This window comes from Anabrus simplex, chromosome 2, assembly GCF_040414725.1.
Source record: "Anabrus simplex isolate iqAnaSimp1 chromosome 2, ASM4041472v1, whole genome shotgun sequence".
NCBI classification, from domain to species: Eukaryota; Metazoa; Arthropoda; class Insecta; order Orthoptera; family Tettigoniidae; genus Anabrus; species Anabrus simplex.
The window spans coordinates 525,494,265-525,638,443 of record NC_090266.1 but is presented as its reverse complement, the minus strand read 5'-3'; positions in this window follow the sequence as shown (position 1 = coordinate 525,638,443).

Here is a 144,179-nt window from a genome sequence, read left to right as displayed (position 1 = left end):
AATAAATACATGTTTCTTTATTTTTAAAGGAGATTCCAAATACCTATTCTCACATCTGTAACATCTTCAGTTTTTTTGATATACATTAGTATCCCCATAAAAGGAATTCAACCTCTTGATCAGTCCTTCCCCCACCCTCACCCCCATCTAAGTGTATTTTTCGAAAACAAAAATACACGTCTCTTCCTTTTTAAAGGAGATTCCAAATACCAATTTTCACGTTTGTAACATCTTCAGTTTTTAAGATATAAGTACCCTCATAAAAATAATTCAACATTTTTCACTTCTTTTCACCCCCTGTTAAGTGCCTTCTCCGAAAACGAAAAGGTACAAGTTCTTGTATTTTAAAGGACTTTGCAAATGCCAGGTTTATTGTCTCTAACGTGTTAAGTTTTTGACATATAATGTAGATATACTGGTACTCATTTTAAAAATTAATCCGCTTTTCCAATTCTTTTCAGCCCAATACTGGATTTTTCGAAACAAAAAATACGTGTTTCATTATTTTTAAAGGAGATTGCAAATACCAGTTTTCATGGCTGTACGTCTGTAACACCTTCAGTTTTGAGATAAGTGTATACTCATAAGAATAATTCCACTTCTTTTTCTTCACTTCCTTCCACCCCTCTCCTGCCTTAGGCGGACTTTCCGAAAAAAATATACGCGTTTCTTTATTTTCAAAGGAAATTCAAAATACCAACTTTCACGTCTAAAACAGCTTCTGTGTTTAAGGTAAGATATACTCATAAACATAGTTCAACGCTTTATTTACTTTTTTTCAACCCCACACACCTTACGTCAATTTTCCGAAAAAACAAATGCGTGTTTCTTCATTAAGGAGATTCCAAAAACTCCTTTTTCACCCCCTTCCTACCCGTTAAGTTGATTCCCCCTCCCCAAAAGTGCATGTTTCTTTGTTTCTAAAGGAGATTCCAAATACCAATTTTCACGTCTTTAACATTTTTAGTTTTTGAGATATTTGTATCCTCACACAAAGAATTCAATTAATTTTTCAATTCATTCACCCCCTTAAGTGGATTTTTCGAAGACTAAGGAACGCGTGTTTCTTTACTTTGATAGAAGTTTCCAAATACAAATGTTCATGCCTCCAACATCTCCAGTTTTTGAGATAAGTATCCTCACATAAAGAATTTAACTCATTTTTCACCCGAGCCCGTTAAGTTAATAACCACTCCCCCCTCCCAAAATATGCGAGTTTATATTTTAAGGTGATTCCAAATACAAATTTTCAGGCGTGTAACCTTAAGGTTTAGAGATATCAGTTTCTCCATAAAAATATTAATTTTTTCACTTCCTTTCATCCTCCCCCTTTAGTGAATTTTCCGATAACCAAAATAACTTGTTTCTTTACTTATAAAGGAGCTTCCAAATGCCAATTATCACGACTGTAACATCTTCAGTTTTGAGATATATGTATCCTCATAAAAAGTATTCAAATAATTTTTCAATTAATTCACGCCCCCCCCCCCACTTAAGTGGATTTTCAAATTGTATGTCTTAGATTTTAAATAAGAAGTGGTATTAAAACCGTACAACTCTAAGGGTTCTGACTGGGGGTGACGTGGGGGGTGAGTCCTAATGACGAAAATATCAATTTCCCTGAAACTGTTTGACCTACGAAGATATAATTTCAAATGATATTCTATGTGTTAAATAACAGAAGGTTAAAAAATGACCCTCAGGGAGTTAAATTGTAGTTAAGATCCGATAACTAAAATAATAATTCCTACAAAGCCGCTTAACATACGAAGACAAAATTCAAAATATCGGTATGCACTTTAAACCCTACGTGTGAAATAGGGAATATTTTAAAACATTCCACCCGTAAGGGGTTAAATTGGGGTTAGATCAGGAAACGAAATTATTCATCCCTCCAAAACCGTTTGACCTACGTAGTTTACAGGAAGGTTTCCCTTGTATGTCCTAAGTGTGAAATATTGTATACCTCTTCAAAACATTTTTCCTCTACAGGGCTTAGATGGGGGTTGACTCTGACAATCATAATATTCATTCTTCCGAAACCATTTCACATACAAACTTACAATTTTACATGACGATTGGTTTCCTATGTCTTAGGAGTTAAATAACAAATATTTTGAAAACATTCTACCCCTAAAACTAAAAATTCATTCCTCCCTTACTGTTCGACGTACGAGGTAAAATTTCACAAGCTGGTCGATTCTGCGTCGCAGATGTTAAATAGCATAGTGTATTAAAACATTTCAATTCTGTGGGGTTGAAATGATCATAAGATCCGGAAATAAATAATCATTCCTCCAAAACCGTTTGATTTACAAACTGAGGGTGAATTTTTCTCTTGAAATTTACAATTAAATTGAAGATTTAAAAGAGAGATAACTATTTTGTCTAGAAATTTCGTGTGGCATATAAATACACTACTTGACAAAATATAAAGAATGAAGCACCCAGACGGGAAGAAAGAAACGAAATGAAACTTCTCGTGTAGAGAGGGTACGTGATATTATTTCATTGATTACAAATTCGAGTCAAATTTACAAAGAACGTGGTAGTAAGAGCCCACTTATCAGAATGATGTTGCACACCGTCTGGCCTAGATGCATGCAAGCACTGATTTGGTTGGGAAGGGTGTCATAAATCCTTTCCTGAGGCAAACTGGCCCACAACTGTTATAAATGGTCCTTAATATCCCGGATAATGGCACTGGGACGGAGATGACATCCGAGCTGGTCCCGCAGATGTTCTGTCGGGGACAGATCTGGGGATCTTGCTGGCCACGGGTATACCTCAACATCACGTAGACAGTTCATAGAGACACGTGCCGTGTGTGGACGAGCATTGTCCTGTTGAAAAATGGCACCACGGTACTGTCGCATGAGAGGTAACACACGAGGGAGCAGGATGTCCATGACGTAACGTTGTGCTGTCCGAGTTCTCTCACACACTACCAGCCGTGACCTGAAGTCATACCCGATGGATACCTACACCATGACGCCAGGAGTAACACCGCTGTGCCTCTCCAAAATATTTTAAGTATGAAACCTCTACTCACGTCGCCGAGCAATACTCGCAGACGATGGTCACCCGCGGTAGTGCAGAACCGCGAATAATCGCTTAACAGGATGCGACGTCATTCATCAGCAGTCCATGCTTCTCTATCACGACACCACTCCAAACGCAGCCGTTTGTATTGTGGTGTGAACGGCAGCCTACGCATGGGAGGTAATTTCCTAGTCCGGCTACTGCTAGTCTCCAACAAATGGTGCGGGGTGACACATAATATTGCAGGGAGTCCATTACTTGTTCTCGGATGGCAGGTGCAGATTGGAAGGGGTTGCGATGTGCTTGGTGCAAAATACGGCGATCTCCTCCCTTGCGGTGGTCAGACGTGGTCAACCGAAACCTCGACGACGAGTATGCCTGCCCTCACGTCCCCATGCAGTCCAATATCGGGGCATTATCACATCCGAATGCCCCACAGATCTAGATATTGCACGATTCGACCAGCGAGCTAGAGATCCATTATGAGACCACTTTCAAACTCTGTCAGGTGCTGATAACGCTTTCCCACATGAGTACGTGGCATCTCCGTGTCCTTCACAGTGTCCTCTTAACATTTGTCTTTTTTCGGGGTGACCTCCGAAGCCCACTGGCCACCGCGTGGCAATCGTCACTATTCGACATTGCCTCCGACATGCTTTTAGTTCTAAGAAGAAAGAGATAGCAAGGAGGTGTGGGAGATGATACTACGGGAGTATTGGCTTGTTTCCATGTCAGACATGCTACCAGGCAGATATTTGTGTTGGTAAGGTGGTGTTAAGGCGAGGTGGTAAGGGTCAGGGTAAAACCACAAAGGTGGAAAAAGAGAGAGGCTGCATGTTAAATCCTGACATTTTGTAGATAGTACATGCAAGGGTGTGGGCTGGAAGAACCCAGAGGTTGTGTCAGTTAGGAATATGTGTCATGCAATCATAACCTTTTCCTTGCCATTGCCAATTATTATGGGGATCAGTCCTTCTTGTCACCGCGGCTCGGGTCCACTAGCGTCCGGGCTTTGGGTCACAGGTTCGTCCAATTGTCCAGCAGCAAGTGATCCCTGGTGCCAAGTCTCCGTTTGGAAAAGGAGATTAAGAGCCAAGCCTTACGCGGTGTAAGGGGCTATCTTCCTCCGCCTGTCGATGTCCCTCTCGTGCGGTGTTGCTGGAACACACTTGTCACTGCAGATCTGTAACTATGCTAAGGTTATTAAGTACAAGATATTTACGTATATACAGACTTTCGTTAGAGTGCAGGCTTGCTTGTCTGCTCTCGTGTCTAAGATTATACCTAAGTAAAGAATACAAATAACACAAAACAGCCATCTAAATTGGTACTGCTGTCTTCGTTATAGGGCACGGGCTGGTTTCTGTCGGGGGGCAGAGGTGGATTGTTTCGTCATACGCCGTCTGGCTGCGCTGCTGTCGTCTTGTTGTGTTGTGTTGTGTTTCTATCAATCCTTCCTCGCCTAGGTCCCTCGGGATGAAGACAGCTATAATCATAGGAACATATTTACATAGATACATGGTGTCTGCAATGTAGTGCGTGCTGATGTAATGTATTGGTGTCAGCATAGGGAGGGGGCCGGCTATCGGCCTCCCGCCTCCTAACCCTGTGGCTGAACAGAATGTGTTTCGGTGTGGGGTACTTGGTGTAAAGATCGACGTCATAGCGTCCTATCCCACTTATTGGTGGGTTGATCTTGTTACCCCATGACTTGGTGTACATTCGACATGTTTGTTTGCGAATATGTTATCTTATCATACAAGCGTTCGCTATTTTGTAGAGGTGCCGTAGTGGTGTGTCTCTAAGTAGTTTAGCCGCTGCTCGAATGCATTTGTGTTGTATGTTTTCAAACTTATCCAAGTTCTTAATCGCAGTGAACTCCCACTCAGGGGCTGCATACATGATTATTGGACTAAGTAAGGCGTTGTACATCTTTACAGCTATCGTCGGGTTTATGCCGGACTTTTTGTTCAGTATTTGATACAGCTGACAGAGTTTTATGCGTACTTTTCTCTGGATGTGATGTAGCATGGTAAGCTTTCTATCTAGGACTACTCCTAAGTATTTGGCTTTGTCATGCCATGCTCTATCCTGATGAAACAGCTTTAGTGGTTTAATATTGGCTGGCCGGTGTGTGCGCCTGTCCTTTCTTGTGATCAGCACAGCTTGCTGTCAACAATTACCTTAATGCGCCATTTGTTAGAAAGGGCTCGAGAGTTCGTAGTGGTACGTGTAACCTCTTCCGAGTGCACGCTAGCTGAGGTTGTTGAACAGCAATGTCGTGAGCGTAGAGGTGTGTGGTAGTCAGTTCCACTGTTGGCATGTCGTTTGTATATAGGACGTAGAGGATTGGGCCAATAAGGGACACTTGGGCTACGCCCGCTCTAATACTTCGCGTGCTTGACAACGTGTTGTGTACATCAACTTGGAACTCTCGGGCCTCCAGATAAGATTTTATTAGTCTTGTATAGCCTGGGTGAAATTTGAGGTCTATTAGTTTTGCTAGTAGGCCCTCGTGCCCGAATTTGTCGAATGCTTTCTGGATATCAATGAAAACCGAACCCGTGTCCTTCGCTTATTGAAACCGGTGGTGGATTGTTCTATGAATCGCATGATTGTGGGGCAGAATGCCTATTCCTGAAGCCAAATTGCTCGTCGCGAATTATTCCTTTTTTCCTTGATATGCTTTATTAACCTTTTCAGTAGTATTTTCTCGAGTACTTTACTGAGGGCGTCCAGAAGGCTGATGGGTCTGTAATTGTTTGGGTCTGAGAGTCTTTGCCTGGTTTTCCAAATACGAGTATCGTGGCCCTCTTCCGCTGTTCAGGGTAGTACTGAAGCCTGAACATTACAATGAAGATGCTGGTGAGTAGAGTAAGGGCTTTATGGGTAAATTTCTTAATTATAATATTTTGAATCTCGTCCGGGCCAGGTGCCCTCTTGGGGTTAAGATGAACTATTATCCACTTGATTTCGTGTATATTAGTCCTCTTAACCTCTGGCCTAGGTGAGTTTTCGAAGAACTCTGCTACCTTTGCCTCAGTTTGTCTGGTGAAGGCGTGATACGGTGTTTCACTGGGGGTGAATGTCGCCTCAAGCGAGTCCGCTATGACAATATCTGACACTGTTCACGCACGTTATATACGGCCTGGTAACCAAACTAAACACGAACAACACTACTTAAGTTGTGTATGAATTTGTATATGATGATGTTGAATTTAGAAAGTTGAATTAGTAGTATTTCTTGTAACATTTTATTTCCATGTAATTGATTGTTGTTCTCTTGTTGTAGTTGTTGTTGTTCAGTAATTATGATTTAACCTTACTTCATTATAATTTGTAATGTTAAGCTAGTAGTAAGCTCAATCTATGTCCGGCGAAGTGGTGCAGGGGGCAACGCGTCCGCCTGTCATCAGGCGGCCCCGGGTTCGATTCCCCGGCCGGTTCAGGGTTTTTTAATTGTAGTGATTAATATCCCTGGTCTGGAGAGTGGGTGTTTGTGACGTCCTTAATCTTCCTTTCTCCACACACAACATTCCACACTACCGCCATTCCAATTACACGCAGATTCATAAAATATGTTGCCAGTAGGGGTAAAAGATCCACATGGGTCGACGCCCTAAACAAATAGCTTTTTTAAAAAAAGCTCAACCTATAGTTTTATAAGCCATAGTGTTAAGTACTGGGCATAATTAAGTTGTGTATGAAATTTTATATGATGATGCTGGATTTAGAATCTTAAACTAGTAGTTTTTCTTGTGATATTTTTTCCATGGAGTTGCTTTTTGTACTCGTGTTGTTGTTGTTCGGTAGTTATGTTTTTAACTTTACTTTATTGTCATTTATAGTGTTCAGCTAGTAGTAAATTCAACCTATAGTATTGTAAGCCGTAGTGATAAGTACTGGAAATAATTAAGTTGTGTCTGCATTCATATATACTGACGCTGGATTTAGAAACTTAAACTTGCAGTATTTCTTGTCATAATTCCTTTCCAAGGATTTACTTGTTGTACTCTTGTTGTTGTTGTTGCTGCTGCTGTAGTTATATTTGTAGGGTAATTATGGTTTAACTTCACTTTATTATCACTTATAATGTTAAGCTAGTAGTAAGCTCAACCTATAGTATTGTAAGCCGTAGTGTTAAGCACTGGAAATACTTAAGTTGTGTGTGAATTTGTATATGATGATGCTGAATTTAGAATGTTAAACTAGTAGTATTTCTTGTAACATTTTCTTTTCATAGAATTGTTTGTTGCCCTCTTGTTGTTTGTTTATTGTTTTTGTTGTTGGGTAATTATGTTAACCTTACTTTATTACTACACTACTGTGACCATTGCCACCGGGATATTTCCCTTTTGCAATGTATTTATTAATATATATAATGAGCCTCCGTGGCTCAGGCGGCAGCGCGCCAGCCTCTCATCACTGGATTCCGTGATTCAAATCCCGGTCACTCCATGTGAGATTTGTGCTGGAGAAAGCGGAGGCGGGACAGGTTTTTCTCCGGGTACTCCGGTTTTCCCTGTTATAATCCATTCCAGCAACACTCTCCAGTATCATTTAATTTCATCTGTCATTCATCATTGCCCCAGAGAAGTGCGATAGGCTTCGGCAGCCAGCACAATTCCTATCCTCGCCGCTAGATGGGGCTTCATTCATTCCATTCCTGATCCGGTCGAATAACTGGAAACAGGCTGTGGATTTTCATATACCAGGTGGCTCACGGACGCCGTACTTTCTACTTATAAATGTCCCGCATGCATAAGTGATGTGTGGGGTGTCTACCAACTGATTTTAACAGGGGAACTACTACCAGCGGGCAGGTTACGTCAGAATATGAAGAGATAAGAAACAGAGTCACACTCGCAGCATGTTACACAGCGCTGCCGGTCGAATGCATCTCTTGCATTTGTAAGCATCGTTTTCGACCGCATAGTTCTAGGCTGGTGTATGGTACAGCCGCACTATATTTGCTGTCTGCATATCGGCAATGGCTAGCGTGATCAGCAGCGGTGAATACATAGACATTATTTTAAGCTGGACAACCTGGTCGGAATGCAACAGAAGCTCCAAACAGACGTACGCCTTCTACACACATATATCGCCGAACAGTATTCGTTTTTGTTCCATGCAATCATCTCTTTTATCGAGCTGAATGTCTACACGTGTCTAAATTAATAAGTTATTAGATTTCATTTACTGCATCTTTGGCGTGTCTACAAACAGTAGCGGCGGTTAGAGGGTGGGGTGAGGAGGGACAGTCGCTCCCACCCACACTTTGTAGAGTAAATATGACATTTATTCCATTTTAGCCAGCTGGAACTAGGAATTATTTTAAAAGAGCTATTTGTACAAGCCTTGTTGTCTTATATGCTAAATGTTTCCTTTATTGTATAGCGCTACGGCAAGTAGTGGAGACGTTGCATGTGCTGTGAGGAAGGGTAGTAGGGGTAAATTTTTTTACCGAGGTCGTGGCCACGGAGTTATAATTCACCCGCTTGCCGCGCGCATTCGCCAGTCTGGCAGTCTCTTTATTGTCTGTTAGTTTCTTAGTGTGTATTCAAATACTAAATGATTATTAATTGCATAACCATGCCGTACATCTTAATCATGCCGTACATCTATATCTATGTAATTGTACAGGGCAATCTGTCCGTGGGGTTACAGGCGCGCAGTTGTGAGCTTGCACTCGGGAGATAGTGGTTTCGTATCTAGAAGGCATACGTCTGTTAGGAGCTTCTGTTGCATTCCGACCAGATTGTGCAGATTAAAATAATGTCTGTGTATTCACCGTTGCTGATCACACTAGCTACTGCCGATATGCAGACAGCAAATATAGTGCGGCTGTAGCATACACCATCCTAGAACTATGCGGTCGAAAACGATGTTTACTAATGCAAGGGATGCATTCGACCGGCAGCGCTGAGTACCATGCTGCGAGTGTGACTCTGTTTCTTATCTCTTCATATTCTGACGTAACCTGCCCGCTGGCAGTAGTTCCCCTGTTAAAATCAGTTGGTAGACACCCCACACATCACTTATGCATGCGGGACATTTATAAGTAGAAAGTACGCCGTCCGTGAGCCACCTGGTATATGATAATATAATACTCTCTGGTGGCTGTTGTACCTGTCACAGAGAATTGCAACTCTAATTATTTACATATCCGTCTATTTGTGTGTACGTCTACGAAGTTACCTTGACATCTGACCATTTCTTCTGGGTGCTTCATTTTTTGTCAGGCTCATCTCACATTCCGATACAAAAATATCTCAGTCTATAAATTTAGATATTATAGTGCATCCAGAATTCTACATTATAGAAGAATCGCTGCACGGCTATATAGGGCCAGCTGCGAGAGGAAAAAGCGCGCATCCATTTTTGTAAATAGCCAGTCGGCAAGCAAATTTAGATTCCTGTTTCTTGCTTATTACTCACGGCAGGAGGTGACCAAAAAATCGAGCAAGAACAGAATATTTCGGAAGACTTCGGAAATTGATAATACATTTTTGGCTAATAACCCCTATTGAGATATATTTTGGCAAAGTCGTAAGAGAGGAATTAATTAATAAGAATTTTTGGAAGCATTTGATAAAGCTCACTTCACAGGGAGAAATATAAATAATTACGCCCGGAGAGAAGTTCTCCTGTCTATCGCCAGAGAGGAAACGACACGAGGCAGGGTCATCCATTCAAAAGACGCGGAAAAGTCACCCATGGACTTAATTACACCCTTGAAAGAAGCTGGAGAAATCAACGAACAACCCCATTGTGATCGAGAAAATAGATGGAATCCCTGTTGTGAGTTTCAGAAAAATCGATCTAGCGGTATAGAAGATGGGATAAGATTGCACAACGCGTTGTCCAGTATCACTAGATTTCTTGTAAAAATTCCCCCTTCCACGAGAGAACACACTCCTTATCCATCAGTTCATCAGTTCAAGAGGTTGAACCTGCGACACTCTACACAAAGAAGTGCACCTAGTAATTTAAAGTGGTTTGAAGATAGACTCGGAAATCTCAAAAGCCAGTTGTCGTGAGAGATGGACATTTTATAATGAGCTAATAAGGATGAACAGAGACAGCTTTGAGATTTAAACATTTTATTTATGACATTCAACCTGGTAGGTGGGAATATCATAGTAGTTATTTGTAGGATTCATGAACTTAAGCGAGGGAGAAGGCGAAGTCCAAGATAGCTCTTAAAAATTATTATTAACACAGTTCCTTTGACAATCCGTAAGGGAGAACAGTTGGTTTTTTGTAAGAGATAGCATCATCATTTTAAGGTTACATTGGAAAACCCCTGGCAAGGGAAGTTTTCTACGATTTCCATCGGTTCGAGAACCGAGCTGCGTAGTCCATTTCATATTATGTGTATAATTAAACCTGATATTATGTTAATTCAGGTTCAAGAAAATTAATTTGTTTTTCATCAAGACAAGTGCAGAGTCAGTGTAATTGGATGCCGTTATGCATCAGTAAACTAAGCGCCATTTGACGAAAATTGAGATTTTAGCGCCATCTTGTAGAGGAAGGCTTGAACTATTTATAAAAAATTCCCCACTGCATTACAAGAGGCCGTTAGTTGTTAATAAACAGAAAACCTAAGCGACAAAGCGGGAATCAGTAAAATGTAAATTGCATCAGTAGACTATGCGACTTTCCAGTTTGCATCATTAGGCCAAGCGCCACATTCCTCACATTGCGCGCGGATGACAGCGAGGGAGCCCGCGTTTTCGATAGTGCTGACATTTTTACGTGGTGATACACTGAGTAGTTTATCAAGTGACGAAGTTAAGCGATGTATCAAGTACTCCCAACAGTAAAGAGAAGGACAATGCTACTTATGCAGCTTGCTAAGAAGGTTGAGTCTGAGAATCACTCTCTAGAATTTGATGGTGAATCTCAGGAAGTAAATCTAAATAAGTCAAGACAGAGACGACCACGGGAAAGTAGAGTTCCCTTTCACCAGGGATTAATACCATTTTTGCCAAAAGGAAAACCTATCTCTGAAGCCAAACTAAGAGACTTTGTTTCGCTGTTGCTCCTAATACCTGCAGATGCCAAACAATTTTACCAGAATCTTCAAGCAGATTCAGACATCGTGGATGACGTAGATAGGTTTAATGGATATCCTGATTTCGAGATTGAATGAACTGAGAGCAACAATATTATTACCTATCCAGTGATTTGTGTGTATTTATGGGAGAAAACATCTTTAATCACATTTTCTGTCTCAAGCAGAACAAAACAAGGCTTAAAAATATCACGTCAATACTGTACTCTCAGAACATAATAGGCCCATCGTGAAGGAAAATCCATTCAAAAATTGTACAGACTACAATGGCTCATGTCTTACAAATGTATTTGACTCAGATAAGTTGAAATTCCTCAAACCAGTAAGTCGTTATAGCAACGACTTTACAGAATAGCTTTCCTTCTAGAATTTCTCCATCTAAAACTTGAATAATGTACCGGAGTTGTGGCGCGGCTCGTGGTGGATCAAGCACTTAGCGGGCCTTTTCAGACAGTAGAGATTCAGTTTTTAATTGTGGCTGCCGCCACGTTGTATTTTTTGAAGTTTTACTCAGTAGATACTCAACAGTTGAGGGTTTTTGGTGTAGCATCGTGATACATTATTCGCACTTGACAAAAACCTTAAATTGCATCAGTAGACTAAGCGCCATTTCTTCAAGAAAATCTATGTAGTGCGAGTATAAAAATGTTGAAATTTGGTGAGAAGGTACAATCTATTATCCTACAACACCAGTAATACCATATTTAGTAAAATTATGTTCGCTCGAATTTACACATAGAACCAAATTTAAACGCGATTATCTCGCAACCAACTTTTGGCGCTTGGTCTAGTGATGCATAACGGCATCCAATTGATAATTTAGTATTTAAATGAAGAATGCCTCCTATCCATACGAGACACTAAGTATCGGAGATTGCTGGCTTGCCAAATGCAACCAAAATGACGCCACATCAACAGCTAAAGTTACAGGTCTGTCCAATTTAATATTATGTATTTGTAGTTAGAAAATGCTGCTCGTCTTAGATTAGTTAGTAAATCATTACACTGCGTTGTGTATGTAGCGTGTGTAGATATAAGTTTGTTGCGAGGATGATTTTGTGTCATGTCCATAGGAATTATTTCAGGGATCACTGTAGGTGCGATTTTCGGTTAATTCGTAGCCGTGAGCCGAGTAAAACTGTGTTAACGTTCTTAAGATGTGAAATTAAATATTACAATAAAAACCAGCTAAATATGTTCACGCCGGTAAACGTTGTAGTAAAGATAACAATAATAAGTTTGATAAAGTAAAATAATAATAATAGTAATAATAATTATTCCGTAATATCGTGGCTCGCAGGGGGATAAGGAGTGTGCGGATTGAATGGGTGGACAATGAATTAACTTGAGCAGAACTTAACACTACAAATTTTGAAATTGTATTTCTTTCCATTTTTCTACTTTGAAATTTGAAGAAAAGAAAATACGAATGAATAACAACGATATTAATGATCTCGTCAGCTCCAAAAATATAGGGGACTTCGAAGTCGGAACATCGGGTACAGAACTTGAGATATGTTATTAACAATTTGTTGATTTACATAGGGAAGAGCCTTGACAGGAACAATATTTTACAAGAGCATGTTTTGCTCAGACAATTTACACAACATAGGAGTCGGCGCTCCAAATATACCATAGACCCGCCTCGCAGAGTCATTAGTTTCTCATGGCGCACTCCAATTTCACCTTATAACCTATCGGTTGGCTTCAATTAAAGTATTTGTGCACAGTTTCCCCGATGCGGGCTTATATATTGCTCAATAGATATATAAAATTCACTGTTCCCAAAGGGAACTAACACCAGAAGCAATTACCTAGTAAACAGGCCATGATTGTCCATAATAAATGGCCTTAATGACAAGGAAAAAAAAGTTGGTTGTAACCGGCCATAAACAAAATGCAATGAGGCGAAACACCTGCACTCCTTCTAGAAATAGTTAAAGTCCTAAGTGGGCTTATGGCCTAAAGGTACGGAGGGTAGTCCTCTACTACACCGGGGTGACTAAATGAGAAACGTTAATGCCAAACAAGTTTTCTGAAATTTAGAGGTTTGAAAACTTTAGTCACCCCATGTCAAGTTGAATGGGAAGTAACAGAGGGTAATCACTCTTCGTTCCCTTACATTACATGTTTCCCGGTAGGGAATAGAACAGAGTCCTCAGATTTGCCGAAAATTCTACATTTAAACCACCAAATTTAGAAATTGACATTAAATAAGAGGGGTTGAAACCTTCCCCTCACACTATCCGCAGGAGCTATCACATATCTATGAAAATTCGACCATTACCTTGAGTCGCTGGGCCTTCCTCACGCAGGCCCCGCCCCTGCCTCCCATAGGATATGCCGCACTCAAATCACTGGAGCAATGAAGACAATACGGCTCTAAAGCGCCCTGCTTTTATAGTACTTTTAGGAGAAGCTTCCAGAACTCTTTACTGATAGGCTGGATTCCCACACACACACACACACACACACACACACACACACACACACACACACACACACACACACACACACACACACACACACCTGGTTTTCATTGGCTAAAGAAGATATGTCCAAAAATCTGATAGGTTGATTATAATCGAGGAGGAACCATCTGAAGTGTTAACAACTTCGGTACATAAAAAACCTAAGAACCAGGTTAACAAACACCAAAAACAAGCATTTCGTTATGAAATAATTAGAGTTTATGCTGCTAAAGGGATCAATTAAACCTATGATAGTGAAATCTAACAGTTGAAGACCAAAGTATCATGGACTACACCAGTTCAAGTTTTTGTACATAGATGGCCTTATAGAAGGCGCGCAGTTTAACTGGCCGTGGAAGGTGTACCCCCGGTACAATAATAATAATAATAATAATAATAATAATAATAATAATAATAATAATAACAACAATCACGCCAGGAGTAAACTTGGATAATAATATTAATAATGCATTCATGTTGTGTGAGCTATGTTTGCGTTTTTGTAACGAAATTCAGTGAAGTGAGGTAGTTTTGGCATTCGGAATTTTTTGACATCCTGTATTTGAGTCGTAGATTCACAGCATGCTATTTTGCTCCTAAGTTTTTGGAAAATTTAGATAAGTCATTTTGAGATTTCCATGGAGATATGCGGTCATGGGATTACTTGTACTTACAATTTGATAAAGCTCAAGAAGAAATCGTTCGAAATAAGGAAGGAAATATTTATGAGAATAATTAGGAAGAAAATTCGGGGCAGAGTAAGCCCTGTATTTTATGAGTGGGAAGTTCTGATCAGGATGCCGAATAGAAAAGGCCTTGTAGCTTGTTGAAGAAGATTTTTTGTGAGAGGGTGTATATAGTTGATGTGTAATATTTCCGAGACAGTCTGTATAAGAGGGGCGGCATCTTGTAGAGATCTTGAGTTATGTTAAACAGAGCGATTAAAAAAATATAATTGTTGTCAAAAGTAAGTGAGTGCGTTGTAAAACATATTTTATATTCAACCGATATTCTCCCATGATTCTTACTTCACGTAGTACTGAACTTAAGTCAGTTAAGTCAAGTTGACGATTCCATTTAATACCAGCGAAGTGCATTTTGTTATAATTGTTTTCATTCGAATTACGTAATAACATGCGAGATTTGAGTTTAGTTTTATTTAGCAAACTTTACTGTATGGGCTTGAATTTCAGTGAGTGATAGATTGAACTATTCGAACCCGTTATTTAATTTCGATTTCACACTTTATCGTAGGAAATGAACATATTTAATATTTCCAGATTCGAGATTATGTTGTTTTTGTAGGGGATTTCACTTCATGTGTTTGAATTTCAGTGAGATTTAGATTAAAATATCCGGACATTGTTTATAATTTCGATTTCGCGCAACAGTATCAATGATGTGCAGACGCCTTAGCGTTGGCTCAACGATAAGAGCGGGGTACCGTTTATATATATATTCAAGTTAGAGGTTAGGCGTTTTCATGAATCGACTTGAACGATGATAGTGTCTGTAGTTCACTGTATGGCACATACCGATTGGACTGCCTTAATTACACCAAGAGTCCAGATCTCGTGTTACGGGGGCTGGATCATCACGAATCATTATGGTGGTACATGCAGTCCCAAATGGAAACAGATCTTAGGAAACTCCAGACTTTCTTTATTTCATTCTTAAATTAAGACGGTGTTTTCTAGTAAGGATGCCCCTCAGGCAATTGAATTAAGGTCTCCAAAGCCAGCGTCTCTCATCATCGTTATTGTTATTATATTATTATATTTTTAAACGGACGAGGCTGAGTTCGTTTGCTTTGAGGTGGTGTAATATAACAAGTTTCTTCGACGTTATCGCATATGGTCAATAAACATCCATTTCTTTTGATTCGACTCCTCTCATTTTATACATTAGTTTAAATTAATGAAACCTGCCTCTTACCTAAGCAAGTGACGAACAAACCGTCAGCGACCCAAGGGAAAAATCTCATGCCGAATTGCTGATAGGTAAGTAAGGTAGGTATCCTACGTAAGACCCTAAAGGGTTCAATATATAGGGAAATAAAATGTCCTATGGCTTTTAGTGCCGGGATATCCCATTCTATTTGACTCCCGTAGGCGACCTGCGCGTCGCGATGAGGATGAAATGATGATGAAAACAACACATACACCCAGCCCCCGTGCCATTGGAATTCACCAATTAAGGTTAAAATCCCCGACCAGACCAGGAATCGAACTCGGGACCCTCTGAACCGAAGGCCAGTACGCTGACCGTGCATCCAACGAGTCGGACAATATATAGAGATATAGCTGTAGATGAACATTTTTCTTTATGCACGTTATGAATGCCAGTCGTTCTTTATCTGAAAATGTTACCATTGAATTCCATATGTTCGTCATAAGGGCGTTATAGTTGTGTGATAAGTAATTGTTTCTGATAGTAGACTTTAAACAGTAAATATTGTTGACAGGAAGCATTATATAGAGAAAGGAAATGGATAAAATAATATGGAAACTTAATATATTCAAATAATTTCCAAATTACAGAAAAATCCCTTTTGGGACAGCGTAAAGAATTTTAGACGTAAGAAGAATTAAACAGTTGTGTTACGATAGAATGTGAGCACGTGATGAACAGTTGGAAGGAACATTTTGAGAAATCGCCTTATTGTGAACGGAAACTTTTCTGGATAGCTGTCTGATTACGGAATTCAGAGGGAAGCAAGTGAAGATGGATGTAAGATTTTTACAATCGTTATGAAACACCCAGTAAAGTACGTTGCATCTGTCCTCTTGACCGAACAAAATCATTAAACGTTTATTTTGTATAGCAAAATTCGGAAAATTTTAAGAATCATACATAAATACATTTACAATATCTAGTCTATTTATTTAGAAACTTTCACGTTGTGATAATGTTACTGGTTTTGCGTCCCATTAACTAATTTTCGCTGTTTTCTGAGACGCCATATTTCACGTACCAGGTAGCTTGAGATACACATTACTAGCATAGGGACACATAGCACAAACTTCTTACATATGTGAGCATTAAAAGAGATGATTCCGGATACCAGCATTAACAAATTAATGGTTATTGGACTCTGTGTGTGTGTGTGTGTGTGTGTGTGTGTGTGTGTGTGTGTGTGTGTGTGTGTGTGTCACATAGCAAAAAAATATCGTCGGTGAAGAAACAATACCTCGTATGTCACAATGCTCCTCCTACCCATTATTACTGGGCGAGTTAGCCGTGCGTTAGGGGAGCGCAGCTGTGAGCTTGCATCCGGGAGATACTGGGTTCGATCCCCACTGTCGGCAGCCCTGAAGATGGTTTTCCATGGTTTCCCATTTTCATACCTGGCAAATGCCGATGCTGTAGCTTAATTAAGGCCACGGCCGTTCCTTCCCATTCCTAAGCCTTTCATATCCCATCTTCGCCATAAGACCTCTCAGTGTCGGTGCGACGTAAAGAAAGTAGCAAAGAAACTATCGATTATTCTCCTTAAGACTGGTCACGCCTCCCAGCCACATATGGATATGCAGAGCATCAGAACAATGTCCGTTGGGTTATTTTCCTTTGCGAATGTGTAAAGGAAAATGAACCTTAAGTACAGTATACTGTAGAAGTGCGTAAATACGTCACGCAAACATACATTCCTACTGTACGGTACGGTAAGGTTAATTTCTTCAATGACTATATATTTTTCTTCTTTTGTGTTTTAACTACGTGCTAATACTAATTGTAAGCCTTTATATGACCAATTGCGAGTGTTCCCAAAGTAAATTTTCTAATTCCTCTCCTACCCTATCTCGCCTGGTCATCTCCCCTGAATTGATCGTGGAAGAACTAATGTTGATAGTAGCAGCATTAGACCATTTAATAATCTTTACTAGCAGATTTAAGACATTTCTGGATAGTGTTAGCAGTTGGAGACTTAAAAAAATGTAATCGAATAATACTTTCCGTTAGGAATTTTACATTCCAGAATATTAACGAAACGCACAAAGCAAGCAAAGCATAGTCATCTCCGTACAGGCCATGAAAGCCCTTGAAAGGGTGGAAGGTAAAGGCTTCGACTATCCGTAACCTCGGCACTTCGTGGGGTAGAGTGGTTAGCTCTACGCTCGGCCGCCTTTGCCCTCAGAAATTATCGTGGTACTCATTTTTGGTGTAGGCTGAGTGAACCCCAGGGCCATGTGCAGCTCCGAAAGTGGAAATCTCGTTTCTTACATTTTTCGACTTCCTGAGAGGGAATCAAAACCACGTTCTTCCGGGTGATCCGAGCACGCCTTTACCGCCTCGGCCAGGCAGCTCTTAAACACACAATACATTTTTATATAAATAAAATTACAGTTTTGTTACTCACTTCAAAATTTTACCTCATACTTCGTTTTAATGTCGAATTAGGTATACAAAAGTCGAAAGATGGTTCAGTTCAATTTTTTCTATCCATTTGTTAGTTTGTTTGTTACCTCACAGGAGAACGACTAAACTGAATTTCTTGAATCTCGCTATTAAGTCCAGGATTGCCACGTTGTTCTATCGGCTATATTATTTGATTAGTATAAACAGGCGTAGCAATATTAATAAGTGGGTGGAGGAGACAAAACAGGAAATGTTTAGATTTTCCATTAATGTTAGACGCATCGAAAAATCTTTCCATAATACAAGTAGTGCAAAATATAATTTCCGACCTTTTACATTTCATACGGTTTTAGCGTAGGAGGAATAATAACAGAGATATGGGTGATTATCACATAATTCATACATTTCCCAATATCTCCGGAAATATTAGTTCTAAGTAAAAAAGTGTACACAAGAAAAAATAATGAAAGAACAATTCACACACTTTTGTCTCTGATACATATCTTTCACTGCACAAAAAGGGATTTCGTGTCAGCAGAATAGTGTCTAATTTTTAACTTCTCCCTCTGACCCTATTGTTGCAACTTGTTCAAAAATCCGCCAGTAGAGAATACAACTTAACATTTTAAGGTCTTAAGTTTATTGAAGCATTACTTAAGTGTACAACAGACTCACATATTCTCAGGACAATGATGTAGAAAACAGTGTGTCGCATGAAACAGAGGAAGCTATATTTTTCGTGTTATAAGAGGAAGTCTCGAACAAGTAGAAGTAAAGACAGTCTTTCCTCTGTGGCTTTCACAGCATAAAAGCCTGCAGACGTTGAGCGAAGTTGTAATCAAGAAAGAGAAAATCTCATTTGACATTGAAATAGACAGTTGGAAACGATCGTGTAATTCATTGAATGTGTGGTAAAAATTTGAACGTTACGCTTTAGAAGACAATTATAGTTTAATTGCGGTTTGCGGGCACTTCGTTGTTCAGGTCCGCTGAGCCACGTGTTGCAGTACACTGAGAGGAGACGTGCAGAAATGTTCCTGGCTTCTGGCAGGCAGTGGACAGGAAACTTCAGAGAGCTCCAATTCTATGGTGGAAACCTAAAAAGAAGACAACAACAGGAATCCAAGTGTTGAGAGCAACACCCTGTCTCGCATGAATGCATGCAACGACTTAACAGCCAGAAGCCGGGCTACTGGACTCCATGGTGAATTGTCTAGCACACGCACAGCTATAGGCCCTATCACAGTTACTTGTCCTCAGCAGAAAACTTACGTGTCGAAATCGCAGAACCCGTTATGGTAGCTAAGATTGCTCACGATGCATATTTTCTCTCTTGTCACTCCGGTTTATCTTAGATCTCCGAGTATTAAATTTAGCATGACATATATCCAAAGTAAATTCAGTTTTGAAGATTAACTATAAAGACGAAGGAAACATACTGAGTAATACCACACAGATGAAAAGAAAGAAACTGTATAAATGTATCAATTTGAGTGATGAACATATACTTGTGGAGCAGTAGTTTTATTAGGAATAAATGCGTTTCAATTGGGAGTTATCCCTGAGACATTGCCTGCTTAAAGTAGAATGCAGCAAAATTAAATGAAGAAACAAGTTGCATAAAAACAACAACAAATACAATAAACGGTCATACGAAAATAAAATTATTACAATAAATTATGTCAGAATAAAAAATAACATTATACCGAAAGAATAAGAAAGAAACGCATTAAAACTAGAAATTAAAAAAGTATATAATTAAACACCATTGAGTATTTTCACAAAATAATCGAAATCAATCACGTAGACATTCGTAAGAACTTTACAGATATATTCAAACATTTCTTTACATTTAGCATAACATAATTACAAAGCAGTCACTGAAAATGACTCAACAGTACAAAATATGTAGTATGAAATATTCGATTACGAGTAGTGTATCATAGAAATCACAACGCATCACGCACACATTTCTAGATATCTTAAATATTTTCAATACATTAGCACTGCTACTTACAGTAGATCGAGCGGTACAATGACTTACTTCTAAGCTTAACATTGCAAACAGCACCATCACATCAAAACTTTCACAAAATTTGCAGGATGCTGGGGTCTCTGCTTGAGGCAACTTATATTTTCGGGAAAAGACTCTAAAACTACTGCAGGTGATGCATTCCAGTTATGAGTTCCCTGATTTACAAAGGAATATTTACCATATTTGGTTTTCTGCGGCTTACCTTTCACGTTACGTGAAAAATCGGTCCACATTATTTAATAGAGGTTTTTCTACTCGACATTTCAACTCTCCTAAAGCTGACTTATTCGTGTAGGCATTGTACATGGCACATAACCGTATATTCCCCCTTCTAGCTCAGAATCTCCCACTCATTATTTTCTTTATAATTTATGTAACATTAGCAACGAGACTTTGTCGTAGAGGGTGACGGAAGCAAAGCGGAACGTAGAAGGTAATGGCTCGCCTCGAATTTAATGATTTTAGGGCAGGAGGTAGGCAAAGAATCATAGTGGCATCTAGTTCTTTACAGATACTTTTAAATTAAACGCTGAGCTGACCTCAGTGGTGAAGCCAGTTAGCCGTTATCCTTCAGCTCCCCTTTGGCCGTAGTAGCCGAGGCTACATTTCCAGGCTTTTCTCCAAGGCGGCCATGATCCGAATCCTGGCCAAAGTATGCGGTTTCTTTTGTAAGGAAAAGTTAGGTCTCTCTAGTTCAGATTCCACGTAAAACTGGAGGTTCCGTCGTTATGGAAACGATATCAACAGTCACAGAAAACTGCAAGCTTACTTGCTTTGTTTTATTGGTTATTGTTAATATTACTATCAAAAATAACAAGTTTGTAATGAAATATTAGTCGGTTTTTAAGATATCTGGTTCTCCAAGAAATGAATTTAGTCCAGTATTCAATAGCAACTCTTATATTAATATATTAGTTGTTAATTGAATATAATATTTTAAGGGATAAGCTTTAGAATATATATTATAATTATTATCGGGATTCTTAAAAATTGTAGGCTTTGAATTAGCCTACAATTTGTAATAATCCTTTTCTTTCTATTTTCAAAATAGTGGGCGCCATCCGGCTGAGGTTGGTAGGATTTGGGGTGCAACAACACCGTATCATTAGTTTCTAGCACGTTAAACGGCGGGAGAACATTCCGATTCTTAAATGTCTATTAAATTCTACAAAAACCGGGCGAGTTGGCCGTGCGCGTAGAGGCGCGCGGCTGTGAGCTTGCATCCGGGAGATAGTAGGTTCGAATCCCACTATCGGCAGCCCTGAAGATGGTTTTCCGTGGTTTCCCATTTTCACACCAGGCAAATGCTGGGGCTGTACCTTAATTAAGGCCACGGCCGCTTCCTTCCAACTCCTAGGCCTTTCCTATCCCATCGTCGCCATAAGACCTATCTGTGTCGGTGCGACGTAAAGCCCCTAGCAAAAAAAAAAATTCTACAAAAAATTAAGGGAACGTTAACCAAGTAACATTATATTTGAACTAAACTCTTGAAGACATAACAGTGTGAATGAAAACCTACAACCTGATTTCCAGTCGGTGATCGGGTCAGGAATGGAACGAATGAAGCCTCAATCTTGCGGCGAGGATAGAAATTGTGCCGGCTGCCGAAGCCTGTCGCACTCCTCTGGAGCAATGATTAATTACTGACTGATGAAATGAAATGATAGTGGAGCGCGTGGCTGGAATGAAAGATTAGAGGGAAAACCGCAGTACCTGGAGGAAAACCTGACGCGCCTCCACTTTCTCTAGCACAAATCTCACAGGGAGTGACCGGGATTTGAACCATGGAACCCAGCAGTGAGAGACCGACGCGCTGCCGCCTGAGCCACGGAGGCTTCACATAACAGTGTATTGACTAATAAGATGTATGTATACCGAGCTCGATAGCTGCAGTCGCTTAAGTGCGGCCAGTATCCAGTATTCGGGAGATAGTAGGTTCGAACCCCACTGTCGGCAGCCCTGAAAATGGTTTTCCGTGGTTTCCCATTTTCACACCAGGCAAATGCTGGGGCTGTACCTTAATTAAGGCCACAGCCGCTTCCTTCCCACTCCTAGCCCTTTCCTGTCCCATCGTCGCCATAAGACCTATCTGTGTCAATGCGACGTAAAGCAACTAGCAAAAAAAAGATGTATGTATACATGATAATAATCTGGGTTTTTGAAATTGAAAGGCGTAATCTGTGGGAATAGACCTTTTGCGAAGAGCCGTAGTTGCGGTCGGGTGTGATTATGTTTTAAGGAAGAGGAGCAAAGTCTTCGTGAAATGTAAAGGTATTCCCATAGTTTACTTCCTTCACACGATAAGGACAAAAATGTTTATCATGCCAGTTAATAGAAGCCAAGAAATCATCAAACTAAATATATGCAATTATGTATGCATGAAATCCACAGCCTGTTTGCAGTCATTTAACCGGGTCAGGAATGGAATGAATAAAACCCCCATTTAGCGGCGAGGATAAGAATTGCGCTGACCGCCGGAGCCTGTCGCACTTCCATGGGTCAATGATCATTGACTGACAGATGAAATGAAATGGTATTGGAGAGTTTTTCTGGAGTGAAAGATGACAGGAAAACCGGAGTGTCCGGAAAGAAACCTGTCCTGCCTCCGCTTTGTCCAGCAAACATTTCACATGAAGTGACCGGGATTTGTACCACGGAATCTGGAGGTGAGACACCGGTGCGCTGCCGCCTGAGCCACGGAGGCTCATGTACAGTATGTATGTGTGTATTAATAATAATAATAATAATAATAATAATAATAATAATAATAATAATAATAATAATAATAATAATAATAATAATAATAATTGTTCCGGGGATTTCGTGGAATGCAGAGGTGTAAGAAGGTGCGGGCATGAATGGATGGATAGAGAAGATATCAAATTTCAATTTCTGGCTCAGGGAATGGGTGTTTGTGTGTTTTCATACACTCTGCTCTTCATATTCACGTAACACAACACCCTACCAACCACCAGAGAAACACGCAATAATGGTTACATCCCTCCACAAGTCACAAGTCACTTATCTGTGTCGGTGCAATATAAAAGGAGATTTTAAAAAGCTTTCATAAGTATTCAGGTTTTACTCTTTTAATCTTGGATGTTTTTACGGGTATCATAACAGTATATCTTTGATGTGCGTCTCTACCGGTATGCACGTCCTATTACGACACAATACCGGTATTAACGATGTAAAGTTTCCTATAGCGGTACTGACAAATACCGAAATAGTACCGACCATTTACCGATATTTTCTGTAACAATACGGTCTCTATGTATACAGTATGTTATTGTATTAATGTACTTACTCCTTGGCTTTCCAGTCCTCTGAGAGCCTCGCCCTCCTTTAAGAGAGTGGAACATTTTTCTCTTTCTGCCATTTTCCTCCAAACCCCGTACATTCATTTCAAATCCGTCTCAATATTTTCCTTTCCCAGATATTCAGCATAATCGTATCCATTTTTGGTACAGGCAACATTTCACTTCCACACAATGATTGACTTATACTTTCACACTTCCACGTCACCATAACCAAATAATTATATTTTCTCTTTCAAAGTCGTTTATCCATTAGATCTCTTCTGTTACTGTTACCATACCTTAGCCTAGTTCACATTTTAAGACGCCAGAAACTCACGCCCATGCAGGGATAGGATTTCCTGGAAGAACTAACAGGAAGATGGCCAGCTACGGTAGGTATTACTTCAGCTTTGCCAGAGGCACGAACTTAGCCTCCGTGAAAACCTGCAGACCAAAATACCAGTCATTCACCCTCGTCATTTATCCGGACTTCGGACTGGCGTGCAGCTGGGTTCGATGACAAATAGGCGGCTCGGTTAATATGTTATTGTAATTTATTTGTTTTACGGCAATGTATCCGGGGTGACGTTTGGAAAGTTGACTGATACTTCAAATCAGAGGTTATCCGGGAATGATTGGCGTATGGAATCGAATCGCAGAAATTAGAATCTCATACATTTACAGTCTGAGCTTCACTGGTGGATCTGTACTAGAGATCTGCATGAGCAAATACTCTTACGGAAACTAATACTCGTTTAAATGGGATCGCTTGTTAGAAAGTTTTCGTGCCTTCGCTTAACGGGTAAGGCGGGCCACTCAAAGGGTAACTGGCCTGGAGATGAAGTTACGATGGTTCAATGAATGTAGGAGATGGGTAAAGGGTATATGGGTTTAAGGTGATAGGGAAGGTTATCGAGCTCTTAGCTAAGGTGGAGAGCAAATTTATAAGATATCGTGGCAGATTAATATGTGGCTATTTTACCTGTCAGCGTAAGCCTGATATCATGATTCATAAATTCGCATATTTCATCAGGGAATACGGCCGTAAAAGTATATAGATGTCTTTATCGTCAGGAAACAGCGATTTCAACATTCGCAGGCAGCAGCTTGGTTTGTTTGTTGCTTCAAAGAGATAAGCAGAGTGGATGTGTTTCCCCGATTCCTACGTCTTCAGCCAGCTGTAACCAGATGTTCGCGAGGCAATTCTTAAGACCGAGAAAGTTGGACAGAAAGACGATTAAGGAAGAGAAGGGCAGAGACAAACAGACCTCCCTTGAAATAATGGTATCGTCAAAAGGGGACCAATGAAGATTTGGCGCTATTCACTTTTATCGGCGGTAACCCGGAAAATTTAAAGTTATTCTTCATAATCGGCAATAGTTATTGAATATTAGTAGTCCATGCTAAATATTCTAAATAGGCTGTTTCTCGACTACAGTGCTGGGTTACTTATAAGTCCAATAAATAAGTACGCATAATGCTGGATCACCATTACGAAGTAGTCCAGGATCTTCTAGCAGAGTAGTAATACGGCTGACATGAAATGCCAAAACGAAGGGCCAAAACCTATCGACGCTAAGCTCAAAATTAAGGGAAGGAAAGTTCAGTTATGAACCAACGTTCTTCACAGTTACTGCAAGACTTGTATTTTTTTTCTGTTAGGGGCTTTACGTCGCACCGACAGACTTGTATTAAATATTTGGCGTATACATATTAATTTACTTACTTACTTACTTACTCCATGGCTCTACGTTCCTTTAAGGACCTTGGCCTCCTTGACCACAGCTCTCCAGTCATCCCGGTCTTCAGCACGCCTACGCCACCTCCTGACTCCAACGGTCCTCAGATCAGTCTCCACATCCTCCAGCCATCTCATCCGGGGCCGACCTCTCCTTCTCCTGCCCCCAGGGTGTCCTGTCAGTGCTTTCCTTGGAAGTCTTCCCTCCTCCATCCGTTGTACATGCCCCAGCCATCCAATTCGTCTCATTTTGATTGATGTCACCAAGTCCGGCTCCTTATACAATAATCTTATTTCTTCATTTGTTCTGATTCTCCATAAATCTCCCTCCTTCACCGGTCCGAATATCTTCCTCAGTACTTTCCTTTCCCACACATTTAATCTCCTCTCTGTGGCCTCAGTCAATACCCATGCCTCACTCCCATACATAAGCACTGGTTTAATTATTGTTTTGTAGAGAGTCAGTTTTAATTTCCTGCTTAAGTTTTACTTCTCAGAAGGGGATTCAGTGCCCTGTAGGATCTGTTGGCAGCCTTAATTCGATTTACAATATCTGTCTCAACTTTATTTTCTGATGTTATTACTGAGCCAAGATATGTGAAGCTATCTACTGCTTCAAAGGTGTAACCATCCACTTGGAGTTTTTCAGTGTTCCTTCCATTTCTCTCTGTTACCATATTAATGATCCAGGTAAATTATCCATTTAGTAGTCACGCAAGGATATAACTTATTGGCGGTGAGTCCCCAAGCTTTATATTACAAGACCAGAGGGTAGCAGCGTGGGAGAAAATTGATAAAGGACAGTTAAACCACTCAACAGCATCTTATTCGCCGGATGTCAGTGACCAGTACATGTTGTGTTCATCGGTTGACCCGTGACAAGCATACGTGCCTCATTGAGTGTTCTTTTCGTTGGATGCCCGGTCGGTCGGTCGGTCGGTCGGTTTGCATCGAGGCCTAATTTACTGTAATGAAATGGAAAAGTGAACGTAAGTGTGTGAATCATCTGAAATTATTTAGGAGTGAAAACTAGAGTGAATACAGCAAATTAAGTTAGTCAGGGGATGATGAAATTTTGCGCAATTTATTGACAGAAACATCTGAGTGTAAAGTTTAAAGTAGATTTTTCCAGTGGCAAGTAGACATTATTCGGAGTTGGCGCAGCTACATTTTGAACCAATATACCCCAGCAACTGTGATGATAATAGACCGTTTGAAGATGAGTAAGCCGCAGTATGATAAACGTTATTGATATTACGTTGAGGAGTGGTTTATAATCTTTGTCATGAACGCATCGGTTCAGTGATAGACAGATATTAGCCAGGTGACGCAGAGAACAACAACAAAAACATAGATATAGACTGCCATTATCTCAGGTAGCCAACCTGCGAACACAGTGACGTGACAGATTTATGATAGCTTGGAGTAGCTGTGCCTTCTCTCTTAATTTCACTGCCATGCTTGAGGTCATAATAAACAGTTGCTGGTAATTTCATGGTCGAACAAATGCTGATTTGTGTAAAAATATAGGTATTGAAAATAGACGTATGTCAGTATGAAAATAAGTGCTCCTTTGTGAGTGTTGAGTATCCAAATTTAATTAAAGTGTAAACATTTGTAAGACAAGATCTGACTTGGATAACTCTTTTGGATTAATTTCTTCATCTTCTTCTTCATCTGTTTACTCTCCAGGGACGGATTTTCCCTCGGACTCAGCGAGGGATGCCACCTCTACCGATTCAAGGGTAGTGTCCTGGCGTTTCAGACTCTGGGTCGGGGATACAGCTGGGGAGGATGACCAGTACCTCGTCCAGGCGGCCTCACCTGCTATGCTGAACAGGGGCCTCGCGGGGGGAAGGGAAGATTGTAAGGGATACACATGGAACAGGGAAGGAAACGGCCGTGGCCTTAAGTTTTGTACCATCCCGGCATTTGCCTGGAGAAGTGGGAAACCACGGAAAACCACTTCCAGGATGGCTGAGGTGGGAATCGAACCCACCTCTACTCAGTTGACCTCCCGAGGCTAAGTGGACGCCATTCCAGCCCTCGTACCACTTTTCAAATTTCTTGGTAGAGCCGGGAATGGAACCCGGGGCTTTTGATGAGGCAGCTAATCACACTAACCACTATACCACAGAGGCGGACGGATTTAAAAAATGCTATTTGTTCGGGGCGTCGACCTATAGAGATCTTTTGCCCCTACTTGCACAAACACCCAGTCCCCAGGCCAGGGATATTTATCATTTACAATTAAAAAACCCTGACCCAGCCGGGAATCAAACCTGGGGCCGCCGGATTACAGGAGGACGCCTTGCCCACTACACCGTGGGGCAGGACTCTTCTAGCAACTTCCTTCTTTTTCTGGTAGTTATCCATCTTCTTCCGACCATCTGCCGTCTTCTCCTGGTGGTCTTCCGACTTCTGGCCGTTTTTATCCCCTTTATCCACCACTCTCGGCTTTCTACTATTCTCTTCTGGCTTTCTTCCATCTTCCTATAGCCTACATACAACTTCTCCATTGTCATTTTCTGGACTTATTCTGTCTTCTTTTGCCCGTCTTTCATCTCATTTTGATAGTCTTCCATCTTTTCCTCCAACTCCTTTTGATTTTCTTCCATTTTCTTTTGATTTTCTTCCATCTTCTTCACCAAATCGAAGAGCGCCTTTAACTGTGCCTCCATTTTGTGTGGCCTCTTGTCCCAACTGGCATACAGTAATTAACAAAAGATGAAAAAAAATATTTAGGCCTATATGAGTATGCATTCACTATACACGGACGTTCTGGAATGTTCCTGATGGCGATCGAAACCTGCAGTACCTGGTCAGCTGATTCACGCTGATTACAATGATGTATCACACATGGGATCTTTTCTAACTTCTGACACCATTTGTTGCGAATAGATCTCCATCTGTTTCATTACTCAAATTTATTTCAGGATGGCCTAATAAGTGCACACACACACATATTAAACACAAGCATTTCTAACCAGTTACGAATGGCCACACTACTAATTACCATCTCGGCAGAAGAATACAGCCGTGATGGCCTACATATAGAGCTGGCAATCCGCATACAGTACATGTGGGCTGTTACATGCAGGAGTGGTGAGGAATAACATTGACAACTTAAGGGGTCTGTGAGGTATCGGTTTCCGAGCCTCGTGCGACATGTCTGGTCGTGACAACCCAGGGAAAGGTGGTTGCAGTTCCTCACCAGGGGGATGTCGCGGCCAGACAGATTTAGGATAGAATTAGTATAGATTCAATGTAGTTAAGTAGTTAGTGATAGGGTTAATTTAGATGTAGGGGGTGTCCTAACATATGGACTGGTCATCCGCCCATGTTGGAGGCAGCTTAGTAGATTTAGTTAGGTGTGGTGTCTTGCATGGTGTCTGGTATCCCGTCCGTGTAGGGGGGGGGGCACCAAGTTAGTTGTAAGATTAGAGGGTTGTAGGATTGGCCCTTACATGAGGACTGGTCATCACATTATCATAATATAACAATATTACTTTCAAATCCACCTTCAAATGCACTACTCCTTTCAATGGTGTGTGTTTTAGTTCTGTCTATAATTGTTCAGTTTCATTGGGTATAATGGTTCTTTGTTTTATGTAATGGCATTGTGAACATGTATCTGAGCTAAATGCCTGTAATGTTCAATAAATTACTTACTTACTTAACTTACTTACTTACTTACTTACTTACTTACTTACTGATTACCAGTCTATTTACAAATCTCTCTACCTTATGACGCAGCAGGGGTCCAGGCCGTTCCTTTACATGAGACACTAATCCTTACTTTCACTTTCCCCCAAGTCCAGTCACCTCCTAGAGCCACTATGCGTAGACAGCTGGATTTGAACACAGTGCCCGACTGTTCGTCGGTTCGACTCCAATGATAGTCCAGTACTTAGCACAGTCCCATGCAGTGAACAACTGAACAGCTCAGCAGTATTCAACAGCAGGACGATACTCACAACGGCGAAAATTAACACAGGTCCATTTATCCTCGCACTCACGATAACGCTCTTCCTCGCTGGTTCACGGCGATTCACAGTCCACAGAATACACTAACACACAGTACAGCTTACCGTTCTGTCACCTCCAGTTACACACTCACTGGTCTCTCTGACACTACAACAACAGCTCCTGGTTCAGACCTCGGTGGGACACTGGCGACAGCCAACACCTCTGTCACCCTCAGCCCAGCCACCGACCTCCACCTCACTGAGTCTCACTCTGAGTCCCCCATGGAATCTAACTCTGAGTGACTGTCCGCGGCTGGCATCCCTTTATATAGCTCGCATGATTTGGCCCAGAAATTTCGCGATGTCACTAGGGGCAGAACACTCCCGTTGAATCTCCACGAGACTCACAGGCAAGCCGGCCGTCGAGAACAATACACGCAAAGGCCGGCTCCACACCACAGTCCAGCTGCGAGATTCCAGGTTATCTGAGTCACCAGCCCTTCCTGGAAGTACCCAAATGGGCCGGCACGAAACACTGTTATTGGTCTTAAGGAACGCTGGAGTATCTGAATTTTGGTTTGACATGGAGGTCTTCAACGTGACAGAGTCCTCTCGCATTTAAGCTGAAATGCCAATCTGTGGCGGGATTCTCTTTTTTTTTGCTATTTGTTTTACGTCGCACCGACACAGGTCTTATGGCGTCGATGGGACAGGACAGGCCTAGGAATGGGAAGGAAGCGGCCGTGGCCTTAATTAAGTTACAGCCCCAGCATTTGCCTGGTGTGAAAATGGGAAACTACTGAAAACCATCTTCAGGGCTGCCGACAGTGGGGTTCAAACCCACTATCTCCCGGATGCGAGCTCACAGCTGCGCGCTACTAACCGCACGAATAACTCCCCTCGTGTGGCAGGATTCTATCCAGTAATATTGAGCATTGGATATGAGTTCCTACATATTTTTCACAGCTCTGGCTTATGAAAATGAAAATCTACAGCCTGTTTCCAGTCATTTGACCGGGTCAGGGATGGAATGAATGAAGCCCCCATCTGGCGGTGAGGATAGGAATTGTGTCGGCTGCCGAAGTCTGACGCACTCTTCTGGGGCAATGATTAATGAATGACAGATGAAATTAAATTATGTTTGAGAGCGTTACTGGAATGAAAGATGACAGGTAAAACCGGAGTACCCGGTGAAAAACTTGCCCTACATCCGCTTTGTCCAGCACATATCTCACATGGAGTGACCGGGATTTGAACCACGGAACTCAGCGGTGAGAGGACGGCGCGCTGCCGCCTGAGCCACGGAGGCTACTCTGGCTAATACTACTAATAATAATCATAATAATACTGATATTTAAAGTTCCTATGAAGTGCTTGCATGACGGTTTCAGAGATTTGGGAAGCTCCGACATATTCGCGGATGATGTTCTCGGTCCCCCAGAATCCGATGACCGAGAAAACCAAGTATATCAACTAGGGCCTTGGGTAGAAGCCTTGTTAGCTGTTTGTTCCATCATGCTAATCACTTGAAGGTTATGGGGAGATCAACCGTAGTCGATCTCAGAATTACAACCTTAAAACCATTCTTCAAATTCGAAAAACCAGACAAACAGTAGTTGCATTTATTGATTTCAAAAAGGCATACGATTCCGTAGACCGGCAGACAGTGTTTAAGGTGGTAGGGGAATTCCAAGTTGACAATAAAACAAGAGAATTGATCAAGCAAACATTGAACGACACAATATTGAAAGTAAAATTTTTAGGAGACATTTCTGAACCACTTGAAATCAAGACAGGAGTCAGACAAGGGGATGGATTTAGTTCTGGAAAAAGTGATTAGGACATGGCAAAATGAAACTAAAATTGTAAATATTGGTAGATGTATCCAAAATAAAATTCACCTTAATTGCCCAGCATTTGCCATCCTATCTAAAAACAGACAGGACGCAATCCGGTCCGTAGAAAATATCCATGTAATAGCAGCCAAAACAGGACTCCAAATTTCTTATGAAAAGACGAGGTATATGGAAGGGACTAAATCAGGTTTCAAGAATCAACCATAAACACCAAATATGGAAATATCGCTCAAGTGGATACATTTAAGTATCTAGGTGAAAGTATTGAACCGTCAGGGTTAAATCAGCCAGCTAACAAAGAAAGAATTGTAAAACATCAAAGAACATTCAAAATTACTTGGAACAGATACAATCAAAGAAGTATATCAACAAAGGCAAAATTACGACAATATAACACTAGTTAAAACAGAAGCACTTTATACATCTGAAACTATTATAATTGGTGGCAGATCTCGAATGAAGATGATCGAAAAACAAGGAAGAAAAATCCTCAGGAATATCTTAGGATCAAAGTGTGAAAATGGAATTTGGATGAAAAAGAAATCACATGAAATCTAACAAGTTACAGAAAAAACACTGATACAATCAGGAAACGACGATCACAGATTTATGGTCACTTATGTAGAATGGATAATAACAGGCTAATCAAGAACATTTTAAATTTAGCCTTATCAATGAAAATTCACAATAACTGAGTAAAAGAAATCAGTGAAGACCTACATGAAATTGGCCTTAATGAAGAAACCATTCAAGGTAGAATAAAATTCAGAACCTTAATTCACAAACGCTAATTTTCTGTAAAGCCCAACCGACTAAATACAGGATGGAATGAAACACAGCGAACGGATGAAGAGATGCTGGGTAGAGAAGAAGAAAAACCAAAAAGTGCTAATAAGTTCAAACGCGCTCCTTAGTTCGACATAACGAATGGAGAATGATAATAAAACTAATATAAATCAATCAATCAATCAATCAATCATTACTGATCTGCATTCACCGGGCGAGTTAGCCGTGTGGTTAGGGGCGCGGGGCTGTGAGCTTGCATCCTGGAGATAGTGGGTTCCAATCTCACTGTCGGCAGCCCTGAAGATGGTTTTCCATGGTTTCCCATTTTCACATCAGGTAAATGCTGAGGCTGTACCTTAAATAAGGCCACGGCCGCTTCCTCCCAATTCCTAGGCCGTTCCTATCCCATCATCGCCATAAGACCTATCTGTGTCGGTGCGAATTAAAGACACTAGCAAAAAAAAAAAAGAACGATCTGCATATAGGGTAGTCGCCCAGGTGGCAGATTCCCGATATGTTGTTTTGGAAATTTATTAAACATCTCCTTTGGTAAGTTATTCCATTCCTTAACTCCTATTCCTGTAAACGAATATTTGCCGTAATACTAATAATAATAATAATAATAATAATAATAATAATAATAATAATAATAATAATAATAATAATAATACGTCCTTGTGTCTGGATTCTGTCCCACAGGAGCTATTACCCCAACGACACGGAGTTGTCACATTTAAACACTCTTAAATGCCGGGATCGAACCTGCTATCTTGGGAATAGAAGGAAAACTACAACGACTGACAGTCACCATGTTTAAAATTTTTGTTTCTCGGGGACTTATAATCCACTTTCATGTCTTCAGAATGGCGAACAAGTGACACAGCAACGTACAGCTGCCCTGTTCAGAGACAGACTCCATCAAAGTACACCAGCTTTTCCCAGAAGTTGCCGCTGGCCTTTGTTAATCATCATATAAAGTCAATTAAAATTGGAAATCTGAATCAATGCGTGGTTAAAGTCCTTTGACCACCTATAAACGTTTATTGTGACGAATGTTAACCACATTCGGTAGCACTAACCACAGTGCCATTCGTAAATTCTGATTAAACCAAACCAAACCAAACCCCGTGGCGTTGCGGGTCTGATAGGACGAATGCTACCAGATGAAGAGGTGACGCGTAGTCGGTGTGACGATTCCTCTCGGCCGCTATTCTTGGCTTTCTAGACCGGGCCGATATCTCCCCGTCAGATAGCTTCTCAATAGCTCTCATGTACTCGGAGTGGATCTCGAACTATCCCTCAGATCCAGATAAAAATCCCTGACCTGGCCAGTGAATTGAACCCAATCCATGTCGTAATGTAACTTCAACATTTCTGAGTAGGATCACTATCGCTCTCATTTTTTCCTTTTAATTGCAGAATATGGAGAGGCAGCCCACTCAATCATGATTGACAAGGACTCGGTACGTGGATGACATGGCCCCAATTAAGGTACACTCTCGAAATTTGCCTAGTCTGAAAATGAGAAAGCACGGAAAAACATCTTTATGGCTGCCAACGGTGGGATTCTCGACTTTTACCGCGTAACCAACTCTCTGAATTTCATGTTAATCATGATAAACCATAGCGATGTTTAAGCTACTGCTTGGTACCAAGCTCGGTCTATGCGAGTATGTGAAGAATGCGGACTCGCAAGCCGTCTCTAACAGGTTATCATATACATTGTGCACACAGGTTAATAATGACGGACTGTTATTTAATCGAATTTCCGGGTTGAACCGTGTTGTAGTTGTCTGCATATCACGTACTACAACACGGTTCAACCCGGAAATTAAATTAAATAATTCATCACACCGTGGAAGCTTCACTTCTAAAAATGACGGACTGTTAGTCATTTTTGCTTCATCTGTTGGCTATTCCATGTCATTAACTGGCCGGCTCCTTCACCGATTGGTTAGCTAGTCGCCTTCGGTTCAGAGGGTCCCGGTTTTGATTTCCAGCCGGGTCGGGATTTTAATTAAATGGCTAATTCCATTGGATCGGCGGCTGGGTGTTTGTGTTCGTCTTAATACACATCTCATACCACCACAGAAACACGTAATAGTGAATACACCCAGGGAGCCGGTCCGTTGATTGCACAAATTACATTTTTGTCAGTTGTTTCTGACAGTGCTGTTATCCTTATCTTGTTGGAAACTAAACTACTGACTCACTTAATGTTTGTAATTTTACAAAATCACTCTTCCAAGGAATTTTAATTTCACTGTTATGAATCTCCAACCAAACTTGTCCAAGTTGCATGCCAACGTTATGTGGTAAGTTCTTAACATGGAGTGGCACTTATTTCTCATTAATTACTTAATTGTCCGTCTTCGTAGCACTATTAAGTGACGTCCTCGGAGGCTCGGGACCGATTCCCGATACTGCCAGAAATTTAAGGAATGGCAGGAAGGCTGGTAGGTGGTTAAATCAGTACATGCAACTCACCTCCATCAGGGCGAATACACGCGTTTACTTTACTTACATAACCTACACGCTAATCAACCACAACCGTTAATGAAAGTATTTCGCCAGTTACACTTTGAAATGACATATTTACAGGTTTTATTCTGATATTTATGAAACTATGGAAATATCTCACCAGTTACAATTTCAAAAGATATAATTACGGGTATTTTTCTGATATAAATGAAATTTTCCTCTAAATAGAGATATGTGAAATGAAATGGCGTATGACTTTTAGTGCCGGGAGATCCCAGGACGGGTTCGGGTCGCCAGGTGCAGGTATTTTGATTTGACTCCCGTAGGCAACCTGCGCGTCGTGATGATTATGAACTGATGATGAAGACAACACATACATCCAGTCCCCGTGCCAGGGAAATTAACCAATGATGGTTGAAATTCCCGACCCTGCCGGGAATCGAACCCGCGACCCCTGTGAGAAAAGGCCAGCACGCTAACCATTTAGCCATGGAGCCGGACTATGTGAAATGATTGACGCAAGTGTGATAAACGGATATAACTTGAAAAAATATTCTCTCACCCATGGGTAAATAATGCACGTATCGATCTCGAATTATTATTATTATTATTATTATTATTATTATTATTATTATTATTATTATTATTATTTTACCACTATGATTATTATTACTTGTAATGTATGGCTGTGAAGTGTTTACACCCAGAGAGCCGGTCCGTTGACTGCAGAAATTACATTTTTGTCAGTTGTTTCTGGCAGTGCTGTGATCCTTATGTTGTTGGATCGCAGTGTTTGTGAGGTTATATCATGAAACATGTTCTGTATATAGGCACTTATATAAGTTTAATTAAGGTAAGAACTTGCGTGTAATTTATTATTACCGGGCGAGTTGGCCGTGCGCGCAGAGGCGCGCGGCTGTGAGCTTGCATCCGGGAGATAGTAGGTTCGAATCCCACTATCGGCAGCCCTGAAGATGGTTTTCCGTGGTTTCCCATTTTCACACCAGGCAAATGCTGGGGCTGTACCTTAATTAAGGCCACGGCCTCTTCCTTCCAGCTCCTAGGCCTTTCCCATCCCATCGTCGCCATAAGACCTATCTGTGTCGGTGCGACGTAAAGCCCCTAGCAAAAAAAAATATTATTACCTGTATATGATGTGTAATCCGCAACAGAATTGTGAAACACACTCTAACATCCAGAATGGCTCTAGATCAGGCAAGATAATGGTAGAATATTCTGTACATGATAACCATGTTGTTAAGCACTCTAGAATTTACGAGAAGGTATTTTTGTACCGTATCTTTCTAGAAGCCTGGCCAGACACCTACAGCATATAAAGAGGTGGTCTTGATGGTAGAGACGAGTTATTGTTTGGTAGGAGTTTCACTGGAGAACACGTGTTGTGGTTAAGCTGACATGCTGATGTAGGCAGTCGGTAGTCAACTGTTTCAACTGTGCTTTTCGGTTACAACTTCCAGGTGCTGTGACAGGCAATTGTTAAAATGGCGGCTTGTTGATGTTCTCGGAGTGAAGGGTTTTGTTTGTGATACAGTGATTAAGGTTATGCGCATTTAATTTGTAAATAACTGTAAATAAATCCGTGTACACAAGTTGACAGCATTTTGTGTGCATCATTGTGGATACATCATGATCATTCAAGAAATCTGTTTCAAATCAATTTTATCCATTTTACTTCTCTTCAGTTTCGAGTTTCTATTTCGTTTCCGTTCTTCCTGCTTATATTTAGTTTTAAGTCTTGTTTTAGTTTTAGGTTTCTGAAAACGGACGCAAATAACTTACGCAATCGCATTAACTCCTGGTTCCCTTCTTGCTTATGAAGGAGAATTGCTAATGTTACATCTTTTATACTGTAGTTTAAGTTATGTGTCCTGATGTGTTCTCTAGAATTCCAATCGCTTTCTTCATCAATTGCACATTTCAAGTAATTGCTTCGGTTGCTTATCTTCTGCCTTTAATTTCGTAATTGTTTTAACAGATTTGTCACAAATTTCCTGTATAAAATAAATATTTACTTTCCAAAGAAACTGTCCTATTGCCGCCAGCCTGTATTTCATTCTTCCAAGTTATCATTTGCGTATTAAGGGATTGATTTAATTCGGAAGATGTTCTTTATATTTTATTTCCCCCCTGAGTTCCATTTTAATTGTGTTGTTGCTTACTAGTAAATAATTAAAATTACTTTATATGGGCCTATATCACTTTAATTTTAATTTATCTTTAACGGTTTCCCAAGTCTGAAATTCTCCTGCTTTAGTGCGAAAACTTAGTATAGATTTTTGTATCTCCAGTAATCAGAGATAGCGCGAAGTTTAAGAAAGTTTAGTCACTTAGATTCGAAATACTGTAGGCGTTCTCAACATTATCAATATATTCTTGTAATATATTTGGATTGGCGCTGAAGGTGTTCTTTAAAAACTAGTTTGTATTGACAGACGCTATTCTACATTGAACTGCATGTTCATCCAGTCTGGGAGATAAACTTCTTTACTATATTATTAGGCGTATTAATACATTGGTGAAAAATAAAATCCCAACACCAATGAATGCCACTTAGGCTAAGCAATTGTCTACGCTGGCCCCGCGGTGTAGGGGTAGCATGCCTTCCTCTTACTCGGAGGCCTCGGAGTAGTATAATTGGACAGTTCGGCCGCCTCCTCCCGCGGGAAATTTGAATTCTGGCGGGAAATTTGAATTTTTGGCGGGAAATTTGCATTTTGGCGGGAGATTTGAATTTGTAAACAATGCCACGTGCTTTTTGACAGCTATCATCGACAACAACGCATCGCTAACCTAAGTACTGCCATCTTGACGGGCCTAAACCTTAGTGGTACCAACTTAACCTAACTAGCGTGTGGTAAACAAAGCCACGTGCTTTTTGACAGCCACGTGCTTTTTTGACAGCTGTCATCTGCCATCTTTAAACCACAGAGCACTGTGCTGCCCTCTTTATCGTAGTAGATGTAAAATTCGTCACCTGTCATCGGCAGTGCTGCCATCTTGGCGGGCCTAAACCTTAGTGCTACCAACTTAACCTCACTAGCGTGAGATAAACAAAGTCACGTGCAGCTGACATCCGCCATCTTTAATCCGGAGAGCACAGTGCTGCCCTCTTTAGCTACTTACCTTTGAAATGTGGTACGTCACAGCTGTCATCCGCCATCTTGCATCCGAAACCTCAGTGCTGCACTCTTTAGTTTGAAATGTAGTGGCGGCAAATTCCACGTGCTCTTGTTTGGAAACAAAGCCACGTGCAGCTGTCATCCGCCATCTTTAATCCAGAGAGCACCGTGCTGCCCTCTTTAGCTACTTACCTTTGAAATGTGGTACATCACAGCTGTCATCCGCCATCTTGCATCCCAAACCTCAGTGCTGCACTCTTTAGTTTGAAATGTAGTGGCGGCAAATTCTTTATGCTCCTGTTTGGAAACAAAGCCACGTGCAGCTATCATCCGCCATCTTTAATCTAGAGAGCACCGTGCTGCCCTCAATGTGGTGGTGGTAAATTCTACACGCTTTACAAACCCATGTGCTTTTCTGACAGCTGTCAACCACCAGAGAGCACCGTGCTGCCCTCTTTGTGCTGGTGACAAATTCCACGTGCTTTTTGACAGCTGTCATCCGCCATCTTGCATCACAAACCTCAGTGCTGTACGCTTTAGCTAGATACCTTTGAAATGTGGTGGCGGCAAATTCCACGTGCTCTTGTTTAGTAAACAACGCCACGTGCAGCTGTCGTCCGCCATTTTTAATCAATAGAGCACTGTGCTGCGGGTAATTTCGTCAGCTGTCATCCGCCATCTTTAATCCACAGAGCACCGTGCTGCTCTCTGTAGTAGCGGGTAATTTGTAAAGTTCTGTTAGCTGTCATCTGCCATCTTTAATCAAGAGAGCACCGTGCTGCCATCTTTAGTTGAACTGTGGTGGCGGCAAATTCCACGTGCTCTTGTTTAGTAAACAAACTCACGCGCTTTTTGTCAGCTGTCATCCGCCATCTTACACCGCAAACCTCAGTGCTACACTCTTTAGTTGAAAAATGGTGGCGGATAATTTAAAAAGAAAAATTCTACAGCAGCCATCTCTCGACGCTAATTGCACAAGATGGTGGCTATACATGACTCCTTAAAGGTGCTTATGCGAGATGATCGCTATACATAGTTTCTTATGAGACTCCCTTGGGATGCTTGCGCAAGATGGTGGTTGCTCTTATGAGGCGGCTTAAGGATCCTTGCACAAGATGGCTAGAGACGCCCTAAGGATGCTTGCGCAAGATGGCGGACGCAAGATGGCGGTTATACATAGCTCCTCATGAGACAGCCAGTACTCGATACAACGTGTGATCAGAACATTGATTGATGTGTTCAGAACACAAAATAAGTGATCAAGACTAGAATCGAACACTGTACTCGATGTCGTTAACTTCAACATGTGATTAAAACGTTGTTTGGTGTGTTCAGAACACTACATAAGTAGAATCGAACGCTGTACAACATGTTAGGGGATACCTTTGTTCTAAGAAGATCAGATTGGAACATAACAAGACTAGAATTGAACACTGCACTCGATACAACATGTGAACAGAACATTGATTGATGTGTTCAGATCACTAAACAAGTAGAACCGAACACTGTACAACATGTTAGGGGATACCTTTGTTCTAAGAAAATTAGATTGAAACATAACAAGACTAGAATCGAACACTGCACTCGATGTCGTTAACCTTAACATGTGATCAGAACATTGATTGATGTGTTCAGATCACTAAACAAGTAGAACCGAACACTGTACAACATGTTAGGGGATACCTTTGTTCTAAGAAGATCAGATTGAAACATAACAAGACTAGAATTGAACACAGCACTCGATGTCGTTAACCTTAAAATGTGATCAGAACATTGATTGATGTGTTCAGATCACTAAACAAGTAGAACCGAACACTGTACAACATGTTAGGGGATACCTTTGTTCTAAGAAGATCAGATTGAAACATAACAAGACTAGAATTGAACACTGCACTCGATGCAACATGTGATGATTGATGTGTTCAGATCACTAAACAAGTAGAACCGAACACTGTACAACATGTTAGGGGATACCTTTGTTCTAAGAAAATTAGATTGAAACATAACAAGACTAGAATCGAACACTGCACTCGATGTCGTTAACCTTAACATGTGATCCGATACAACATGTTAGGGATACCTTTGTTCTAAGAAAATTAGATTGAAGCATAGCAAGACTAGAATCGAATACTGTAAGAACATTGTTTGATGTGTTCAGAGCAAAAGTACAACTTCAATGATTTACCTAGTGTAAAACACACACACTGTGCACATATCGCATAGCTATCTCGCCTATCACTTGCCTAGTATGAAAATCAAAAACACACTGTGCACATATCGCATAGCTAACTCGGCAACACTTCAAATGATTTGCTTAGTACGAAAATAAAAAAATCTATACCGCGTAGCTAACTCGTTCATCGCACTGCTAAGACGCTTAGTAATTGCAAATACACTGATATATGTCATACGAAAATCAAGAAAGCACACTGCGTAGCCAACTCGCTCGGGTCACTCGCTTAGTAATTGCAACACGACTAGAACACTGATACACACACGGATAAGAATGTTGCGAGATACTACATACTTACATGTTAAAAAATATTGGGGGTGAAAGATCATAAATTTATATGTACACATGTTGTCTCCTCCAAGTTGTAAGACGAAATAGACGCAGTACTCTACGAGTTTCCGCTATAGCTGGCGAACGGAAGTAGCATGATATCTCAGCAAAAAAAAAAAAAAAAAATTACGCGTGAGCTTGCAAGTCAGACACAATGATGGATACCGCGATTCAAATCCTGGCAACTTATGCCGTCAGGAAGGGCATCCGGCGAGCATCTAGCTGTAAATCCCCGATTCTCGTGTTAGAAGTTGTAAAACAGATTCTTAATCTGAGTTCTTTGACGTCAGGAAGGGCAACCGGTCGAAAACAATAGTGTATGATGTAAGAGGCTAGATACTGCTAGTTTTGCGTCAGGAAGGGCAACTAGTCTTAAAACAAATTCTTCTGATTTAAAATCTTAGTTTTGCGTCAGGAAGGGCATCCGGCTGTAAAACAATAGTTCACGATACAGCGATTTAAAATCTAAGAAGTGCATCTGGGTGTAAAACCCCGATTCTCGTGTTAGAAGTTGTAAAACAGATTCTTAATCCGAGTTCTTTGACGTCAGGAAGGGCAACCGGTCGAAAACAATAGTGTATGATGTAAGAGGTTAGATACTGCTAGTTTTGCATCAGGAAGGGCAACTAGTCTTAAAACAAATTCTTGCGATTTAAAATCTTAGTTTTGCGTCAGGAAGGGCATCCGGCTGTAAAACAATAGTTCACGATACAGCGATTTAAAATCTAAGAAGAGCATCTAGCTATAAATCCCCGATTCTCGTGTTAGAAGTTGTAAAACAGATTCTTAATCCGAGTTCTTTGACGTCAGGAAGGGCAACCGGTCGAAAACAATAGTGTATGATGTAAGAGGCTAGATACTGCGAGTTTTGTGTCAGGAAGGGCAACTAGTCTTAAAACAAATTCTTGCGATTTAAAATCTTAGTTTTGCGTCACGCTAGTTAGGTTAAGTTGGTACCACTAAGGTTTAGGCCCGTCAAGATGGCAGTACTGAGGTTAGCGATGCGTTGTTGTCTGTCAAAAAGCACGTGACTGTCAAAAAACACGTGGCTTTGTTTACCTCACGCTAGTTAGGTTAAGTTGGCACTACTGAGGTTTAGGCCCGTCAAGATGGCAGCAGTGAGGTTAGCGATGCGTTGTTGTCGATGACAGCTGTCAAAAAGCACGTGGCTTTGTTTACAAATTCAAATCTCCCGCCAAAATTAAAATTTCCCGCCAAAAATTCAAATTTCCCGCCAGAATTCCAATTTCCCGCGGGAGGAGGCGGCCGAACTGTCCAATTATACTACTCCTCGGGTTCTATTCCCGGCCAGGTCAGGGATTTTTACTAGGATCTGAGGGCTGGTTCGAGGTCCACTCCGCCTACGTGATTACAATTGAGGAGCTATCTGACTGTGAGGTGGCAGCCCCGATCTAGAAAACCAAGATTAACGGCCGAGAGGATTCGTAGTGCTAACCACACGACACCTCATAATCTGCAGGCCTTCGGGCTGAGCAACGGTCACTTGGTAGGCCAAGGCCATTTGGGGCTGTTGCCCCATTGGGTTTTTGAATTGTCTAGTAAATATATTTATTTGATTAAAGTTTCTTGGTCACAGGTTCAAGTACGCGCGAGGAGACATGTGACATGCTGGTACATTAATAACCGCTGTAATCACCAAGATTTTGAATGCAAGCATCCAAACATGCAGTGTGTTACACAGGTGCCGTATGTGATTCTGTGAGATGGAGTTCCACGTCTCTTGCTCTGATCAGTCAAATTAGCAACGGTTAATGCTGGTATTGGATGATGCTGGATTTATCGTCCCATAATGTCCCATACGTGCTCAATGGGCGTAAGGTCTGGTGATCTCGCAGGCCTAGGGAACTGGACAACACTCAGTAGAGTACGGTGGGTGGCAGCAGCGGTACGATGACGCGTTATCCTTTCGGAAAGTACCCTGTTGAATGTTGTGAATGAATGGCAGCACAACCGGTCTGACATATAATCCACTGTCAAGGTTCTTGGGATAAGGACGAGAGTGCTCCTGCTGTCAAAGGAAATCGCTCCCCAGACCGTAACTCATGGTATTGGTGTAGTGTTTCGACGCCGAAGATAGCTTGGCTCCAAGCGCTCACCTGGACACCTTTCTAAATTACAGCCATCACTAGCACCAAGACGGAAGCGGCTCTCATCCGAGAACTCAACAAATCTCCATTCCGCCCTCTAATGAGCTCTACCTGGACATCACCCAAGTCGCAGTTGGTAGTGATTCGGAGTTGCGGCATGAATGCTACAGAACGTCTGGCTCGGGGCTGTTCCTCAAGTAATCGATTTGTTACAGATCGCTGTGCAGCTCTGGTGCCAACTGAAGCTATAACGGCTGCTGTAGATGCAGTGCGATCCAACACGGCCATGCGGCGAATACGGTGGTCTTCCCTATCCGTAGCCTGTGTGTGGCCGGATCCCGATCTTCTTGAAATAGTGCCTTCCGATGACCATTGTTGCCAACACCGATGCATTGTGCATTCATCGCTGGAAGAACATCCACCTCCTCGAAGCCCTATTACCCGGCTTTGTTTAAATTCAGAAAGCTGCTTGTACTGCCTTCTTCGTCTCCTAAAGGCATGTTTGACTCACACCTTCCTCACAACGTCACACCCGACGATGACTAACCCTTACTAAGTACACAGAGCGTATGTATAGCATACTTTCTTCGCAAGGTTGTAGTGACGCTACTAGCACCATTCTTCGTCCACTGGCGCGCAAATCTCAATAGGCGTCATCTTTCAGATGTGCAAACACGGATTCCGAATTTCGTTTATCTAGAACAACTTCTCCATTGGTTTGGGATATCATTTTCCGCCAGTGTAGTTACTACTAAACTTTGCTGTATTTTAATAAATTACGTGATCTAATACAATGCTGACATAATAATGTTTCCGTCGTTCATTTCTTCTGAACTCGTTTTCTCAGTCAAAACCACTGTATACACCCAATATCTATATTTGATCTGTTCAGTAGAAGTTTTACAAACCATATATATGTATATGTATATATATATATGTATATATGTATATATATATATATATATAATACGTAGCCTTTTTCCTTATACATGGAGACAAACATGAAAACAAAAGTGGTTTTTTTGCTATTTGCTTAACGTCGCACCGACACAGGTATGTCTTACAGCGACGATGGGATAGGAAAGGTCCAGGAAGTGGAAGGAAGCGGCCGTGGCCTTAATTAAGGTACAGCCCCGGCATTTGCCTGGTGTGAAAATGGGAAACCACGGAAAACCTTCTTCAAAACAAAAGTGTTAAATGTGTTTTTTGTGGATGAGCTGAATGAGAAATATGGGCATATGACTCAATATAAACTAGATATCAGTATTCCACGTAACAAGTTAAATTTTGTTTGCGCAGAAATCACTCCGATAGATGTCAATATATTCCTAATATGGATTGTACGCCAACTTAAATGCACAATAATACGTTTCGTACACCCAGTACATTCATTTTATTTCTGAACTTGAAGATAATATACGTTCTTACCACTTCACAAGAGTAATTCATGATGATATGTGGCAGCTCAGATAGAACAGTTTGCAACTGTATGTCAAAGCATAGAAAAATATTTCATTCGCTTGCAAGGTAGAATTCTACTCACCACAAAGAAACATTGCAGATGGTTGGGTATTAAAACTAAATCATTTACACTTACACAGCATGAAAGTAATTATATTTTCCCATTTGTAGACGTTGAGATCGACTGTTGTTTAACCTTTCCACATCAAAAATTGTAAAAGTTGCACCACTGAACTTTCCTTTATCGGATATTATGTGGTCAATGGAAGAGTTAAACATATATATAGGTAAATAAAGCAAATACATATTCAGAAGAAGAAAAGTTAGAGGAGAACAAAGAGGACATCCATGGAAAATAATTGGTACTAAATGGTGTACTTAGGTACTATCATTACCTTTATTTATCTATACTTGGGTTTGCGAATGTGATTGTTCAGATACACTATTGAAACGTCCTTTATTCAATGTTGTGCTGTCAATAGCGGGCTTTAAAATATACAAGGGCGGATGAAGTTGATACATATTGTACCAGTAAAAGAGCCCGACTCTCAGATTAAATTAGATAGGGGCATGAAATAGAAATCTCAGGGCAAAACTGGATTAATTGTAGCTAGGGCTCGGTACAGGAGGTAGGGTCCTATCTACAGAAAAACTTTGACTCTGATTGTATAAGAGTTTATTCAAATATGTCATGAATTTGCACATCACCTCTAAGTAGAATCGGACTGTCTTCCTCGTATTCCAATAGTATGGCTTGGGTTCTCCAGCTCACCAAGCCAATCTGGTTGAAGCACGTTCCAGAAGACTCCAGGGATTCCAGGGACTCCAGATACTCCAGACAGAGACAGCTGGACTGTCTGGATTGACGGCAGTAGAGATGTCTCGAACTCTGAGGCCCGGGTTGAACCCCGATGATCCAGGCGATGTTGTAGATAGTCACGTACTACCTCAGCCCAATGAGACTGAGAGGATTGATGTTCCCAAGGTCATTAGTAGCACTGAGTCCATGAACACCTTGGATGATCAACTTATAAGCAGAGATCTTGATAATTGTACATCAAGACTTCCAACGCTCCTAAAATGATATGAGTGGTATTAATAATTTTAGAGTTCATCACTAGGAAAATCTTCGTCTCGGAATAACGTTTGGCAACGAAAAAGTACAAGTCCCTTCTTGTGAAATTGTAGTTAAACTCAAAGTTCATTACTGGCGAAGGTGCAAGTCTTTGCCTAAACTCGAACAAAAAAAAAAAAAAAAAAACACAAGTCCATTCACTTGGAAGTCTGAATATATTTAAAGTTATTCACTGGTGAAATTCATAAAGTCTTTGAGTGACCACTGACGAAAACACAAGTCCATTCACATAAATAAATTCACTGACGAAATTTATAAGTCTCTTAAACCAACACTGGCAAATGTACAAGTCTTTGAGTAAATGCAAGGGAAATCCTAACTTTGTTCAAAGCCGTTGGAAAGTTAAAGTTCATCACTGGCAATGTTAATCAATTACTGTCTATTAGAAGAATGAGTTCCTCAACAGTTGTAAATATTCCACGTAAAAAACACAAGTCCATTTTACGAACACTTAGAAAATTTCCAATCTCGTTTACGTGTAAATAATATAAGCCCGTTCAGTGAACACTTAGAAAAATTCCAACTTCGAAGATATGTAAATAACACAAGTCCATTCAGTGAACACTTAGAAAATTCCAGCTTCGAAGACACATGAAAATAATGCAAGTCCATTCAGTGAACACTTAGAAAATTCCAGCTTCGAAGACACATGAAAATAATGCAAGTCCATTCAGTGAACACTTAGAAAATTCCAGCTTCGAAGACACATGAAAATAATGCAAGTCCATTCAGTGAACACTTAGAAAATTCCAGCTTCGAAGACGCGTAAATAACACAAGTCCCTTCAGTTAACACTTAGAAAAATTCCAACTTCGAAGACACGTAAATAATGTTCAGTGAACACTTAGAAGAATTCGGGTCTCGAACCCATGGAAATAATACAAGTCCATTTAGTTAACACTTAGAAAAATTCCAACTTCGATTACACGTAACTAAATACAAGTCCATTCAATGAACACTTGTAAATATTCCAAGTTCAATTATGAAGACTTAGAAAAATTTCTACCACACTCGAAGTCTGATGAGTCCACTTTATAAAACTTGGAAGAATCGTCTTCCCACACTTGTATAATGACAGAGTTCCACGATGATAGTAGCAGCAAGAGTGTCCTCGCTGACTACTCAGCTGAGACTGTGTGAATAGGCTACAATAGGTCCCCTTTTTATTCAATCCGGGATGTCTACGTCATAATACGGTTTGATTGAATATCTCCCGAATCCCTCGATGGATTTGCTTGAAACTCGAGCATTGGGACGTTTAGGTGATCCCAAACAAGACGACATATCGCTCGACTCGCTAGCACAATTATTATAGAAATTTCCAAATTTTCTCCATCGAACTCACTAGAACAAGTGACGTGGAATCCAGAAAATACCAGTCAAGGCTGGCAACACGTGTTGAGACGAGCGGGCGGCCTAGCTAGCCCCTGTGGCTACGTCACAGCTCACAGTCGTCATACACTTCGCTAGCTGGTCCTCGCTGTTGGTAAACAAACCATCCGCGCTCGGAACATTACGCGTGGTAAATAAACGTAACTTATGCTCAAAAAATACTTATGTACAGGTCGTAACCGGTACAATATATATGGAGGAACAAAACTTAGAGAAAATCAAAGTGCATATTTATGGAAAATAATTGATACTCAAGGTATACTTACGTACTATTATTAGTTTTATTTCTCTATACTTGGTTTTGTGAACGTTGCGGTTGTTCCTGTTGTAACAAATTAAGCTTCTGGTTAATTAATTTACGTTCCTCCAAAATGGTGGAAAGAATCAAAACATTAATTGTGTTTTAGAAGTAAGTTTACTAATAGTCCGATAAATCAAATTAACCTTGTCGAAAATATTCCATAAATAAAATTTGAAAGGCAAAGTCTGATGGATATTCCAAAATTAAATCGTTTAATTATAAATCAGCCACAAAGATTCGTTAGTGCAGTCGTCTCCTTTGGCATCAGAATTGCTTGATTTAGACGAACATGAGGTGGAACAGGAACATGATCAACCATTAAGAAGATGGAATAGAATGAATAAAAGAAAATTATGATCTGCTTTCAAAAAATAAGCATTTTACGAGCCTATTTTTTGTGAATGGGGCGAGTATCGCATAACAATACATTCTGGTGTTTCCAGGATTAATTTCACTTATCTACTGAAGTATTGAAGTTTTGTTTTAGTCAGACTCGACTTTTCTATCTAAAGTTAATGCGTGGTCCAGGCGTCTTGCTAGAGACTGTCTAAGCAATTTTTTGGTTACAAGGCCTTTTGTTATCTGTACGGTAAGTAATTAGGTCATTTTGTTGGACCTGGGGGCAACCAGGCTACTTTTTCCCTCAACTGTATATTTCATATCATTGTCATTGTGCCATAACATCTGTTACTACAAACTTGTAGCTTGTAATTTGGTAGATTTACTCATTACATAATAAAGCACTGTATCACAAGATCTGTTACTGCACCCTATAAAGCTATAACTTTTACATTCATTCATTCGACTTATTATTTAACGTCCTCTTTGACTCATGTTATGATCGAGTCCTCACCCAAGAGTGATTTCGGAATTTTAACAAAACTAAAAGGTGTCTCGGTTGACTACGTGAGAAAGAGTTAGTGATAAAATTAAAACAAAAGTTTATACAAAAATTATTACATGTAGTACTCTCTGAGTGGGAAGAGTGTTTAATTCTTGAAGATGATAGCCAAGAAGTGCAAGAGAACTGTGACTTGAATTACAAGATGGTTGTCATTTTTCCTCAACTTGACGATATCGTTGTCTTAAAGATGATGAGTGATGTGTTCTGCACACGTAATTATTGAACTTGCACTTTTTGTAAATGGGTGAATTTAAGATCATTAATGCCAGTACAAGAGAAGTTTTAATAAACCCACTTTCATTTTACAGGCTCAAATGTACTTCATATAACCATAGAACTGTTCCTACTCACTACAGAGAATCTGCGGACCCAATTAATTTAGGTATTCCAGATTAAGAAGTAAAGTAATAGGCCTATACGTTACAATACTGGTGTTGCGTCAAGTAACAAATATGAAATTATTCAGGTTACCCTTTATGTACGGTGTATCCGTGGTAATGTTTCAAACTCTCGCGGATTATGGAGGATAGCAAATGGATCAATTTGAGATAAGGAACCATATTCCGGAAACTATCGAGTCAAAAGTTAAGCAAAATGTTACTCATTTAAGTCCGTTTACTTGCACAAATTTCATAGGCTGCTCAATTTACATCATTGCAGTTCACCAGAAGCCAAGTCATGGCGAAATGTTAGGAAACATCATAGCTGTTTACACCAGCTTATCACTGATATGTAAATATTCAGAGATCAGGAGTTGGGAGCTTCAAAGACGCATGTAGGCAATGGAAATATCCATGTTCTCAATACCTCTAAAACATGCTCCTGGTGATGGCCTTTCCTGGTGAGGGAAATGACCAACCAATCGGGAAAGGCCAACACAGAATTACGAGCAGGGCGAAGTCGATCATCAAATAGTTGATTCTGGAAAATAAGAAGTTATTCAAGGAGGTGTAGAGGGCGAACTGGAGCAGTTGATCAAAATAATTTAGGGGGGACGGTCCGGAGAGAGGACAAAGGAGTTTGTCAGAAGTAGCCACGGGAGTTGGTTTTGGGAAACCACGGTGAAGGCCTGTCTAACTAATTGGCAACGGAAGTCTACGATGGAAGTCTAGCTTCACTGGGACTCTGGCTAGTGAAAACGGGAGCGATGTGTGGCTCTGACAAGTTAATTCCGAGAGTCTATTGAGAAGTGTAACTGTGTCAGTTCGATGGGGAGAGCTTAGGAGGACTACTAAGCCACAGTGTTCAACGAAGTTATTCAGAAGCTAGCCCAAGGGTTTCAATACGTGAAGGTAAGGACAGCCTACTAAAGGGAAGAGCAACGCCATATGGGAAGGTGGTTCGAGAGGCAGGTTGAGAGCTTTTAAGTAGAACTCCATTTCCTTGATGGGTTGGTGAGACATGAAGTGCTGAAGACGCTCGAGTGCCAACTTTACAGGAAACAAGTAGGGAGAGCGAAGAGAGAAGACAACGCTTCCTGAAGCTAAGTTGGCCTATTTGCCGTAAAAATGAAATGGCGTATGGCATTTAGTGCCGGGAGGGTCCGAGTACATGTTCGGCTTGCCAGGTCCAGGTCTTTTGATTTGACTCCCGTAGGCGACCTGCCCGTCATGATGAGGATGAAATGATGATGAAGACGACACATACACCCAGCCCCCGTGCCATCGAAATTAACCAATGATGGTTAAAATTCCCGACCCTACCGGGAATCGAACCCGGAACCCCTGTGACCAAAGACCAGCACGCTAACCATTTAGCCATGGAGCCGGACAGTATTTACCGTAATAGACAATCTTAAAGGAAGGAAACCAAAGACTCTTTAGTTTACTCATTGATGTGCGATAGAGGTAGGAAGTTCCCTCCATTGAGAAGAGTGTATATTTGTGTAAAATTGTACATATTGTATGAACCTGTGCACTTCAGTTTAGATGTTTCAATATAAGGTAGCTCCGCAATAGGCCAACTGACTGGTGTTTTTATTGATTGTTATAGCTCTTGCTTTCGAGCCCAAGGTCCCTAGCCTGTCCCATCCATAGGATACGACATATTGGCTAAAATGTCTCTAACTTGAAATGCCATGCATCTCATTGTGTAGTACAATTTTACGTCGAGCATACACAAGGTTCTTTGTAATATGTACGGAATGTGATTAATTTCAAATTTTCTTAGTTCAATGAGAGCTAAATCCAGTGAGACATCTTTCTTTACGTTGTGCTGCTGGTCTCAGATATTCAGAAACAACGTAAAGCAATCTCTTTCAGCAGAAAATGATAAATGGGTGGTGACCACTATAATGCACCTGTACCGAAGGAACGATTTAGAATTACATTAACTTCTACGTAGTAATAAGTCTGAGACCGAATGAGTTAGCCATGCAGTTAGATTTGCGTAGCTGTGATTTTGCATTCGGGAGGTGGTGGGTTCGAATCCCACCGTCGGCAGCCCCGGAGGTGGTTACCGATTTTCACACCAGGGAAATGGAGGATCCGTACCTTAATGAAGGCCAGGGAAGCTACCTTCCCAATCATAGCTCTTTTAACCCTTTCGTCTCCGAGAGCCTCCGATGTGTTAGTGCGACATCAAACCAACAGCAAAAAAGGAAAATTCTGGGGCCCGTGCAATATACTTATTTACTATTTTTCCTCTTATTTTTCATTCTTGACTTCTCGCGTGTTTTACACGAGTATTCGTAGAAAGTGCCTGCTTATATTGAAGGACTACTAAAATTAGCCTAAAATAATGTTTTTTTTCAGTAAAATATTCCTAAAACCATTATATTCCTGGATGTAACGTTAATAAATGTTGGAAAATGTAAGAACATGCTACTTTTCTTAAGTGCCAAAAGTCTCAATTTGTAATCATTTGTAATAGGATATCAATGGCACAGAGAGATGAAATACATTTGATTTGTAAATGGGAAGAATGGAGACCTAATGTGCCCTGACTGGTCATTGGGCTGAAGAGCGTCTGGCCAGCCTCTATATATGGATGGATGAGCTAATGACGTCACGACCAGAACACCACTGACACTGATGAGCCTTTCCTTCAAGTCGCTCCCCCGACCATATCTCATGTCACGGAAACGCACACCCGGAGTTGCCGGAACGGCTGTCAGCCTCTTCTGGCCGCGGGCGAACTTGCTACTCCTCCCTTCCCGAATCCCGTATCTCCTCCCTCGTGCTTCCCTCTTTCCAGCATCTTCCATCGTCTTCACCTACCCCCACCGGACCTCAGACATGCATGTTGTCATTTTTTAAAGAAAAGAGAGGAAAAAAGAGTAGAAATGTTCCATCTTTGTCCTCCCCTGTCGCTTCGTCCATCACTTCCCGATGTTACTGGCTGGCTCACAGTACATTAGTGCAGGTTTTAAGCATCTCCATGTGGACAACTGGGGGGAGGAAGTAGAGCGACTCTTAGGCACATGCATGTGGAATGTAGTGCTATTTGTCATCATGTACTTCTTTTTACGAACATCGGAAATGCAACTCACTCAACCCACCCCTCTCGTCATAACTCTGAGACGACGCTTTGCTCCTCACTCAGAAATCTTCACTTAGAAAGGTTCGTTTTCTCATGATGACTCCTTTCCTTGAGTACTACGTCAGTGGAGAGAGCAATTCTTGTCTCAGTTAATAATGGATCTGGATTTCAAACAAGGAATAGGAATTACCACAAGTAGGAATAAAATAACGTTAATACTAAGGTTCTGAATTTTATGACTTTTTTTTTTTGCTAGGGGCTTTACGTCGCACCGACACAGATAGGTCTTATGGCGACGATGGGATGGGAAAGGCCTAGGAGTTGGAAGGAAGCGGCCTTAATTAAGGTACAGCCCCAGCATTTGCCTGGTGTGAAAATGGGAAACCACGGAAAACCATTTTCAGGGCTGCCGATAGTGGGATTCGAACCTACTATCTCACAGCGGGCCTCTACGCGCACGGCCAACTCGCCCGGTATTTTATGGCTTAAAGAAGTACAAAGTATGCAAGCAAACATTCCCTAGAAATTTGTTAACTATGAAATAAAAAAGTAAAATTGGTAGCATGTATTAGGCCGGCCCCGCGGTGTAGGGGCAGCCTGCCTGCCTCTTACCCGGAGGCCTCGGGTTCGACTCCCGGCCAGGTCAGGGATTTTTACCTGCATCTGAGGGCTGGTTCGAGGTCCACTTAGCCTACGTGATTACAATTGAGGAGCTATCTGACGGTGATATGGCGGACCCAGTCTAGAAAGCCAAGAATAACGGCCGGGAAGACACATCGTAATCTGCAGGCCTTCGGGCTGAGCAGCGGTCGCTTGGTAGGCCAAAGCCATTCGGGGCTGTTGCGCCATGGGGTTTGATTTGGTTAGCATGTATTAGATTATTTCTAAAATTAAACGTGCGAAAAAGTGATTAGCGATAAGTCAGTAGATACATGTAATCATGCGAACTGACCGAGTTACGCTAGATACGTTAAAACTTTATACATTCATTATCATAGCCTTGAGGCTGACTTCTCACTGTGTTTTCCTAACAAGAGAACAAAAACGAAGTATTTGCATGCATTTTGGTACATGTCGGCGTACGTTCGTACAGCATCACTTTCTCGGAATCAGTCTTTTAAACCTGCCGCCTATCCGTTTCGGGAAAAAGAAAAATACATCTAGTACAGTATTTGGAAATGCTGTGCTTGAAATTCGACGCAGATAACATGCGTGTTTGTTATTAAAAACGATGCCTCAATTTAAACAAGCTCATAATATAACCAAATATGACCTTATGCCGTTAAAATGAGCGAAATAGGACCAAAACAATAAAATGACCGAAATATGCATTTCTATGCAATATGAAATTGCTTTAAATAAGGCCAGGGACGCATCATTCATAGTTACTTTTCAGATTTTGCGCAAAATGTGCTCAGGAATCAAATATGACATTTCTTCAATAACGGAACCTTACTTATTATTAGGGAAATGAATTTAAGGTGAAAAGTGTGGTATGAAAATGGGGGAAAATGTTCTGAAAATATGTACAAAAAGGTGCAAAAAAAGTATTGCTGAAATCATTTTATTAAGGTTAAAACCAGTTACATGATCTCTTTATCCAATTTTACTGGGTTCTAATAATTAATCAACTTGTTATATTTGATTACACATAATATTTCAACGTTTTTGACAGTAAGTCTCTGGTGCTTTGACATCAGTCCATCCTTACATAGAGAGAAACTGCAGTTGACATCTACAGAAACCAATGAAGCATATCTTGTCGGCGCTCGTCTTTGTTGTTGAGTAATTGTTGGGTCTGCTTGATGGGTGCTGCGTCCGTTGAGTCTATGGCACATATAATACACTAGCAAGATACCAGTGCTACGCTATGGTTTTAAACTGAAAGTTATTATTCAAAGTTTTACATTTTGGAGAGTCCACTGTCAGCCGACCCGGTAAAATACGCCCTCAGTTCGTACGTCTGACGGTTTTGGGGGAGTAATTATTTGTTTTCTGATCTAACACTCATTTGAACCCCGCACGGTAGAATTTGAATGTTTGAAATCCTATATTATTTAACATCTAGGATGTAAAAGCGACCAACCTGTGAAAGTTTGATTTTGTATGTCGAACAGTAATGGAGGAAAAACACTTTTTTAAGGGGTGAATGTTTTAAAATATTCATTAACATCTAGGATATAGAATATCACCCTTCAAAAAAAAAATTAAGTTCGTGCCCCAAACGGTTTCTAAAGAATGGATATTGTGTTTCTGAGAGTCAACCACAATCTAAACCCCTTAGGGGAGAAATATTTTGAAGTATACGGTATTTTACACCTTACAACTGTGTACGTCTAACGGTTTTGGAGGGATAAATAATTTGGCTTACAGAGCTAACCTCATTTAACACTTTAGGTGTTGAGTGTTAAAACATATTTCCTATTTCAAATCTAGGAATTAAAATATTACTGCTATTTAGAATGTTGTCTTCGTACATTATACCGTTTCGGAGGAAGGAATGGATATACTTGTTTTCGGATCTTAACCCCCATATAATTCTCTGAGCGGTTAAATTTGTTTCAAATCTTCTGTTATTTAACACCTAGGACATAATTTGAAATTTTAACTTCATAATTCAAATGTTTTCGTACAAATGCATATTTTTGTCATCATTCCTCACTCCCCCCAGTCAAAACCCCGTTAGGAGTGTATTGTTTTAAGTCCACGTTTTAATTTATTCTCATAAAAATAATTCAACTCCTTTACACCCCGTTAAGTTGATTCCACCCCCTCCCCAGCCGCAAAATATTCGTGTCTTCATTTTTAGGGGAAATTTCAAATACCAGTTTTCTCGTTCGTATAATCCTTCGTTTCGAGATATAAGTATCCTCAAACAAAGAATTCAACTCATGTTTATATTAATTTATCCCCCCTCCTAACATGATTTTCCGTAAAGAAAGGAATGCGTGTTTCTTTATTTTTAAAGGAGCTTCCAAATACAAATTTTCATGTCTGTAACATCTTCAGTTTTGAGATATAAGTATCCTCAAGAAAATAATTCAACGCCTTTTAAACTCATTTTTACAATCCCACAGCTGCAGCCCCTAACCGCATGGCCAACTCGCCCGGTAAAAAGAAAGTTCTCTCCTATATGTTAAAAATGTAGAAAACGTGGGGGGCGGGGGGGGGGGGGGTGATGAAGCATGAAATAGAAGGGAATAGGTGGCAACGTGTAGTAATCTTACAAAAAGGTGCCTTTAGGTGCAACAAATTTTGTTTATTTTGCTTCATGTCATGTTCTCAAATACATGTATTGGCCTATCTGTATGATAATAGCTATGTTTTTGAAAGGTGGTGCACCTTAAAATCCTTTCGCTTGTTATTATAATGAAATCATGATTAGAGAGAAGTGTGCGAAATAGAAATTTAGCAGATAAAATAAAAAATTTAAAAATTGTAAAGAAACTGATCTACGACGCGTTGGTTTAACATTTTTCAATATTCAGTAGCTATACCTTGCTATGTGCACACATTCTGTCTTTTTCCCCAATATTATTGAATATTTGTGGATTGTTATTGAATCATATTTATTATTTTAGTAGTATAGATCCCTTTTGCGGCGCTCACAAGTTACCGATCGTGACAAATGGGCATTCAAAAGAAAGAGAATAGACACTAGGAGTGACGAATTGTACTCTCATTTCGTAACTATCGATAATTTCTTTACACAATGAGTTTAAAAAATTGTACGAAGTGTGTGATTTGCAAATACTGTTGTTGTGGGAAAATACGCGCCATCATTGCTGCCCACTTCACATTTTGATCGCTGGGACGCCTGTTTTATGTCATTATAACGTACTGTAATTATCAGTTAAGGAAAGAATGATAGTAAAACCAAAAAATACATCCGGAACATTCGTCAGTGTAATAATGCACTTGCATTTGCTTTCCTTCAAGTGGATACCATAAATGTTCAAAAATCAAAGATTACATTAAGTGGTAAGTAAGACTGTCTTCTATTGTACTACCGAGCTCGATAGCTGCAGTCGCTTAAGTGCGGCCAGTATCCAGTATTCGGGAGATAGTGGATTCGAGCCCCACTGTCGGCAGCCCTGAAGATGGTTTTCCGTGGTTTCCCATTTTCACACCAGGAAAATGCCGGGGCTTACCTTAGAAAAGGCCACGGCCTCTTCCTTGCAATTCCTAGGCCATAAGACATATCTGTTTCAGTGCGACGTAAAGCAAATAGCAAAAAAATAAAAAATTCTACTACAATTGTTATAGATCTGAATAGGCACCAGAATGCCGAAATTACGCTCTAAACAGGGGTTCTCTAACGTTCTAATAAATCTACTGACACAAGTAGTTAAGCGCTCCTAAGTGCCGACTGACTGCAACAGGAAGCAAACACCGTATCAACTACGCTACGCAGCCGGTCAACTATTGGGAACCACTCCCATAGCTGCTCCTAACGAGTCCGATAGGTTGTAGTTGTTGGAGCAAATATTAAACAAAAAGGTTATAATCTCTAAGGTATTTAAATGAAATGAAATGTCGTATGGCTGTTAGTGCCGGGATATCCCAGGACGGGTTCGGCTCGCCAGGTGCAGGTCTTTCTATTTGACTCCTGTAGGCGACCTGCGCGTCGTGATGAGGATGAAATGATGATGAAGACAACACATACACCCAGTCTCCATGCCGTAGGAATTAACCAATTAAGGTTAAAATCCCCGACCCGGCCGGGAATCGAACCCGGGACCCTCTGAACCGAAGGCCAGTACGCTGACCGTTCAGCCAACGAGTCGGACAGGTATTTAAATGAAAACAATATACAACATATCAACATAACATGTTAAAACTATTGGACGCGTGGAAGGACATCAGTAGACGAATAAGTTTGAGTGGTGTCTTTAAAAGTACGAAAGATCACAATTTGAAGATAAAGCTGAAATTGAAGAGGACAAACTGGGGCAATTATTCGTTTATAGAAAGGGGAGTTAGGGACTGGAATAACTTACCCACGGAGATGTGCAATACATTTCCAATTTCTTTGCAATCATTTAAGAAAAGGATAGGAAAACAACAGATAGGGAATCTGCCACCTGGCCGAATGCTCTGAATGCAGACTAGTAGTGACTGACTAACTGTTTATAGATATACGGATGTTAATAACTTATTTAAACATAGTTGCAAAGTACTATAATTGTTCAACTGTTTCATATAGTTAAACTATGGAGTGTATATTTCAGACAAATTATATTGAAATACGTTAATATTATATTTGCACTTGTATTTTAATGTTGTTTGATCGTTTATGAAATTAAATTCAACATATTAACATACATAATAAGTTTGATCATGATATCAAGAGTCACGTAAAATTCCAAGCTTGCATTTCCTTTGCTAAACAGCCTTGAAATCTGTTTTCTTGTCTGTTAAGTAACCGTGGGGATGTTGATTGGCTCCTGAAATAGTACCAATACTGTTCAGAAACCAATCCCATGACAGTGCTATAATGAGTAGATGAATAGTGAGACAGTTTAACATTGATTTCTTTTCTGAGCAAGAAAATGCTAATCCAGCATGACTGACCCCATGAATAACGTTTCTTCATGGCATCAAGGTGCACTACCGGGTAGTTGTGTCCCAAACACTTTAAATCAGTACCACCCATACTTCTGCAACTACCATTATGCCATAGTCATAAATGAGACTAAGGCTTCAGTGGAAGCTATAATTTGTTCAGTGCCAAGACCCAGATGGAAGAATACTCTGTCCATCAAAAAATAGCAAAAAATCAAGAAAGCATAGAGCTAATTAACAACACTTTACAAGCAGTGTGGGTGTAAACTTGCTTCAGGAAAATGGTGGGCTCTAGTCCCATCGTCGGCACCTTAAATTGACTTTCGGTGGCTTCCCCATTTTCACACTAGACAAACATCGGGGTTTCATTCAAATGGAAGACGCAGGTCATTCCTTCCCAGTTCTAGCCCATTCCTATCCCTTTGTCAAAGAAAACCTAAATGTGAAAACGGGAATTTAAAAAAGTAGGAGAAAATAAATAAATAAATAAATAAATAAATAAATAAATAAATAAATAAATAAATAAATAAATAAATAAATAAATAAATAAATAATGCGCTAAAACATTAGAAATATTACGATCATACATTATTAAAAATGGGTCGTTGAGTGTGTCACTGTAGTCACAGCCTAGTTCGTGAAACATGGGAAACAGCTGAGTGGCCTAGTAAGTGGGCCTGAGAGTCGGGGTACCAGTTGCTAAGGAACAGAAATGGGCATTTCGGACATATTCTGAGTCATGGCCCTCCTTGTGGAATATACAATCCACAAGTGGTCCCTAATCCATTAGAGTAGAGGTCCTCGCAGAATTTACCGAGCTTAGAACATTTTAAACAAGCCTCGGATCTCTATGGGAGTAACGGAGTTCCACTTCAATTTGGCAGGCGAGGGACTGATTGGAAACAAATTGCAAACGAAATGCAATTCAATGGAGAGCTATGAATATGAATGTGGCTTATGGAAGAAAGAAAGTAGAACCGGTTGAGATATCAAGGAGGATGCGTTTGGATGTGTTAGGAGTTAACGAAATTCAGATACGGGGAGATAACGAGCAAGACATATGAGATACTAGTAAGATACCCGTGCTTCGCTACAGTATTATACTGAAATTTATAATTGAATGCTTATTGTTTTAGATATATAATCCGCCGAAATTCGCGATCTGACTCGTTTTCTAATAGATTACGGCAAGTTTCCTCCCATTTTTCAATCTTTCTATCCAGCAATCGATTTCGTACTTCCCGGGCTAGGTCCAGGTATTCCACCTGGTCAGTTGGGTCCCTAAATCTTTGCCTTTTCCTATAAGCATTTTTAATATGAATCAAATCCTTCAGGAGATCAGGCGTGGTATCGTCTTGGGTGCCTTGGCGGTACTGAACTCGCGGCCGGACTGCATTCTTAGTCATTACCCGTCCAGGACCCGTTTCCAGCGCGGTCCGCACATTTGACGACGGTCCAGAACATTATTATTATTATTATTATTATTATTATTATTATTATTATTATTATTATTATTATTATTATTATTATTATTATTATTAGATGTTCTGGACCCCACAGCAAGATGCAAGACCGCAACTTGGCGGTAAATTACATCTGCAGCCATTGTCATTGTTGACAATGTTACCAGCACCATTGTCGCGCGAAGGCAAGTGTACGGGATTTCTGGCGATACGAATGTCATACTTCCACGCATTATTGACCTTTTTATAGAAGTGAACAATTTGACGGTCAATCTCATTCCTGTCGTTTATTTCAAATGTGTTTAAATTTTTATTTATATGCCAGGAAAATCTACTCTAATCTAAGAACTTTCCCCGAAGGAAAAGATGGCTGTTTAAAACGAACCCAGGAAAGATTAAAAATGATCGGTTTATGATCAGAATAAGTACATCAAAAATCTATAGCCTGTTTCCAGTCATTCGACAGGGTCAGGAATGGAATGAAAAAAGTTCCATCTAGCGGCGACAATAGGAATTATGCCGGCTGCCGAAGCAATCATCTGGGGCAATGATCGATGAATGACAAATGAAATGAAATATTAGACAGTGTTGCTGGAATGAATGATGACAGGGAAAACCGGAGTATCCGGAGAAAAACCTGTCCCACCTTTGTTTTGTCCAGCACGAATATCACATGGAGTGACCGGATTTGAACCACGGAACCCAGCTGTGAGAGACCGGCACGCTGCCGCTTGAGCAACGGAGGCTCCTTATAATTACATTATGAACAGAAAAGTCAATTGGTCTCACCTCCTTTTACACACCACCGCCGTTAAGATTATTTACCCTCCCCCCCAAGAAAAGATTAAAAGAAGGCGTGTTTCTTTATGTTTAAAGAAGATTCCAAACAGCAATGTTCACATCCATTACTTTCAGTTTTGAGATATAAGTATCCCCATAAAAATTGTTCCGAGGTATCTGTGGAACAGCAAAGGTGAAAGAAGGTGCGGGCTGGAATAGGTCTCAACTACCAAATTAATGTTAATTTAAAACTTTAACAAAGGTTATGTCCGCCTCTTTGGTGTAGTGGTTAGCGTGATTAGCTGCCACCCCCGGAGGTTCGGGTTCGATTCCCGGGTCTGCCACGAAAATTTGAAAAGTGGTACGAGGGCTGGAACGGGGTCCACTCAGCCTCGGGAGGTCAACTGAGTAGAGGTGGGTTCGATTCCCACCTCAGCCATCCTCGAAGTGGTTTTCTGTGGTTTCCCACTTCTCCTCCAGGCGAATGCCGGGATGGTACCTAACTTAAGGCCACGGCCGCTTCCTTCCCTCTTCCTTGTCTATCCCTTCCAATCTTCCCATCCCTCCACTAGGCCCCTGTTCAGCATAGCAGGTGAGGCCGCCTGGGCGAGGTACTGGTCATTCTCCCCAGTTGTATCCCCCGACCAAGAGTCTGAAGCTCCAGGACACTGCCCTTGAGGCGGTAGAGGTGGGATCCTTCGCTGAGTCCGAGGGAAAAGCCGAACCTGGAGGGTAAACAGATGATGATGATGATGATGATGAACAAAGGTTATATTTTCTTTTCAAAATCAACAAATAACAACAACAGAGTAACAGGTACCAAGTAGCAGGGAAACAAGTTAATAAATTACATTTGCTGGGGTTCAAGCCCCGAGTGAATAATTAATGAGCTCCAAGCTCCACTTTACCAATATTCAACCAGACCACCTGGGGCAGAATTCCCCTGAAATCAAAGAGCACTTTTACAATCACTTGCCTGCAGGCACAATTTACAAATTTACACAGGGGTATCATGTACCCAACCTACTGGGCCTACTCAGAAAAGGAACAGGTTAATTACATGGCGCAAAATACCAAATTGACTGGAGGCGTAGCTTGCACTCCTAATACACTATTAAAACCTACTTGGCACTAGGCCGCTTACACAAGGGCTAATCCCATACTAAGGAGGCGACTCGTATAAGAAAACGTTATTACATTGAGAAAAGAAGAAAATCGGTTATGAAAACGTAGTCACCTCAAAACAATATGAGTGGGAGCTCGAGAGGGTTGGGCACTCTCTATCCCAATTTGTAGTTAAAGAGACGGAATTTTTACCAGATGTCTTTTACATTTTAAAGGTAGGTTACATGAGAAAAGTTTCGAACCTGTCCCGTGGTTAAACTGCTGAGCTAGCAAGAAATAAAGTTATTAAACGGCCATTACCTTGTTGATGAAGTGCTGCCCGAAGAAAGAGGCGCTTCCCGCCCCCGCTACATATTCACACACTAAGCAAGATGTCGATGGAGTGGCCACGAGCCATGAACCTCCGCAGTTTTATACCCACAAGGAAGCTTCGAGACCTTTCATGAAATAAAAGCGCCACACCCCTTCCCTTTATTGGCTAACATCAAAAGTTACACACAACATGAACAAGAAACCTAGGATTGGAGGGAAATTAATTTAGAAAATTCGGGATTGGCTGAATTCAAAACTGGCGGAAACAGAGATCAATATTGCCAACCCAAAAACTGAAAGAAAGAAATTTAACAAAGAACAAGGTTTCTTCAAAAAGCAGTTCCATCACTTCGCACCAGAGTGCACAATCGTAGTCTTTTCTCTGTAGAGACATCTAGAAGAGAATGTCCACACTTCTTGATACGGGGCAAAACAAACACAATTCGAAATAGACACAGTTCAGAACACATCAAAATGACCAAATTTACAGGGGTGACATCTTCCGAGAAACCGTCGAGTTAATACAGTTTGTTAAAGTTCAGGCTTTCTCCTTTAGAGGAGTTTCAACTGGCGCAATATTTGAATTAGCGGCGTGGAGGTGTACCGCCCGGTACAAAAATAATTAACTTTTTTCACTTCCTTTCACTCTCACTTTCCCCACCCCACCTTAAGTGAAATAGTAAAGGATCTTCTAAATACCAGTTATTACGACTCTAACTTCTTCAGTTTTTGATTTATGTGTCCTCATGAAAGGAATTCAACTCATTTTCACTCCTGCCCCCCAAGACTGTTTCTCCCAAAACGCGTTTTTCTTTGTTTTTAAAGGAGATCCATATACCAATTTTCACGTCAGTAACAACTTTAGTTTTTATTAGATGTATGTATTCTCATACAATTAAGTCAATTCATTTTTCAATTCTTTCACTCCCCCCCCCCCTTCATTGGATTTTCCTAGAATACATGTTTCTTTACTTTTAAAGCAGATCCAAAATATCAAATTTCACGTCTGTAACATCTTCATTTTTGAGATATCAGTAGCCTAATTAAAAGAATTCAACACCATTTTCAGTCACTTTTAGCCTTCCCCCCCTCCTCCCAAATTGTATTTCCGAAAACTAAAAACACACGTTTCTTTATTTTTAATAGAGAAGAAAATACCATTTTAACTTCTGTAACATTTTAAGTTTTTGAGATATACTGTAGACATTCCCATTTTAAAATTTCACCCCTTTTTAGTTCCCCTTAAATGGAGTTTCCAAAAACAATCACATATACTTCTTTACATCTACAGAAGATTCCAAATACCCACTTCTTACGTCTGTAACATTTTACGTTACTCAGATATTCTGTAGATATAGTCTTTGAAAAATTCACCCCAATTTGTTACTCATGTTTAACCGCCATTCATTGGATTTTCCAAAAACAAAAAATACGCGTTTTTTATTTTTAAAGGAGATCCCATATACAAATTTTCAATTCTGTAACATCTTCAGTTTCTGAGATATGTGTATCCTCATTAAAGGCATTCAACACATAATTCACCCTTTTCCACCCTTCCTATTGGGATTTTCCGAAAACAAAAATACGTGTTTCTTTATTTTTAAGGAAGATTCAAATTACCAATTTTCACATCTATAAACTTTAAAAGTTTTGATATATAGATACACTCATTTTAAAAATCCAACCCCCTTTTCACCCCCATTAATTGGATTTTCCGAAAACAAAAAATACATTTTTCTTTATTTTTAAAGCAGATCCCAAACACCAATTTTCAGGACTGTAATATCATCACTTTCTGAGATATAGGTATCCTCATTAAAGTCATTCAACCCATTCTTCACCCCTTTTCACCCCTCCTATTGGGATTTTCCGAAAACAAAAATATACGTATTTGTTTATTTTTAATGCAGATTCTAAATACCAATTTTTACATCTGTAAATTTTAAAAGTTTTGAGATATAGATGCACTCATTTAAAAAATTCACACCCTTTTCACCCTCCCGTTAATTGGATTTTCCAAAAACAAAAAATACATGTTTCTTTATTTCTGAAAGAGATCAAAATTACCAATTTTCAGGTCTGTAATATCTTTAGATTCTGAGATATAATTACCGGTATCCGATTAAAGGCACCCAGCAGATTTTTCACCCTTTTTCACCCTTCCTATTGGGATTTTATGAAAACAAAAAAATACGTGTTTCCTAATTTTTAAAAAAGATTCTAAATACCAATTTTTACATCTGTAAACCTTTAAAGTTTTGAGATATATATATACACTCATTTAAAAATTTCACCCCCCTTTTCACCCCCTTAGCGACGGAATATCCGAAAATCCTCTCTTAGCGAGCACCTACATCTTAATATGAATATATCCCCAAAATTTCATTTCCTTATGTCCAGTAGTTTTCGCTCGGCGATGATGAATCAGTCAGTCAGTCAGTCAGTCAGTCAGTCAGTCAGTCAGTCAGTCAGTCAGTCAGTCAGTCAGTCAGTCAGAACAAGTTATTTTATATATATAGACTAGCAAGATACCCGTGCTTCGCTACGGTATTATACTGAAATTTATAATTGATTGATATCGATTTATATATAATCCGTCAAAATTCGAGATCTGACTCGTTTTCTGAGAGATTAGGGCAAGTTCCCTCCCATTTTTCAATCTTTCTTTCCAGCAATCGATTTCGTACTTCCCGAGCTAGGACCACGTATTCCACCCGGTCAGTTCGGTCCCTAAATGTTTGCCATCTTTTCCCATAAGCATTTTTAATATGGATCAAATTCTTGAGGAGATTCGGCGTGGTGTCTTCTTGGGTGCCTTGGCAGTACTGAACCCGCGGCCGGACTGCATTTGTAGTCATTACCCATCCAGACCCGTTTCCAGCGCGGTCCGCACATTTGACGACGGTTCAGATTATTATTATTATTATTATTATTATTATTATTATTATTATTATTATTATTATTATTATTATTATTATTATTATAGATGTTCTGGACACCACAGCAAGATGCAAGACCGCTAATTGGCGGTACATTCCATCTGCTGCTATTGTCATTTTTGACATTGTGACCAGCACCATTGTCGCGCGTGGGCAAGTACGCGGAATTTCTGGCGATACGAATGACATACTTCCGTGCATTATTGACCTTATTATAGAGGTGAACGATTGGACAGTCAATCTCATTCCTATCGTTTATTTCAACTGTTTTAAATTTTTATTTATATGCCAGGAGAATCTACTGTAATCTAAGAACGTTCTCCCAAGGAAGAGATGGCTCTTGAAAACGAACCCAGGAAAGATTAAAAATGAACGGTTTATGATCAGAATAAGTACATCGAAAATCCACAGCCTGTTTCCAGTCATTCGACAGGGTCAGGAATGGAATGAATAAACAGTAAAATCAATTGGTCTAACCTCCTTGTACACCCCACCGTCGTTAGTTTCATCCCCCGCCTGGAAAAAAGAAAAGAAGGCGTTTTTCTGTATGTTTAAAAGAGATTCCAAACTCCAATGTTCACATCTATAACCTTCGGTTTTGAGATATAAGTATCCCCATAAAAAATAGCTCACTTTTTTCATATGTTTCACAATCCCCCCCCCCCCGGAAGTGAATTTTCCTGCAACAAACTCGTCTCTTAGTAAAGGATCTTGTAAATACCAATTATCACGACTCTAACGTCTTCAGTTTTTGATTTATGTGTCCTTATGAAAGGAATTCAACTCCTTTTCACTCCCGCCCCGCAAGATTATTCCCCCCAAAACGCGTTTTTCTTTGATTTTAAAGGAGATTCAAATACCAGTTTTCACGGCTGTAACAAATATAGTTTTTATTAGATGTAAGTGTTCTCATACAATTAAGTCAATTAATTTTTCAATAATTTCACCCCCCCCCCCTCATTGGATTTTCCGAGAATACGTGTTTCTTTACGTTTTAAAGCAGATTCCAAATATCAAATTTCACGTCTGTAACATCTTCTTTTTTGAGATATCAGTAGCCTAATTAAAAGAAATCAACACTATCTTCGATCAATTTTACCCCCCCCCCCTCCACCCAAGTGGTATTTCCGAAAACTAAAAATACACGTTCCTTTATTTTTAATAACATAAAAAATACAATTTTTCACCTCTGTAACATGTTAACTTTCTTGAGATATACTGTAGATATTCTCATTTTTAAATGTCACCACTTTTAGTTCCCCTTAACTGGAGTTTCCAAAAACAAATAACCTATGTTTCTTTACATTTACAAGAGATTCCAAATACACTCTTTTTACGTCTGCAATATTTTACGTTTCTCAGATATTCTGTAGATATAGTCTTTCAAAAAATTCACCCCAATTTGTCACTCCTGTTTAACCGCCATTAATTGGATTTTCCAAAAGCAAAAAAAAAAAAAAAAAAAAACTCGTTTCTTTGTTTTTAAAGGAGATCCCTTATACAAATTTTCGAGTTCTGTAATATCTTCCGTTTCTGAGATATATGTATCCTCATTAAAGGCATTCAACCAAATATTCACCCTTTTAAACCCCTCCTTGGGATTTACAGAAAACAAAAAAATACGTTTTCCTTCATTTTTAAGGGAGTTTCGAAATGCCAATTTTACATCTGTAAAGTTTTAAGATGTAGACACACTTAGATTAAAAATTAACCCCCACCCTTTTCACTCCCCATTATTTGGATTTTCTAAAAACGAAAAAATACCTGCTTCTTTAGTTTTAAATTAGATCCCAAATACCAATTTTCAGGTCTGTAATATCTCCAGGTTCTGAAATATAAGTAGCCTCATTAAAGGCATTCAACCTTTTTTTTTACCCTTTTCCACCCTTCCTATTGGGATTTTCCGAAAACAAAAAATACACGTTTCTTTATTTTAAAGGAGATACCAAAAATACCAATTTTTACATCTATAAACTTTAAACGTTGTGAGATATAGATACACTCATTTTAAAAATTCGCCCCCTTTTCACCCCCCATTAATTGGATTTTCTGAAACCAAAAAAAGACGTGTTTATTTTTAAAGGAGATCCCAAACACCAGTTTTCAGGTCTGTAATATCCTCAGGTTCTGAAATATAAGTAGCTACATTAAAGGCATTCAACCCGGTTTTCACCCTTTTCCACCCTTCCTATTGGGATTTTCCGAAAACGAAAAAATATGTGTTCCTTTATTTTTAAAGGAGATTCTAAATACCAATTTTTACATCTATAAGCTTTAAAAGTTTTGAGATATAGATACACTCAATTTAAAATTTAACCCCCTTTTCAGCCCCACCATGAATTGTATTTTCCAAAAACAAAAAATACGCGTTTCTTTGTTTTTTTAAGGAGATCCCAAACACCAATTTTCAGGTCTGTAATATCTCCAGTTTCTGAGATATAAGTATTCTCTTTAAAGGCATTCAACCCCTTTTTCACCTCTTTTCACCCCTCCTATTGGGATTTTCCGAAAACAAAGAAATACGTGCTTCTTTATTTTTAATGAAGATTCTAAATACCAATTTTTACATCTGTATACTTTAAAAGTTTTGAGATATAGATGCACTCATTTCAAAAATTCACCCCTCTTTTTACCCTCCCATTAATTGGATTTTCCAAAGAAAATACGTGCTTCTTTATTTTTAAAAGCGAACAAAAGTACCAATTTTCAGGTCTGTAATGTCTGCGGTTTGTGAGATATAAGTACCGGTATCCTGATTAAAAGGCATTTAACCCCTTTTTCACCCTCTTTCACCCATCCTATTGGGATTTTCTGAAAATAAAAAAATACGGGTTTCCATATTTTTAAAGAAGATTCTAAATACCAATTTTCACATCTGTAAACTTTTAAAGTTTTGAGATATAGATACACTCATTTAAAATATCACACCCCCTTTTCACCCCCTTAGCGACGGAATATCCAAAAATCCTCTCTTAGCGAACACCTACATCTTAATACGAATATATCCTCAAAATCTTCATTCCTTTATGTCCAGTAGTTTTGGCTCGGCGATGATGATTCAGTCAGTCAGTCAGTTAGGACAAGTTGCTTTATATATATGTAGATTAGGAAGGGGAGTTATGGTTTGGAATAACTTACCAAGGGAGATGTTCAGTAAATTTCCAGATTTTTGCAATCAATTAAGAGAACGTTGGGAAAACAACAGAAAGCGAATCTACCACCTGGGCGACTGTCGTAAATGCATATCATATTGATTGATTGTTTGATTGTTTGATTGATTGATTGATTGATTGATTGATTGATTGATTGATTGATTGATTGATTGATTGATTGATTGATTGATTGATTGATTGAGATGGACTGGGTTTCCACTGACCTAAATTCATGACAGAGCATCCCTGATTCTCTGCTCCTTTTAAAGGAAAACGTTGCCAGCATTCTAGCACCTTTGGGATTAAACCATGCATACCGTTAGCCCTAGCGGAACGTTTATGTCAATCGCAGGTTCTCACAACTTGAAATGATGTTCCTCGGAGTCCTAAATATCATGTCATTTCACACACACTGATTAGAAACTTGTCTGTGCAATATTAATATGCATATTGCCCAAAGCGTCATACGCACTTTCTGTTCAGAGCGAAGCGGCATACGAAAAAATATGTGTTTCCCACCTGGCCAATTTCCACGCTGGTAATATCTTTAGTTTTCTTAGAAATAAGTATTCTCATACAAATAATTCAACTAATTTTTTCAATTCTTTCACACACCCCACCCACGTTAAGTGGATTTTCTGAAAACAAAAAGCCCGTGTTTCTTTATTTTTAAAAGAGATTCCAAATACCAATTTTCATGTCTGTAACATCTTCAGTTTTTGAGATGTAAGTATCCTCATAAAAGGTATTCAATCCCCTTTTTCCCCTTTTTCTCCCCCTTAATAGGATTTTCCATAAACAAAAAATACGTGTTCCTTTATTTTTAAAAAAGATTCCAAATACCAGTTTTTACGTCTGAAAACGTTTAAGTTTGATACATATATAACATCATTTCAAAAATTCACCCCCCTTTTCACCGCCTTAGCGACGGAATATCATAAAATCCTCCCTTAGTGAGCACCTACAACCTAATATAAATGTATGCCCAAAATATGTCCAGTAGTTTTGCCTCGGCGATGATGAATCAGTCAGTCAGTCAGTCAGTCAGTCAGTCAGTCAGTCAGTCAGTCAGGACATGTTATACTACATATGTAGATTAAGTCACCCTACTTCTCTTCCTCCCCTTTCCAACCGCGTGCTGAGTGACTCAGACGGTTGAGGCGCTGGCCTTCTGACCCTAACTTGGCAGGTTCGATCCTGGCTCAGTCCGGTGGTAATTGAAGGTGTTCTTATATGTCAGCCTCGAGTCGGTAGATTTATTGGCACGTAAAAGGACTCTTGCGGGATTATATTCCGGGACGTCTTCATATCATAAAACTATTTAGTGGGACTTAAGAACTTTATTATTATTATTATTATTATTATTATTATTATTATGATTATTATTATTATTATTAATATTATTATTATTATTATTATTATCATTATTATTGTAGCTATTATTATCTCTTCCTCCCACAACGTAGTTAATATAGGTTCTGTGGGCCTTAGCGATCGAATGCATTCCATTTCCATGCCAGAAATATCCACACTGAGTAAACTGTTCACTTCCACTCTGTCAAGTTGCCTAATGTCTGCCTGTGACCGTGTTTACGGCAGCGGTATTGACGCCCACGGAGTGTCCGACTCATTGGCTGAATGAACGGTTCAGAGGGTCCTGTGTTCGATTCTCGGCCGTGGCGAGGAATTTAATCGCGTCTGGTTTATTCTTCTGGCTCGGGGACTTTTCTCTTCATAATCAGACAAACAACACACTACACTACTAACCACAACAAAAACACATCCCTTACTTCCCTCCATAGGGTTAGCGTCAGGAAGGGCATCCGGCCGTAAAAGGCCAAATCCGCATGTGCTATACAGTTCGCACCCGCGACCCCACAGTTGTGGGAAAAGAACAAGAAGAAGATTGATGCCTACGGAGTCATTCACCTGGACAGACAATTTGGGAATATAACATGATATTTATTTGCTACCGATACAAATGGTGTAGGCCACCATTGTATTGTACTCCACTGTTATCCTTAATTTATGAACATAAATTAATCGTGAGGAGCCTTTAGTTGTCCAACTGTAGGTTAAGCAACGTATGAGCCTGCCATTGCTACCACTTCTTCATCTTTCATATCCGAACTTAACTTGGTTGACTCCACTTCACTTCCAGTTTTAATCGTATTGTGTTCGCAAAGTCTGAAAATTCTTTGTTGTTCCACCTTTCGTATACTTCGCTTCCTTTACCAAACCGCTTAATACTTCGAGGGATTGAAACCCTCCTTTCTTCGTCCTCCTTTATTTGCTAGTGGTTTAACGTCACACTAACACACCAACGATTTTCGGCGATGCAAGAATGGAAAAGGGCTATGAGTGGGAAGGAAGCCGTCGTAGCCTTGATTAAGGTAGAGCCTCAGCTTTTGCCTTGTGTGGAAATAGGAAACCACGGAAAACCATCTTCAGGGCTGTCGACGATAGGATTCGAACCCACTATCTCCCAAATGCAAGATCACAAATGAGCGACTCTAACCGCACGACCAACTCTCTCGGTTCTATTCTTCTTCTTCTTCTTCTTCTTCTTCTTCTTCTTCTTCGCTGAAAGGTTGATATTCCTGTGGGTTAACATTTGTGGGACATATTTGACGACTACGGGTCACCAGGTAAGTCTGTCATTAGTTTTCCTTATTTAATTCCTTCCCTTTTCCCTGTCTGACCCCCTTGGCCAACTCTTGTAGTCTTTCAACCCGAGTTATATTAGGTTTGCTTGACGCGGGGACTGTTTCAATGTTCTATCATTCATGATTATTTTCTGCACTCAGCCTGGTATCGGAATTCTTTTTTTTTTCTTGAGTCCTAAAGAGCTAACAGTGGATGTATTATTCACGAACGTAACCGTCAATCATCATTAATCAATCGGTCCAGTATTTCAGTGGAAGTGTGAAAGCATGTAAGTACTGTAATTTCTGAAATGTAAGTAGGCCCTACTGAAAGAACTTTCATTAAATTACTTTGGTAATGGTCAGTCATGAAATGTCAATGAAATCTTGGCATGCACAAGGTTATAACAACACAAATTACACTGTGTGTATTTGGAAAATAACTCCGGTGTATAGGGGACCATATGGCAGGTACCGCCTCGGTAATCGCCTGGAGTGAGATACCAGGGACATCCACCCATTTCCGCATGACACTCAAGTACACTTAGCTTCCCAACCAGACGGCCTGCACATTTTAAAGTGCCACGTGGTTTAGGTGTCGAGATCCTCAGCCGTATTGCTTGGTTTTTAACACCGAGTCCGCTGGCTCTCGTATCAGACAGCTGCTCAGTTGGTCTCTCGAGGTTGAGTGAGCCTAGTTCCAGCAGTCTATCCAAAATTAAAAGCTGTGAACTGGCCGGAAATCGAACATGGGGCCTTTGGTTAAAAAGCAGACCCGCTACTGCTTCACCATGGGAGAGGCTTTATGAGAGCCAACACGAGGATTTTAACTCACTTCTCTCTTCAACCTGAGACTGAGTGAGCTCTGTTCCAGTCCCTGAAACCAGGTAATCTCGTGGCAGATTCGGGAATCAAAACCAGGGTAACTGGGGAAATCGAAGCCATGGAAGCGGACTGTTACTCAGGGGTTGGTATAAAGTCTAGAGCCATGAAGTGTTTAACCGTTTGGTCTAGAGGTAGCAGGAAAACACTGTGATGGATAGATGTCTGAGCAGCGTCCAGCGAATTGAATGTTATTTGACTCCAAGGAATGTCCATCGAATAAAAAGGTTCTAATAATTAGTCTATGATCCTTTGCCAGCAGGGAAGAGTATCCGAAATTTATCCTGATTGAGCTAAATTGTCGTTGCAATTCTTTGATTATTTCATCTCATTAAATGATCTTAGAAGTATGCTCATTCCTTAATTTTTCTCTGTCCTATAGGAGCTAATTTCCAAGAGTGACAGCACCATCAAGGAATAAAAGAGAAATGCGGAAGGGCAACTTGTAGGGGAGAGGATAATTTGTACAGGTAGCAGGGTAGCTTTGTTTGATTGTTCTGTCTCCCTTCTCCACCCCATCACAGCGCTCGCTCTTAGCCTTCCCTCCCCTCGTGGCCTGCTCGCTAAGATGCAGTCTTTATCAAGCGCATTTGGAATCAGTAATGATGAAATAAAAATCTCCACTCCCTTCCGGGGCCTCATCTTATGATTATAGTGGTCCGTGATCGAACATTTATATTGCGAGACATTTCCTCAGATGCGTCTTTTTCAATAACGGCTTATTTCCAAGTTACTTGTATCAATGAGAAATCCCGGCTGGGAATCGAACCTGGAGCCCTCCAACTCGAAGTCTACTTCAGTGACCATTCAACCAAGAGCTGGTCTGATTTCGTTTCATGGAGCAAAGAAAGGAAAAGAAAACAATTACAAAGAAGAAGCGGGAAGTGGTTCTTCATACGGGAATATGTAAGTGCACGAATGGCGGAATTTGAAATAGTAACTTATTGTTACGAATAAAACACTGACTGCTTTATAGAACTACTTTTTGTTTTTCAATTTGCTTTACGTCGCACCAACACAGGTAAGTTAGGTCTTATAACGACGATGGGATATGAAAGGGCTATGAGTAGGAAGGAAGCGCCCATTTTCACACCAGGCAAATGCTGGGGCTGTACCTTAAAAAGACAAGGCCGCCTCCTTCCCACTCCTAGGCTCTTCCTATCCCATTGTCGCCATAAGACCTGCCTGTGTCGGTGTGACGTAAAGCCACTAGCAAAAAACAGGAAGGAAACGACCGTGGCCTTAATTAAGGTACAGCTTCCGTATTTGCCTGGTGTGAAAATGGGAAACAAGTGAAAACCATCTTCAGGCCGCCAACAGTAGGGTTCGAACCCAATTATATCCTAATGCAAGCTCACAGCTACGCGCCCCTAACCACACGGCCAACTCGCTCGGCTAGAACTAATTTATTTGAGTATGACTCCATCAGTATACACACACACGCACACAATTATATTCGACAATGTATGACTACACTTCTCTAATCACGCCGAGGTAACGGAAGTTTCTCCCGCAAGATTTCTTTTACTTGCCAGTAAATATGCCGACACGAAGCTGACGTATCTGTGCACCTTCAAATATCACCGGACTGAGCCAGGTTCGAACCTGTCAAGTTGGGCTCAGAAGACCAGCGCTCTTTATCGTCTGAGCTACTCAGCCCGGCAATAATAATAATAATAATAATAATAATAATAATAATAATAATAATAATAATAATAATAATAATAATAATAATAATCCGAGTGAAACACTGTCTAATTTATCGATCTAATTTAAGTGCGGATGACCCATCTACAGTAGTACACACACATGCAGTTATACTCAACCATAAATAAGCACACTGCACTAATTGCTATCTATTTAAAAAATCTGTCCTCCTCACAGTAATCACTCCGGCTTGCCTGTATTGCCTAGAGGTAATCCTGATTGTCATCCCACCTTGCTTTAACTTCATCTCGCAAGTCCAGTCATCCCGCACAACAGCTGCATGCATACAGATACCGCTTCTGGTCACCACAACATTATGACGACTATTTCTTGGCCCGACTCCAGTAAAGTCAGCTCCTTACACAGTCAACACAGACAATTCACGTGGCCGCACTACACAGTGAACTACTAAAAAAATCAACAGCTCAACAGTGCTAACTAGCACTACAATATTCCTCAGAACAATGTAACTGTACTCCTCTACTCATACCAACCGATCCACACACACAGACTCCAAGTCGATTTACAGTCCACGGGTAGTACACATACAGTACTCCAAGGCAGTACTCTCACAGTACTCCGCTCAGTACACGACGATACTCTGACACTGGTGGGACATCGACGACAACCAGTACTACTACCGTCCAGCACCAATCACTCCACACCAGTACACATACATTACTCCGGTCAGTGCTCAAGGCAGTAAAACACACAGTACTCCGCTCTGACTTCGGTGGGACGGTGACGACAGCCACCATTACTGCCGCCCCAGTCCAACTGTATGTATGATGGGTATTCAGCCCGAAGGCTGGTTTGATCCTCTGCAACTCCGCCAACAGCTGTCATAAATAGCCTAGACGTCACTGCAGAGGCGTACTAGGGAAATGAGGAGTGAGGTAGTTTCCCGTTGCTTTCCTCACCGAGCCAGCCGTTGCTATTACATATCAGTCTGCCAAGCCCACTGAAATGCATGCACCAACCGACCCTATGAGCGATATTTTCACACCATTCATAACAGGGACTGGCTGCATAAGGAATGGTATTACTGCCATCACTCATACCTCAGTCACTTTCATATTGTCAAAGCCAAGGAGGAGACTGAGACAGATCAATGAAAGTAACATATTTGATATAGCCCATACCAGAAGACATAGTGCACTGTAAACACTACATCTCGCCAGCAAAGGCATCCAGTCCAACTCGCCAGTCCAACTACTCCGATTAATACCTGACTGTTCACGGCTAACTAGAGTTTTATATCCTGATGGTGGAGTAGTAGAATATTCGCAGCTCGGCTAAAGAAGGAACATTCTGCTTGCACCTTCGAGAAGGAACACGGGGAAATCTGACGAAGAGAATAGAGGAGAGGCCATAGCATGTCCTCGGGCCGGTTGGGATGTCCCCGGTCTGGCTTAGTCATCCCTTCCAGGAAATACCGAAGAGAGATACGACAGGCTCGCACATACTACTACTACTACTAATAATAATAATCCAACTAATATTATGTGTTAAAAATTCCTTTTTAATAGAAAGCCACCTCCCACAGTTTCGAAGAATTCTGCATAACATTAGAAGTCCCCTGGCTAGGATCACGAAATCAATAATCACGTAAAACAACAAGTTTGCTTTCCTTCAACTGCTGTAGATTTTAAGGGACACGAGGGTATAGAAATTTTGTCTAAGAGTTATGTAGCATGTAGGAAACTAACGACTCAGAATTGTCACACTTAAAAACTGTCAAATGCTATCGACCTCAGTCGGGATTGAACCCGGGTTTCCCATGGTCTGGTATGCTTGGCATGCTGAGACGATTGCTGTGTAGCCAATGGCCCATAAATAGTTCCATTGGTCAGTGCAACGCCCTCAGTCGTATTGTTTAGTTGTCTTATCTGGATCCGCTGTCTCTGATAACCTTAGTTTAAGTAAGGATTAACATTCTTAAGTACCGAGCAAGTGGCTGCGCGGTTTGGTTCACGTAGCTATCAGCTTGCATTCAGGAGATAGTGGGTTCGAACCCCACTGACTACAGCCCTGAATATGTTCTTCTGTGGTTTCCCATTGTCATACCAGTCTGTACTTTAATTAAAGCCACGGTCGCTTCCTTCCCACTCCTAGCACTTTCCTATTCCATCGTAGCTATTAGATCAATATGTATCTGTGCGACGTAAAGTATATTGTAATAAAATTAATTAAATTAAAAATCTTAGGATCAGCCTGGAATCGCACCCAGGACCTCCAGTTATGAAGCAGATGCGTTAACTTTACAGCACGGCACTGGCTTCATTTCAATTCTTCTTTCTCTTAGTGTTTTCAGTTTGTGCGGGACCTGGTACTGGCATTGTCTCGCTAGAGATCTCTTATCCTTGTTCCTGTCCGACTCGTTCGCTGAACGGGCAGCGTCCTGGCCTTCGGTTCAGAGGGTCACGGGTTCGATTCCGGCCGGGTCGGGGATTTTAACCTTAATTGGTTAATTCCAATGGCACGGGGGCTGGGTGTATGTGTTGTCTTCGTCATCATTTTATCCTCATCACGACGCGCAAGTCGCCTACGGGAGTCAAATAGAAAGACCTGCACCTGGCGAGCCGAACCCGTCCTGGGATATCCCGGCACTAAAAGCCATACGACATTTTCATCCTTGTTTCTAATTAGAGAAAGACTGCGCCTTGCGGTACCATATTTACGTACTCATACAATATGTTTAGAAGTATAACAAAAACATGTCTGACCAAGTGGTGCAGTAGGCTACTGGAAGTATAATCTCTCGTAGGAACTAAAGGGCTAATATATTGCCGTAGTGTAAGACAACCGTAATTTGTTTGGTACGAGGAAGATTTGACTAGACCGAAAATACAATTAGCTAATTGAATGGAAGAGTTCTAAGTGTTCGTAATTGGCTGTCCACTTGGTTTCTTTCATCAGCGACATGGGAACCCGCTAGCAATTTGTAGTTGTGTCTCCTCTTGTTAAGCGCTGATGAGTCGTTCTCAGCGAGGCCCACCATTGATAGTCATAAATTCTCATGACGTACTTACTTTTGCATCCATATCCTAAATAGGTGAATTATAATTGAATTAATGTTTCCATATATTTCATATACAGCATTATGAATGACTTTTAACACACAAGAAGAGTAAAGACCTCCCAGCAATGCAGCAAAAACACTTAAAGACACGGTTGGTTTGCTGTTGTTTCTGATAAGGATTTTCGCAGCTGCGAAGCTGATAGAAAAGTAAGCAGGGTAACTTCTCATAAAGTTACGACCGAGAAAGTGGCCAAGTGATTTGAGTCGCGTATCTGTGAGTTGGCATTCGGGAGATAGTGGGTTCGAACCTCACTATCGGCAGCCCTGAAGATGATTTTCCGTGGTTTCCTATTTTCACACTAGGAGAATGCTGGGTATGTAGATCAATTAATGCCACGGCCGCTCCTTCCCACTACTAGCCCTTTCCTATCCCACCGTCGCCATAAGACCTATCTGTGTCGGTGAAACGTAAAGCAAATAGCAAATAGAGAAATTAAATTGTTTGAGGGAGAAAAATATATACTTCCCTACGAAAGGATGAATCGGAGTGTTATCCATTCGGAACATTTCAGTACTCAATTGTCTGGTGACACAGACCTGGGCTGTTTAGTACATTTTTAACTACAGGCAATAGTTAATAGTAACTTCAAGAGATGAAGAATCTCTTCAGGTTATATGAATTTCTACACCAACCAGGAGGTTTATTAACAAGATGGACTGATTTATTTCAAAACGTGCGACGTACTGTACCCTTCTACCTTTCCTAAATTATGCTGGCTAAGCCTTTTCACATCAAGGTCAGGAATCTTCCGAATGGCCCTCTGAATCTAACTAAAACTTATTCTACAAGGACAGGGTCAGAGCACACAACTTTAAAAGAGAACTGTATCGAATTAAGGGATTAAAATCGAGTTTATTAATATAAGACAAAGAAATCAAACCCAAATAATAAAAGATATATAAATCACTGTATGAATCATGTCGAAGTAGCATGGAGTCACGCAAGCCCTCTGGCATTAACATATTAACTCTTGCTTCTTGGAAACTGGGATACGTTATAGCATGGATGCAGTTAAAAAATAAGTCTTATCAACTATGCTCCGGAGACTATTAATCAACGATATGTTTTATATAAAAGGAAGGAATAATTTTTCTCATCCAAACAAAATTCTCCCGGTTTATGTGGGCATGGCAAAATTTACACACAAGTAAATACACTCTGGATAGTGGATCGTCCGTATAACCCTCAAAAGGGCACATATTCTAAATATTATGGTTGCGACTATAACAACACAGATGGGACTGAACCCACGACCTTCAAATGCGCATGGTGCTTTCAACCAAACAATGAATAATTCGAACAAATCAAGAAGTTCAAAACACAAGCAACACATAAATGGCATGGGAATAACAGAACACAACACCAAACAAGTACAAGTACCTGCAATCAAAACACACACATGGAAATAACATTATCTTGAGAATAGGCGCACGGTTCACAAACCGTTGCACCCTCGGTTCCATGGCTGGTCAGCTGGGCTTCGTCTTCGGATCAAGCAATGACTATTATAGTTTCGATATCCCTTTAAATTATACAAACCGCTGTTTGGTTCAGCCAAGGAGTCCGACAATGTAATTCAACACTGACTCAAGTAATTCCAATTTAATTAACTTTAATTTAATCAATTAATCCATTCCTGAGTAATTAAACTAATTATTTCTTTTCATTATGAATAAAGTAGTATATATTCATGGATTTCAAGTTCAGAATAAGGCTACTTAGTTCAAATTGCACAATAACTGTTATAACACATTTTTATGCAAATTGTACTTAATTTAAGTTGTATCTCAGTTTATTTAAATATAATTTTGTTTTTATTCAGTTTGTAGTTTCTATAATTTTATGTATTTGCCCTTTCCATGATATTTTTAATTATTAAAATTTCATTTAATTCAATTCTAATTAATTTCGATTTCCTATGTTAAATAATTTCATCATAGAGAATCAGCCTGTTTTTTTCTTATTTAGTAACTTAGCCCATAGATTGGGATCCTTTATGGACCCCAAACGAGGACGAAGTGACGGCCGGTCTACGTACTGGGATGAGAGTAGAAATGTTAGGTATTTGGGCAGCTGTGAGGTAAAACTCACGAGACTAACTATTCATGTTTGAAGGGAAGAGTCAAGGGGTACATGAATAGTTAAACAATTTCATGGCGGCCCACCTCTAGGCTTGATTACTTCGTCAACATTAAGTAACACTGAGCGGTGGTGATTTTTCTTTTGGGCCTAACCATAGGACAGATAATAGTTAGTGAAAAGACTAAGTAATGAAGTACACACATACTTGTAAACCACGAATATCGTGATAATTATTCATACTTATTTTGATGCGTTGTGTATTAATTTAACCTTGCTCTATCAAATTATATATATTGTCCCTATGAATGAATAATTAAGGAACTGTTGTAATAATACTCAATGTCACCGCCAAATCATTATCTACATAAGCGCCCTGCTGTCTCCATACAAGGTTTAAAAATGAAGATCAGCATTAGCATATTTAACAATAAGCTAGAAAGCGGTGAGGCTGAACTTACTGAACTTAATAGGAAAATATTAAGCGGTCAGGAGAAAATATAAAGCGGCCAGGTAGAGATTAGTACCAAGTTAGATTCGATCCAAACGGAACTTAGGGACGATATCGCTAATATTCAGGCGGAGATAAGGGATGAGTTAGTCAAAGGTCAAATTATCTTACGCCAAGAATTTACGGATAGACAACAAGAGCTTAAAAGAGAACTATTAACTAGCCAATATGACAGTAGGCGATATGACAGTAGTAGAGCCGAGTTGTAAAATGAATTCCAACAGTCACCAAGCACGCAGGGCAAAATTACAAAGCGATTAGCGGAGGTTAGCCTATCCCTTGACAATAATGTCCAAAAGACGATGAAAGTTATCCAAAAGCAAGGAAAGAATCTGCCAGCGGGCATTCTATCTGTAGAATCTAAGGTTAATGCCATTAAGACGGAGAGAAGAAGGGAAACTCTTGGTATAGTTGTAACACGTGTTGAGAAGAAATTGGAATTGATTGTCGATAGTAGTGACTCGCACGAGGAGAAATGGCTGAAAAGGTAAATTAGGAGATCATCTGAGTGAGGAAGAAAACGGAAAACCTAAAGGAAACAACGCAGAAACAAGGCAGGAGTTAAGTGACAAGATAGGTAATATCGAAAAGAATATCATCCTCGATGAAGAGGGAATCAAAGAGGAAATAATTGCTGTAGTATCCAAGCAAGTTCGGAAATAGAAACCCAGGGCGAAAACTTATCAAATTTAGTGAATTTTCTAGAGGACGAACAGAAGAAACTAATGCAGACCTTAAGACGAACATTACCAATTCAAGAGAGAATGCTACAACCGCACCCTTAAAACTTCCAGTTGCGGTGGAAGGCAACAGCCAACCGACTGATCCCGACAATATAACCATTACTAACACAAGCAGCCAGAACATCATTAACTGAATATGTATAAGCGATGATCAACCAAAATAATGCTGGACCACAACTTAGCACAAAATGTTTCTCCTAGACCTGAAGGATTATGTGAGGGAATGTAAGGTGCCAGAGGAGTGGAAACGACGTGTAGCGGAGAAATACCTTGACGTAAATCTCAGGCATTGGTACGCCAGTTTTAAATATAGCTTCGAGGAGTTCGAAGAGTTTGAAAAAGCTCTTTTTAGCAAGTTCTGAAGCATTGAGATACAACAGAACTTGAGGATAGAGTTGTACTCGAGAAAATACACCTCAACCTTGTCTACTAGGTACGCGGACTACTTCAAAACTCAGTTGGTGAAGATGAGGAAGTTGGATTCGTCCCCATCGGAACTCGAACTAGTGCAGGCGATTCTCAAATAGTTTTCGCTAGATGTCTAAAGAATGCTCATACGGCCAAAGTGGAACAACTAGTGCAGGCCGACATGATTTTAAGGCAACTGTATAACGCAACAATTGTCAACCACCCCGGGGGTTACACGCATGGAAAAGAACATCGCGCGTTCGTGATGAACGCAGCCAAGGAAAGCCCGAAACAAAGAGAAACTGGAGACTCAACCAGGGTTGAACACGAGACTAAGTCGTGATCCTAGAAAGAGGAAACATTTTCAATGTCCGGGGGCAGCATGTATTACCAATACTAACCAGTTCGTCAATATCAACAAAGGTATCCTTACCGAGGCAGGGAATGGTACGAGGAACGAGGAAGAAATCCTGCCTTTTTTCCGTCACGAAATTCGTCGAATATGGTAGCGATAGTAACAAACAAACTCCATGATTTTGGCGTAACATCGAGAAGAGGTACCGGGAGAGCCGCTAATATTTAAATGAGCTCCACAGGGAAAAGGAAAAGCAGGACAGATGGAAAGCAGCTATCCAGCAACAAGATACAAATCTAGATGTAACAGGGGCTGAGAGTTCGGAATACCAAAGAACCAAGAACCCCAAAAATTAATGGGGTAATGCACTAAAATCGTTCGTGCATACCTACAATGGGAATAGAGCGAATGATGGGAAAATCTCCGATTTTGAATAAGAGTCCCTGATAGAAAATCTGCCGCCGTCATTAGAGGCCATAAATTCCGAAGAATGAGTCTTCGTACGGGTAGATTCCTGGGTGGCACAGCCAAAGGATTTAATAGATGACTCAGTGAAACAAGAGGCGGTTGAAATCAAGGAACTAACAATCATAAATAAACGTATGCATGGCACTAATACGAGGCAGTTAATTGATACAGGCGCCATCAGAAGCAGTATGTCGCAAGTATAACAACTTGAAATTCTAGTATTAAACGTCAAGATCAGGGGGTTAATCCCAGATCGAACGGCTATTTGAAAGTCACAGACATTTTTAGAAATCCAGATCTGTAATTCACCGTGTGAAAAATCATTTGTCATAATGATGAAAATGAACTATCCTAGGGGCAGATTCTCGGACACAATCTAATGCCGTAATCGACCTCTCCAGGGATGTGGTCAAGTTTCGGAAAATGGAAGAAAGTCAGGGAATTGCACATAATCAGGAAATTACGGATAGTGATGAAATTTATCAGATATTTAAGGACAACCCTATTAGAAATTCGAATGCTGAAACACTTGCACCAGATGATGATATTTTAAACCACGAGGAATTTTAACGATATTTTTGGAGTGGAAATTGATTCAGATTTCGAGAACTTACTCAAAGAAATCGCTGAATTCGGAGTCTCAGAGAGAAAAGAAAGAGAACAATTGAGTGCTGTACTCCTCAAACATAGGCAGGTGTTCGATTTAAAGTTCGGAAAATTTCCTAAATTTACCGTTGTTTTAAATATGGATGACTGAACTCCATTCCAGCGGAAACCATACCCGATTCCAGACAAACATTTTCAACATGTGAAGGAGATTATCCGAGAATTGGAAGAGAGCGGGTTAATCTCAAAAATGCAAAACTCCTTATGTTAATTCAATCGTTGTGGTAAGGAAGCGCGGTAACTAGCTAAGGATATGTTTAGATTCAAGGCAGCTCAACTAAAAGTTAATTCCAGTGTACAACCAGGCGCCATCTATCAAGAACGTAATCCGAAGGTTTAGAGGCAAAATGTTCTTCACCGGCAATGACCTCACCTCTTCATATCATGTCATTGATCTGTATGAAAAACCATAATTGTTCACCGGCTTCATGTTTGATTAACAAACATACGTTTTCATGATATTACCTTTTGGTTTGCGTAACTCAGGAATTGAATCGTTTCTGCTAAGGAAATGACAAACAGATACGTGGACGACATCCTTCCCACGACGGAATCTTTCCAGGAAATCATTCAGAATTTGTAAAGCTCTTTGAAAATGTAATTGAAACAGGGCTTAAATAAGTCGCACAATTTTCAGAGCGAGGTACTGTTTTTGGACGCGCGATCGATGTTCAGGGATTCCGACCTGATCCTATGAAGATCGACCCAATAAATGCATTTCCAAGTCCCACAAGGATAAAACATATTCGTCAATTCTTGGGCATGTGCTAGTTTTTCGCCTATCACTGCCTGAACTATACTGTGGCACCTTTGCAGGATTTACTGAAGGAAAACAACAAATGGAAATAGGAATCCCAGTGAAAAATAGCAGGAGCATTAAACTCTGTTATCCTGATTTCGGTTTACCGTGTGCACTTCATAGAGGTGTGCCTTACATGGGCATTGGTTCCGTATTATTTCAAGGAAACTCGAATCAGACCCATACTAAGTAGTACTTAGTTCTCTTTAGCAGTAAATTCATAAATCATGAGGACTATAGTACTGCACAAAGGAAATACTAGCCATTGTTGAAGCACTTCAGCACTGGCGTAAAACCATTAATGGGTTTCAAATTATTCTTCTGACCAATATTTTCATGTTGAAAACGGCAGTGGCAAGTGAAGGGTTTCACTGGTCGTTCTTCGAACAACAATGTTATATAACAATTGAACATTGTGCAGGGAAAGCTAAAATTTTCGCAGATATTCTTTGTGGAAATACGAATCAGAAAAAAGCTATGTACATTTTATTGAGTAAGTACAAGGAGATAGCGATTTTCTACCTCGAATGAGCCAGTTATCTCGCTTCCAGTAAGGAGGCATCATCCTTCAACAATTCACTGGTTACATCCAAGACAGGATACAGCATGAAGACCCTCAATATGAGGGTATTCAAAAACAGGATGAAGATTATTTATTTGTTAAAAACCCGTCAATGTACGCTCACAAGGACCAGACAAAATAAATCGAATACGTCACCATTTAGCACGAAAAGGTCGGAAAAATTCACCGAGCTCGATAGCTGCAGTCGCCTTAAGCGCGGCCAGTGTCTAGTGTTCGGGAGATAGTGGGTCCGAACCATACTGTCGGCAGCCCTGAAGATGGTTTTCCATAGTTTACCATTTTCCCACCTTAATTAATGCCACGAACACTTTCATCCTACTCCTAGCCCTTTCCTATTCCATTTTCGCCATAAGACCTATATGTGCCCTGATGAAATATTTCACCTTGCTCTTCGCTAAGTAGATGTGGGTTAAGCGAAGTTTTACAGATATATGCCTTTCGTGACGCCAACTGCGAATGGAGGGATGAATTCATAACTGTATGTGACTGTGGTTGTTAGAAATATGATGTGTTTCATGTAAATGAAGAAGTGTTTTGAGACAAACAATAACACCCAGCTCTCGAGCCAAAGGAATTAATCAAACATAGTTAAAATCGTCGGCCATCCAGGAATCTAACCCAGGACCCAACGACCCGACGGCCACTACGCTGACCATTCAGCCAGGAAACCGGACTCTTAATGAATATACAATACGAATGCCAAACCCCAACAAATACTCGTCTTGAACATCTGTTTAATTCTGAGCCCTCCGTTGCGTTACTCAGTTTTCTAACTGTTGTGTATCAGCTGCTACCTCTTCACACTCCAGACCTAAACTCTTTAAGTTTACTTCTACCTAAAGGGTTTCGTTACACAGTTTTAAATTTTAAATTTGAAAATTTTTCACGTGTTGACCGAATTAAATGTCCAAGATATTTAAATAACTGTTCATGAGTGTACGTTTGTATTTGATCGATTATAAAGGAAGTAGTTGTGGTCATTATTTTAGGCGCCAGCTTTAAAAATGCAATGAGATACACTCAACACCAAGAAACACAAGAAAGAAGAGAAATGGGTTTAACCCCAATCAAGATGCTATTATCTGAGACACTCTGTTTATGGTGACTCTAACTTGCGAGACATTCTCCTCTTTTTCGTGGAAATCAAGTATAACCAAAAGGAGTCAAACATTTTCAGCTCAGTTTCATTTGGAGTATTTCTCCAAATAACCTCAAAATAGCGAAAAGGTTCTCACGGCCGCCAGAAATAATAGACACAACATAGATTACATTTTTGGCGGGAGAACATTTAACATACGAAGAAATTATGCTTCCTCTACAGTGTGGGAATAGACACCACAGCCCAAGAAAATTAATTCTTGGTACCTCGGCATGTTGATCTATTCCGGGGATTATTGGGGGGCGCTGATCCAGAAACCTGCGTTGGGATAACAACATCAGCTCTAGATTCCTTGATATGGTTCTATTCCAATCGGTGAAATGCCGTGTGGCCTCCCGAGAGGCCTGGTGCAGGTCTTTTGATTTGACGCCCGTAGGGGACCTGCGCTTCGTAATGAGGATGAAATAATGATGAACAAGTCATATACACCCTGTCCCCATGCCAGAGTAGTTAACCAATTATGGTTAAAAGTCACGACCTTACCGGAAATCGAACCCGGGACCCCTGTGACCAAAGGCCAGCACGCTAACGATTTGGCCATGGAGTCGCACTTATAATCAGTTATTCTACCAGAATAAAAATGTGTGAGGCTATCTGTTTAATTCTAGAAAAGTAAATCACCAAGAATATCAGTGGGTGATCCGCATAAACTTGAAGACGAATAATTTTTTCTTGGTCAAAAAAGTGGCTACACAAAATTCTTTCTTTTACGTCACTGATATACTAGAGCCAAAACTGAACACTGGACAAAAAAAGGTGGCCTCCGAAGGAATATATAGCGGTTAGAGAACAAAGCGTAATCAACAAACCTTTGGCAGCACCACTAGATATAAATATAGCTCTGATGAACAAATTTCTAAAGGCTGTGAATAAATATGGTCTGTGCACTGGATACATAGCACTTGGATTTATCATGGGAAAATTGAAGTAAAGAATTTTTTATGGTTCATAGGTCAGACAACTTACAGAAGGCCTACATTTCATAGCATTACGGCCACGTAGATCGCTTTGTAGACAACCTTGGTGACTTAGCGAAGAGCAAGGTAAAATATTTCATCAGGACTTTAAAATAATGGATGTCAGACAGCAAAGAAGAAGGTATACTCACATGATGGCGGATAATTGTTGGAATCTTACGTGAGATTGTCCTGGCAGATCCAACTATTCAGAGTCTTACAAAAGGAGATTACTTGTGTCAAATAATTACAAATTGTACGCTAAACTTATGTTTTTGTTTTAAATAAATAGATTTCATATAATACAATTTAATTTTAATATGTTTCCTTCATGGTTACAATTTGAGGCACCAAAATATGTGTTAGCCAGTGTAGGCTACATATTAGATTTGGTTATATCGTAACAAGTTATGAGGTAGGGTGAATACGACGCTGGCATTAACATTACACTCAACTGAACATGGTTTAATAATTAATGAAGTGGAGGAAAATATGTGCATTTTCATCGTATTTTCTATTTTAAACGGCTGGGGTGAGCGGCTCAGACGGTTAAGGCGCTCACCTTCTGACCACAGCTTGGCAGGTTCGATCCAGGTTCACTTGCCAGTCCGGTGGTATTTGAAGGTGCTCATAAACTTTAGCCGCGTGTCGGTAGATTTATTGGCACACAAAAACTCCTGCGGGACAAAATTCTGGTACCTCCGAATACCGCCAAAATGTAGTTAGTGGCACGTAATGCTGATGACATTCTTCTTCTTATTATTATTATTTTATAGGTGTTATCCTCGTAAATACAAGCTTTAGGAACAAGTGATATTATATATATATATACATATATTGCTACTGGTTCAACGTCTCACTAATCTATGTAGGGTTTCGGCGATAGTGAGATAAGAAGTGGATAAGACTGGGAAGGAACTGGCCTTGGTTTGAATTAAGGTACATCCTCTGCATTTGCCTTGCGTTAAAATGGATATCCACGGGAAAACATCTTCAGGGGTGCCGATCGTGTGGTTCAACCCACCATTTCCCGAACACAAGCTTACAGCTATATGGCCTGCACTGTAAAGCTAACTTATTTGTGTCATTTGGAGTGCATGCACGTAAATTTTGATGCTCCATTTTACTCTACCAGATAAATAATATTATTGGTGTTTTCGGTCACACTCATTGCTCTTGCAGCTTTCGGAGACACCGAGGTCGTGGAATTTTGTCCCGCAAGAGTTGTTTTACGTGCCAGAAAATCTACCTACACGAGACTGATGTATTTGAGCACCTACAAATACCACCCGACTGAGCCGGTATCGAACTCAATAACTTGAGCTCAAGAGGCCAGCGCCTTCTGTCCGAGCCACTCAGCGCAGAGTTCGTAACTTTCCGTCTGATACGCCAGCGTTCGATTACCAGATCTCTCGTAAGTATCAGACTGGTTTTAAGTACTGGAATGCATTGGGATAGAACCTCACTTTCAGCTTCAATGTCTGCTTTCTTTCGAACTACTTCACTGTGTACTTGTTTAAGCTCTCACCCTCTATGTTGTAGGTTGTGGTTTCAAATCCCGGTAAAATCGATCGGCATTAAAAAAGTAAAGTATACATGTGTCGTATTCCTCGAGATGGTACAGATTTTTTCACCCGTACCCACTATTTGAGCTGAATTGCATGTACGTTTTTATTACATAGCAGCCCTCTATCCGATCTTAACTATCTGGCAGTACCGCGAATAGAGCCCAGACCTTTGAGTACGAGAGCCACCCATGCCGACAGTTACACTATGGAGGTGGGCATCGATTGACGTAGATGGGAGAGACCTGTGTCATTAAGTTATTGGCTCTTTATAGAACCCCCTTTCTGTACAACAATCGGCCACTCCAGCATCCCTTAAAGTCTACAGTAGCTGAAGGGATAGAATTTTTTTTTATCTTAAATGACTTTCCGTAGTTTCTCCACTGCGGCTTCGAGTACGTCACGACGACTTCCTTCCCTGTTCAAGTCCCCGATTAATTACAAATACCATGCCACACCCATGCATGTTACTAGACAAATATCACAAACTCAATGTTGCAAGTCCCTCACATGAAACACCATCTTTGGGGGACTACGAACATTTTTTTTTTTTTGCTAGGGGCTTTACGTCGTACCGACACAGATAGGTCTTATGGCGACGATGGGATAGGAAAGGCCTAGGAGTTGGAAGGAAGCGGCCGTGGCCTTAATTAAGGTACAGCCCCAGCATTTGCCTGGTGTGAAAATGGGAAACCACGGAAAACCATCTTCAGGGCTGCCGATAGCGGGATTCGAACCTACTATCTCCCGGATGCAAGCTCACAGCCGAGCGCCTCTACGCACGGCCAACTCGGGGGGGGGGGACTACGAACAAAAAGCCTCAACACATTTTCTGACTTTAAAGAAAGAATGTACAGCAACCCTAGTATGAAGTTGTACGGAGCCGAGAGGGAAGGATTTTCGACTCTAAACCGAGCACCCAGGCTAGAGATCTTGAATGTAATAAAATGGCCTGGAGATATTGGAGTCCGCATCGGCGTCTTCGACGGTGCATGCACAGCTGGGTTGCTTAAGTAGTTCTAGTAGTTAACAACAGATGGCATGAAGGAAGTGTCTGCGGAGCGGTAGGATTACTACTCTGGAAATGAGTGATGGGGAACGACACGATGTTGTTCCTCGTAAACTTAGCATCGCTAAAAGATATTTCCCCACATGAAGGACATTAATGAGAAAAGAATACAACTTTAAAATCTATCGCAGAAGAACACAGGGAAGGAAATACTTCGCAACAATAGTCTGCGAGAAGTATTTGTTACATCATGAATGAGGAGTACGGACGAATTTATTGACACTGGTAAGGCCGTGTTAGCCGCGTGGTATCGTCATTGGCTTCTCTCCAAGGCGGCCGTGGTCCATTTGGGATTTATGAAATAAAAGTCACATACTTATGGCTTGGATTCCACGTAAAACTGGATGTTCCGTAGCTACGATTCCGATATCAGCAGTCACATACATCTACAAGCCTCCTTGCGGATATTGATATTTTTCCTGTGTTTAACACAACACTAGGCCCAATAGGTTATTTACGACACTCTAATAGGTCTGGGATGGTAGCGGCCATGGCATTAATTTAAGTGCCGCCCTGGAAATTATCCAGTGTGAAACTGGGAAAACACGGGAAGGCTTCCATCAGGGCTATACCGGTACTGTGTACATTTGTTATTTTCTTATGTTCCACGAACTACTTGGACGGTTTTGAGAGACGCTGATGTGCCGGAATTTTGTCCTACGGAAGTTCTTTTACGAGCCAGTAGATCTATCGACAAGAGCCTGGCGTATTTGATTACCTGCAAATACGACCGGACTGAGCCGGAATCGAACCCGTCAACTGCATTGTTGTTTGTTTTAGGAACTTGCGACTACGTGGTCATTAGTGTCATGTGTTGAGTCACCATCTCGAAGGTCATTTGGATCCACAGTATGAGCTACTATACTGTAGATCAGAAGTAAAACGCAAAAGTATCCAAGCCACTGCAAACGGGGCACTCAGTTGAGAGACAAATGGATAACAATGTTATTGTTTTTGTGTCCCACTAAGTATTTTGACGGTTTTCCGTGACGCCGAGGCACCTCAATTTTATCCCGCAGGAGTTATTTTACGTGCCAGTAAATCTATCGACACGAGGCGGACGTATTTGAGCTTCTTCAAATATCACTGGACTGAGGCAGGGTCGAACCTGCAAAGTTGGGGTCAGAAAGCCAGCACCTCAACCGTTTGAGCCAGTCAGCCCCGCAGAGACAAATGATGCAGGGTAGTCAGTTCTTCTTCGCGCTGTTGTTCATAATAATTTTTAGTTGCTGTGAGCATTAAAAGCAATGAAATCTATACTAATAATGTGTTTTTTGGCTCACAGTGTCAGGATACGTGTAATGTGTATCTATTAGCCAAAACAGCTTCCATGGAAATTAGAATGGATAATTTCACCCTAGACTGCTTTTGTGCAGGCTTTCGAAGACATAATGAACAATAGAACCGTGTATTTAAATTTTATGAAAGTTTGTTTCTTAACCGGTGTAGCTGTGGCTTCTGCACTGATGAGCACATTTAATAATAATGTTATTTGATTTACATCCCACTAACTACTCTTTTACGGTTTTCGGAGACGCCAAGGTACCGGAATTTACTTCCGCAGGAGTTCTTTCACGTGCCAGTAAATCTACCGACACGAGGCTGACGTATTTGAGCACCTTCAAATACCACCGGACTGAGCCAGGATAGAACGTGCCAAGTTGGGGTCAGAAGGCCAGCGCCTCAACCGTCTGAGCCACTCAGCCCGGCAATGAGCATATTTATAATAGTGTGTGTCTCCCGTAAGTTTCTGAAGAAAGTCACTATGGCTTGCAAGTAGTTATCATTCGGGTATCGAATAAATTCTCCCCCACGATAGTACTGCCAAACGTCACACTGTATGGCAAGAATGATAATGAAACTTGGGTGAGAATTGTAGGAGGGTAGCAGAAACGAAGCCATAATTGCCTATCTATACGATCTTGAAAATAGTTCGACAGTAAGTAGAGTAGATGTGTTACATGAGTAAGGCAGGTAAGAATCAATCAATAAATCAATACTGATCTGCAATTTGGGCAGTCGCCCAGGTGGCAGATTCCCTATCTGTTGTTTTCCTAGCCTTTTCTTAAATGATTTGCCCCAATTTGTCCTCTCGAATTCCAACTTTACCTTCACATTGTGATCTTTCCTACTTTTAAAAACGTCACTCAAACTTATTCGTCTACTCATGTCATTCCACGCATTTCCCCGCTGACAGCTCGGAACATAGCACTTAGTCGAGCAGCTCGTCTTCTTTCTCCCAAGTCTTCCCAGCACAAACTTTGCAACATTTCTGTAACGCTACTCTTTTGTCGGAAATCACCCAGAACAAATCGAGCTGCTTTTCTTTGGATTTTCTCCATTTCTTGAATTAAGTAATAATCCTGGTGAGGGTTCCATACACTGGAACCATACTCTAGTTGCGGTCTTACCAGAGACTTCCATGCCCTCTCCTCTACAGCCTTACTACAACCCCTAAACACCCTCATAATCATGTGCAGAGATATGTATCCTTTATTTACAATCCCATTTATGTGATTACTCCAATGGAGATCTTTCCTTATATTAACACCCAGATACTTGCAATCATCCCCAAAAGGAACCTTCACCCCATCAACGCAGAAATTAAAACTGAGAGGACTTTTCCTATTTGTGAAACTCACAACCTGACTTTTAACCCCATTTATCATCATACCATTACCTACTGTCCATATCACAACATTATCGAGGTCCTTTTTCAGTTGCTCACAATCTTGTATCTTATTTACTACTGTATACAGAATAACATCATCCGCAAAAAGCCTTACCTCTGATTCCATTCCTTTACTCATATCATTTGTATATATATAAGAAAACATAAAGGTCCAATAATACTGCTTTGAGGAATTCCCCTCCTAATTTTAACAGGGTGAGAAAAAGCTTCGCCTAATCTAATTCTCTGAGATCTATTTTCTAGAAATATAGCAACCCATTCAGTCACTCTTTTTTCAAGTCTAATTGGACTCATTTCTGCTGGTAGTCTCCCATGACCCACCCTATCAAATGCTTTAGACAGGTCAATCACAATCATTTGACCTCCTGATCCAAGATATCTGCTATATCTTGCTGGAATCATACAAGTTGAGCTTCAGCGGAATAACCTATCCTAAAACCGAACTGCTTTCTGTCGAACCAGTCATTAATTTCGCAAACATGTCTAATATAATCAGAAAGAATGCCTTCCCAAAGCTTATATGCAATGCATGTCAAACTTACTGGCCTGTAATTTTCAGCTTTATGTCACCCTTTCCTTTATACACAGGGGCTACTATAGCAACTCTCCATTCGTTTGGAATAGCTCCTTCAACCAAACAATAATCAAATAAGTACTTCAGATATGGTGCTATATCCCAACCCGTTGTCTTTAGTATATCCACAGAAATTTTACAAATTCCAGCTGCTTTTCTAGTTTTCAATTTTTTTTATCTTATTGTAAATATCATTGTTATCATATGTAAATTTTTATACTTCTTTAGCAATAGTCACCTCCTCTATCTGGACATTATCCTGGTAACAAACAACCTTTACATATGCTGACTGAATTCTTCTGCCTTTTGAAGATCCTCACATACACACTCTCCTTGTTCATTAGTTATTCCTGGAATGTCCTTATTGGAACCTGTTTCTGTATTAAAGTACCTATACATACACTTCCATTTTTCACTAAAATTTGTATGACAGCCAATTATGCTTGCCATCCTATTATCCTTAGCTGACTTCTTTGCTAGATTTAATTTCCTAGTAAGGTCCTTCAATTTCACCTTAATTCCACAGCCGTTTCTAAATATTTCTTTCCACTCTGCACCTCTTTCTTAGTCTCTTTATTTCTCTATGATAATAAGGTGGGTCTTTTTCATTCCTTACCACCTTTAAAGGTACAAATCTGTTTTCACATTCCTCAACAATTTTTTAAACCCATCTGAGAGTCTGTTTACATTTTATTTACCGTTTTCCACCGATCGTATTTACTTTTTTAAACTGGTGACGCCTGCGTTATAAGCCACATGGTACTGCCTAACAGTCCTACTTTTAAAAACTTCCTCTCTATCACATTTATTTTTAACTACGACAAAAAAAGCTTCGTGATCAATAATACCATCTATTATTTCGGTTTCTCTATAGAGCTAATCTGGTTTTATTAGCACCACGTCAAGGATATTTTACCCTCTACTTGATTCCGTCACTTTCTGAGTCACTGTCCCTTCCATATTAGCTTATTTGCCATTTGTTTTTCATGCTTCCTGTCATTCGCATTTCCTGACCAATTGACATTTGGTAAATTCAGATCTCCCGCTACAATCACAATCCTTTCCATGTCGTTCCCCACATAGCTGATTATCTTATCAAATAATTCTGAATCCGTGTCAGCGCCACCGTTTCTTGGTCTCACAACCCAGAGACATCAAGTTGCCTATTATCTTTAGAAATGAGCCTTACACCTAGAATTTCATGTTTCTCATCTTTAACTTTTTCCGTAGCTTACAAATTCTTCTTTCACCAGAATGAATACTCCCCCTCCCACCATTCCTATCCTATCTCTACGATACACACTCCAGTTCCGTGAGAAAATTTCTGAATCCATTATATCATTTCTCAGCCATGATTCAACTCCTATTACAATATCTGGTAAGTATATATCTATTAAATTAGATAATTCTATTCCTTTCTTTACAAGACTTCTACAGTTCAACACTAACATTTTTATGTCATCCTCACTTGATTTCCAGATCTCTGTACCCTTATCACCGCTCCCTCGACAACGAACTATGACAAGTATTTGTTTGTAAATCCGTTAATTGCTATGGAGCCTTTTTCTAAAGCTATGTGTTATTTGAAGAAAATAAGAACGTGTGCATTTTAAGTAGCTTTCATTCGTTTGTAATGGTGTTGTAAATATAATGCCAAATCATTTATAAGCTATTAGCTGATGTACCCGTGCTTCGCTACGCAGTTCTACATTGTATACGGAATTCTAGTGTACACGTTGTGAGCAAGATTCTATTAAATTGCATAGCACTTAAGGTTACCGTAGAAACGCGACGGGGAAGTCACCAAACATCTTTTCTCACATGAAGACTGAGTTAGGGAATTTTCACTGTAATGGTAGACCCGCTTGCATACCATCAGTCACAATCAGGTTGGGGAATTTTCATTATAATGGTAGACACTCACTCTCCACCTGCCTTTTCACTTCCTCAGAAAGACTGTCTTAGTGGTTTTCCCAACTGAAATAAACATACATTACAATGCCGTCTGTAGAAATGGCGCGATTAATAACAATGCTTTCGTATGAAATACTCGATCAAATGAAACACCACACATTTTTTCACTTTTAACTAATAGGACCACACTGCTGACCTAACAGTCCAAAATTCCAGAGATGGAATGACCAAGCCGCAACCAGCCGTGATTCGTGAACACTCTTCGTCTTTTTCGGCGGGGAGAGGGCCGAATAGTGAAGACTCCCAAGACAAAAAATATAACCTTTCACTAATATGCTTCCTAAGAGTACCCGATGAGTCGGAAAATATCAATTCACTACATTGGTGTCAGAAAAATATATCTGACTTTGAGGCAAATTTTTCCTCCAAGCCAAAGGAGAAACCCCCTCTTCACTGATAATCTATATATATAAAATAAGAGTATTTGTCTGTACATTGCTCAGAATTTGAAAAGAATGGTATTTCTGTATCGGTCATGTCCACAGTAACAAGAAAATGCATTTTTTATTTTTCCGTAATTTCTGTCTGTCTGTCTGTCTGTCTGTCTGTCTGTCTGTCTGTCTGTCTGTCTGTCTGTCTGTCTGTCTGTCTGTCTGTCTGTCTGTCTGTATGTATGTACACCCATCACGAGAAAACGGCTCAAGAGAATTTAATGAAAATCGGAATGTAAAGTCGGGTTATGAACCGCTACAATCTAGGCTATAACTTATTTTAATCACGCTGAGTGAAATGGTAGTTTAGGGGAAGGCCTGAAATTTTATTCTCAAATATTTTTGTTATTAGTGGTCGTGTCCCCCTCGTGTGTGCTTCTACAATTGTAGGGGGCTAACCTTGGTTACCCTCTTCAATTGAAGATCCTCTTCGCGGTGAGGGGGACTAGTAGCTCCTTTCTTGCGATGCCGAATGGAGCCCTATTGGGTAACCGTTCGGCATACAAGGAGGAGGAAGCTAAAGCACCGCCCAACCCTATGGTGTAACGCGACCCGTGCCGATGGGGTGCATGGCACATGGGAGATGTGTCCTGAACGGAGCCTTCGAGATACTTGGCGCCCTCTCGAAGTAAGTAGCCTTACCCAGGTATGCGGGGCTCTGCCTGGGCGGACATATATTTCCCTAGCTACTCGTGGGACCTACATGAGTTCCGTAGCCACCCATAAACCGGAGAGCTCTTCTGGGGCCTCCGAGAGAAATACCAGCACAACAACAACCGAAGGGGACTCTTCGGAGATACCCTCGGACAGTTCGACTTCAACAGTTAGAGGGCTCACTCAAGAGGTGGGCAATCTGCAGGTGAAGAAGAAGAAGAAACAGCGCTCTGGCGCTGAAAAGAGGAGATACAAGAAGGCCTTAAAGGCCCGGGAGCAGGCCAAAGAAGGCCTAACTCCTGGGGCTGAGGGGACTTCTACTATCACAACAGCGACAACAGTGGAGGGATCCAATGGGCACAAGAGGCGGGACCCTGAAAAGGGCACTGCTTCTAGGGCACAGAGGACCCCACCCACTAAGATGCCAGCGGGGAAACGACTTCTGTCGGGGGCAACCCCAGAAGAAGATCGGCAGACCCGCAAGAGACCAAAAGTGGAGTACGCCAGGATAGCTAAAGCTGGGATCAGGATGGCCATAGTACCTGTGGGATATCCTGACCAGCAGCTATCCGAGAAACAGGTGGAAGCTGTGGAAGAGGCTATCACCAATCTGATAGACGGGCTTCCGGAGCAGGGGCCCATTAAGCCTCAGTTCCTGGACTGCTATCTGTCAAGGGGTGCGGCCGTCATCATAGCGGAGAACAATGAAACTGTAGCATGGCTTTCTAGCCTTGTTACAGGTATACAACCGTGGGAAGGAGCCAGGCTCACAATTGTGGGCATGGACAAACTCCTTTCCTACAAGAGAGTCATGGTCTGGATACCAGGACAACCGAAGGACAATAACGTCCTTTTGGGAAGAATGGCACGCCAGAACCATGGCTTAAATCCCGCCAGCTGGAGGGTCTACGACCGCAAGGAGGAGAAGAGAGGCGTCCGCCTTGTGGTCAGCATGGACTCCAGGGATGTGGAGAAAGTGGTGGGGAAGAAGATCTTCTGCGGGGTGCATGTGGCTACCTTCACATTAGTGGAGGGCAAGCGTGACAAGCAGAGGACCAACCCCACCACAGATAAAACCGAGACCAGCAGGGGCGAAGAGCTAGAGCCCGGAAAGGAACCGGGGCCAGCCAAGCCCCAGGATCCATCGCGGGAGACGGAGCTGCAAGTTCCGGAGACCGCATAAGGTAAAGTATTCTATGAAAGTAAAGAATGATTACTTTCATACAAGCAAATATACAACATTGTATAGCGGCCTCAAGGGTACTTAATAGAGGTATCCAGAAAGGCGGGTTTTCGGTCGCCCTGATACAAGAACCCTGGCTTAGACAGGGACATATCATGGGACTAAATTGTGCAGGTTTCACTCTATTCAGTGGAATAGCAGAGGAAAAGCCTAGAGCATGTATACTAGTTAAGGATCATAACGCTTGGGCTATACCGGGTTTCATTACTAGAGACCTAGTAGCAGTCCTAATGAGATATGAAGAGGGCGGACAGCCAAGAGACTTGGTTGTCTGTTCTGCATATCTCCCAGGAGACTCTGAATCTCCACCCCCGCCGGAGGAGTTCAAAAGACTGGTGATATACTGTAGGAAACAAGGATTAAACCTCGTAGTAGGATGTGATGCCAATGCTCATCATAGCATTTGGGGAAGTAAAAATACAAACCGAAGGGGAGAGCACTTCATAGAATTTCTATGTACAACTGATCTTGAGATCATGAATATTGGTCATACCCCTACCTTCATTAATAATAGGAGCGAAGGGATCATAGATCTATGTGGATCCATGTGGAATCATGCAGGAATTTAAAGACTGGAAGGTCTCTTTGGAGCCTTCCTTGTCAGATCATAGACACATTGTGTTTTATATAGAGGGCTCCATCGAGATCCCGTCTTACAGAAACCCTGGACGAACCGATTGGATATCTTTTAGGGAGGACGTGAGGAGGGGACTGGAGGGAGGACCCTCAAATATAATTAAAAACAAAGAGGAGCTGGAGCTCAGTGTGAGTTTTCTCACACGGACACTGGTTACCTCTTATGAATTAAACTGCCCTATTGTTAAGGCAAAAAGAGTAACAGGAAGCTTCAAGTGGAATAGTTATCTTGAACACCTGAGGAGAAATACACGAAGGCTCTGGAATAAATACAGAGAACTTCAGGATCAAGAAAGCCTAGATTCTTACAAAGAATCACAAAGAAGGTACAAGTCAGAAGTCAAGAAGGCTTCTAGGAAATCTTGGAGACAATTTTGTGACTCCATTGAAAGTCAACATGAAGCGGTAAGGCTTCATAAAATTTTAACCTTGGATAGAAGGGCAAGGCTGGGCTCACTGGAGACTCCTTCTGGTGGATACACATCCACAGAGGGGGAGACCCTGAGCTTACTGCTTGATGCCCACTTTCCAGGTTCGGTAATCACGAATAGTGAGGTAGAATCGAGCGGATCCTTCAGACCCGATAAAAGTGGCTGGAGGGAAGCCGCAGAGATTGTTACCCCAAGAAGGGTTAAGTGGGCATTAGAATCCTTTGCCCCTTACAAAAGCCCAGGTGTGGATGGGATCTTCCCGGCGCTTCTTCAGGAGGCGGGGGGGGGGTCCTTATACCATACCTGGTCAGAATCTTTAGAGCCTGTCTTACTATGGGGTACGTGTACTCCTTGTGGCGTCAGGCGAAGGTGGTATTTATACCTAAACCCGGAAGGTCTTCATATACTAGACCTAAGGATTATAGACCCATTAGTCTAACGTCTTTTCTACTTAAGACCTTGGAAAGACTGGTGGATAGACATATCAGGGAGAAAGTATTAAGAGACTTTCCCCTGCATTCTCATCAGCATGCATATCAACCAGGGAAGTCGGTTGAGACGGCACTACACCAGCTGGTTTCTAGGCTGGAGAGTGCCTTGGATCAGCAACAACTTGCTATGGTTGTATTCCTAGATATAGAAGGGGCCTTTAACTATACATCTTTGGGCTCCATATAACGTAGTCTAGAGAGAAGAGGAGTGAGCAGTATGCTCATAAAATGGATTATGGCCTCACTGCAGGGCCGTCAAGTTCTGTTTACTCTCAACGCTGTAATGTTGAGAGCTAATATAGACAGGGGGTGTCCACAGGGAGGAGTATTATCATCAACATTATGGTGTCTGGTAGTGGACGAACTACTTACCAAGTTAAATGTTGGAGGAATATACGCCCAAGGCTATGCAGACGACATAAGCCTGATGGCGGTAGGAAATTTCCCCAGTACGGTTTCCGAACTCGTACAGAGCTCTCTACGTAGGGTGGAAAGATGGTGTCACGAGACAGACTTGTCGGTTAATCCCGATAAGACGGAGCTCGTGGTATTTACCAGGAGGAGGAGGCTAGACGGACTGTCAGAGCCTTTCCTATTCGGAAAAAATTAGTTAAGACAACCTCGGTTAAGTACCTAGGGATAATCCTTGAGGCAAGACTGAGTTGGAAGAAACATATAGATCATAAGGTGGATAAGGCTCGCAAGATTATGTGGGCCTGTCGCAGGGCCGTCGGGAAGACTTGGGGCCTAAGACCTAGGGTGGTCCAGTGGCTCTATATCTCCATTGTAAAGGCCCACGATCACCTATGCATCTATAGTCTGGTGGCCAGGCTCAGAGAGTAAAACTGTGACCACCAAGTTAAACAGTGTCCAAAGACTTGCGTGTCTAGGAATAACAGGGGCACTGGATACTACACCATTGTGTGCAATGGAGGCCATCCTAGGTTTTCCCCCTTACATTTATATGTTAAGGTAATAGCGGGAATGAGTGCCTATCGCCTTTGGTCACTCGGAGGATGGTCCTTCAAAAACCCGAATAGAGGTCATGCCTCTATTCTTACAAGGCTTCACCAGACTTGCCCTATGACAATGATGATCGGGGATCTGATGAAGCCTAGCTTTAATTTGAATTATAAATTCACAGTGGTGATACCCACAAGGGAGGAGTGGACCGCGGACGCTGGGCCCGTCTTAAGTCTGGGGGCTGTACATGGTACACAGATGGCTCGCGGACGGAGGCGGGCACAGGCGCCGGGGTCTGGGGGCCTAAGACAAGGCTCTCCCTTCCTATGAGTAAATATGCTACTGTTTTCCAGGCTGAAGTATACGCAATACTAGCCTGTGCTTTAAATATATGGAAAATGCCTGGACACAGAAGACACATCACTATATGTAGTGATAGCCAGGCAGCGTTAAAAGCACTATGTGCAGTTAAAACAACATCAAAACTGGTATGGGAATGCCAAAGGATGTTAGATCAGCTGTGTGAGCTTAGCTCAGTTACCTTATTATGGGTTCCTGGGCACACAGGAATCAGTGGAAATGAAGAAGCTGACAAACTAGCGAAACAGGGCTCAATGGGTTCCTTTACAGGACCAGAGCCCTTCCTGGGAGTGTCACTCCGAAGTGTGAGACTGGCAATATCCCAATGGATAAACCAGTCTCACCTAGATATTTGGAAGAGGTTAACCATAGCAAGACAGGCACGTGAACTTATCAAAGGGCCTAGTCAAAGCTATAAAAAGGTCCTAACAAATTTGAATAGGACCAGAATGAGAATGGTAGTTGGACTGTTAACAGGCCACAATACCTTACAGAGACACCTACACATCATGAAAATCACCCAGGATCCGATGTGTAGAAGATGCGGTAAGGAGGAGGAGACCTCCGCGCATGTGTTATGTCAGTGCGAGGCTTTTGCAAGCACTAGACATCGATACCTGGGCTCACACTTCGTGAGCCTGGAGGACATCAGGAACGCCAAAATCCGGACACTGGTATCCTTTATAGGAGCACTAGGGCTGGACTAGGCAAACCCGTTCAAGGGGCACAGAGGGTCTTCATAGGCCTACGTGTGGAGCTCTGCGAAAACAGGGCTCACCCATTTCTTATCTATCTATCTATCTAGTGGTCGTGTCTTAATGAAAATCGCTAGACAAAGAAGGGAAATAATTCTCTACAATGTAGGCTACACACGCTGAAAAAACGGTAGTTTAGGGGAAGAAGACCTAAAATTTAATTGTCAAATATTTATTTTATTTGTGGTCGTATCTTCACGAAAATTGGTATGCAAAGTCGGAGAATAGGTCCCTATAATCTAGGCTATCAATAATGTTATTCGCACTGAGTGAAATGGTAGTTTAGGGGAAGGACTGAAATGTAATCCCTATATATAAAACTAGCAAGATACCCGTGCTTCGCTACGGCATTATACTGAAATTTATAATTGAATGCTTATTGTCTTAGATATATAATCCGCCGAAATTCGCGATCTTACTCGTTTTCTGCGAGAATCCACCAAAATTCCCTATCTGACTGGTTTTCAATTATTTTACGGCACGTTTCCTCCCACTTTTAAATATTCTTTTCCAGCAATCGATTTCGTACTTCCCGGGCTAGGCTCAGGTATTCCTCCCGGTCAGTTGGGTCCGTAAATATTTGCCATCTTTTCCTATAATATTTTTAATATGGATAAAATCCTTCAGGAGATCCGGCGTGGTGTCATATTGGGTGCCTTGGCGGCACTGAACCCGCGGCCGGACTGCATTCGTAGTCATTACCCGGAGAAAAACCTGTCCCGCCTACGTTTTGTCCAGCACGAATGCCACATTGAGTGACCGGGATTTGAACCACGGAACCCAGCTGTGAGAGGCCGGCGCGCTGCCACCTGAGCAACGGAGGATCCTTATAAGTACATTAATAACAGTAAAATCAATTGGTCTCACATCCTTCTACACCCCACCGCCGTTAAGTTTATTTACCGCCACCCCCCCCCCACCAAAAAATTTAAAAGAATGCTTGTTTCTTTATGTTTAAGGGAGATTCCAAACACCATTGTTCACGTCTATTACCTTCAGTTTTGTGATATAAGTATCCCCATAAAAATAATTCACTTTTTTCACTTCATTTCACAATAATCCCCCTCCCTTAAGTGAATTTTCCCGCAAATAATACTTGTTTCTTTAATAGTAAAGGATCTTCTAAATACCAATTATCACGACACTAACTTCTTCAGTTTTCGATTTATGTGTCCTCATGAAAGGAATTCAACTCCTTTACACTCCCGCCCTCCAAGATGGTTTCCCCACCAAAACGCGTTCTTCTTTGTTTTTAAAGGAGGTCCAAATAAGAATTTCCACGTCTGTAACAACTTTAGTTTTCATTAGATGTATGTATTCTCATACAATTTAGTCAATTAATTTTTCAATTCTTTCACCCCCCCCCCCTTCATTGGATTTTCCGAGAATACATGTTTCTTTACTTTTAAAGCAGATTGCAAATATCAAATTTCACGTCTGTAACATCTTCATTTTTGAGATATCAGTAGCCTAATTAAAAGAATTCCTCACCATTTTCAGTCACGTTTACCCCCCCCTCCCTCCAACCAAGTGGTATTTCCGAAAACTAAAAGTAAACGTTTCTTTATGTTTAATGGAGATAAAAAAATACCATTTTTAACTTCTGTAACATGTTAAGTTTTCTTAGATATACTGTAAAAATTCTCATTTTAAAATTTCACCCCTTTTGAGTTCCCCTTAAGTGGAGTTTCCAAAACAAATCACCTATATTTCTTTACATTTACAGGAGATTTACACCCACTATTTACGTCTGTAACATTTCACGTTTCCAAGATATTCTCTAGATATAGTCTTTCAAAAAATTCACCCCAACTTGTCACTCCTGTTTAACCGCCATTAATTGGCTTTTCCAAAAACTAAAAAATACGTGTTTCTTTATTTTTAAAAGAGATCCCATATGCAAATTATCAGTTCTGTAATATATTTCGTTTCTGAGATATGTGTATCCTCAATTAAGGCATTCAACCCATTTTTCACACTAATACACCCGTCCTATTAGGATTTACAGGAAACAAAAACTACGCGTTCCTTTATTTTTAGAGGGGATTCTAACTACCAATTTTTACATGTGTAAATTTTAAAGTTTTAAGATGTAGACACACTCATTTAAAAAAATTCACCCCTCCTTTTCACCCCCCAAAATAGGATAAGAGTTTTGTCTGTACATTGCTCAGAATTTGAAAAGAATGGTATTTCTGTATCGGTCATGTCCACAGTAACAGGAAAATGCATTTTTTACTTTTCCTTAATTTCTGCTTGCCTGTCTGCATGTATGTACAAGCATCACGAGAAAACGGCTGAAGAGAATTTAATGAAAATTGGAATGTAAAGTCGGGTGATGAACCGCTACAATCTAGGTTATAAATTATTTTAATCACGCTTAGTGAAATGGTAGTTTAAGGGATAGCCTGAAATTTCATTCTCAGATATATATGTTATTAGTGATCGTGACTTAACGAAAAACGCTAGACAAAGATGGGAAGTATGTCGGTACAATATAGGCTATACACGCTGAGAAAAATGGTAGTTTAGGGGAAGGCCTAAAATTTGATTGTCAAATATTCATTTTATTTATGGTCGTATCTTCACGAAAATTGGTACGCCAAGTCCGGGAATAGGTGGCTATAATCTAGGCTATCAATAATGTTATTCGCACTCAGTGAAATGGTAGTTTAGGGGAAGGCCTGAAATGTAATCTACATATATAAAGTAAGAGTTTTGTCTGTACATTGCTCAGAATTTGAAAAGAATGGTATATCTGTATCGGTCATGTCCACAGTAACAAGAAAATGCATTTTTTACTTTTCCGTAATTTCTGTCTGTCTGTCTGTCTGTCTGTCTGTCTGTCTGTATGTACACGCATCACGAGAAAACGGCTCAAGAGAATTTAATGAAAATCGGAATCTAAAGTCGGGTGATGAACCGCTACAATCTAGGCTATAACTTATTTTAATCACGCTGAGTGAAATGGTAGTTTAGGGGAAGGCCTGAAATTTTATTCTCAAATATTTTTGTTATTAGTGGTCGTGTCTTAATGAAAATCGCTAGACAAAGAAGGGAAATATTTCTCTACAATGTAGGCTACACACGCTAAAAAAAAACGGTAGTTTAGGGGAAGACCTAAAATTTAATTGTAAAATATTTATTTTATTTGTGGCCGTATCTTCACGAAAATTGGTATGCAAAGTCGGGGAATAGGTCCCTATAACCTAGGCTATCAATAATGTTATTCGCACTGAGTGAAATGGTACTTTAGGAGAAGGACTGAAATGTAATCTATAAAAGTAGCTTGTCCTGACTGACTGACTGACTGATTCATCATCGCCGAACCAAAACTACTGGACATAAAGAAACGAAATTTTGGGGATATATTCATATTAAGATGTAGGTGCTCGCTAAGAGAGGATTTTTGGATATTCCGTCGCTAAAGGGGTGAAAAGGGGGGTGAAATTTTAAAATGAGTGTGTCTATATCTCAAAACTTTAACAGTTTACAGATGTGAAAATTGGTATTTAGAATCTTCTTTAAAAATAAGGACACAAGTATTTTTTTTCAGACAATCCCAATACGAGGGGTGAAAAAGGGTGAAAAAGAGGTTGAATGCCTTTAATCAGGATACCGGTACTTATATCTCAGAAACTGAAGATATTACAGACCTCCAAATTGGTAATTTTGATCGCTTTCAAAAATAAAGAAACACATTTTTTTGTTTTTGGAAAATCCAGTTAATGCGAGGGTGAAAAGGGGTGTGAATTTTTAAAATGAGTGCATCTATATCTCAAGAGTTTTAAAGTTTAGAGATGTAAAAATTGGTATTTAGAATCTTCATTAAAAATAAAGGAACATGTATTTTTTTGTTTTCTGAAAATCCCAATAGGAGGGGTGAAAAGGGTTGAAAAATGGTTGAATGCCTTTAAAGAGAATACTTATATCTTAGAAACTGAAGATATTACAGACCTGAAAATTGGTGTTTGGGATCTCCTTTAAAAATAAAGAAACGCGTATTTTTTTGTTCTTAGAAAATCCAATTAATGGTGGGGGGTAAAAGGGAGGTGATTTCTTAATATGAATGTATCTATACCTCAAAACTTTTAAAGTTTATAGATGTAAAAATTGGTATTTAGGATGTCCTTTAAAAATACAGAAACACGTATATTTTTGTTTTCGGAAAATTCTAATACGAAGGGTGGAAAAGGGTGAAAAACAGGTTGAATGCCTCTAATGTGGCTACTTATATTTCAGAACCTGAATATATTACGGACCTGAAAATTGGTATTTGGGATCTACTTTAAAAATAAAGCAACATGTATTTTTTGTTTTGGGAAAATCCAAATAATGGGGGGTGAAAAGGGGGATGAAGTTTTTAAAATGAGTGTATCTATATCTCAAAACGTTTAAAGTTTATAGATGTAAAATTTGGTATTTAGAATCTCCTTTAAAAATAAAGGAACACGTATCTTTTTGTTTTCGGAAAATCCTAATAGGAAGGGTGGAAAAGGGTGAAAAAGAGGTTGAATGCCTTTAATGAGGCTACTTATATTTCAGAACCTGCAGATATTACAGAACTGAAAATTGGTACTTGGGATCTACTTTAAAAATAAAGAAACGGTATTTTTTCGTTTTTGGAAAATCCAAATAATGGTGAAAAGGGGGGGTGAATTTTTAAAATGAGTGTGTCTACATCTTAAAACTTTGAACGTTTACAGATGTAAAAATTGGTGTTCAGAATCTCCCTAAAAATAAAGGAACACGTATTTATTTGTTATCTCTAAATCCCATTAGGAGGGGTGTAAAAGTGTGAATAATGGGTTGAATGCCTTTAGTGAGGATACATATATCTCAGAAACTGAAGATTTTACCGAACTGAAAATTTGTAAATGGGATCTCCTTTAAAATAAAAAACACGCATATTTTTCCTTATGGAAAATTCAATTAATGGCGGTTAAACATTAGTGATAAATTGGGGTGAATTTTTTGAAAGATTATATCTACAGAATACCTGAGAAGCGTAAAATGTTACAGACGTAAAAAGTGGGTATTTGGAATCTCCTGTAAGTGTAAAGAAACATAGGTGATTTATTTTTGGAAACTCCACTTAAGGGGAACTAAAAAGGAGGTGAAATTTTAAAATGAGAATTTCTACAGTGTATCTCAAAAACTTAACATGTTACAGAAGTGAAAAATGTTCATTTTTAATTCTATTAAAAATAAAGAAACATGTATTTTTAGTTTTCGGAAATACCACTTGGGTGGTGGGGGGGGTGGTAAAATTGACTGAAAATGGTGTTTGAATTCTTTTAATTAGGCTACTGATATCTCAAAAATGAAGATGTTATACACGTGAAATTTGATTTTTGGAATCTGCTTTAAAAGTAAACAAACACGTATTCTCGGAAAATCCAATGAAGGGGGTTTGGGGGGGGGGGTTAAAGGATTGAAAATATTAATTGACTTAATTGTATGAGAATACATACATCTAATAAAATCTAAAGTTGTTACAGACGTGAAAATTGGTATTTGGATCTCCTTTAAAAACAAAGAAAAGCGCGTTTTGGGGGGGAAACAATCTTGGGTGGGGGGGGCGAGAGTGAAAAGGAGTTGAATTCCTTTCATGAGGACACATAAATCAAAATCAAAAAAGAGGTTAGAGTGGTGATAAATGGTATTTAGAAGATCCTTTACTATTAAAGGAACAAGTATTTTTAGCATAAATATCTCTTTGTGAGGGGGGGGGGGGGAGTGAAAAGAAGTTAAAAAAAGTGAATTATTTTTAAGGGGATACTTATATCTCAAAACTGAAGGTAATAGACGTGAACATTGGTGTTTGGAATCTCCTTTAAACATAAAGAAACACGCCTTGTTTTAATTTTTTGGGGGGGAGGGTGGGGGTTAATAAACTTAACGGCGGTGGGGTGTAAAAGGAGGTGAGACCAATTGATTTTACTGTTCATAATGTACTTATAAGGAGCCTCCGTTCCTCAGGCGGCAGCGCGCCGGTCTCTCACAGCTGGGTTCCGTGTTTCAAATCCCGGTCACTCCATGTGACATTCTTGCTGGACAAAATGGCGTCGGGACAGGTTTTTCTCCGGATACTCCGGCTTTTCCTGTCTTCATTCATTCCAGCAACACTGTCCAATATTTCATTTCATTTGTCTCTCATCGATCATTGCCCCAGAGGGGAGTTTCGGCAGCCGGCACAATTCCTATTGTCGCCGCTAGATGGGGCTTTATTCATTCCATCCCTGACCCTGTCGAATGACAGGAAACAGGCTGTAGATTTTCGATGTACTTATTCTGATCATAAATCGATCATTTTTAATCTTTCCTGGGTTCTTTTTCAACAGCCATCTTTTTCTTCGGAGAACGTTCTTAGATTACAGTAGATATTCCTGGCATATAAATAAAAATTTAAACACATTTGAAATAAACGATAGGAATGAGATTGGCCGTCAAATTGTTCACTTCTATAATAAGGTCAATAATACACGGAGGTATGTCATTCGTATTGCCAGAAAACCCGCACACTTGCCTAAGCGCGACAATGGTGCTGGTCGCATTGTCAACAATGACAATGGCAGCAGATGCAATTTACCGCCAAGTAGCGGTTTTGCATCTTGCTGTGGGGTCCAGAACATATAATAATAATAATAATAATAATAATTGTACCGGGCGGTACACCTCCACACCGTTTATTTAAAAGTTGCGCCAGTTAATACTCCTCTTCTGGAGGAAATCTGAACTTTATCTACGGTCTTAATTTTCAAATTTCTCAGAAGATGTCACTACCTGGAAAATTTTGAGTTTGTGAACTGTGTCATTTTCGATGTACTTTTGTTTTGCTTGTATTAAGAAGTGTGAACTTTCTCTTCTAGAGGACACTACTGAAGATCAACAATAGTGCAACCTAGTGCAGAGTCAAAGAACTATTTTGTTGGAGAAAATTTAATTTCAGGAGTTTGTTCTTTGTTAAATTTATTTCTATCATTGTTTAAGTTGGCAATATTTACCCCTTTCTTCCCCTTGCTTTGAATGTATCCAATCACGAATTTCTTCAATGAATTTCTGGCCAATCAGGGGTATCTTCCCCCAACTTGTATCTGTTGCGGGGTCCTACCCAATAAAATCTTTGTGGGAGGGTGTTTTCTTTCCCCTAACGCCTAGAATTCTCTGCGAGAGTATTTAAACTGCTGATTTTAGGGTCTCCGGGCCACTTCTGTTCCATCTTTCAGTGTATTAAGTACATAGCAGGAGGCGGGAAGCGCCTCTTTCCTCGGCAGCGATCTACTACCAGGTAATGGCCTATTAATATCTTCTTTTCTTGCTAGGTCGGCAGTTTAACTCTCGCGGCGGGTTCGAAGCGTTTTCCATCATGTAACCTTTTCCTAAAATGTAACTACTCTTTTCTTCTTTTTCTTGTAAAGTTACATATTGGGATAGAGAGTGCTAACCCTCTCGAGCTCCCACTCACATTTGTTTTGAGGTGAACTTATTTTCTCAAACTTTTCTTCGTTTATGTAATGTAAAGTGTTCTTCTCTAAGTCACCTCTGTAGTATGGGATTAGCCCTTGCGTTAGTGGCCCAGAGCCAGATTAGGTTTTAAAAGCAAAGTGTATTAGGAGTGCAAGTTCGCCTCCTCTCAAGTTGTATTTTAGAGGTCATGTATTAATCTTTTCTCACCTAATAGACCTCAGTAGGTTGGGTATTTTACCCCTGTGTATATGTCCTTTGAGGACAACTTGAAAGTTGAGTTTGGTGTGGCCTGGAAGAGGCTTAACTTTAAGAGCGAGTGGCTCTTTTCTAAAACTGAGAGTTGTATGCCTCGAGGAGGCTTTGCTGTGTAATTTGGAGCAAGGGCTCCAGGGTTTGAGTGGGGTCTTCTGCCCCTTTTGTTGAAATTGGTATATCGTAAAGTTGAGCTAGTTGCTCAAGAATTGTGTTTTCAGGGCTCGAAGCCCAAATTCTTTAATCCCTGTAATTGTACATTTCAAATTGTATTTCGGCTACTAAGTACCTGTTCTATTTGTTGTTACCTAATTTTGAAAAGAAAATATAACCTTGTTAAATTTTAAAATTTAATTTCTCTTTAGTAGCTTGAGACCTATTCACCACCCAGCACCTTCTTTCATGCTTAACTACCGCTAAAACACGGTAACAAGTGGTAGCAGAGCGTGGTTGAATGGGTCTCAATTTAGCCCCTTTTGACGGCTAAACATTGCTTTGATTCGAACTCTAACAATTTTCTCAGTTGCTGGAATTTTTTGAGTTTTTCAAAATTGTTCTGTCATCATGCCCGGCCCTCGCGATGTTCTCCTCCTTAATTACTTGCGCAAGGAGGAGTTGATATATGAATTGACTATTAGAAATGTGCAATCTGGAGGCACGGTTGCAATAGACACTAACAAGCTTAGAGAGTCCCTTGATTTGCCCATTTCCGTCCCCAATTTGGGAGAGAAAGAAATTGACGACTCTCTTTCCACGATCACGGAGAATATTACTGGGCTAGCTTCTGTAGTTAGTTTTTTTGATGAAAATGATCCATCTCCTAATCAAATTAAGCGTGTGCAAGGCAGACTATATCACTTTTCAAATAGAGTTAATGATCTGTTGTCTCTAAAGGTGAATGACGTTCAGAGGAAGGAAGCTAATACGCTCCTTGAAACTATTTCTGAATTGTCTAGTAAAGTCACTCTATTGTTAACGGGGGAGGCTCCTCCCAAATCTGATCAACCCTCCATAGTGAATGCAGGCAGTGAGGAAGCGCCTCCCAAGGGAGAAGTTAATAGGATAACCGTTGCTGCTCAAACTATCTCTGCCCCATTGGACAACGAGTCTGAACGCCGTGCATCGTTGGGTAACATCCGTTCTGAATTAACTTCTTTGCCATTGAAACCTTTACCTACTATGTCACCCGGGTTTAGTAGCTTGCCTCATCCATTGGCAATGTTGCTAAGAGGTATCTCTAAGTTTTCTGTCAACACCACCAGTGAAGTAATTTCGTTTTTAAGATTTCTAGTGGAATTTCAGGATCACGCCCTTGTGTTTTCTCTTTCCCCTTGTCAGATTTTGCAAATTATCTATCCGTATGCTATTGGTGTTCTCTCAGATAAAATAGTAAGAGCCATTGCTGAACAGTCATCTATTGAAGATTTTCACGCACACTTGCTTGCAAATTTCATTCCTGCCCGCGCGAGGTCATCTCTGATTCAGAAATACTATTATCGAGTACAGAGGTTGGATGAAAACTTGGCTGATTTCATACAGGACATTAAGTTTTATACTAGGGTGTTTGCCCTTCATTTTCCTGAAGATCAGATTGTACAGGCTATTGTAGAGGGAATTTCACCTCCCTATAGGTCATATTTGTGTTTCGCGGCGTGCCCGCAAACTTTCTCTGAACTTGAAGCATTGGCCGTTTCAGCGGAAGGAGTTAGATACGCCGATTCTTTGCGTGTCGCGAAAGAACCCCCGCCTTCCTTTTGTAACACTCGGCCTCCACCTCGCCGACCAGTCAATCCCCGTAAATGTTATGCTTGCGGGTCGCCTGACCATCTGCGGAATAAGTGTCCTCTGATCAAGTCTAGTAGGGCAAATAATGGAGCTGGTTCATCACAAGGCTGTTTTAAATGTGGGGCCTTCTCACATATCGCTAAGAATTGTCCCAATTCGAATAGCACCCCCTCCTGCTCAACTTCTGGTGTAACTTCCAACAACAATCAAAAGTGACTAGTGGCTTCGGCTGAGTCAACTAATTCTGCTTCCCAAGGCTCAGCCCCTGGCAAAAAGGTCGAGAATTCAGGGAACGATAAGTCTTCGAATACATCTTTTGAATGCCCCAAAGAGTGTCTTAGGATTGCGGCGGATACACCCGCACCTGTTCCTTTTCTTAAGGTTGAGTTAAATAATGAGCCTATAACAGCTCTATTAGATTCAGGCAGTGTTTGTTCCATTATTTCGGCTGTATGGTACTCGAAATTGAAATCTGTTTGTAAACTACCTGTCTATGACTCTCCTCGTATTCAATATGTTTCGGCTAATTCATCTCCATTAGAAATTCTAGGTTCCGTACTGGTCAAAATTCGTATTTTTAAATTTACCTGGAAAATTAAACTGTTTGTGGCTAAGCACTTGTCTTGCCCCATCATACTGGGAGCGGACTTTATTTCTCACACTGGTCTTGTGCTCGATCTCCAGTCTAGGTCGTGCACATTCAAATTTGCTTCTAGTTGTAAAATACCACTATTAAAGTGTAATTCTGTGTCATGTTCTTCTATTTCGCCTACCCAGGATGAGATGTTGTTAGACCTTAGACATCTACCTGAGGAGCAGGCTGATAGTATTCGCAAACTGTGTCAGTCGTTTCCCGAGGTGTTCTCTGATTCTCTTGGTGTTACTGACCTTATTGAATACAAAATTGAGGTTACGGATTCGATTCCTGTCCGTTTTCCACCGTATAGGCTATCTCCACCTAAAATGAAGGCTCTGAAAGAAATCATCGATCAGATGTTGAAGGATGGTATTATTAGGCCCTCTAAGTCGGCGTATTCATCGCCTATTTTTCTAGTCCCGAAACCCCAAGGAGGCTTCAGGCCTGTCATTGATTACAGGGCTCTCAATCGGAAGGTGGTGTTGCAATCTGTGCCCCTTCCCGACCTTCATTCTTGCTTTTCATGGTTTCGTAAGGCCAAGTTCTTCACCATCTTGGACTTGAATCAGGCCTATAATCAAATTCCCCTTGCCGAAGAGTCTAAACATCTTACAGCGTTTGCCACGGACTGGAATTTATATGAATACAACCGCGTGCCTTTCGGGCTCCCCACGGGGGCAGCTGTGCTCACTAGGCTACTAGATAGGGTCTTTTCCGACATCAAATTTGAGTACTTATATCACTACTTGGATGATGTCGTCGTATTTTCCGAAACCTTTGAAGAACATCTAGATCATTTGCGAGAAGTTCTCAATCGCCTTCGTAAGGCTGGGTTAACTGTTAAGTTGTCCAAGGTTGCCTTTGCTAAGCCCTCTATGTCATTCCTAGGGCATATTGTGTCACCTGATGGTGTAGCAGTCGATCATTCTAGAACACAGGCCATCCGTGATTTTAAACCTCCTAAGGACATCAAAGGTATCGCTAGATTCATTGGTATGGTGAATTTCTTCAGGAAGTTTATTCCTAACTTCGCTAATAGAGCGGCGCCCTTAAACCTTCTTCGTAGGAAAGGCATCAAATTCGAGTGGGGACCTTCTCAACAAGCCGCTTTCGAAGATCTTAAATTAGCTCTCTGTAATGCCCCTGTACTTGCTATGCCTGATTTCTCGAAGAAATTCATCGTCCAAACGGACGCGTCGTCGTCAGCTGTAGCTGCAGTCCTTCTTCAAGAGACTGAACTAGGGAGGCGTCCCATCGCCTATGCATCTAGGACTCTATCGGTTCAAGAAGCCAAGTATTCCATCTATGAGCTCGAAGGGTTGGCAGTCTTATTCGCCTTAGAAAAGTTCCGTCTCTATCTGGAACATGTCAAATTCGACCTGGAGACAGATAATCAAGCCTTAAGCTGGGTCTTAGGTAGGCCGCGTCGTACTGGTCGTATAGCCCGTTGGGCCATCCGTATTTCTGCCTTCCAATTTGATGTACGACATATCAGAGGTACCGAAAATGTTGTTGCTGATGGACTCAGCCGTATGTTTCATAACGACGTCGAGACCCACGAACCGGTCGATAGTTCATCACCTTCCGAGTCCATACTATCTGGTGTTAATGCCATCTTAACAGGTGCTCCCATGCTTTTTAGGGATATTGAGAAATACCAACGTGAAGATCCGACGCTGGCTCCTATAATGGAAACCCTTTCTTCTGGGGAACATGTTGTCCCTTATGTTCTGAGGAATGGTGTTTTATGTTGCCCTTCGAGGCATGACAAGATGATGAAAGTTGTCGTTCCAGCTGTTCTCGTGCCTATGATCTTCAAATACTATCATGAGACCCCATTGGGGGGGCATCTTGGAATCTTTAAAACCCGTGAAAAGATTCGTGAAAGGTTCATCTGGAAAGGTATGGACGGTGAAATTCGTGAACTTGTAAAAGCTTGTAAATCTTGTTTGATCAGTAAACCCACCATGTCCACTAAAGTAGGCCTTTTGTCTTCTCATCAAGCGTCGCGCCCCATGGAACGCCTGTATATTGATTATGTAGGACCCTTCCCCCAGTCGAAGGGAAATGCCAACAAATTTATCTTTGTATGCGTAGATGGTTTTACCAGATTTTCTTGGTTATTTCCGACTAAGCTGGCTACCGCTCAGTCCACCATTACTTGCCTAAATTCTATTTTCGCTTCTTTTGGTCCGTGCCAATACATTGTATCTGATAATGCTAAGGCTTTTACATCTAATTTATTTCGTAAATTCTGTTTTGACTTGTCCATCTCTCATGTAACTACTTCTGCTTATTACCCGCAACCATCTCTGGCTGAACGAGTTAACCGTAATCTCAGGTCCGCTCTCATTGCTTATCATCATGAAGACCCTTCCAGGTGGGACACGTCCCTGCATTGGTTAGCTTTTGCTTTGAATTCGGCGGTTCATGAATCTCACAAGTTTACTCCAGCTTCTTTGATGTTTAAGTTCGTTCCCAACACGCCGCTCTCTAACCTCTGGTCTCTGAATGACATTCTGCCCGAGACAATAGATCCGGACAACATTAAAGATCTTTGGAAGAAGGCTAAAGCTAATCTTAAAGTGTCTCATGAAAAGGTTAGGGAAAGGTATGATCGTGGACGGAGACCCACCACTTTGAAGGTAGGTGACCAGGTTATGGTCAAAAATTTTGTTCCCGCGGGCAAGCTTGCCCCCAGATTTCATGGGCCTTGTATCATTCTCGATTTTCTTACGCCGGTTACCTTATTGCTAAGTAATCCAGCCACCGAGAGGATATTTAGAGTTCACCTGTCCCAGGTGAAACCGGTGTAATTTCTGTGTTAACTTGCTTCATATTATTTTGAAAGGATATGAAGGTTATATTTTTTTTTGAGTTTCACTTTTAAGGCATTCTGCCCCTTCTATAGGATTTTGTTTCTTATGTAAGCATGTTTGTGAAACCTGCCCCGACCCATTAAACTGCCATCCTGTCTTTGCCACGGCCATTACCACGCTCCCGTCTCCTGCTCCACTCTACACAGTGGCTTAATGAATTCCATGAATATCTGCACGCCGCTGGCCCCTCACTCTCTCTACAAGCCTGTACCCTCAAAGAAAATGATTGTCCAACACAATTCTGCCGCCTAGCTTTAATGTTTCAGCGCCCCCGCAGCCGCGCAGCGCCGTGCAGCGACTGGGGAGGGGGATGGGCCCCCTCCTCTCCAGCGAGGACGACATGTGCACGGCGAGCCGGAGCTCACCTCCCGGCCAAGGCTGATGTGCGGCGCACGACCTGCTACTGGCCCGCAGCCTGTATATGTTCACCGCGGGCGCGGCGTGCTTCTACACCTCTGCTCCCCTCATAGTGCGGGCGAGCGGTATCTCAGGGTACTTAAGGGGTCCGAGAGGCCTCCCTTGGACGCAAGCTGCAACGGCCGGTCTGGCCATCCTTCTTAATCTACATCAGCTATATGGACTGTCACCCTAAGCAATAACTACTCTTGGAAATTCAGCAGCAATATTTGGTGGACATTGCAAATTTTTCCTTCACCTTTAAGTATTAAAAGCTTATCTTCAGAAATTCAACTTCGATAAACATAAAAACCTTACGTTACCAACTGCAACAAAAATTTTGGAACTGAATTAAGAAATTTCTCAAAAACTTCTGCAAGTTATCTTAATATCAACATCAAAACTTGGAACTTATTTTCAAACAAACGTTTATGTTCTTCTGTGTTACCCCTTGGATGAACTTTTGGGGGGGGGAGGTCTGTACCGGGCGGTACACCTCCACACCGTTTATTTAAAAGTTGCGCCAGTTAATACTCCTCTTCTGGAGGAAATCTGAACTTTATCTACGGTCTTAATTTTCAAATTTCTCAGAAGATGTCACTACCTGGAAAATTTTGAGTTTGTGAACTGTGTCATTTTCGATGTACTTTTGTTTTGCTTGTATTAAGAAGTGTGAACTTTCTCTTCTAGAGGACACTACTGAAGATCAACAATAGTGCAACCTAGTGCAGAGTCAAAGAACTATTTTGTTGGAGAAAATTTAATTTCAGGAGTTTGTTCTTTGTTAAATTTATTTCTATCATTGTTTAAGTTGGCAATATTTACCCCTTTCTTCCCCTTGCTTTGAATGTATCCAATCACGAATTTCTTCAATGAATTTCTGGCCAATCAGGGGTATCTTCCCCCAACTTGTATCTGTTGCGGGGTCCTACCCAATAAAATCTTTGTGGGAGGGTGTTTTCTTTCCCCTAACGCCTAGAATTCTCTGCGAGAGTATTTAAACTGCTGATTTTAGGGTCTCCGGGCCACTTCTCTTCCATCTTTCAGTGTATTAAGTACATAGCAGGAGGCGGGAAGCGCCTCTTTCCTCGGCAGCGATCTACTACCAGGTAATGGCCTATTAATATCTTCTTTTCTTGCTAGGTCGGCAGTTTAACTCTCGCGGCGGGTTCGAAGCGTTTTCCATCATGTAACCTTTTCCTAAAATGTAACTACTCTTTTCTTCTTTTTCTTGTAAAGTTACATATTGGGATAGAGAGTGCTAACCCTCTCGAGCTCCCACTCACATTTGTTTTGAGGTGAACTTATTTTCTCAAACTTTTCTTCGTTTATGTAATGTAAAGTGTTCTTCTCTAAGTCACCTCTGTAGTATGGGATTAGCCCTTGCGTTAGTGGCCCAGAGCCAGATTAGGTTTTAAAAGCAAAGTGTATTAGGAGTGCAAGTTCGCCTCCTCTCAAGTTGTATTTTAGAGGTCATGTATTAATCTTTTCTCACCTAATAGACCTCAGTAGGTTGGGTATTTTACCCCTGTGTATATGTCCTTTGAGGACAACTTGAAAGTTGAGTTTGGTGTGGCCTGGAAGAGGCTTAACTTTAAGAGCGAGTGGCTCTTTTCTAAAACTGAGAGTTGTATGCCTCGAGGAGGCTTTGCTGTGTAATTTGGAGCAAGGGCTCCAGGGTTTGAGTGGGGTCTTCTGCCCCTTTTGTTGAAATTGGTATATCGTAAAGTTGAGCTAGTTGCTCAAGAATTGTGTTTTCAGGGCTCGAAGCCCAAATTCTTTAATCCCTGTAATTGTACATTTCAAATTGTATTTCGGCTACTAAGTACCTGTTCTATTTGTTGTTACCTAATTTTGAAAAGAAAATATAACCTTGTTAAATTTTAAAATTTAATTTCTCTTTAGTAGCTTGAGACCTATTCACCACCCAGCACCTTCTTTCATGCTTAACTACCGCTAAAACACGGTAACAATAATAATAATAATAATAATAATAATAATAATAATAATAATAATGTTCTGGTCCGTCGTCAAATGTGCGGACCACGCTGGAAACGGGTCCTGGACGGTTAATGACTACGAATGCAGTACGGCCGCGGGTTCAGTACCACCAAGGCACCCAAGACAACACCACGACAGATCCCCTGAAGGATTTCATCCATATTAAAAATGCTTATAGGAAAAGATGGCAAAGATTTAGGGACCCAACTGACCGGGTGGAATACCTGGACCTAGCCCGGGAAGTACGAAATCGATTGCTGGAAAGAATGATTGAAAAATGGGAGGAAACTTGCCGTAATCTATTAGAAAACGAGTCAGATCGCGAATTTCGGCGGATTATATATCTAAAACAATAAGCATTCAATTATAAATTTCAGTATATTACCGTAGCGAAGCACGGGTATCTTGCTAGTCTATATATATAAAATATATAAAATAACCTGTCCTGACTGACAGACTGACTGATTCATCACCGCTGAGCCAAAACTACTGGACATAAAGAAATGACATTTTGGGGATATATTCATATTAAGATGTAGGTGCTCGCTAAGAGAGGATTTTTGGATATTACGTCGCTAAGGGGGTAAAAAGGGGGGTGAAATTTTAAAATGTGTGTATCTATATCTCAAAACTTTAAAAGTGTACAGATGTAAAAATTGGTATTTAGAATCTTCTTTAAAAATAAGGAAACACGTATTTTTGTTTTTAAGAAAATCCCAATAGGAGGGGTAAAAAAGGGGGAAAAGTTGTTGAATGCCTTTAATCAGGATACTGGTATTTATATCTCAGAAACTGAAGATATTACAGACCTGAAAATTGGTACTTTTGATCTCTTTTAAAAATAAAGAAACACGTATTTTTTTGTTTTTGGAAAATCCATTAATGGGAGGGTGAAAAGGGGGTGAATTTCTAAAATGAGTGAATATATCTCCAAACTTTTAAAGTTTGCAGATGTAAAAATTGGTATTTAGAATCTTCATTAAAATTAAAGAAACACGTATTTTTATGTTTTCGGAAAAACGCAATAGGAGGAGTGAAAAGGGGTTAAGAAGGGGTTGAATGCCTTTAATGAGGCTACTTATATCTCAGAAACTGAAGACATTATAGACCTGAAAATTATTGTTTGGGATCTCCTGTAAAAATAAAGAAACACGTACTTTTTGTTTCTGGAAAACGCATTTAAGGGGGGTAATATTTTAAAATGAGTGTATCTATATCTCAAAACTTTTAAAGGTTATAGATGTAAAAATTGGTATTTAGAATCTGCTTTAAAAATAAAGAAACACGTATATTTTGTTTTCGGAAAATCCTAATAGGAAGGGTGGAAAAGGTTGAAAAATTGGTCGAATGCATTTCATGAGTCTACTTATATTTCAGAACCTGAAGATATTACAGACCTGAAAATTGGTGTTTGGGATCTCCTTTAAAAAAAAGGAAACACTTATTTTTTGTTTTTGGAAAATACAATTAATGGGGGGTGGTGAAAAGGGGGTGATTTTTTAAAATTAGTGTATCTATATCTCAAAACTTTTAAAGGTTATAGATGTAAAAATTGGTATTTAGAATGTCCTTTAAAAATAAAGAAACACGTATTCTTTTGTTTTCGGAAAATCCCAATACGAAGGGTGTAAAAGGGTGAATAATGGGTTGAATGGCTTTCATGAGGCTACTTGTATTTCAGAACCTGAAGATATTACAGACCTGAAAATTGGTATTTTGGATCTAGTTTAAAAGTAAAGAAACACACGTATTTTTTCGTTATTGGAAAATCCAAATATTGGGGGGGTTAAAGGGGGGGGGTGATTTTTTTAAAATGAGTGTGTCTACATCTTAAAACTTCAAAATTTACAGATGTAAAAATTGGTAGTTAGAATCTCCTCTAAAAATAAAGGAACACGTATTTTTTTGTTTCCTGTAAATCCTAATAGGAGTGGTGTAAAAGGGTGAAAAATGGGTTGAATGCCTTTAATGAGGATACACATATCTCAGAAACGAAAGATATTACAGAACTGATAATTCGCATATGGGATCTCCTTTAGAAATTAAGAAACACGTATTTCTTAGTTTTTGGAAAAGCCAATTAATGGCGGTTAAACAGGAGTGACAAATTGGGGTGAATTTTTTGAAAGACTATATCTACAGAATATCTTGGAAACGTAAAATGTTACAGACGTAAAAAGTGGGTGTAAGTCTCCTGTAAATGTAAAGAAATGTAGGTGATTTGTTTTTGGAAACTCTACTTAAGGGGAACTCAAAAGGGGTGAAATTTTAAAATGAGAATTTTTACAGTATATCTAAAAAAACTTAACATGTTACAGAAGTGAAAAATGGTATTTTTTATGTCTATTAAACATAAAGAAAAGTGTATTTTTAGTTTTCGGAAATACCACTTGGGTGGAGGGTGGGGGGGGGGGGTAAAAGTGACTGAAAATGGTGATGAATTCTTTTAATTAGACTACTGATATCTCCAAAATGAAGATGTTACAGACGTGAAATTTGATATTTGCAATCTGCTTTAAAAGTAAAGAAACACGTATTCTCGGAAAATCCAATAAAGGGGGGGGGGGTGAAAGAATTGAAAAATTAATTGGCTTAATTGTATGAGAATATATACATCTAATAAAAACTAAAGTTGTTACAGACGTGAAAATTCGTATTTGGATCACCTTTAAAAACAAACAAAAAAGAACGCGTTTTGGTGGGGAAAAGCATCTTTAAGGGCGGGAGTGTAAAGGAGTTGAATTCCTTTCATGAGGACACATAAATCAAAAAATGAAGAAGTTAGAGTCGTGATAATTGGTATTTAGACGATCCTTTAGTATTAAAGAAACAAGTATTTTTTGCGGGAAAATTCACTTAGGGGGGGGATTATTGTGAAATGAAGTGAAAAGAGGTAAATTATTTTTATGGGGATACATATATCTCAAAACTGAAGGTAATAGACGTGAACATTGGTGTTTGGAATCTCCGTTAAACATAAAGAAAAAAAGCATTCTTTTAATTTTCTTTTGGGGGGGGGGTGGCGGTAAATAAACTTAAGGCGGTGGGGTGTAGAAGGAGGTGAGACCAATTGATTTTACTGTTATTAATGTACTTATAAGGATCCTCCGTTGCTCAGTCGGCAGGACGCTGGCCTCTCACAGCTGGGTTCCGTGGTTCAAATCCCGGTCACTCCATGTGTCATTCGTGCTGGACAAAACGGAGGCGGGACAGGTTTTTCTCCGGATACTCCGGTTTTCCCCGTCATCAGCCATTCCAGTAACACATAATAATAATAATAATAATAATAATAATAATAATAATAATAATAATAATAATAATATTCCGGACCGTCGTCAAATCTGCGGACCGCGCTGGAAACGGCTCTTGGACGGGTAATGACTAAGAATGCAGTCCGGCCGCGGGTTCAGTGCCGCCAAGGCACCCAATATGACAGCACGCCAGATCTCCTGAAGGATTTTATCCATATTAAAAATATTATAGGAAAAGATGGCAAAGATTTACGGACCCAACTGACCGGGAGGAATACCTGAGCCTAGCCCGGGAAGTACAAAATCGATTGCTGGAAAGGAAGATTTAAAAATGGGAGGAAACGTGCCGTAAAATAATAGAAAACCAGTCAGATCGGGAATTTTGGTGGATTCTCGCAGAAAACGAGTCAGATAGCGAATTTCGGCGGATTATATATTTAAAACAATAAGCATTCAATTATAAATTTCAGTATAATACCGTAGCGAAGCACGGGTATCTTGCTAGTATAAAATAAGAGTTTTGTCTGTACATTGCTCAGAATTTGGAAAGAATGGTATTTCTGTATCGGTCATGTCCACAGTAACAAGAAAATTCATTTTTTACTTTTCCGTAATTTCTTGTCTGTCTGTCTGTCTGTCTGTCTGTCTGTCTGTCTGTCTGTCTGTCTGTCTGTCTGTCTGTCTGTCTGTCTGTACACGCATCACTAGAAAACGGCTAAAGAGAATTTAATGAAAATCGGTATTCAAAGTCGGCGAATAAGTCGCTACAATTTAAGCCATAAGTAATTTTATTCACGCTGATAAAATGGTAGTTTTTGGGAAGGCCTATAATTTAGTGTTCAAATATTTATGTTATTAATGCTCCTATCTTCATAAAATTTGGTATGCAAAGTCGGAGAATAAGTTGCTACAATCTAGGCTATAAATGATTTTATTCACGCTGAGTGAAATGGTAGTTTAGGGGAAGGCCTGACATTTTATTCTCAAATATTTTTGTTATTAGTGGTCGTGTCTTAATGAAAATCGCTAGACAAAGAAGGGAAATAATTCTCTACAATATAGGCTACAGACGCTGAAAAAACGGTAGTTTAGGGGAAGACCTAAAATTTAATTGTCAAATATTTATTTTATTTTTGGTCGTATCTTCAAGAAAATTGGTATGCAAAGTCGGGGAATAGGTCCCTATAATCTAGGCTATCAGTACTGTTATTCGTACTGAGTGAAATGGTAGTTTTTTCTCGGAAAATCCAATGAAGGGGGGGGGGGGGTGAAAGAATTGAAAAATTAATTGGCTTAATTGTATGAGAATACATACATCTAATAAAAACTAAAGTTGTTACAGACGTGGAAATTCGAATTTCGATCTCCTTTAAAAACAAAGAAAAGCGCGTTTTGGTGGGGAAACCATCTTGGAGGGCGGGAGTGTAAAGGAGTTGAATTCCTTTCATGAGGACACATAAATCAAAAACTGAAGAAGTTAGAGTCGTGATCATTGGTATTTAAGAAGATCCTTTACTATTAAAGAAACAAGTATTTTTTGTGGGAAAATTCACTCAGGGGGGGGGGGGGAGTATTGTGATATGAAGTGCAGAAAGTAAATTATTTTTATTGGGATACTTATATCTCGAAACTGAAGGTAATAGACGTGAACATTGGTGTTTGGAATCTCCCTTAAACATGAAAAAACAAGCGTTCTTTTAATTTTTTTGGGGGGGGTGGGGGGGTGGCGGTAAATAAACTTAACGGAGGTGGGGTGTAGAAGGAGGTGAGACCAATTGATTTTACTGTTATTAATGTACTTATAAGGATCCTCCGTTGCTCAGGCGGCAGCGCGCCGGCCTCTCACAGCTGGGTTCCGTGGTTCAAATCCCGGTCATTCCATGTGATATTCGAGCTGGACAAAACGGTGGCGGGACAGATTTTTCTCCGGATACTCTGGTTTTCCCTGTCATCAGCAATTCCAGCAACACATAATAGTAATAATAATAATAATAATAATAATAATAATATTCCGGACCGTCGTCAAATGTGCGGACCGCGCTGGAAACGGCTCCTGGACGGATAATGACTAGGGAGCGGATTTTTATGTGCTAAAAATGTGAAAAATATTTATTTTTTATGTGCTGAAAAACTTTTAAATTTGTGATAAAGAATTGAAATTATTTTCCTTTAAATATCACATAACTACTCGCGCTCAAGAAGTAAATAAGTATAATGTTTTTTGTTAGAATATGGTGCTACCAAACGTGCTCCTTAAGGCAAAATGATGTCTGTGTACGGAAACGTGCTGTATGGTATATTAATTTTAGATATTCCATAGTAGATATTATGAATGGTTATTTTTTAAAGGTACTGATTTGCTTAAATATGGCAAAAGCAACCTATCATCTTTGAAAAAATAGTACCAGTTCGTACTCACCCATCACACGCTGGAATATTAGTTGCTAGAAGTAGTCTCAGAATTGCAGTGAACAACAAAGGTCATCTCCAAATTGTCCATCACAAATGCTTGCAGATTATCTCTAAAGAACGCCTTATACTGCGAAAACGATCGCTCCACATCACAGGGAGTCAGACGAGCATAGTTAAAGAGAGGAATGTCACCAACAATAACGCCATCAATTTCGCCAACATGAGCACCCTCTAATGCGTTAGAAATTTGGCACATTGTTTGAAATCCTCTGTTGTTTCTGAACAAATTTTGATATTTGACCTGTAACAGTCCCTGTACCTGCGAAGCCGGGAGTGAATCTAATTTATTTTCAACAGCACGCACTTCCTTCACTGTTTCGGATAACAGGTTAGTGGATTTTTCAAGTATGTCTATAGTTTTGCACAAGAAGCTTAGATTGGCAGATATAAACGTCAAATCATTTTTCAAAGAGCTGTCTTTTAGTATCTCTTGAAGAATCTTAATTGACGACGCGTCGTTTTTATCTAGCACGTTCACAACGGATGCAAAACTTTCGAAATTGTTTGCGTAGTATACCACAGCGCTACGCCAGGAACCCCACCGCGTAACAATAGGCAGAGGAGGAAGCGAAAGATCCGGGTTTTTCTCTTTAAAGATATCGATTCTTGAGGATGCTTTTACGAAGACTGTTTTGCCATTAGACACTAATTTATCCACTTGAGGATACTGAGCCCGCACAGTTTCACATAACCTGTGTAGAGCATGAACAACGCAAGTTACGTGTATCATTTCCGGATAGCTCACAGAAAGGCCTTCGGCTGCCTTTTTCATGTAAGCTGCACTGTCAGTAAGGAAAAGCAATACATGGTCGTATTTTATACCTTTTGGCCAAAGTAAGTTCATGGCTTCATTGATTAACCTAGCTACAGTGACGTGGTTTGCAGCAAGCATTTCTTTACACGCTAGCAAATAAGAATGTTCGCAAGCAGTTTTGTCATTCTTCAACACACCAACTACAACATTTCCTACTTTTCTGCCACTTGAATAAGTGGTTTCGTCAATGCTCACCCACAGTTTTTCGCTATCACATACTGCCCGAATTCTCTGTAAAGTTTCTTCGTAACATTTTGGGAGACAGTTTTTCCTTAATGTGGATTCGTCTGGAGGCTCAAAATTAATGTACTTTGTTAGGAAATTTCTCAGTCCCGGATTATTTATTTTACCAAGAGGAATGTTGGCGCAAACAAATGCTCTGCACACATCTAAATAATACTGGGAATATTTAGATGGGCCAGCATTTGAAGTAGCTGGTTCAGTTATTAGTAACTGTCGCGAACGCACACGCGAAGCAGCCGCAGTATGCTTATTTCCAGACAAATGCTGGATTAGTTGAGAACGTTGATCTGCACGTACTGTTTTACCACACGGTTGGCAAAATAATACTTTTCCATCGGTAGTGAAAGTGCTTTTAAATTCCACTACATATTGTTGAAGACGCGACCTTGTACTCGACTTCTCTTTTGGCATTATTTTGCAGGTTACGGCACACGCATTTACGGTTAATCACTTTTCAATAAAAAGAATAGCAGCGGACACTGAAGGAAATATTTCTTATAAATCCATACAATATCACACGACCACGGGAATGATATGTGGACCCGAACAGCTCACCTTACTCTTAGGAGTGATGAAATTCCACTACCTAATGGTGGGGCAATATTCTTCCGAGTCTCCCGTGTTGTAAAGGAATTACGTCACCTTATCTCTCCGTGATTGCCTTTCGCTGATATTCTATAAAAAAACCCGAGAGGACTGACTCATAAAGAGTTGGAATGACATCATGCAAGGAAACATCTTGTGCAGCAAATCAAATCGCTGTCTAAATATAACGACGTAGCCAGTGACCAGCAAGTTTTAGAACTTATGGAGGGAAGTCCATAAATAGCCGAAACATTCAGATACATTATGTTAAATACACTGTTAAAAACAATACCGTAATCGTAAAATGAAAATATGAGCATTGTTTCATAACACAGAAGCATTTTAAATTTTATTGATCAACAAATATTGGCGATTTATGTGCTAATTATAGATTTTCTTAAAATATGTATTTACATAAAAAAACTGTGAAAATATGTGTTTTTATGTGAAATAAGATTCAGTTTTTACATTTGGGGATGCACAATAGGAATAATGAACTTCGTAACTTGCGTTAAAACTTACGCAAAACATATATAATTACATAAAAATCCGCTCCCTAGTAATGACTAAGAATGCAGTCCGGCCGCCGGTTCAGTGCCGCCAAGGCACCCAATATGACACCACGCCGGATCTCCTGAAGGATTTTATCCATATTAAAAATGATTATAGGAAAAGATGGCAAAGATTTACGGACCCAGCTGACCGGGAGGAATACCTGAGCCTAGCCCGGGAAGTACGAAATCGATTGCTGGAAAGGAAGATTGAAAAATGGGAGGAAACGTGCCGTAAAATAATAGAAAACCAGTCAGATCGGGAAATTTGGTGGATTCTCGCAGAAAACGAGTCAGATCGTGAATTTCGTCGGATTATATATCTAAAACAATAAGCATTCAATTATAAATTTCAGTATAATACCGTAGCGAAGCACGGGTATCTTGCTAGTCTATATATATAAAGTAGCTTGTCCTGACTGACTGACTGACTGACAGATTCATCATCGCCGAGCCAAAACTACTGGACATAAAGAAACAAAATTTTGGGGATATATTCATATTAAGATGTAGGTGCTCGCTAAGAGAGGATTTTTGGATATTCCGTCGCTAAGGGGGTGAAAAGGGGGTGAAATTTTAAAATGAGTGTGTCTATATCTCAAAACTTTAAAAGTTTACAGATGTGAAAATTGGTATTTAGAAACTTCTTTAAAGATAAGGAAACACGTATTTTTTGTTTTCAGACAATCCCAATACGAGGGGTGAAAAAGGGTGAAAAAAAGGTTGAATGCCTTTAATCAGGATACCGGTACTTATATCTCAGAAACTGAAGATATTACAGACCTCAAAATTGATAATTTTGATCGCCTTCAAAAATAAAGAAACACATTTTTTTGTTTTTGGAAAATCCAGTTAATGCGAGGGTGAAAAGAGGAGTGAATTTTTAAAATGAGTGCATCTATATCTCAAAAGTTTTAAAGTTTAGAGATGTAAAAATTGGTATTTAGAATCTTCATTAAAAATAAAGGAACACGTACTTTTTTGGTTTCTGAAAATCCCAATAGGAGGGGTGAAAAGGGTTGAAAAATGGTTGAATGCCTTTAAAGTGAATACTTATATCTTAGAAACTGAAGATATTACAGACCTGAAAATTGGTGTTTGGGATCTCCTTTAAAAATAAAGAAACGCGTATTTTTTGTTCTTAGAAAATCCATTTAATGGTGGGGGGGTAAAAGGGGGGTGATTTTTTTAATATGAATGTATCTATACCTCAAAACTTTTAAAGTTTATAGATGTAAAAATTGGTATTTAGGATGTCCTTTAAAAATACAGAAACACGTATATTTTTGTTTTCGGAAAATTCTAATACGAAGGGTGGAAAAGGGTGAAAAACAGGTTGAATGCCTCTAATGTGGCTACTTATATTTCAGAACCTGAATATATTACGGACCTGAAAACTGGTATTTGGGATCTACTTTAAAAATAAAGCAACATGTATTTTTTGTTTTGGGAAAATCCAAATAATGGGGGGTGAAAAGGGGGATGAAGTTTTTAAAATGAGTGTATCTATATCTTAAAACTTTTAAAGTTTATAGATGTAAAATTTGGTATTTAGAATCTCCTTTAAAAATAAAGGAACACGTATCTTTTGTTTTCGGAAAATCCTAATAGGAAGGGTGGAAAAGGGTGAAAAAGAGGTTGAATGCCTTTAATGAGGCTACTTATATTTCAGAACCTGCATATATTACAGACCTGAAAATTGGTACTTGGGATCTATTTTAAAAATAAAGAAACGGTATTTTTTCGTTTTTGGAAAATCCAAATAATGGTGAAAAGGGGGGGGGGTGAATTTTAAAATGAGTGTGTCTACATCTTAAAACTTTGAACGTTTACAGATGTAAAAATTGGTGTTCAGAATCTCCCTAAAAATAAAGGAACACGTATTTATTTGTTTTCTCTAAATCCCATTAGGAGGGGTGTAAAAGTGTGAATAATGGGTTGAATGCCTTTAGTGAGGATACATATATCTCAGAAACTGAAGATTTTACCGAACTGAAAATTTGTAAATGGGATCTCCTTTAAAATTAAAAAAAACACGCATATTTTTCCTTATGGAAAATTCAATTAATGGCGGTTAAACAGGAGTGATAAATTGGGGTGAATTTTTTGAAAGATTATATCTACAGAATACCTGAGAAGCGTAAAATGTTACAGACGTAAAAAGTGGGTATTTGGAATCTCCTGTAAGTGTAAAGAAACATAGGTGATTTATTTTTGGAAACTCCACTTAAGGGTAACTAAAAAGGAGGTGAAATTTTAAAATGAGAATTTCTACAGTGTATCTCAAAAACTTAACATGTTACAGAAGTGAAAAATGTTCATTTTTAATTCTATTAAAAATAAAGAAACATGTATTTTTAGTTTTCGGAAATACCACTTGGGTAGTGGGGGGGGGGGTGGTAAAATTGACTGAAAATGGTGTTTGAATTCTTTTAATTAGGCTACTGATATCTCAAAAATGAAGATGTTATACACGTGAAATTTGATTTTTGGAATCTGCTTTAAAAGTAAACAAACACGTATTCTCGGAAAATCCAATGAAGGGGGTTTGGGGGGGTGGGTTAAAGGATTGAAAATATTAATTGACTTAATTGTATGAGAATACATACATCTAATAAAATCTAAAGTTGTTACAGACGCGAAAATTGGTATTTGGATCTCCTTTAAAAACAAGGAAAAGCGCGTTTTGGGGGGGAAACAATCTTGGGTGGGGGGGGGGCGAGAGTGAAAAGGAGTTGAATTCCTTTCATGAGGACACATAAATCAAAATCAAAAAAGAGGTTAGACTGGTGATAAATGGTATTTAGAAGATCCTTTACTATTAAAGGAACAAGTATTTTTAGCCTAAATATCTCTTTGTAGGGGGGGGGGGGGGAGAGTGAAGAGAAGTTAAAAAAAGTGAATTATTTTTAAGGTGATACTTATATCTCAAAACTGAAGGTAATAGACGTGAACATTGGTGTTTGGAATCTCCTTTAAACATAAAGAAACACGCCTTCTTTTAATTTTTTGGGGGGGTGGGTGGGGGTTAATAAACTTAACGGCGGTGGGGTGTAAAAGGAGGTGAGACCAATTGATTTTACTGTTCATAATGTACTTATAAGGAGCCTCCGTTCCTCAGGCGGCAGCGCGCCGGCCTCTCACAGCTGGGTTCCGTGTTTCAAATCCCGGTCACTCCATGTGACATTCTTGCTGGACAAAATGGAGGCGGGACAGGTTTTTCTCCGGATACTCCGGCTTTTCCTGTCATCATTCATTCCAGCAACACTGTCCAATATTTCATTTCATTTGTCACTCATCGATCATTGCCTCAGTGGGGAGCTTCGGCAGCCGGCACAATTCCTATTGTCGCCGCTAGATGGGGCTTTATTCATTCCATCCCTGACCCTGTCGAATGACAGGAAACAGGCTGTAGATTTTCGATGTACTTATTCTGATCATAAACCGATCATTTTTAATCTTTCCTGGGTTCTTTTTCAACAGCCACCTTTTCCTTCGGAGAACGTTCTTAGATTACAGTAGATACTCCTGGCATATAAATAAAAATTTAAACACGTTTGAAATAAACGATAGGAATGAGATTGGCCGTCAAATTGTTCACCTCTATAATAAGGTCAATAATACACGGAGGTATGTCATTCGTATCGCCAGAAATCCCGCACACTTGCCTAAGCGCGACAATGGTGCTGGTCGCATTGTCAACAATGACAATGGCAGCAGATGCAATTTACCGCCAAGTAGCGGACATTGGACCGTCGTCAAATGTGCGGACCACGCTGGAAACGGGTCCTGGACGGTTAATGACTACGAATGCAGTACGGCCGCGGGTTCAGTACCGCCAAGGCACCCAAGACGACACCACGACAGATCCCCTGAAGGATTTCATCCATATTAAAAATGCTTATAGGAAAAGATGGCAAAGATTTAGGGACCCAACTGACCGGGTGGAATACCTGGACCTAGCCCGGGAAGAACGAAATCGATTGCTGGAAAGAAAGATTGAAAAATGGGAGGAAACTTGCCGTAATCTATTAGAAAACGAGTCCGATCGCGAATTTCGGCGGATTATATATCTAAAACAATAAGCATTCAATTATAAATTTCAGTATATTACCGTAGCGAAGCACGGGTATCTTGGTAGTCTATATATATATAATAAGAGTTTTGTCTGTACATTGCTCAGAATTTGAAAAGAATGGTATTTCTGTATCGGTCATGTCCACAGTAACAAGAAAATTCATTTTTTACTTTTCCGTAATTTCTGTCTGTCTGTCTGTCTGTCTGTCTGTCTGTCTGTCTGTCTGTCTGTCTGTCTGTCTGTCTGTCTGTCTGTCTGTCTGTCTGTCTGTCTGTCTGTCTGTCTGTCTGTCTGTACACGCATCACTAGAAAACGGCTAAAGAGAATTTAATGAAAATCGGTATTCAAAGTCGGCGAATAAGTCGCTACAATTTAAGCCATAAGTAATTTTATTCACGCTGATAAAATGGTAGTTTTTGGGAAGGCCTATAATTTAGTGTTCAAATATTTCTGTCATTAATGCTCCTATCTTAATAAAATTTGGTATGCAAAGTCGGAGAATAAGTTGCTACAATCTAGGCTATAAATGATTTTATTCACGCTGAGTGAAATGGTTGTTTAGGGGAAGGCCTAATTTCTTAATTGTTTACGTCATTAGTGGTCCTATCTCATCGAAAACTGGTATATAAAGTCGGAGAATGAGCCACTACAATCTAGGCTATAAATCATTTTATTCACGCTGAATGAAATGGTAGTTTAGGGGAAGGCCTAAAATTTAATTCTCAAATATTTATATTATTAGTGGTCGTATCGATAAATACTACTAAATCCCGCAGAATGCAAGAAATGCTATCGGCTACGCTGAGAGAAGGCGTAATGAATGAGGTTCTTAGCAACAAAACCGCGGGGGGGGGGGGCGAAGACCTGCATTACGTTGTGAATGTAATATCTATCTGTGTCGCTGTGTAGCTGGGTCAATTAAATTGTCCGGCTCCTTGGCTGATTGATCGGCGTCGTGGCCTTCGGTGGATAGGACGCAGGGTTCTATTTCCGGGAGAGTCGGGGATTTAAAATGTGTATGGTTAATTATCCTGGCTCAGGGACTAGGTGTTTGTGCTTGTCTTAATACACATCTCTCCATACTCGTGCAACACACCACCATTCACCGCACAAACCCGCAATGGTGAATAGGACCCATCTTACAAGGGTTTGGCATCAGGAATGGTATCCGCCCAACCCCAGAAAATTGGGTGCAGAAGAAGGAGAAGAAGAAGAAGAAGTACTTCATCTTGTTTCAACTGCTAGCCTAGCAGTCTTAAACGACACTGGATTGCTGGCATTTTACTGTGAGAAATGAGTTCTTCAACGTTGTAAAAAGTGTAATGACACTGTTTTTAACACAATCACATGCCCAAAAATGTCAGTAACTTCACCAAAGATTATATTTCCATCTTCCGGTACAGCATGCCTAATAATATGCGATTAGTATACAATACGGCTGGAATATTCTTTAAATAATTGCATGTTGTGTAAGGTAGGTTCCTATGTTGAATTGTTCATTTAGTGCAAAATTCGTTAGTTTTCTCAGTGGACATGATAACTCAGGGAGAACAACGATCTCCTTACAGGCTGTCGTTAACATCCCGCAGAATGCAAGCGAGAATTTTCGGAAAATGGTCAAGTCCTCGAGGTTCAAGATTTTACAGTTTGCTTTACAGTAAGTCGCACCGAGACAGATAGGTCTTGTGGCGACGATGGGAGAGGAAAGAAAGCGGGTGTGGCCATAATTAAGGTACAACTCTAGTATTTGCTTATTTCCTTGCTTGGGAGAGTTTACTGAATCATCTCTCTGAAGGTTTCTCGGATCTCCAAAACACACAACAATAAACTATGTGGTTGTAAGAAATCCAAGGGCTGGAGTGTGTGGATCAGATGGTAGAGTACTGGCTTTCTATTCTGAAGATGGTGGTTTCGATTTTTTACTTTTTTAGAATATGCTTTACGTCACACCGATACAGATAGGTCTTACGGCAATGATGGGATAGGAAAGGCTTGGAATGGGAAGGAGACGGACGTGACCTTAATTAAGGTACAGCATGGTGCGAAAATGGAAATCGACAGAAAACCATCTTCAGGGCTGCCGATAGTGAGTTTCGAACTCACTATTTTCCGAACGCAAGCTGACAGCTATGTAACCCAAATCACATAGCCAGTTGCTCGGTCTGGTGGCTTCGATCCGGGCTCAATCCTAGGATATTTAAATGTGCTTAATAATTGCTCAATAAACCTGGGGGACAAACTTTCAAGTCCCTCAGAGTGTTCAAAAATCATTAGGTAGTTTATCAGACGCAAAACCAATCAGATAATTATCACGAGGAATACAACAAAAACCATGGAGAAGCAGTGACTGATACAGTGGCCCTTTTGGTAATCCTCTTCTGTACTTATTTAGAGTGAATAAACGATCAGATAATCGGTGTTATTGTGTTGTATGTACTAGATCGTGTAATGTTAATATATCATATTCCTACCCAGTCGAGCTCCATGGCTAAATGGTTAGTGTAAGGAGTCCTGGCTTCGTCTTCATCCTCATTTCATCCTCATCACGACGCGAAGTTCACCGACGGGCGTCAAATTAAAAAGACTTACACCTGGCGAGCAGAAGTCCTCGGACACATCCCGGCACTAAAAGCCATATGCTATTTCATTTCACTTCATTGTCAACGAAATGTTTTGATAAAACTGTTAGTTAAATTTGATTAGCTGCGAAAAATACAATTTTGGTTATTCAGCGCTCTTCTAGATACTATATATTTTTTCATAATTTTAAAGATAAATATTCTTATTCTGAGAGCAGATATTGACAATTAATTACTGTAAAAACTTTCAAACACCTTTTTTTTTCAAATGTAATTTTTTTTTTACTTAATGCACTTTGCCTATAAATCCACGATATTATAACCGTACACAGCATCATGTGAGATGTATTTCTGCACTAATCATATATTTATGTACCAGGATCTTTACGAGAGTAGAACTGTATCAGCTCAGGATGGAGTCACTTTTGACTCAGATGGACGTGACGTGTTCTTTATTCACTGCTTCTAGTGGAAATTAAAAATCCTTTGTAATCATTCTGTGAACTCCGACGATGACAGTGAAATAAAACCCTTATCTCCTATAATCATATTACTACCCAGTCCAACTCCATGGCTAAATGGTTGGTCTAATGATTCCTGGCTTCGATTACCAGTCGGGACGAGATTTTAACATCCATTGGTTAATTCCTCTTGCTGGGGGCTGTGTGTGTGTGTGTGTGTGTGTGTGTGTGTGTGTACGTTCAACATTGGAATCCTCACAGAAACGCAGCTTGCCGGTAGGCGTCATTTCGAAAGACGTGCGCCAGGCCTCTTCGGAGGTCATACCCAATTGTTATTTTATTATCTTCCTATTCAGACGAGCAAGCTTTTCCCACCATTGAGAGGTAAATTTTCTATTGTTCTCGTGTGGAGTGGGTTTTAATTGCGTATGCGAACTAGACATTGCGTAGCACTTTCAACGGTAACACAACCTTTTGCTTCCCCGACTTCGAAATGGGATGAATTCCCCTTAAACATACGGCGCTGTAGACAAAGAGGTTCCATTCGGCTTTATATAAAATAACTGCCAAAGTATAACGGAATTTTCTACAGGATTTGTTCAACTTTTACTTCTTTTAAGAGATGTGTGCTCTATCCTATCGTCACTATCTGTGATTGGAATCGTCGTTCGAATTCATTTTATTTGTGTTTTAGCCCTATTAGCCATACAGCACGCAAATTGTTGAATATTTACAATTTACATAACAATGTATACATATACCTGAAATAAAGGACAATTTTGTTATAATATTGTTGAAGGAAGTAAACAAAGAACATCACTTGCGACAGTATTTTCCAAAACACATATTCAATGAATGTGTTATTATTCACAGTTTATGATTTGTATTCTCTCCTTTGCTAAAATCAATGCAATACAATTTTTTGGTTAAATAAGATACATTTATTAACGTCCGGCTCCATGGCTAAATGGTTAGCATGCTGGCCTTCGGACACAGGGGTCCCGGGTTCGATTCCCGGTAGGGTCGAGAATATTAACCATCATTGGTTAATATCTCTGGAACGGGGGCTGGGTGTATGTGCCGTCTTCATTATCATTTCCTCTTCATCACGAAGCGCAGGTCTCCCACGGGTGTCAAATCGAAAGACCTGCACCTGGCGAGCCGAACATGTCCTGGGACACTTCCGGCACTGAAAGCCATACGCCATTTCAATTTATTAACAATATAAATTATATTTGTAAGTCACTATTTCTGTGTAATTCAGCTAAAATTACACTATGTACATTGTGCTTGCAAGGCGAAAGTAAAACTGGCACGCTTGTAGGAAGTGGGGTTCCAGTTTTGTGAACATTACTGATCGTGCTGCGCTGTACTTCGTACAAACAATTAAAATATGGTTCAAATCTGAAATACACGGGGGGGATTCATTTTCACACCTGGGAGAGTCCAACACTTTAATACGGTAGAGGTGGTTGGCATAACATCCGTGTCCGAGTCTCATGCGTATTAGGGGTGAAAATTGACATCTGGCGGATCTGAAACTGGCGAACAATCGTTTGGTAGTGCATCATAATATCGTCCAGTGTCAAGATCCTATGTAGTTCATTCCGCTAACCATTTCTCGTGAGCTTTCATACAGATAAAGGGGACAAAGTCTGTATTGTACCCATAACACTGAAGTGGTACTTCTCGGAAGTACTCGGTCATACTTTGACTAGGAGGAGGTCTACTGTTTCGTTGTGTTCAATTCCGGCGTGTCCCTTGATCCACAGAAAATCAATTGTTATTCCTCGTAGTTCTGAGTTTCTCACTAATTGCAGAGTTCCAAGGATTAGTTTAGTCCAACTAAATAAAAGATCGATAAATCTGGGAAAATTGCTTCTGAAGCTATAGATGTGATATTCAACTCAACAAACGTTGCGTTTTAACGTACCGAAAATCCGACAAAATCCCAAAATGGGAAAGTGCTTTAAAATCAAATGAAAGTGGTTGCCTTTTTCCTAAATTATCGTATTTGTTACCATAAAGTGAAATGTTATCTAATGTGTATGTTGTGACCGACGAATCAACATATCGGACGCACATAACATTGTTCATTTCCATAGGCGCACAAACACAATTTGGAACAAGTCAGATGGAGAAACAAACTGCCCTAAACGAGCAGACACAACACAACACATCACTAAGAAGGTGATTTAACATATTTATTACACACGAATAAATACCACATATTTACACATATATGCAAAAGAAAATGTAGAGATACATCAAGAAGCGTCTACTGCTGCCGGTCGCCATGTTCAGTCTGACGATAATAATGGACACGGCAGAACGTTGTCAAATGTGAGAGTGACAAATGAAATGAGGCCGGCGAGTTGCCAACACAAAAGCCGCAACATACTCGCCTCTTAGAAAAATCTCAGCACTCACAATCAATGTCAAGTCTCTTATACACAATCACAGACAAATGAATGAAAAAACTTCTCATACAACATATGCAAAATATACAAATTACACAATCTTTGGGCAATGGACACAATTTTACTGTGGCACGGCGAAAAATATCAGTTTTTGTTTTGACAGCGACCACACTAGTAATATTATCACAACCACGATGGAGCTCCTGGATTATGTCGGTCTTCCAAACCAGAGGAGGAAGGTTATCTTCCCTTAGAAGAACCAAGTCTACCACAGTTGGAGTCCATTCTCCTATCGAATACCATTTACGTCCTTGTTTAAGTGATTGTATGTATTCCTTTGACCATCTCTGCCAAAAAGCGTGATAGAGCTGTTGCACCAAATTCCATTTAGTTAGACAGGAGCGGTAGCTGTTGGATATGTCTGGAGAGGGAACACAGGTCAATCGTCTCGCTACTAGAAAATGTCCAGGTGTCAAATAGCATTGATCATTGATCATTCGTCAGTCATTGAACAGAGCGGTCTCGAGTTCAACGCAGACCCAATTTGATACAAAAGATTACTCAGCTCTTCAAAATTAAGAATAGAATTTCCTATGGTCCACTTCAAAAGTGATATTGCGGACTTTATTCCATCCTCCCAAAGCCCACCGAAATGAGGACTGGAGGGTGGAATAAACTTCCTTTTCACATTCAAATTAGATGAATATTCTTCTATTTCAGTGCAGCTATCCTTAATAAATCTTAATAAATCATTGTTTGCTCTAACAAAATTTGTGCCTTTATCACTCAGGATGAGATTTGGAAATCCTCTACGAGCCGTAAATCTTCTAAATGCAGCGAGGACGTCCTGAGTCGTTACACTCTTCACAGGTTCAAGATGTATTACCTTAGTGACAAGACAAACAAAGAGAGCAATGTATGCTTTAAACTTTATCTTACTCCTCGTGTTATCACCCTTTATGATGACTGGGCCACCATAATCAAGACCAACCTTAACGAAGGGTAAAGAGGGTTCAACTCTATACGAGGGTAACGGATCCATTATGTGAGTGGTTAGTGGAGGTTTGCTCCTGAAGCACTTGTAACACAGATGGATCACACCACGAATAACTGTCTTCCCACGTGGATTTCAAAATCTGTTACGCAAAGAAAACAATACAGCCTGAGGACCGGAATGCAATAGCATCTCATGTTCGTGTTTAACAATCAATTTAGTATCTAAGTGTTTCTGAGGAAGAATGATAGGGTGTTTTTCATTACATTCTAACTGCCAATCCATGAGTCAACCACCGACACTCAGCAACCTGTTATCACCCAGAAACGGATTAAAAGTTGTTAATGTGCTTGAATAGGCAACTGCATTATTAAACCTCAAGTCATGAAGTTTCTTCCCATATTCACTAGCTTGCATCAGACTTACTAGTTTCTTTTCAGTAATCCTCAGTTCTTCAGGGGTAACTGGACCAATGAAATGAGCATCCTTAGTGGAGTGGACATTGATAATCAATCTCAGAACATAGCTATAAACTCGCTTGAGTTTGAGAAGGGAAAAACTCTCTAACTCAGGTGGGTGCACGTTAACTAGCAGGACTCTCAAAGAGGGTTTCGTTTCTGCATTCACAGCAGATGGTGTACTGCTGGCAACAAAATCAGGATACACTGGGGACAATTCGTGTAACCAGGAGGGACCATACCACCATTTCTGAGGGCAAAACATCTCGAGACAAGTGGTCAGCTGGACTGGTGTGGGTAGGTACATGTCATAAATCTGAAACTGAAGTGAGGTATTGAATTTCAGCAACTCTATTGGCTACAAAGGTTTTTGAACAATTGGCGGGTTTCTGTAACCTACACAGAACTATCGTGCTGTTAGTCCAGCAGTATATGGAAAAAGCAATGTGGAATTTCAGAAATTCAGTGACCTTATTCATAAGGCGAGAAGTCACTGATACCTCATCATTATCAGATACTGTCATAACTAACACACACTCACCATAGGCAGCTGCTGAAGAGTCAGAAAAGACATGGATTTCAATAACCTTATTCTTAGCAAAGGGCATTACATTTCTTTGCATTCTGAGTTCATTAAGCAAGGTGATCTCACTGTAGATAGCATTCCAGATTTCAATAATTTCAGATGAAGGTTCTAGCGGATCATCACAATCGATTTTCAATTGCCGAAGAGACTGGAGGATAAGTTTACACTTAACCACGGCACATCCTGACAATCCAAAGAGATCAAATGTGGAAGAAATGATAGTGTGAATGCTTCTCTTAGTGACTTCCTTGGGTGCTTTCTTCAAATTTATTTGAAACTGGAACTCATCACATTTAGGATGCCACACAATATCTAATGTTTTAGTAGCTTCATCTTTAATGAGGTTACAAGTTGACAACATTTATCTATCCTCTACAGAGACATTGGCAAGAGCTTCAAGGCAATTTGATGTCCACTTTCTAAGATGAAAATGTGCACTATCAAGCACAGAAGAGATTTCTGATTGAAGCTCCTTACCTTCTTTAACTGAACTAGTGCCTGCGAGCAGGTCGTCAACATAAAAAGAAGAGTGGATGATCTCTGATGCAGTGTTCTTTGTGTTCATCAGCAAGTTGAACTATATATCTCGTGGCAAGAAAGGAGGCAGAACTTGTACCGTATGTAACAGTAGTAAGACGGTAGTCTTTGATCTCTTCATCAGCAGAATCACGCCAAATAATTTTCTGAATATTTCTGTGGTCGGGATGAATTTGAACTCATCTGTACATCTTAGCAATGTCAGCTGTAAGAGCAACAAAATAGGTTCTGAACCTTAAGGCAAATGACAGCGTGTCAGTCTTAATAGTAGGGACAAAAAGTAACATAGAATTCAATGCTATCCCATTTGATCATTCACAACTTCCGTCAAAAACAACTCTAAGCTTGGTTGTAGTGCTAGTATCGTTGAGCACACAATGATGGGGCAAGTAAAATTTGAATGAGTTAGAAATCTCGGGAGGTGCATTTTCCATGTGACACATTTAACTTTATTCACGCACGAAATCAGCATACTTTCATATCAAATCTGTATGTCTAGCAAATTTATTTTCAATCTGAGCCTTCTAACAGTATTACGCTTAGTCTCAGCTACAGGTGACACTTCGGCACGAAAAGGATTTTTGCTATTTGTTTTACGTCGCACGGACACAGATAGGTCTTATGGCAACGATGGGATAGGAAAGGCCTAGGAATGGGAAGGAATCGGCCGTGGCCTTAATTAAGGTACAGTCTAGCATTTGCCTGGAGTGAAAATGGGAAACCACGGAAATCTTCAGTGCTGCCGACAGTGGGGTTCGAACCCACTATCTCCCGGATGCAAGCTCACAGCTGCGCGCTCCTAACCACACGGCCAACTCGCCTGGTGGCACGAATAGGAAGTTTGACAATAAACCTACCAAAATCATCTCTTTGAACACTATTCACAAAGTGTTCTTCCCAAGCCCTTTATTCAGGAAGAAGAACTGGTTGATGAAGTTCTTCAAGTTCTCAGAACCGTTGGAGTTTAGTGTCAATAGAATTAAGTTTTACAAGATTGTCACGACGAGCCTTGGCATTATTCTTAATGCACAACTCAGGGAAAGTGCCTGATAATACCCAACCAAATTCGGTGCCTAACAAGGTGGGATAAGCTTTATTATGTAAAATATTAGACAACACAGTTTCATAGTAGACATAAGCTCCTAGCAAGATATCAACAGTTGAAGGCTGATTAAATGTCCTATCTCTCAAAATAATATCCTGAGGAATAACGCAATTGGAACAATCAATTTCCTGCGCAGGAAGTGGTCTTGTGATTGTGTTCACAACTGCACAGTTCAACTTCAATGTATAATCTGAGACATTAGAGAACCAAACAAGGTTACATGTGGAGCATAAAGGCGACACATTCGCATTGCCCATGCCAACAATAAGTAGACGACAAGACCTTGTATGGATGCCAAGCTTCTCAACAAGATCAGAAGTCACAAAGGATAACTGACTCGCAGAGTCTAACAAAACTTTAGCTAGTACAATCTCTCCTGAACTATCTTTCACCCCTACACGCGCTGCGCTCAGCAAAACATTAGAGCCTAGTTCTGAAACAACCTTCATAGCGGTGGGTGAAAGAATTGCATAACTTGTAACATTATTATTATTATTATTATTATTATTATTATTATTATTATTATTATTATTATTGGGAGTTGGTTGTTCCTTGTGAACCAATAAGTTGTGGGGTCCATTACACCGGGGGCACTTGTTTTGCTTAGACTGTTCAGAAACATGAGAAGCGGAAAAACACACATAACAAAGTTTGTTTTCCCTCACAAATTTGTGACGATGACCAATGTTTGCTTGTTTGAACTTTCTACAATCAGAAATGCCGTGATTATCAAGTTTGCAAAATTTACAACTCAAGGAAGTGCTGTTGTTGGTAATGTGAAGAGCCTTTAGGTTGGATTTTAACTCTCGTTTTTCTTCAATAACAGGTTTCTTGGATTCTGTTAGCTCTAATGTTTGACATTTTCTTTCCAAGAAATAAATTAAGTTACTTGGTGTGGAAATATCAGTGGAGGCGAATCTGTTTTCCCATTCGCTTCTATGGTTGAACTTGGTGTTATTTACAATAAATTCCTGTAGCAAATTTTCATGAAGTGGATCTTGACATTCCAAACTGTCAATAGGCTTAAGTTAGATTTTATTCGGTTTATCAATTTGCGATATTAAAAAAAAAATTAACTACTACAATTATGGAGATTGAGCAAAGGTTTTACGTGCTGTGAAGCAATCAAGCGTTCATTATTGTACCTTTCATCAGTTAAATTCCTAACAACAGTGAAGTTCTCAAAACATATGCCTAGGTTATCTGAAGGGGTCGGGGCAAAAGAGTGCCAAGCAACATTTTCTTAAATTTACGGGAGAGCACTTAGAAAGTTTGTTCAAATCGTGAAATCGTACCATTCACGGGAATGATCTAATAATAGCTTTGAAAGGTTCAGTAATATTCATTGTATGTGATTTGCAGGCATAATTTCTTTTGGGCTGCAATTTGTAGAGTAAAAGTCAATACATTTAATACCACGTCACAGAATACTGTGGCTTGGCACTTTATTGCCCCAATGGGAGTGACACTTATCTTAGGAATATTATTTTATGATAATGAAACAATGTCTGATATTTCAACTATTTTAATCAGAAATTAAAACTAACACCAATCTTCAATTGAAATAACATTTCCACCAATAATATTTAAATTGCTAGCAGCGGAAATCGGGGTAGAACTGGCAACTGAAAATAAATTTAAATAAATCAACGTAAACCCATCACGGAAAAAGGTCTGTTTGTATCTTTTAACTATGTTGTTCTTTTGAAATATGGAATTTAGGGACTTATAACTGCACATGCATAACATTAAAACTAAAATATCAGCTGCTCCTTTCCTACACTTCTTCAACTTCATTAGTGTCTTCAGAATCAGGAATCAAGCTGAGATAAAACTGGTGATAGACAGGTGGGACGTAGTCCAGGAGTTTCAACACATCTTGCATTTTATTTTTCTTTATTTTTCGCACAGTAGTGTACTTTCGTTTCAAGCTCAACGTTGTGGTGCTGCCTCTTTTCGCACCCTACAGTCTTCAAAATCCACATTCACTCTTGTTTTTTAGTTTGATAAACCATGGATTACTTGCTTCAAATTTGATCAAATTACGTCTGTGAATTTAAATTCCATGCCACTTACACATGTTTTTTTACTGGTGTTCAGGAGTCCAACTTTTAATGCTGCCAGGTCATAAAAGTCGTCTTGTTTCATGTCTGTTACACTGAACTTCTTCTTTCTCCCACATTCTTGAATGATACATTTCTAGTCGGCAGCGTCGTACACAGGCGTCTGATTTCGTTGGTACTTCTCAATTTTAACAAAGTCTCTATCTGATAGCAAGAATGTGTGGCCAGATGTTAAAAGCCAGTGTTCGATCTCATTAAATCGTTTAGTGTGAATTAAATGCCAGAGTGCCATTATATTCCAGTTTTTATTCTGGCCCCCGCAGTTATCAGAAAAAATCACAAGCTTTTTAGCATCGACGGCGTTTGTTTTCAGATACTTCAAATCTGCACTACCTATTTCGTCACTGCCTCTCCTGCAATACTCTCATCCCACAAAAACATGCACACTAAGTCTTTACCACAGTCATGAATGCCTACATTGTATGTCCACAATTTCCGTAGCTTGGCTATTATCAGGTGTCCTGTATTTCCGTTTTACAGGAATAGTTCCAATGCATCCAAATAAATAAGCATTTTGCTTATCAAAATCAGCGAAATGCCAAAACCCATTAAATATCGACAATATCTGTTGTTCTTCAAGTTCAAAACATCTCAGGGGACAGCGACATAGCTCTCTAACTTTTGCTCCTGGAACAATTTTTCCGGTCTTACGTGCTACATATTCTCTTCCTTCGTTTCGCCTCTTCTTATTCATCTGCATCGTAATACGTCTATTTCTCTTCCTATAATTCGGGCCTTTCTCAGGCGAATGTTACGGTATCCTTGAATGATCCAGGATATCCTAAACAGTGCAAAACACCAAGTCTTAGTACGAGAAATACCCATGTTGTATCCTCTGTTATGTAACTAATAACGATACTTTAACAAGAGTGCTGCAAACTTATGCACTAGTTTTTCTGTTAACTCGTATAAACCTCTGGTCGCAAGTGACAATGTAACCTTTCTTGAGAAAAATGATGACTGACAGCAACAGATTTAAAATTGGAGCAATATAGTGCCAAGCCACATAATGAATATTCGCGAATGTTGGTCAACAAAGGCCTTAAAATAACTTGAGTAAACTTTGAACTGAAAAAGCCACTTGCTATCGATCCAAGAGTGTGTTATAACGGTTCCTAAAACATAACCCAATGACTTAATAAGTTGCATACCCCAAGCAACAATGGCGGAAACTTTAGTTATGGTCAAAATAATGCCAAGCAACACTTACCTCACTTCCATTTTGAGAGGAAATTTCACATGCTATGTGAGGAAGATAGTCAGCATCTACATCGGTATCACTGAGATATTCTTCAGAATCACTCGAAAACACAAGCTTCCTCCTACAATCCATGGTAATCTGCGTCTCCTGGTTGCTTGACACTGTTTTGCTCCGAGTGTTACTAAGAACTGTTGGGGGCAACAAGATGAAAGTCACATACAGTGCCACTTGAATGTGTTTCTGTGCAAGTTTCTAGTGTTTACTGATAGCTTATCATAATCCTCAAAAAATGGCACCGACAACTCAGTTTTGACAAAAATGTTGCTTGGCACTCTTTTGCCCCGACCCCTTCATCTAACAAATCCTTAGGTTCGCCTTGAAGAGACGACAATAAGTAGTGTAATCTCTGCATATTGTCAATGTGGGTATTATTTATAACTAAGCTCTGAATGGTGTTCCTGAAACTTAAGTATTTTGTCAAATCAGCTTTAAAAACGGGCAATTCAATGGGAGGGAAGTTCAAGCTAGAACTGGATCTAGTAGAGTTATCAGAAACAATGGATGCATTACTAGGACTCCTGGGTCTTTCAAATGAACAAAGCAATTCTTGAATCCTACCAACTATTACATCATACCCGTTTTCAAATTCATCATGCCCTCTGAAATGAGCTTTGCTAGAATTTGAGTATAATTCACATTCTAGATACTCCCTAAATATACTAAAATCATTCCAGATATCTGGCAGCCTATTCTGTTTGGAAATCAGTTCGTAATGTTTGATGTTATCTTGCTTCAAGTAATTTTCAGGTTGAGTTAATGACCTTTTAAGTAGGCCACGTTTTTTCGGATTCAAACACCACGATCCTGCAATTATGGTGACTATGCAAACAATAAGCTCTATACTCAGTACACTGCATTCATTTCGCACTGTCAGAATGAGTGACAATATATGAATGGACCCAACAATGTAGGTAGATGCATACAAGCATGAGATAACGTATAATATAAATCACGTACGTCCTAAAATATGCAAAGTACACAAAGCGGTCCGACATTATTATTACGGAGTTTTATAGTGCCCGTGAGAATTCAAGACAAATCTGTTAATTCTGTACACGGGAAGTGGTAGCAGTAGGTTAGTATATTAGGCAGGATGTCCACCCTAGTCACGATAGGAACAATAAAGGTAAATGGAACAGACTTACAGTACATAGCGGTACTGTATCATCACTACCACTGGAACCACTCCTTGACTGGAACCACATGGCCAAGGTGACCAAAGGATAACGTATGCAATGTAGTGCATGATGGAGTTCAAATTCCAAGCAGCATTTAAAATCATAAACATCAGGGTATCAGATACAAACTGGCGTAAACATCTCACAAGAACAGATGCGTTAGCACGTGGTAACATTCCACAGATTGTTGACATGCGATATCAAAAAAGTTCCAAAGCAATGCAGACTTCGTTGAAATCTCACTATAACGAATTCAATCATTTGTAGTAATTAGTCTTAAGCACGACATTCTGGTGCTTCAATACAATAACTGTTCACAACGCTTTTCGCGTCAAGCTCGTCACTTTGTTCAAATGGCGGTTGCAGGCACCAATTCATTGCGATAACAATTTTATGGTGTCTAAGCACAATGTTCAAAACTGTACGTTGTTTAACTTCAAAGGTCAAAATGATACTTATCGCAGTCCGGAAGGACTAACATTTAATGTTGCGTCCGACGAATCAGCATATCGGACCCACATAACATTGTTAATTTCCATAGGCGCACAAACACAATTTGGAACAAGTCAGATGGAGGACCAGACTGCCCTAAACGAGCAGACACAACACAACACATCCCTCACAAGGTGATTTAATATATTTATTACACATGAATAAATACCACATATTTACACACATGTACAAAATAAAATGTAGAGATACACCAGGATACGTCTACTGCTGCCGGTCGGCATGTTCAGTCTGATGATAATAATGGACGCGGCAGTACGTTGCTAAATGTGAAAGTGACAAATGAAATGCAGCAGGCGAGTTGCCAACACAAAAGCCGCAACGGTGTAATTTTAATAAATATGATATTAAAACAATATTTTCTTGTTGCACGTAAATTTTATTACAAACGGTTGCCACTGGCCAACATTTCCAGTATGTATGTGCAAAAAAAGTGTCGAAGATGGCCAAGAGGCAGTGACTTTAATGCAGAAGGGAGCTGATGGCATAAACTCAGCCAGTAAACCCCGTGGAAGCGATATCATTATAACTGTTGGGAACAGAGTTCATGTGTTGTGCAGAGGAACGCACATTGATAAAGGAGTGGTATAACGGAACAAACAACATTCAACAAGTGATACATGCACTGGAAAGGGAAGTGTCCGTTTAGCTGAAGGACTCTTTTTCGCTGGAAATAACTGTTTGTCTCGCAGAACTACTGTGGATTTTTCTGCAAGGTATAAACCGATCTCAGCTTGTATTCGGGAGATAGTGGGTTCGAACCCCACATCGGCGGGCCTGAAGATGGTTTTCCGTGGTTTCCCATTTTCAAACCAGGTAAATGCTAGGGCATGGCCGATTCCTTCCCACTCAAAGCCATTTCCTATCCCATCGTCACCATAAGACCTATCTGTGTCGGTGCGACTAACAGCAAAAAATGAAATCTGATGGGTTTCTCTGGTTTCAGAGCTAGAAGTTGAATCGTGTAACATTAGGTTATTTTCGGTCTCATAACGTCATTTGAGCAAAAAAGTTTAGTTTGGAGAGCAAATTCACTAGTAAAATAGATCGATTGATCTCAATACCTGTGTCCTTAGGTGTCTGTAGTGGTGGAGTATTTGAGATACACAAACCTGGTCCGCATGTCATGTTGCCTTGGAGCTGCTGCTGTTGCTGTTGTTCAGAATATGGAGAGCCAGTTGGTTAAAAGTTGACGAGATGTTTTTGAGGATCATCATAACAAGTCTCTAATGGCGTGTTTAAAACTTGGCCGGTATCAGGCGGTTTCTCCATTGGTCGAGTAAAGTGAACAAACGAATTATATTTTTATATGAATACACTTGATGATGATTCAAAATGACCATACAGTCTCTTGTTTACGCACGTTCATCGGGTCGCTCCACTAGCACAGAACCATGTGTGCACTCGCTAGGGCTGCATAAGGTAAAATGTGTCGCATTTAATTGTGCTTAGGCACCTGAGATCTGTGTCAGTGGATTCCTCTTCCAGGGTATCTTTCCAGAAATCCGACTTCTCTCAAGAAACCAAGTGTAGTTGAAGTTATATCACACATACCAATATATTACCATTGCAGTTTATGCGAATTACCAAACGCAGTAAAATGCATAAATGATGACATGAAACCACTCAGTGAATATGCTCTCGCAAACAGACTTCTCATAAATCCATCAAAATCGCAAGCTATCATTGTCGGTTCCCAGAAGCTCCTACACAAGATCAACGATTCACTCATTCCTCCTCTACAAATAAATAATAGCACAACACCGTACAGTAAAACAGTGAGAAATCTTGGGGTGACTATGAATGGAACTCTAAATTGGACAGAACGTATCAAAAACGTAGGTCAGAAGGTGTTTGCTACTCTACACCCACTGAATTTAAATAAAGGTATTATACTACTAAATATGCGGCAAAGACTAACACAGACCCTAATCCTTCATATCCTTGACTACTGTGATGTAATCTTAGTAGGCGCTACTAAAGAACAAACTGGGAAACTGCAGCGTATTATGAATTATTGCCTTAGATTCATTTTTAACCTAAGGTATGATGTGCATGTCGATGGCTTACTTCTAAAACCTCGTATCTCCCAATGCACTTCCTAACCATTTTCTTCCTTAAGATTGGTCACGCCCTCCAGCAACATATGGATGTACAGTCCATCAGATCAATTTTCATTGTGTTCATTTTTCTTTGGGTCTGTGTAAAGGAAAATGAACCTTAGATACGTTAAACTGTAGGAGTGCTTAAATTCGCCATGAAAACAACATCCCTACAATACGGTGTGGTAAGGTCCATTTTCCTTTACACATTTGCACAGGAAAATGAACACTACGAAAAATTTTCTGATGGATTTCATATAAATATGTGGCTGGGAGGCGTGACTAGTGTTAAGGAATATAATGGGTAGGAAGAACATTGTAACATACGAGGTTTTAGAAGTAAGCCGACGATATTACTCCTTACTATTGTGCCCTTTTAAGGCAGGCGTTGCGGTATTCTTCTTGCTTGATTGTTGCGCCGGCTGCTCCTGTAAGTAAAGACATCAAATAATACCTACCGCTCACGTGGACTCTCATCTTCTTGGGTGTGGTTACGTCCTTCATCTTCCTCGGAGTTGTCGGGCCACATGATCAGGGTTGAGGGAGTGAAAGATGGGGTCAACAAACTACCAAATAACGGTACCCACGAGACTGAATTAAATTGAAATAAGTAAAATAATTTATTAACAAAATCTGCAAATTACGTAATGAAGTGAAAATTTAAATAAAGTGAAGTTAAAATAAAATGAAATAGAATTATAGAAAATAAAACAATGGAGTCTTCTCAACAAAAATCAAACATCTGCCTTAATGAAACTGACTTAAGGTCAACAAAATTTAAATAAATGATCATCACCAATCGAACTCGTGTCTTCAATGTCCATGACACAACAACAACAGACCAGAGATCAACCAAGATTCATCGTTCATGAATATCACCTCTTGAATTACATTTAACCCGTCATTTTAAATAAACTTGATTTGCATAAATTATTAATTAATTGATTAATTAATTACACTGATTTCATTTGTGGGTATCCTAAGTTTTCCTTCCAAAATACTAGTTAATTTGACAATTACCCAACTGTAAAACTATAATTATGTAAAATATACATGGATAACAATAAAGAAATTCCATGAACACGGTATCTCATTACTATTCGTATGACTTTGCCATCACATAAATACCTGGTGGCTGAACCAAGAATATTTACCACATCAAACATTGATTATGAATACTCAGTTATTTTGTCAATTTACTCATTATTAGCTGTGATAGCCTCGACACTTAAAATAACTAAATTAGGCCAAGTGCCTCAGTTTTATTTTTATTTAATGAACTCGACCATTTTACAACATTAATTTTAGCTTGCTTGCCGCTGTCTGGATTTGAACTGTGAATAACCATAATTGCATGATATCATTGTTGATGGAGGCAGATTCCATCTTATTTACTCAGTTTGCGGCATTTATCACATCATTTCTTATTAAAAGTCGGTTCATTTTCCTAATTAAAACTGTAGTGGAGTCCAGAATCTTAGTGATTACGATGCCTTTGAGCATAAATATTTAATTTGATTCCTACTAATGAATAATCCGTGGTCTTACTAACCTAACACTTAAAATTAATATTTACAAAATATACAATGCACTGGAGAAACAACTGTGCTCCCAAAGCAATAAATAAGAAAAAATGACTTAACTACACCTATATTATTAAAATCATGTAGCCACAACAATATTCACGTACCTTCAGTCTCACCACATAACTAAAAAAACACAGTGACAAAAAATATCCCAAAGGAACGAAAAGAATAGGAAAGAAATTCTCAAAATAAAAGTGATCACTGCCTATCAAAAATTAAATAAAACACGCGAAACCAAAAATGCAGAACATCGCTGTCAAGCTGAAATTCAAGTACCAACTGAGGTAGATTTGACGGCAATCTCTTGACAACAGACGTAAATGTCTGGACAGAATATTTCTCAACTTTAAGGAACAATGACTAAGAAAATTACATATCATCACGACCACAAATGACTTTCAAAATATACATTGCTGGCTCGCTCTGTTCATGTCTCAACTCGGCCTCTGATTTGCATATTTCGGAGTGTTACGTCGTCCCTGGAAAGTATTTGAATATATAAGCCTTCCGCCTACAATTATCATACATGTCGTCGTAGATTTAACTCTATTAGTTAATTGATTATCTTTCAATCCTCATATTCACCTCATTATTCTCAACGTAGCATTTACTTGTCAACGTATCCTCTCCCATTTCCACACGGGCCAACATTTTATTAATCCACTGTGTCGTTCACATATTCATCAATACGACACCGTTATACGACATGGTCCTCTAGCCTCTATTCTCCATTTCTTTGATTATTATCATCAGGGACATTACTACCTCTTTGATCACATACTTTGATCTTTCATCTTTCATTAACATGCTGCCATGAATTATCAGAGCTGACCGGCAATGCTTCCCACTTTAGTTATGACGGTAACAACAAGATTGCCTGTCAAATACACGACTGCTGAAAACACGAATCGCGTACACCGAAAGAAAATAAAATCGCGTATTAAACGCTACACTACCAAAAATAACGATATAAAATCCAAATAAAACAGTTATCTAAGATGTGATCACAGGATAAATAAAATTGGATGTGCCGTAAACGTGTCTAGTTAAATAAAATAATAGCTCGGCGGCATCCACGAGAATCAAACTATCACCATTACCCATTATATTATTATTACTATTACATTGAAATCTGAAATTACACTGGGCATGAAATATCTACTGAAGATTAGGCTTCAAATATTAGGTCAAAACAAATAAACTCATGTCCAAATGCTACAAATAAATATGTGAGAAAAATTTAAGGGAAAGATACGAGTATTATCAGATTATTATTATTATTATTATTATTATTATTATTATTATTATTATTATTATTACTATTATTATTATTATTATTATTATTATTATTATTATTATTATTATTATGTTGACATCAGGACATTTACATCCCGAGTCGTCAGATGTAATTGTCCTAGCCTCCCTCCTAACGTTTACTGCAAAACGACGGCTAAAAATATCTACACCATCCAGTACGTGAACATTTTATATACAAGAATACATGAATTTACAGACCTAAAATTGACCACGAATTGTTCATATCGTCCTCAATTACATATTACAAAATTATAACATGCTCATTACCTTAGTGTTGGGAGGCAGGTTGGATCTTCCTTGGCCCCCGTTCCATTACTCTACTCCATCTTCCGCATCTTGATGATAATATGTGATACTTGGTGCACACGATTAGGATCCATGTTTAATATTTGCGTAGCACACGTAAGATTTATTTCGCACACACGCACTCTTAACAATTATAGTATAATATAAATTACACAGCATATGAATTAACACTGGTTGCGATGTTGATCTTAGTCAGCAACAAAACTACCTGGTCTGGTGTCCTCCAACTCGCCCCCTTACGGCTTGTTTATACAAGGGATTTAGCAGTCATTCACCTTGCTCGGACGTGGAAATAGACGAGCAGTCCTGGTCCCGTTATGTCCAAGTAGTAAACAAGTTGCTCCCTGTAATTAGCACAACTACTGCTCGCTCCCAATGTCTCCAATGAAATAGTTATTTTTATAAACTGCAGAAATTTGATTACACTG